The sequence below is a fragment of the Varanus komodoensis genome, unplaced genomic scaffold, assembly GCF_004798865.1.
Source record: "Varanus komodoensis strain SLA01 unplaced genomic scaffold, ASM479886v1 scaffold53, whole genome shotgun sequence".
Lineage (NCBI taxonomy): Eukaryota > Metazoa > Chordata > Lepidosauria > Squamata > Varanidae > Varanus > Varanus komodoensis.
In genome coordinates this window covers 5300723-5439400 of record NW_025336126.1, presented here as the reverse complement: position 1 = coordinate 5439400, position 138678 = coordinate 5300723, and the positions used below count along the sequence as shown (strand labels likewise).

Genomic DNA, 138678 nt, shown 5'->3' with positions numbered 1-138678 from the left:
ATGACCTTTGTAAGCAAACACTGGCTATACGCAAGAAGAAGAGTGTGAAACATTGAAAAGTACACAAAGAAGGAGACACACACATTAAATTGAACAGTGCTATAAGATTTATGCAGGAAAGGAAAAGCTGTTGGCTGGAATAAAAAATATGGCTGCAACTCATGGTATGGAGAAAAAGCATAGCAATGTTTCTCCTCTTGTGAGCCTGGAACTATGGCATCATCTTATGAAGTGGAGAGAGAAAAGCAAGGACTTCTTCACATAGCAGATAGTTAGAACTATGGAATTTGCTACTGCAAGATGCAGTGATATGAACATATAATGCCAGCTTGCTATCAATCTCACTGGTTATCAACTGAATTCCAGGCCCAAGTCATAGTGTTAACATTAATATTTAAAGCCCTGAATGGCTTGGAGCCAGGTTATCTATAGGAGCACCTCCTCCTTTATGTGCCTGCCCAGACCCTAAGATCATCATCTGGGGTCCTTTTTAGAGAGCCCCCTCTGAAGGAAACAAAGAGGATGGCTACAAGGAGAAGGGCCTTTTTGGTGATGGCACCCTGATGGTGAAATCGGCTCCCCAAAGAGGTCTGCCTGGCACCCTCTCTTTACAGCACCAGGGGAAGACCTTTTTCTTTGCCCAATGTTTTAACAGAGTAATTTTTAGAAAGCATTTTTTGCTACTGTGCCCTTGACTTAATTTGAATGGTGACTGTTGCGGAGTTTTATTGTGAGGTTTCTTGCTTCTTATTGTTGCTATTTTATTGTTGTAGTGTTTATGCTAGTTTTAATATTATTGTTTTATTGTGTATGGTGTTGTTTTATATCTCTGCAAGCCACCCAGAGAGTCATTTTGGGTAATGGGCAGGCTAGAAATCAATCAATACATTTCATTCTGCCTTTTTCCACACTTGCAAGGAACTCAGGGTGACTTAGGAAGTTCTCCTCCTCTCCACTGTATCATCACAACAACCCTGCGAAGGAGGCTAGGCTGAGAAGCCCAAAAGTTGCCCAGTGAACTTCATGGCCAAGCGTGGACTAGAACCCAGATCTCTCAAGTCCCAAGCCAATAGGCTAAACACTGTATGCCACACGGGCCACACTATATCACATACATGTGACATAAGCAGAAGGAAGAGGAGGCCTACCTTAGAGGCCTCCCAGTTTTCCATACATCTTGCCAAGCTTAATGTTGTAGTTGCGTTTTGAAAAGACACTGACCAATCTGAACATGACATAAAACATGTATGACCACGGCCAAGTCAGTCTTACATCTTAAGAATGTAGGAAAAAACCTCCTTACAGCCTCTCCCTCTCTCTCATATTGCCCTGATTCCATTGCTTTGTCCCCTCTGCTAAAAAACTGGATGGCAAGGAGTTCATTTCTGATTTCTGTTTTGCTAATGATACTCTGTAAATATCCTGCAAACCAACCTTTCCAAAGCTGGTGCTCTCCAGATCTGTTGGATTACGGTTCCCAGCATCTCTCGCTGGATCTGCCCTCTGTGTGGGCTGGGCTGCAGCTCCCATCATCCCCCGCCATTGTGGCCAATCTAGAGGATGCCAAGTGAAGGGCAGCTCCATAAAGGCATAAGAAGAGCCCTGCTGGATCAGCCCAAAGCTTTGTCTAACCCACGCCCTGTTTCCCAAACAGATGTGCACAGAAGCTCTCGAGGAGGGCATGGGGGCAAAAGCCCATCAGTATTGCTACGGAAGAAAGTAGGGCAGGTGTTTTTGGATGGTCCCTCAGGGGCACAGCACACTGGCTGTCCCTGGCAACTCACTTCTTTCATGTCTTCATAGAAGAGATACAGCAAGCGGTGGTTTTCTTTCTCCTCCCAGTAACGCCGGACATGGTCATACCAAGAGCCCCAGGGAACTGAGCAATCAATGAGATAGGAGACAATAAGAAGGTGGATCGTCACTCCATCAAACGAATCCTTAAGCCAAAGACCTTCACGGTGCAATCCTATAGGCATGTTTACTTGTGAGTAAGTCCCCCGCATTCTACAGGGCTTACACCCAGTTGCGTGTACACCCAGCCTTCATTTTTTTAAAAATGGGATGTGGATGGGGAGGGGAAAGTCCTCTGCGGAAGGGATTCCAAAAGGGACTGCAACAATCCAAGGTGGGTGGGTGTGGGATGGGGTAGAGCTCAGCGGTGGAAGCACGGAGGTGAATGGGTTGCTTGATGGAAGAGGTTTGGGATGCGTGTGAGAGAGAAAGAATGAACGATGCTGGATACGCATGAGTGGGGTGTGAAGGTGCCTCTCACCTTGCTGACTTCGGACTTTGGCCCTACCCACAGTGACATCCTTAGGCTGCAGTTCCTGGGATGAGAGGCCTGGAGGCTGAATTCCTTTAATTAAGGGGAACAGTATCCAGGCTCAGGCAGAAAAACCATCCCGTAACCCCTGTGCTGGCTAGAATTCTGCAAGATGCAGGATGTTTTCCTGAGTAAACTCACATGGGATTTTGCCCTTTATCAGTTAAATATGTATAAATATGGATGGGACTTGAACAATTGCTGTGAAACAGCAAAGAATCTGTCCTTTTTCTAAAAGAAAGAACCTCTACACCTCTTAAGCAGTAGATGCCGCTTTAGAAGAGACCTTTATTTTATGAGAGTCAAGAGAAAATATATCTCCTAGTAGAATGTCATCTGCAGTTTTTAAGCACCTTATTTTTTTTATAAAATGACAACAACCACCCTAAATTTTAAAACAACATGTTGGCCAATGTGACAATCAGAGATGACTTTAAGCACTTCTTGAGGGGTTTTTAATGGATTAATCTAACCAATTATTTTGCTAAAGATCAAAGTCCTAATGGGAATCTTGTACCTTTGAAACTATAAACCCTTTCCTGCTTCCCCTCTAACCCAGGCACAGGGAATCTCCAGTCAAGGGCTGGGTAGACCTGATGGGGGATCCAGCCTGCAAGATTTTTCCCTAGGTCCCACCCAAAAGAGGTGCTAACAGAGTCTTCTCTCCTTTCTTTAGTCCCTGAGTGGGACATGGTGAATTTAGCAGATTGGTGGGGAAATTTAAACCTTCACCCCCTGTATGTAGAGGTCCCAATATAAACTGGGGAAAGTCAGGATTGGTTATAGACTATGCATTCCATAGTTTAACTATTAGTTTAAACTAATAGTTTAATAGTTTAGTACAAGGAAGTCTCCTAGGAATAAACCTTAAGCAAGTCATGGGGATTTAAAGTGCAATTTTATACAGTGAGCTAAGAAAAATAACAGCTCTGTAACCATTCCCACTTTTTCATAACTATTAAGCATCCTGGAGCCTTGCCTGGCTATTTTCTGCATCAGGTCACCACAAAAACTGGGACAGATACGCTCCAAAAATGGAAAGTTGCTTTCATTTTACAAACCAAAGTTCAAGATGAGTTCCATAGGGGGCGAAAGCTATGTGAGGACAGAGAATCCACCCGCCCTAACATCCAAGCAAGGGCCTGCTGCTCAAGATGAGGTGTGCCTTCAGACTGACCTTGGCCCTCCATGAATTTCTGAATGTAGTCTTCCCATGGCCCTGGGTCTGGCTGGGTCAGGTTCATCTGGTCAAAGAAGTAGTAGGAGACCAAGTTGTCCTTGGCGTTCCGAGCAACATAAATCATCTGCGAAGGGCCAAAACCAAGTAATGAAACATGCGATGCTGCCGAGCAGGTATGAGGAGTCGAACATGACAGGAGGAAGGAACAGGGTAAGTCCACTTACTTTGCAGTTCTTTTCCCAAAAGCTTTTAGGAACAAGCTGGTAGGGAAGGTGGGTTTTGATCACACGCGGAGATGGCGCATTCACCAACAAGTCCACCCCTGCGAACAGGCAACAGGGTCAGTCTTGGCTTGGAAGGCAGGATGGGGGACACGGCCGGCCCTACCATGAGACAGAGTGAGGCTGACATTTCAGGCAGCAGATGCTGGGAGGCTGCAGAAAGCCGTCGGAGGAGAGACCTGTGGGTCAAACGCTCTGCTCTGCTAAGCAGGCCTGCTGCCTTCGGGTGTAGAGCACAAGCTGACCTTGTTGTAGTACTGAAGAAACACTCAACTGCCCATCCCGTTGACTTTTGCAGAAGGAACGGGAGTAGATGCCATTTTGTCTTTGGCACCGAAATGCTGTGGCTCAACCTTGGCACTTGGATTTCCTGGGCTCACCTGAAGGTATAGGGCCTGGAGAGCAGATTTCTAGAAATGGGATCCGAATATACACAGGTGCCCGCTTAGCTTTTTCCACATCACCACCGGCCAGGACCAGATCAACAATCTCTTGCATCCATGTAGTACCTAAAGGCACAAAGGAAGAAAGTCCAAAAATAACTAATAATTAGGGTGCCCCCTTTTTATCTAGCAAATTGCAGGTAGTCCAAGCATCCCCAAAGGTAAGCAGTAGCTCAGCAGTGGAGAGACAGTGTGGTGTAGTGGTTAAGAGCATGGGACGGGCTCAGAGGATCTGGGTTCTAGTCCCCGCTCAGCCCTGGAGCCAACTGGGTGACTTTGGGCCAGTCACAGACTCTCAGCCCAACCTACCTCACAGGGTTGTTGTTGTGGAGATAAGATGGAGGAGATGTAAGCTGCCTTGAGCCCTTTGTAGGAAAAAGGCAGGATATAAATTGAAAAATAAATAAATAAATAAACTCAGGTCTGTAGACAACCTTCTGGGTTTGCTGGGTTTTGTGCAGCTTTTCCCTCATTCTGAAAAGTTGAAGTGTTTCTCCTAAGGCATGGATGCTGGCAGGAAGGCCTTTCAGCTAAAATAGGCTGATATTTCTTGTCTCACCCTATTTCCCTTTGTCCACATTGAGAGCCATTTCCTGCTGAAACACTTTTGTTTTTGCAAATCCACTTATTTGTTTTCAAGAAATACAATAGAAGAGGAAAAGGCTATATAATAATAAGGGGAAAAGAAGCCAAGGGTCATTCTAAAGATTTAACAAGCAACTCCTCCTTTAAGTACATTTACAATAAACAAAGATCTCTATCAACCTCTCTTCTTTTCCACCCATTCAGTTCTCAGTCATGTATTTATCTAGCCTATACAATTAGTTATAGGCCTCAACATTGGTTTGGTGCAGATGAAATCACAAACATTTGTATAAATCATATTTTTTAACCATCATTATATTGTTCAAAGTAAATCTTCCAACTTTGATTAAATTCTTCAACTGGCCTTCTGTTGACGTAACTAGTTAGCTTTGCTATTGTTGCATAATCAGCTAGCTTGTTTCCCCACTTTTCAACAGCTAAGCAGTCTTCAGCTTTCCACTTTGAGGCAATTATCACTCTTGCCCCTGTTATATGTTTGTATAACTCTGACATAACCTTTGGGAATAGTCTCTGGGACAATACTCAGCAACGTGTTCCTGGCATTCACTGAAAAGTCATTTTTAAGTATTTTCTGCCTCTCGGCATGTATCCGCTTCCAAATTTTTAACATTCTGTCACATGTCCACCACATATAAAAAAAATGGCCCATCTATCTCTTTGCATTTCCAACATTTTCCATTATAGTTCTTGTCCATTTTCTGTATATCGTTCAGGGTAATATACCACCAGAAATACATCTTCCACCAAATTTCTCTTAGTGCTGAATATGTGGTAAATTTTAAGTCCTTCAACCATAAGATTTCCTATTGATGGGCTGATATTTCTTCTTGAAGAGTCCACTGTTTATAAATATGTCCCAGGAGATGGTCTGGTTGATTTTAATTACAATTTCAAAGTCTGTCAAATTTCTTAATATGCCCTTTCCAGGTTGAATTTCCTTTTTTACTCTTGAGGCTTGTTGATGATAAAGGAGCCATTTTATATTTTTTCCTTCAACTTTTAATTCTTGCCATGCCTTAACATGCATGTTAGTTGACAATGCCTCCATATACAATATGCTATAAGCAGTGCTTTTTTTGTCATAGAACGCACCGGAACAGAGTTCCGGCACCTTTTTTCGACAGATTTTCCAAGTTTTAAAAGTAACTTTGAAAATTTGATGTTTGGTCCACGTGGATTCGAATTGCCCTGTCGAGCGTAGCAGGCTGGCTGCAAAATCATTAAAATGGTGCATAGGGGCTGCTTGTGTGTCGAGTCCGATGCATGCGGACTTCTTCCGCACTGGTTGCGATGGCGCTGCTCGGCTTGTGACGCTGCTCGGCTTGCGATTGGTCATGTGGTCGCGCGCACTGCGGCGGCTGCGATGTTTCGTTACACAACTGACGTGTGTGGGTGTGTGTACAGTGATTGACTATGTATGAAAGGTAAATAATTTCATGAGTTCCGGCACCTTTTTTCTTACCAAAAAAGCACTGGCTATAAGAGTATTGTTTTTGCTAGAATGTTTTCCAGTATGCTTCTACTGGGGACATGATAGGAGAGACTGGAGAGCTTGTTCTTCTCCTCTTGGAGTATCAAATTTTTATTAGACGATCTCTAAATACGTGACTACTATTTGGTGTCAATGCTTTTTAATTGATTCTATAGCCCATACTTGATTGTGTATTCCTTCTTCTAGGTCTGCAATTTCTAATTTCATTAATCTTTCATTGAAGTTAAAAATCCAGTCTGTAATCCATACTAGGTCTGTCATATAATAATATAATTTGAAGTTTGGTATACAAAAATGTAAAACTATATGATTTATTTGGATATATAATTCTGCCAGACAAACTGAGGGCTCAACTACACTATCCATTAAGCAGCATGCAGCTTACCCACGTTTTTCCTTGCTTACGTGTAAGCAGGGCTTTTTTTGTCATAGAACGCACCGGAACAGCGTTCCGGCACCTTTTTTTGACAGATTTTTCCAAGTGATTGTGAATTGCCCTGTTGGGCGTAGCTGATCCGCAGCAAAAATTATTAACGTAGTGCCTGCAGGTTTCTTGTGTGTCAGCGCTGATTGTCGGCACTGATTGTGAGGGCACCGCTCGGCTTGGGACGCTGCTTGGCTTGGGATCGGTCGTATGGTCGCATGCTGAGTGCTTACTGCCGGCGACGACCATTGTGTAAAAGTGTGACCCCAAGTCGTGAGTTCCGGCACCTTTTTTTTTTTACAAAAAAAGCACTGTGTGTAAGCATGTGTGGGATCCCAATCCAAACTGGGACCATCACATGTGGTAACAAGAGATGTAAACTCTCCATCTGCCTCCCACCCTCCTGTTTTCCTAAATCTTCCACAAACCTCTCTTTAGAAGCCCCAGAAATATTAACATAAAACATCATGAATAGGTGAGCAACTCTAAAACCAAATCAGACCAATCAAGGATGCAGCCTCCAAAAGGTGCTGAACAAAACCATCTCTTTATCTGCAGCCCATTTTCTAAGCATGCCTCAAGTATAATAATGCTTGACATCAAAGACAGAACTCACTTCTCATTTTCAGAGTAATACAAGTAGTTGGGGAGCATTTCGACAGCTTTTGAGATTGGCTTCCACTGAGATTGAAGCTGCCCTCCTCCCCCACTCCCCCCCCCCACATTTGGCTCCAACCATTTTCTCCAGCCCTAACCCTAATCCTACTCCTATAGCCCCCATCCCCCTAGGACAGCAGTCTCCAGACATTTTGCACTTTAGCTCCCAGCTCTGCTGATCTTTGTCCATACTGGCAGGAACTTCTGGGATTTACAGTCTGAAATACCTGGGCATCTACCTTCTGCCCACCCCAGCTGAGTCTCTCCCCATGGGTATCTCACCTGCTTTGGGATAAGTCGAGATGACCAGGTCATCCGGTCGCGCTTGGAAATTTTCAACTGGAGCCCACTGTTCAGCAATGGGTTCCATCAGGGGGATCCCATGGACCAGTTTCAGTGGGAACCTACGAAAGATTTCGCGGTAACTGTGTAGGGCTTCAGTGTAGCCCAATTCGGTAGCCATGGTGCCCCTTCAGAGCTGAGCGTGAGAGCTTTGCAATTCTCCTCAAAGGAAGCACTGGCCTCCTGGAGTATCCTGTGAAGCAATTCTGGAAGACGAAGGTTTGCTCCCGTTGCCAGATGACTGCCTGAGAAGCCTGTTTTATTTCATCTCTGTTCCTTCTGCAAGCTTAAGGGCAACACGCACTACAATCGAATTGCCTCATTCAGAAAGCTTCACCAGGAAACAAGTGTTGAGCTTGTTGTTTCAGCCCATCCCATAATGTTCAGCCAATTGGAATGCAAAAGAAACTTCAGAGTTCCCAAACGATTTTTTCTATTTGCCACTGACCTTAGTACCTGGATTTCCTCTTGAAAAATTTAAAACTCAGTCTCCACCTACAGTCTATCAAATTTCCCTTTTCAGAAGTCATCCAAGTACTCTCCAGACTACTAAACACCCCTCCCCTTCCTTTTCCTTTCCTTCCCAAACTGGTAGATTTCCCACAAGGAATGTAATCGAGCTACAGATATCAGAATTTGAAGCTAGCCTTTTCTGCCCAACATTAGGAACAGCAAAGGAACAACAAAGAGCAAGAAGGAACGAAAATACATATTCAGCGTATGTTCAGGGAAGACGATGGGAATCAGTAGTTCCTGGGTAATGCCTCTAAAATCGGTCCTGATGCACTGGGCCCTGGTTGTAATAATGCCAATGTCTTGTAAGGTGTCCAGTTATCCAACATCAAAAGAGAGGTCAGAAATGGGGAGAGATTTCAGAATACTTGCTTATGCTAATTTAGAGTTATACTTGCAAATTTATAACTTCGGCGAATGGGGCGGCATAGAAGCTTCCTAAATAAATAATAAATTTAGAGAAACAAAATGTGAGGATTTAAATAGAAATGCAGTTACATCTCCATGATAAAAACACCATAAATTATAATTTCTTTTAACAGCTCAGCACTTAATTCCTCTGGCTGTTATCATGACCGTTAATAAGATAAGAAGACTATTAATTATTTAAGAACTGTTAGCAAAGAATGTTAAAAACCTCTTTGTCAAATCATTGATCAACAGATCAATAAACCTCTTTTTAAAAAAATCACCTCTTTTGTGAGCTGACACACCTGGTCTTGAAAAGAGATTGATAAATGGAATAGGCCCCATTCAGGCCCAGAGAAGGAAGCAGGAATTTTTGTGTAAACCTATTAGACCAACCTTCCCCAGTCAGGTACTCTCCAGATATGATGAACAGCAATTTCCATCAATGCCCATACTAGAACTAGATCCATTTCGCATTCTTCATTCTGGACTAAGTTGCCAACATTTTTTCAGCCTGGGCTTCTGTGTGTGGCAGGCACAGGTGATAGTATTCCTACATATCCAAGTCCAACGTATTTCAGTGGCACCAGGCCGAGGATGCAGAACAATGGCAGGTAATGGAGCTCAGCAGATGTTTGGACACAGCCCCCCTGTGCCCTGGCCAGTAGGTGCAACGGGTCTATGGGACTTGAACTCCCAAACATTGGGCAGGCTACCACTTGCTCCGGAGGATTAGACCGTGTTTCCACCCAGCCCTTGCTTGCATCAACAAAATGAATATCCAGTGGATGATTTCAAAACAGAGAAGTGGCACATGGCTCAGTGCTGAGAGCCACTGCAGTTTAGCAGATACGTGTTGGTCTAGGACAGCGGTGGCGAACCTATGGCATGGCAGAGCCCTTTCTGTCGGCATGCGAGCCCAGTCGCCCCAGCATTGCCCCAGCAGCTGAGCATCAGGTAGCAGCGCACAGAGGGGCCATGCGCCTGCTCGGAAAGGAGTAGCGGCGCCAGGCGATGAAGTCACGCACCGTGACTCATTAGCCGCAACTCGTCCGAGCTTTCGCATGGCCGGTCAGTGCGCTGCATATTGCTTGGACTGGCTGTGAGTTCTTTTTTCTAAACTAAAACCTCAGTTTTCAGGTTTTATTGCAGTGTTGGCACTTTGCGATAAATAAGTGGGTTTTGGGTTGCAGTTTCCACATTTGGTCTCTAAAAGGTTCACCATCACTGGGTTATGGTTAGAAAAACGAGGTGTCCTGGCATGATTTTGATGGCTGGAATGTGTTTGGAATGGGCAGAAAAGATGAGCCATGCAGAAAAAGCTACTCAAGGAAGGCTTTTTCAAAATCCCTATCTTTTCAATGGAACTGTAGCCCTATATTAGGGTTAGGGGTATGCACCAGGGTAGGGTTAGGGTTAGAAAAACGAGGTGTCCTGGCATGATTTCGATGGTTGGAATGTGTTTGGAATGGGCAAAAAAGAGGAGCTGTGCAGAAAAAGCTACTCAGAAAAATCACCCCCTTCAATGGTATTTTAGCCCTATATTAGAGTTAGGGGAGTGCACCAGGCTTGGGTTAGGCCAGTGGTGGTGAACCTTTGGCACATGTGCCACAGTAGGTACGCAGAGCCCTCTCTGTTGGCATACGAGCCAAGTCGCCACAGCATCACCCCAGCAGCCGAGCATCGGATAACAGCGCACATAGGGGCCATGCGCATGCTCGGAAAGGAGTCCTGGCACCAGGCAATGACATCAGGAGATGTGACTCATTAGCTGCAAGTCGTCTGAGCTTTCGGGTGGCTGGTCAGTGCGCTGCCAAGGAGAGATATATATATATATATATATGTGTGTGTGTGTGTTTGGACTGGCTGTGAGTTTTTTCTAAACTAATACCTCAGTTTTCAGGTTTTATTGTAGTGGTGGCACTTTGCGATAAATAAGAGGGTTTTGGGTTGCAGTTTGGGCACTCATTCTCTAAAAGGTTTGCCATCACTGGTCTAGGACACAGGTGACCTGGGTTCTGGTCTCCACAAAGCATGGAGTTCACCAAAGCACTTTGAACTGGCCACTGATTATCAGCCTAAACTACCTCACTGGTAGTTGTGAAAATAAGATCGGAAGGAGGAGGGATATGTAAGCCCTCCTGGGTTCCTCGCAAGAAAAAAGGCAGGATATAAATAAAATAAATCGATAAAATTCTTCCGTGCAGCCTTAGCCTTGTCCCTTGATCCCATGCACACGAGTTCCTGCGCTTTCCCTTTTTCAACGCAGGTGAGTGAACGGCGCTTTTCACATGTCTCAGAGGAACTCTCTTGCGCAAAGTTCCACGGAAAAACAGCACTATCAGCGCGTCCCCTAGTGGAGCCTCGCCTCGCCTCGCCTCGCCTCCGGCGCGACCCATAACTTTCCATCCTCCTCGAGCTGTCAATCCAGGGATCGAGCGTCCGGCCTCCGCTCTGCTGTTTGCTCCTCCCCTCAGCCCAGTCAGTCATTCATTGCTCCAGTGAAGAGGAAGCGGGGAAAGCGTCCAAAGTGAGGGCGGAAGTGGCCGTGGGCGGCCTGTTTGAGTGGGCACTGGACTAAGGGCGGAAGTGGCGTCAATGGCCGGGGTGGGACGAGGAAGAGAAGGGCTGGTGCCTTTTGGCGTGTGGGGCGCTGGTGGGACGGGAGGATGGTGCTGATCAAGGAGTAGTGAGTACTGGGCGGGGTGGGCATTCCTGCGAGGCGCGGGGCGCGGGCGGCGGGCGGGCGGGCGGGGGGCTCTCCTGGGAAGGGGCGGGCGCAGGCAGTTTGCGGAGCCCACAACATATGGCTGCCCGTTTCTCTTGCGTGCTCCCTTCATGCTTGCTCGTTTTCATATCGCATCTAACACTTTGTTGAGCGCTGTGCTGTTTGTGTGTATCTGTGTGTACATACACACACACGTATGTATGCATGTATCATATATCTGCATACATATACATGTATTTATATGAGTATGCATATCCGGTTGTTCGGTGGCGGGGAGGGAGGCCTTCCCTTCTGCAGTCAAGCACTTTCTTACGTTTCTGTCAGGAAGCGGCGTGTGGGGCGAGGGTGGTGTCATCCCGGCATGCCTGCCCCCGATCCTAGAGAAGGAACTCGGTTTATTCCACCAGCCGGCCTTCCCCAGCTCGGAGAAGGCCGCCCGACGTACTTTCCCCACAGAAAGCAAGCGGGCTACTCCCTGGAGAAATGACTTGCTCGTGTTTCTTCTGTAGTTTGATCGGACGTTTGGGGGTGGGAGGGTGTTTCTGAATCATAACTCAAGAATTCAGTAGCGGGGCGGATGTGGAATAAGACTGTCTTGATCAGATCAACAATCCGTCTTTGTACCTAAGACTTTAATCATCTGTACCATTATGTCAGGAATAAGGCCTGCTGAATTCAGGAGCACTTATCTCTGAGCAAACATGGATACTTGTGGTGCCAAGGCGATACCACAAATCATGCTTAGGCACTGTTTTAGGGAAGTTCACAGCAGATTTGCTTTGTATCTGGCAGGCTGGGGCAAAGACTGATTCATAAGGAAAAGGTGGGGTGGAATGACAGCTTACCTGGCACAGATAATTTGGCCGCAAAAGAAAGAGAAAGAAAACTGGGTCTATCCCGCTAGAACTTTGTTGCATGCCCACTCCTGCATTCCAGTTCTCCCTTACGCACCCCTTTGCCATCATGGCTCTTTCCATCTCAGGCTGCAGTGGCCAAGAGTAAGTCCTATTTAACTCGGTGGGTCTTATGAGTAAAACTTCTGGACAGACATATGCAGCGATTGCGCTGTAAATATAGCAATATGTGGGGAATCTGACATTATAGATTATGTTGTACTACAGCTGCTATCATCCCTGACTGTTGGTCATGCTGGATGGAGCTGATTGGAGTTGGAGGCCACAGCCCTCATCCCCCTTTTTTAACAAGCAGTGTGGCTGTTAAAGGTGTCTCAGGGCACCACTAAAGAGCACTTCTGTCAGGTGTTCCAGTGAGCAAGTACTGTCTTATTATTCCATTGCACTTATGTCCGGTGGTCTTTCCTTTGTTTTATCCTCACTACACAACAATGCTGTGAGGCAGATTGGGCTGAGAGGGAGTGACTGGCCCAAGGTTGCCCAGTTAGCTCCATGGCTGAGCAGGACTAGAACCCAGGTCTCCAGTCCAACACTCTGACCACCACACGACACTGTCTCTCATCTTTTGTGCCGGGTACCAGTTAAAAGATGGTAAATATGGTAACCTGTGCATGGCCTGTATAGTGGTCTTTTATATCCTCCTTTGCACTGTATATTTAGATTGGCTTGTAGCAGTTTTCCTGAAGTTAATAGTTTTCTATCCTCACAATCTGATTTGTCATTTTTCCTGGTTGATGAAATATTTTTTTCAAATGGGGCAGGGGGCAACTCTGGTATCTCCTTGTAGAAAAATGCTGTCTTTCATCAATTACTAATTCTGGAATCTTAGAAGGTTATCCAGCATATACAGTTTTCTAACATAATGAGGGAGTACACATCATCTGTAAATACGGTTGCACCTCTTATTTGGGGCTCTACTACACAGAGAATATATTAGTAATGCATCATTTTAGAGACCTGAGAATGTGATTTCTTTAAAGCAGCAAAAATACCCCAATTCTTTTCAGGTATTTCTCAGCTGAATCAACAATAAATCTAATCTGAATCTGATATCAACCTGGTCTGGTAAACACAACAACTTTTAAGCTCATAGAGGATTGCTGTTTTGTTCAGATAGTGCTATAGCGCTTTATAAGTGATGTTGGTTGAGATATCAATTAAATCCACGCTGGCATAAATACTGTGATGTCTGTGCTTTTTATCTAGGATGTGCTAGAATGGGAGGGTCTGAATGCATTGGGAGCCTCGTCTAACTCTTGTTTCCCTCTGCTTCTCTCCCTCTGCTCCTCATACAAACCAGCCGGGTACTGTTGCCTTGCTCAGTGGAGGAGGTAAGCCACTTCTTATAGACGCTGCTGGTAGGAAGTTGACACTCATGTAGACTTGTTTTGGTACAAGATTGTGGGGAGAAGTGGGTTTGTTTCATTGATTTTGACATAACCGGCTACAGAGTCTCAAGCATCTTTCTCCCCCACTACATAAGTGGGGGAGGATTTCTGTGGCTGATCTCTTCCTTGAGAGCTGATGCCTTGTTAGTGGAATTTACCCCTCCTCTCTTGTGTCTTCTTCAGTACCAAGTGGGGCAGTTGTATTCCGTGGCTGAAGCCAGCAAGAACAACACTGGTGGTGGTGAAGGGATTGAGGTGCTCACAAATGAACCCTATGAGCGAGAGGGGGAGCGGGGGCAATATACCCACAAGATCTACCATCTTCAGAGGTAAGAACTTCTCTGGGGCATGGGCATCCCAAGCCTTGGGCCTACTTTCGTGACCTCCCCTGGTTTTCTCTCTTGCAGCAAAGTTCCAGGATTCATTAAGATGTTTGCCCCTGAGGGGTCCCTTATCGTCCATGAGAGAGCCTGGAATGCCTACCCCTATTGTCGAACAGGTGAGCCCTGGAGAGGGATCGGGAAAAGACAAGGGGTGTTGTTGACACCCCTTGGCAGGGAAGGACGTTGTCTGGAGTGGTGGGTTTTCTCTACATTCAAGGGAACTTTTTCCCATCAGTGTTTCAGCCAAATAATACTTGCTTTTCTGCCACAGCACCCCTTGGCAGAGGATTCTGGGTCTGTCCTACCCTCCATTTGCCATTCCTTACTTAAACTGACAGTATCACCAAGGGCAGCCCTTCCCAGCCTGTACCACTCAGAATGTGTTGGACTACGATGTGGTCATGGCTGTACTGGCTGGGAATTGTGGGAGTTGTAGGCCAACACACTTTGGAAGGCATAAGGTGGGGGAAGGCTGGTCCAGGATATACCCAATGCTCTCTCCTCTAGCTGTCTATGGCAGCAGGGAGCTTGACATGGTTTCCTGGTAGGAAAACTTATCTGTTGCTACCACTTCTGGCAAAAGGGGCCTGACTGGCTTCAGGAGAAGCCCAGGTTCCCCCACAAGGTTGTCTGAAATGCCACAGATCCAGAGAATTAGTGTCAGAGGGAGAGGAAACTCCCAGGGGAGCCAAAGAGGTGAGTGGGTCTGCTTTGAATTCGCATTCTAAGCCAGGGATGGGCCACCAGTGGCTCTCCAGGTGTTTTGGCCTTCAGCTTCTATCAGCTCTACTTAGCATAGCTGAGGGTCAGGGGAGTTATAAGACAAAACACCAGGGTGGTGGGGGACAGTTTTTCCCAACCCTGTAAATCTAAACAGGGTTTCTGCATAAATATTCATTTACATACCTTATACATACCTATGGTTTTCCCAGTTGCAATGCATGGCTGTGAAAGCTGGACCATAAGGAAGGCTGAGTGCCAAAGGATTGAGGCCTTTGAATTGTGGTGCTGGAGGAGATTCCTGCGAGTCCCCTGGACCGCAAGGCGATCAAACCAGTCAGTCCTTGAGGAGATCAACCCTGACTGTTCTTTAGAAGGCCAGATCCTGAAGATGAAACTAAAATACTTTGGCCACCTAATGAGAAGGAAGGACTCCCTGGAGAAGAGCCTAATGCTGGGAACAATAGATGGCAAAAGGAGAAGGGGATGGCAGAGGATGAGGTGGCTAGATGGAGTCACAGGGGCAGTTGGTGTGAGCTTGAGTGGACTCTGGGGGATGGTGGAGGACAGGAAGGCCTGGAGGAATGTTGTCCATGGGGTTGCAATGGGTCGGACACGACTTTGCAACTAACAACAACACATATTCAGAATCAGGGAGGGGATGAGCCCCCTGGCTCTGCAGCCTTCCACACTTTGGGGTCCTCAGTGGGAAACTTCTCTGCTTCTGTAGTTTCCTTTGAGGTGTAAATTAGGTGAGGAATCTGCCCAGGTAGGGCTGACTCTCTGCTTCAGATGTTCAGCCCCACTGCTATACCACCTTCTCTCCCATGAGCTGCAAGGTTTTAAGTTCTTCCAGGGCAGGCCCTCCTCTTGTCCCCACTGCCACCAGAGACCTGTTACATGGCATTGGAGAAGGTCTTCTCAGAGGCATCTTTTAGGCATTAGAACTCCCTGCTGAGAAAGAAGAGATTGTCTGCCTCTCTGCTGTCCTTTCACCAGCTGGCAAGGATGCTTTGAGCTGAGCTCCTGCTGGGGCAGGTTCTGCTGGATTGGGAACGTATTGGTGGCAATTTGTGCTTTTCATCTATTTATTTTAATGAACATTTGAACAACGTTCATTTTAACTTTGGATTTGTTACTGCTTTGAGCATGTTTTTATATATTACTTTTGGTGGAAGGAGGCATCTAAATCAAATTAATTGTAATCAAGCAAATGCATAGAGGGCTGCCAAAACGGGTGATGAGGACACAAGTGAGGGGTGGGCTTCTGTTCACGGCATGGGTGGGTGCACTTCTGAATAGGGCTGTAGTCCAAAGCAGCTTTCCCTAACCTGGCCCTATTCCTTCATGCTGGTCAAGATTATCATAAGGATGGTTAAACACATCTCAGGGACCCAAGGTCAGGGAAGACTGTCGAACCATTTGAGTACATGGTTGTGTTAGAATAGCATATATGATTTATAGGTAAACTGGTGTTTGAGAGTTTCAGCTTTGGATAAGAAAACTGTCTCTCAATCTGATTAGTTAAAAAAAGTCTACTTGGGCTGAACTAACATGTTCTCTCCCCCTCTCTCTCTCTCCCTCTCCCCCCTGTTTTGGTCCGGTCTACTGCAGTTATTACGGTAAGTGACTTGGAAAAGGGGAACTCTGGGCAGGCACGTGGACACAGAATGCTTTTACATTATCCCCTTTCCCAACTCTGTCCCACATTTCTCTGCCCTCCTGGCCACATCTGTGTCCTGTCCTATCACAAGTAAGTTCTAATACAGCCATCCTGGGATATTCACGTTCTTGTGTTACCCACAGAGAGTTCCCCAGAGAATTCTGGATATCCTCTTGCTAACAGTTATGTGTAGCTTTGGAAATTGTGGGTCCTCTGGTTATCGCAAGGGATTAGGACTAATCCTTTTACCCTTTCCTTTTTTGACAGAATGAATACATGAAAGATGATTTCTTCGTCAAAATTGAAACATGGCATAAACCAGACTTAGGTGACCAAGACAATGTAAGTGAGGGGGTGTGCATGCATGCAAACAAACCTTTTGAATTTCACATCACGAATGAGAGTGCCTGATTCTATTTATTAATAGCAAGATTTGAGACATCCATCCTGTATTTTATTATTCTGAAATAAAATGGTATTTAATTAAAATCTGCATTTTTTCAGCAGTGGTACTTATGAATTATTGAATATTCTGGGCAGTTAAGTTCACATTGCATATGAAGCAGCAAAGAAAGCACTTTAAAAGATCTTAAAAATGATGCATTTCTTAAGCACTATGAGTCTTTGTATAGAGAGAATCAACATTTCCAGTTTTAAAAAATAAAATTTTCAGCTGCCAATAGTTAGAATTGAAATTTGCTGTATATTTGCTTGCATTTCCCCAATTTTGCTTGCATTTCCCTAATTTTATTGTAACAGTCTTGTCTAATTTTTAACTTGAGAGTTTTTCCTAGAAAGGCAGCCTAAAAATAATGTTAAGTGAGCCCCATGATTTTTTTTATTTAATTCGCAAATACACAATGAGAATTTCAGATAACAGGATTTGCTAAGTACTTTCCATGGCTGTTTCAGTGAGGCACGAAGAAATAAAGGCCTGATGCAGAGTTGGAGGAAGACTAAATGTTGGAATGAAAGGGTTTCGCTGGGGAGCGGAAAGTATCAGGGGCTCTGTTGGAAAAAATGGAACATAAGTTACACTAACACTGGATCCATCCCATTGGGGCAGAGATGGTGTGGAGTAAGCAGGCAGATAGGAAACAGAGCATGGAAGGGGTGAAGGATTTTGCCATATTGCTTAAGTTCTGAGAATTACACCAGCTTTGCACGATCTGGTGGCCCCAGATGTGCTGGTACCAACTCCCATTGGCTCCCCCGAACTGGTATGTTATGATTAATTTGTTGGGTATCTGAAAGAAAAACCACTGTAGGTGGTCTCAGCTGATGGACAGGTTTGCATAATACATCTTACTTCTTGTCTGTTTGCATAAATATATAAGCTGAGAGGTGACCTCAAAGGTTTCTAAGAGTTCATTTTTCCAAAGTCTCTGTGTGTGTGCGTGTATAAATTATTTGCTTTTCATAAATAAATACCATAAATATTAATACTTGGAAACCAGTAGAGAAAATATCTTACATTTAAACAAAAATAAAGTGCAATAAAGCTTTAATTACATCCCATTCAATTGAATAATTAAAATATCCATGGCTGCTCAGTCACTTGATCTGGATATTGAACTGCCAGCTTCTCTGAAAAAAAAATGCATTGAATTAGATCTTTTTTTTCCTATGGCTGCATATGTTCCAAATTTTCTCTTCCTCCTCCAATAGCAAGCCACTTCCAAACTTTCACCAACATTGTGTGCCATCATAACATGCATACAACCAACAAAAATCTTTTCTAAATCTCACAAGGCCTAAATCTGTCTTTTGTACTTGAGTGACAATCCTATGCATGTTAAGACAGGAAAATGGCTTCTAACTCCCAGTGTGCTCCAGACTGTTCTTTCTGACTAACATATTTCTCCATAAGAGATTCTTGAGTCATATGTGAATGCTGAGCCTTCCCTTGTACTTCCTTTTCAGGTCCATGGGCTCGATGCAGAGACCTGGAAAAATGTTGAGGTGGTTCATATAGACATTGCTGACCGGACGCTAGTGTCAGATGATGTAAGAGCTTGTGCTCGGCAGTTGCGGGAGCACCTGGCAACGGCTTGACCTGCGAATGGGAGCTGGGGGGAGTTCTGGGAGGGAAGGAGCGCTTCCATTTGCTAGCCCAACTTCTGACAGAAAAGAAGAAACTGTCTGCAGCTCTAGGACCATGAGTCCAGAGGGCCTTTCTGTGTTTGCATCATTTGGAGACAGGGCGGAATTGCACTACCTAGAATGCCTTCAGAGCGCTGTACCATGACATTTCTTCTGCCCCTGAACTGATTCTTACGGAAGGCCTCTGAGAAACGTCTTATTTTCCTGGCAGTCTCTCTCTTTGTTTAGTCGCTGCCCTTCCTTCTCAGTGATGGTGCAAAACTGAGGTATCTCTTCCTGGCCGTGGGTGTGAGCGTATAGCCCTGCTGTTGTGTTGTGTTGTGTTGTGTTGCTTTTTTGCTTTGATTTGTGGGATTGAAACTGACAGAAGTGCACTCAAACTATGGAGCAACTTCGACTTCATTGGCACTTGGAGTCCACTTAACCTTTTTCTTTCTTTTTCTAAGAAAAGTTGAGTCCTGGAATATTTTGAGGGATGCTTCTGAGCAAGTCCTCCACAACCAAGGCAATGCAAACCTGTCTTCTCTTCATGCCTTCAGAGCCATCTTCCACAACCTGGTACCATCAAGATGTTTTGGACATCGGTTTCCATTAGCCCCTGCCAAGACGGCCAGCCATCAGGAAGGCTGGAAGCTGATGCCCAAAATAACTGGGCAACACTAGGTTGGGGAAGGCAGCTTAAGAGTTAAGAGAACCACAGTGGTGGCTGAAGCTTATACCAGTTCTGCTGTGCTTTTGTCACTGTGTTGTGGGGATTCTTGGTTCCAGCATCCCTTTGTTTTCTGCCAGCTCCTTGGTTTTACAGCAGCCTTCTCAAGCTGGTGCCCTCTGTGCTTGTTGACAGTACTGGGAGTTGTAGTCTAATACACCTGGAAAGCATCAGCATCAGGTTGGAAAAGGCTGTTTTAGAGATGATCTTTTCCCCCCACCCTTACTTAGTTTAGAAAAATGGGCTCCTGTGCGAGTTACAATGGGGAAACTGGGTGGCTTTTTCCTGGACTGAGATTCGTGCCCTGTCTTTTGGTCAGGAGGGGTTGGTTTCATTTCTCACTGCTTTTCTACCTGAATGGGGTAAGGGGGGCACCTTTCGGCTTTTGATGTTGCTGGACCTTTGTCACCTTTGTGTTCTCACTTTCCCTCCCAGGATTACAAACCAGATGAAGACCCGGCACTTTTCAAATCCATGAAGACCGGCAGAGGTCCTCTCGGTCCTGACTGGAAGGTATGTCCACTCAGCAAAATGTGAGAACCGACCCTTCGCTGTCTCCACCCTGCTGCTTGTATATACTCCAGGTCACTCAAGTCCCTTGAAGGCTTCTGAAGAGACGCTCGGTTGCTGGTAACAATATGAAAAAATGGGGAGGGAACTAAAAAGTGTGTGTGTGTGTGGGGGGGATTCATTCCTCCAGTTTTCCAAAATTCCCTGGAAAAATGAGAGGGTGTTTCCCCCTCTTTAACTGGTCTTTGTGGCTCGTATTTCCCGTTGATGGTAGCGCAAGCATGCTTCCCCCCCCAGATGTTTAGGATTACAACTCCCATCAGCATGGTCAATGCTCAGGAAAGCAGGGCGGCATCATCCTAGACATCTGGAAGACCTCCTTGGCCTCCCAAGCGTTTGTAACCATTGCAAACCCCTATCCCAAGATGCTCACACCTTTTCTCCTTTTCGGGGAGAACTGGCTGGGAAGTCCCGTAAAGCTCCAAGGCTTTTTTGGAGCCGTTACTATGCCCTGACAGCTGCCAGGAAAACCTTGCTAGCTTCTCCCTTCCAGCTGGAGGCTTTGAGAAGTGAATCAGGCAGGCAGGGATTCAGCGGTCTTCCCCACCCCGCTTCACCCTTGGACCATGCCTTTATTTATTTATTTATTTTTCGATTTATATCCTGCCTTTTTCGTACAAAGGGCTCAAAGCAGCTTACATCTCCTCCTCCATCTTATCCTCACAACAACAACCCTGTGAGGTAGGTTGGACTGAGAGTCTGTGACTGGCCCAAAGTCACCCAGTGGGCTCCATGGCTGAGCGGGGACTCGAACCCAGATCGCCTGAGTCCCAGTCCCACGCTCTTAACCACTACACCACACTGGCCTTCTCTCCTCATTCCTCTTAAAAGCAGGGCATGCAGCAGTGATACCCTGTGTGTGTCTGTGGGCGGCAGAATATGGAGGGAGGCATGAATGGGGGGCAGGCAGGGCAAATTTGGTGAGCTGCAGAAACGGCTTTCAAGGACTGCAGGTCGCCCACCCCTAGCCTAAGAGGAATTTCCACATTTGTGCTCGGAAACGTCTAGCCCTAAACCCGTGGATCTCTTTTTTCCACCCTCTCCCCCTCCACGTCCCTCTGCTAGCGCGAACTAGCCAATAACGAAGATTGCCCCCACATGTGTGCCTACAAGCTTGTGACAGTGAAATTCCGCTGGTGGGGCTTACAAGGCCGCGTAGAAAAGTTTATCCACAAGGTAAGTTTGGGCTGGGCTCACTCAAATCAATTTGGGAAAGTGGCCAGTCTGGATAGTAGCACTTGATAGAGTTACGGAGGGCAATAAAATCTGAGACTTCCTTTCCTCTTTTTTTAGGGGGGAGGGAGGGAATGCCTTGGCTAAAACCAGAGCCCAGCTTGTTCTGGAGACTCTGCAGAATGCGGCCCCTACTCGGGGGCTTAGTCCCTTCCAGGGAGGTTGCCGATGGGCTTTCCCTGCCCGAAGGATCTCGCCCCACTTTCTTCTTGACACTTTCCTTCTCCCTTTTACAGCAAGAACGACGCCTCTTTACCAACTTCCACAGGCAGCTCTTTTGCTGGTTGGATAAGTGGGTGGATTTAAGCATGGCTGATATCCGGCGGATGGAGGAGGAGACACAGAAGGAGCTTGATGAGGTATTTGAAGGCAGGGGAACCAGTTGGGCACGTTACAAATACAAGTGTGTGCATGCATGCACATATGGACGCCCAGTGTGTGTCCCATACGGTTAATTTGGCTCGAGAGTAAGGGCCAGATTGCAGCACTGTGAGACCAAAACGAATGCCCTGTGCCTCTCTGAGCAGCAAAATGGCAGGTGGAGTCACTCCTCTCCTTTTAGCATGCTTAGATCCTGGAGCCATCCAGCCTAGGAGAAGTGGCCGTTCGTTTGACTCCAAAGCATCTATGGAAGAGAATTGTATGAAAGAGGTATCTTCCAACCACCGGTATGAGATAATAGATAAGTCTTATGTTCCAAATTAAGGTCTAAAAACCTAAATTCATCCTTTCTAATGGGCAGCTGTACCCTCTTTAAGCAAAAACCAGGGAGAAGTCTAATCCCAACCCACGCAGACTTCAGAAATGCTGCACAGTGTATTGAAAATATGTCTGTGGAAAATATACAGCATAATTATGCAATATATCAATTACCTGTGGTAAGATATTCATCTTAAGTATGTTAACTTCATATTAAATGGTGCTTATCTTTCCAAATCAAAATATGTCTTTTCCAGGAGTACATTATGTTGTATAATTTGAGAATTATCTCTAGACACCGGTATTCTAAGATACATCATAATTTCCAGACAACCAGCAGTCAGTAACTTTTTTTCTGCCTGGACATGCATTGAATTGTGCTCAAAGTCTCCTAAAAAGTAATCCCTGATGTAAGAAGTAGTTTAAAATGTCTAGGATTTTGATAATGTCTCCTGACCTCTCCCAGAATGATACCCTACTGCAGCTTAGACATGTACCATCGAATATTTTTTCTTGAATACCATAGATGCAGAACTAGTTGCCCTGCTGCTATTGATGGACTTGAACTCCCATCAACCTCAGCCAGCATGGCCAATGACTGGGAATGATAGGAATTGTGATATATCAGGAGGAACCCGCTCTGAAACATCACAGTGCAAACTTAGTGCAGATTGTGGGCACATTCATACACGTGTTTAGAAAGAGAAATGTCCTACAATTCTCTTTAGCACATTTCTTTCTAAACATGCATAGAAGGTATACCCTTAACTGGCTCTAAAACGCATTTGAACAACTGAGATTTCCTTAATTGCATAACAGCCCTATTTAATATTAGGCAGCAGACAACATTTGTTAGGTCTGGGTTTTTCATCCTCGAATTAGTTGTCCCTGCAGAAGTCTCTTTACTTTTGCACTTAAACTTCCTTAGTTGTCAATTATTTTACTACTTGTTTTTAATTAATATTGGCAGAATGGGTTTTTTCATTGTAAATGTGTACAGGTAATTTTTAATCATAAGAAATCCTTCTCCTATACAACTTATTTTAAAAAGTCCTGCCTTCTTTTTATCTGTTCCCCCTGAAGAGAAAAGAAGAGGTACATATGGGGTTGTTTGTTTCTTGTTTTTGTTTCAGTGGATCTCTTTTTCAGTTTGGGGTTAAAGGATATTGGTTTCTGGATATTGAGGTTTCAATGACTTGCTCTAAAAATGAATAAAATTTCAGCAATATGCAAAGTGGACAACTGTAATTGATTACGGATCGCTTAAAAAAGAATTGAGAGCCTTCACAAACAACCCACAGGGAAGAGCAGAACTGGGCGGAGGTTTATTTTCCATCCAGCCCTGGTGAACAGAGGTGATGCCGCAAGCAGGTGCGGCTCAAAGCTGAACACCTGCTGAAGGCTACCTTTTTGTTTCAGATACGCCAGAAAGGCACAGTGAGAGGAATGACTGCTGGGGACGAATGAGCTCCCCCTGCTGCCTGGGTCAGGAAGTATCAAGGTAAAAGTACCTGGGGAGTGGGACAGGGAACATCATTAGGGGCCGGAGCTTTGCAGTGGGGAGGAGGAGACCCAAGATCATTTCTCAGCTCACAAAGCCAAAATACGAATCAGCCATTTGCTGCATACACCAAGGGGCAAGTAAACAAGCCCCACATCTCAAATTCATCAGATTCTCTCATCCAAATCAGGAAATTATGGTTGCCCATTCTGGGACTTGAAGGTTTAAAATTCTGGTTTGTTGTGAAGCTGGTAACAGTTGTTTGCTGGTTCAGAGGAAATAGGAAACTATGGCAAATAAGAGAATTCCTGGTTTGCTGAGACTAGAGAATTCCTGGTTTGCTGAGATTGTGAAGGGTTGGCATGTCTGGAAAAAGATTGTGTCATATCTTGACTTATCAAGGTGTGATAATGCTTGTGCAAACAGAGCCACTGGCAAGGCACATTTTTTTAAAATGGGAAATAATGTCAAAGGTCAAGTGAATTAGGAAAGGGAATTCTAAAGGCAATTTATTTGCTTGCATAATTGCTTGCAGCCCTTTAGGCTTACATTTCAGCCTACAAGTCCCATCAGTCCTAGCCAGCATTGCCAATGGTAAGGTAAGATAGGAATTGTAGGCCAGGCCTCTGAAGGGTCACAAATTGCCTGTGCTGGATCAACTGGTTTAAAAACATATTAAGTGTGGGGTTTCACAAGTTCATGCTTGACATTTCACTGGCAGACACTTTCCCAACAAGGTGTAAGGTTTCCAGCTTGTGTTCCTCCTAAAATATAAGTACATTTTGTTTATGAGTAGATTCCAAGGCTTAAAATAGTCAAGAACACCATTTTGGCCATGCCCATTTTGCTTCTGGGTATATCTGCCTTCTGGTTAAATTTAAAACTTTTCCAGGTGGGAATTCAGTGCTTGAACTGAAAAAACTTTCCCGCCACAGTTCAGATTGCTCTCCACATATTCGACATACAGAGATCTGATCCTGCTGCCGGCCAAGGGCAGGGATGTTGCAGGTGGGGATGCTGGGCACAGCTCTCTTCTCTTCCCATGCTATCCAAGAGTGCATTAGTTGAATGGCCGAATTAGGGCTGAAATTTCAATAAAATTTGGCTTTTATAAGCAATTGTTTGCTTCCATTTTTGGAGAAAGACACAGCTTTTGTTAATCCCTGCTCCTTGCTTTTTCTCCCCCCCCCTTCCTCAGGTGCAGTGCCCATTCCGACTGGAGATTGGATCTATCCTTGTGGGACTCCTCTTTCTCTCTCTCTCTCCTTCCCCCACTCACTCCCTCGCCACCTTGAAAAGGGAAGATGATTCCTGTTATTTTCTGTCCTGCTGGTCCAAAAAAGTTCCAAACGACACCCCTCCCACTTCTGCTAGCACAGGGAACCCCTTGACACCTCCAGTTACTTTTACTGATCATGAATTAATAGGTGCCCTCGCCACCCGCTCCGTGGGGCACAGAAGGAGGAGGCAAGGACCCTTCTGAGGTTGGGGATGTCTCTCACCTCGCCCCTCCAGAGGCAGGGGATGCATGGCTATTAATAATATTAATATTCTTTGGAAGCGTATTTTGGTTGGGGGGCTTTCTATAGGAAGAGGAAAAGGAAGATCTGGAATGTTTAAAAGCGGGGTCTCATGAGTAGGGAAGAGAATGCGTCAAAACTGTTACCTTAGCAGGATACTTTTGACATCACTGTGGAGAGTTCTCTCACTTTTTAAGGAACACCTGAAGACTTTACTGCACTGTCAAGCCCTCATTCACCTCCCTGTGATGCTTTCTGCTTGAGTTCCAGCTGGGCTACGTTTGAGGGAGTCAAAACATGCCATTGAATGGGCTCCTTGATAGGCAGCAAAGTCCCCCTCCCACATTTTCAGAGGGGACATAAGTCACGTGGCTAAAACTTTCTGGGTCTCACATTCCTGCTCTTTTTTCTCTGTTTATAAACAGCTCCGGGATGTCTTCGTAACATAACCTTCCCCAGCTTGGTGCCTTCCTGATGTTTCTGCCTTCAGTTCTGATCAGCCTACGCCATAATGGCCAGTGGCCTGGAATGCTGGGAGTTGTAGTTTAAAACATCCAGAGGGCACCAGATTGAGGAAGGCTATCCTATAAGGGTTTAAAAAAAAGTTGTTTCCCCTGCTCCCACCCAGATCCCTGCTTGTGGGGGTGGTTGGGGGGCAGGTCATTTTCTCCATTTGGGAGAGGCACTTGAAAGCTTTTCAGCAACCCTCTGGGACTTAAGTGAGGGGGGTGGGGAGAGGTTTAAGGCCCAGTGCTGCAGTTCTAAGGATCTGAACAGTATTTTTTTTAAAAAAAGAAAAACACTGAAAAATCCTTTTTTAAAACAAGTAAAACAATAAATGAACTTGAACTTGAGTTCTTGAGTAATTTCCTGTTTATGGGGAGGGTTAGATCAATGCCTGCGGTGGTGCATTCATGCCCCGTTTTGTACTTCTTCCCCAGCTGCAACAAGCATGTTTCTCACGATGGATGATGGGCAGAGTGTCTGTGGAGAACAGTATGTGGGAGTGGGGGGCAGGCCGCCCCATCTCTGGGCCCTCTGAGGGCTAGATGATACTGTTGCCTGTGGTTATTCCCACAGATGTAATCACCTGGCCCACTTTAGCCTTCTCCTTGTCGAATTGGCACAGGGACTTGACTTGGTCAGCTCTTTCTGCATTGGCTGAGTCCTTTGTGGCCCACATTCTTGCTCTTATTTCCCATCTTATCTCTAGGTGTTGGGATTTTCAGGCCAAGCTCTGCCCCCCTGGAGCAACCTGCGGGAACCCAGCAGGCCAGGGTTTCTGCACCGCTAGGGCAGAGAGATAGCTGGCCTGGGAAGAGACCCAGTATTTGTATTAGATACAGAAACTTGCAGAACCAACTTACATGAAAGCTTGCTCAGTCCTCCTCTCTTTTTCCCTGATGAAAGACAAGGGCTGACTTAACAGATAAGCAGGTTTTCTTGAACCACAATCCAGAGAACATAAAATGGGAAGCAAGATTGTATCAAAGGTCTTCTTTGTATGTTTTGGCTTTTGCCCCTTAAGTGCAGAGTATACATTGGTGGAACTCAGAACACACCAATGACAGTCTGAAACTGAAAGCGAAGCCATGGAAAGCAGGGCTGTTTTTCTTTTCAGTCTGGGCTGTTTTTCTTTTGTTTTAGGTCGTTGTCCAATTAAAGAAATCTTGCTCGATTAATCCAAAGAGTTTTACCTGATTGGTTTTACATCTGCTTATATTTATTTCTCCCTAAAACAATTTGCAGGGTGGAGAGAGAAAAATTACTTTGTAACTAAGAAATAATGCCCAATGGAACTTGAAATTTCCCTTCTTTCTTCCCAGTCCCTTTTCCTTTAGTGTGAATTCCTCAATTGAAATAAACGTTTCATTTTGCTCTTTGTTAGCTGCTCTTAGAGCCATTATCAGCTGAACATACAGTAAAAATGCTTTAAATAAGGCCACAGTTTTAACCCCAAAGAAGGATCACATTCCTTTGGACAGCAGCTAATTTTTGCTTTTTCTCATTCTAAAGCATTTTTTCTGGTGTGTCAAAGTAGGGTGAATGTCAGCTATATTGAGCCAATAGTGCTCTATGGAAAGAATTAAGTCCATATATATTTAATAGGTATGTTAAGTGGAAACTGCTCTCAGTTCCTTACAATTCAATTAAAGAAAAGCTTTGTCACAGGACAATTCTCAGCTTATTTTACTTGGAAGAAAATATGAATTCAGTGGGTTTTAATTCCCTTAGGTGTACTTCTACTTGCAACCAAAATTTGGGGAGTGGGGGGGGGGAGCTTTCAAACAGCCCCAAATAAAAGGGAAATAAAAGAAAAGCTCCTCACATGCTACAAAATTCAAAATCTGGGAAGGGAAATCCAAAATCCAGAGTCTAGATTTATTTATTCAAAGTATTTATTTATTCAAAGTATTTTTGTCCCATTCAGTATAAAAAGAGGGAGGAGAGGTCTTGGAACAGTTTACAGTTCATCAGTAAACAAGAGAATCCTTGCACCAGGCTTGTAACTTTAAAAAGATGTGACACACAAGGAAAAGGGATGGGGAGGGATGATGAGCAAAAGAAAAATCAGGTTAGGTGGTATAAAAAGGAGGGGGTATGAGAAGAAACTGGTGTTTAAATCTTGTTTAAGAGTTCCTGAGAAGTTGAAATCTTGCACAATCATTTGTGGCATTTTGGTTGAACTTGATAAATGTATTGTCCAACTCTGGGTGATTTTTCTCTCCTGAATTTTGGAGTTTTTGTCCTCATGGATCAGCATGACTGTCTGTAGGGCAATTTTGCAATCCGTTCATACATGACAAAGGCAAAGTTCATTATTATGGCATGCGATGCTCCTCTTTGAAGGAATGCTCCCAAGAGCTCTGTGTACCCCACGAATGGAATAAGCCAGACTTCTGCTTGCTGCAGAAGAATTAAGAATTATTCAACAGAATGAAGTACCCTGGAAAAGAGTGGCTCAAGCAAGTGAGCCAAGTCATAAGGGATCACATTCTGAATTGCTTGATAAAAATTAGTTATTCCTCTTGTCATAATTGTGAAAGAGGTTAGGGCTTATCTAACAAGGGATTAGATTCCCTACTCTTTTGGGGCTGATCACCACACCACAAAACATTCATTTCCTAGAAAGCAGACTGATGAGCACAGAAAAGAAAAGAACTTACTTAAGAACCTTAAGTAAGTACAAGACAGATGTGAGGACTGAAACACAAAGCCACTCTTGAACCCAAATAGAGATGTCATTGGAAGCCAGCACATCAGTATCCCAGCTCGCTTGCTTTTTTTAGTAAGTGTATTTTTAAAAAAATTGAGAAATAAAAATCAGGAAGGGTGGGAAGCCTGGCAGATACCAAAAGTGCCACCACTGTTCTTGAACCTTCCAACCAGTCTTGGAATCGCTTCTTCTAAGATGGGATCTGCACAAATATAGATAACATTAAAACAATCATACTACCTGGTATTAAAAATATAAACTTCAAAGATCAGTTGAAAGGAGCAGACCTTGTCGTCAGGGTGAGACAACTCCCTTGCCCTGGTGGCATTGCTCCACAGCGATCATTTTGGAATCCTGTCAAGTCATTTGGTCAGCTCTTCCGAAGGCCACAGCCCGCCAGCCCGCCAGCCCAAACAGGGACCCTTCAGGTACAGTAGCGCATGAGGCCTCGTGGTTGGTACTCGCACTGGCTGCTGGTGTTTTTTGCCACCTAACTGGAGGCAACCACAAGAAATCAGTTGATCCAGCAGGCCCGCTGTGCATGATGCATTGCACCTCTTGCCCAATCCTGCTTTCACTCCAGTGTTAAAGCTGGGAGGGAGAACCCGGGAGTTAAGATTCCCACTTAAGCCCCAGTTGATGGTAAGTTTCAGGCTGGAGTTCAAGGGACTCTTTGCTTCCCTGCTCAGAAATGGCTGCTGCTCTAGGAAACTGGCTTTGACCACTGTAGTTCTCATTTTCTATTTCTGTGCTATTACGAAGCGGGGGTGGAGGAGCCTCGTAAGCTGCATAGAGATCTCACGGTACATAGCCCTGCAATTTCTTATTACTACTTATTTTATTTTGATACTACTCAATACCCAAAGTACTCTGTGTGGTGAATAACAGCTAATACAGTGAACTGCAACATGGAACAGAACAATAAACATCACAAAACTATATTTTTAAAATGTAAATGAAATTAGTTGATGGCTCGTAGCTCTACGGCAACCTATGCTAACCTGTGTACCTGTCCTGCTTGAGGGATCCTGTGAGCAGCTGGTTTGCCTCCATGTGTAGAAAGTGTGGGCCCAGGTGCACCTTTGGTTTGATTCCACATGCCTTTTCAAATAGACCCTGTTTAAATATCCCATATAAATTCAAACTATAAGCTGATAGCATGATCCTTTTTCTCAAAGGTGGTTGCAACTCCATAGCGAGAGTTGGGAGAGCTCAGTTTGCTTGCTCTGTGCAGTTCCGGCCACCACGCCTCAAAAAGTCATTGCAGAATCAGAGAAGATGAAAAAAGGGCAACCGAAGTGATCAAGAGCTGGAGCAGTTCTTTAAGGAAAGATTGCAATATTTGGGTTATTTAGGTTAGAAGAAAGGTGAGGAGGTGGGTGGGGAATATATCAGTGCTGTGCAAAATTATGTGGAGAAAGCGTATTGGGAGATGTTTTTCCTCCTCTCTCATAATACTAGGGTACAGAATTTTTTGTAAGCTGTCCCAAGACATCTGTAGTGGACAGGTTAGAAAAGCTTTCAATACATACATACATACTAGAACCTGGGGACATAACATACAGATTGCTGGAAGATTGTGGACCAAAGGAATTATTTCTTCACGGAGCTCATATTTAACCTATGGAATTTGCAAGATAGAAACACAGAAACAGAGCGAGTCAGAAGGGGTCTCCTGGGCCATCTAGTCTGACCTGCGGCTCCAGCTAGCTGCATTCATGACATGCCTCCCATGTGCACATCAATGAGCACTTGTTTGGACCTCTTTAAAGGGGAATGGGACAAATTCACGGAGGAGATGGTCATAACGGCTTCCCCATGGTGCCGACTCCTGGGATTGCTCAAGAGTGCTGAGCAATAAAAGCTGAACCACTCTCAGTGACTCAGCAGCTTTTGACTCCATGGTTTTGAACCTAGTGGCCACCCCCACATTTCTGACATTGGCGCTTGGGATTTTCCAATGGCATTACTTACTTAAAATCCCCACTATTTCCCACCCCTGCTTTGTATCTCACCCTTGCAAATTATCCCCACTTTTAACCCCTATTCCAGAGCACCACTGCCTCATTTAAATACAGTTGTGGGAAATGTAAATAGCAGTGCCATGCCAGCAGCATCACAGCAAACAAAAAATAGTGACTCCTCACTGGTGCAGCACTGAGTAGAGCATCTGAAGGGCTTGGGGAAGTGTGAATGGTGGACCTTGCCAGATGTCTACCAGCTGCCCACCCGACTGCCATATGCTGACCCCAGTCCCGTTGATGAGTCTATGCAATCTACAAATGGAAATAATGCTGAGCAATACCATTGGAAAGGATCCTGAAGATCCTCTGTTCCTGTGCTCTGCTTAATGCAGGACTTGAAGTTCAGGATGCAGCTGTAAGCACCCCGACATCTTCAGTTTCAACACCTCTTCAGAGAATGGGCAGAAGTGTGTGATAGGCGATGCCTCTTACGGTTAGTCTCTGGGAGCTTTCTGATTAGGTTCTCCTGCCATTTTCTTTTGTTTAAACTTAAAAGAAGCTGGCAACAGGGCGAGGGCAGGGAGAAGGCACGTCTTCAGAAGAGCAAGAAAACAGTCTTTCAGTGCATATTTACAAGGTTCCTGGACAAGATGCCCTCAGTAGGTCTCCTTCCTCAGAAAGTCTGCCTTTTTACTGCCAGAATCACTCCTTGCAGGGCAGAGAGGCAACAAGCAAGACGTCTGTAGTATTTGCATGTTCTCAGCAGGTGTGAGACCATGCCTCCCCTTCACACCAGCCCTGTACCATTCAAAACAATCAGGTATTTTGCCCCTCTTTTGTCCTGTGTGTTTCTTGACAGAGAGCTCTGGTTCTGTCCGTAAGAAGGCACTGCACAGTTATTTCCATTCCCCCTGCTCAACAGATTTTTTTTTCTTTTTTGTGGAACAAAAGAGACAAAAGAGGAGGATTATAACAATACAAATCCACAACAAACGTTTCCTCTGTAAGCAACCCATATCTATCTACAGCAGGTTCAATCCTTTTCACTGTCTAATGGCTGGATTACTGATAAGATGCAGAAGATGTGAGAGCATTTTGAGCATTCAAGGTCACCAAAGTCATGCAATCAGGTGTTTCTAGGCCTGCGTCTAACTGAAAGGGTTGTAGCTTTCTGTATAGTTATGGTAGGGGGTCAATGATCTGCTGAACTCGAGATGGTTATGGCTAACAAGTCCTATCAGCCCCTGGCAGCATGGTCAAGGGAAATGTGAGAATTGTCACACACAACATCCTGAGGGCACCAGGTTGCCTACCACTGGGTTAACGTGGATGGCAGAGACCTGGGTTCAAATCCACACCCCCCCCACCAGTGGAACTGAGGGTATGACTGAGCTGTTCAGTATCTTGACCTCTGTGCCTCCCATTTGCAATCCAAACATTTCTGAGGATAAACGTCAGATTACAAACTATGTGACAGCCCTGGTGAGTTCCTTGGAAGCAGGTCAGAATAGAAATATGACACAGAGTGAAATCTCATGGTAGTTCTGCAAAACATTCAGTACTCTCGTTCTAGATCTTGATTCCACGACAGACGATTCTTGGGGCTTCTCCACATGAGGCAACCGATTGTGTGCTTCTGATGCCTCACTCAAGGTACCTTGCAGGTGCTTTACACGATGTCTTCATCTCCCAGGGCCTCTCCCGTGCTTTCCAAGCATTTCTGGTGTCGGGCTTTTCTATGGGAGGCTTTTCAGCCTTCACTTTTGTGAGGCTTCTGCTTTGAGATTAAGAGCAGCCCCCTTTCACATGTCTGCTCGCACACATTTTGCGTGCTTCTTGCTCGACACTGTTTTTCAGCTCAAGGGAAGTATAACTTTATCCGGATACAGCAGGATGGGCTGAAAAGACAAACTCCTGTACTTTTGCAAAGAGTTATACTGCAGCAACACTTTGTACTTGTGTGATAGAATACAGAGAAGGGCAGAAAAAGAAAACCTCATAAAAAAGAAGACGTGTAAAACAGCTGATCATGATCCACCAAGTCTTGCCTTTTCACGAGGTCCTGAACCCAGCAGCCTCAGAATCATAATTTTGCTTCCAGGGCAAGTTCTGGCTTGATTTGATCTAGGATGCACTGGTTTGGTCTGGGGTATTCACAAAGCTCTGCTGTAGCACCATGGTTCGAACATATCCATTTAATTCTTACCCACTTTCTTTCCTGTCCTGCATTCGTGTCCATACATAATGAGCAGGAATAGAATAGCATCGGTGAACTTGACCTTGATCTCCAGTGAAAACAGTTACACAACGATCTTTTTAAGTCCTTTCCTTGCTGTTCTTCCTAACCTTGGTCTTCTAATTTCTTGGCCATAGTCTTCATCCCAATTGATGACTGAGACAGGATATACAAAATCTTTCACAATTTCATTATCTTGAGTGATGATATTAACATAGCAGAATACTTTCATAATCATATTTTTTTCTTAAAACGCAGCTGCAGTCCTGCTTTTGCACTTTCTTCTTTCACTTTCATCAGGGGTAATTTCAATTCATTGCTGCTGTCAGTAATATGGTTTCATCTGTATATCTTAAATAATTGATAGATCTTCCACCAATTTTCACTGCTTCCTCTGATCCTAATCCAGCTTTCCTTATGGTACCTTCTGGATACAGATTGAATTGTTAGGGTGATTAAATACACCTGCATTTGATGACTTTGCCAATAGGAAACCTTTCTGTTTCTCTATATTCTGTCGTAACAGTGGCTTCTTGTCCACAATACAGAATCATCAAATGCTGGGACACACCCAGCATTTCAGAATCATCCATAGGACAAGTCAAAGATGAAGGATATCCTTGCTATTCATTTCACACAGCAATGTGTGAAGGGGAACTCCTGAATGAGGCTAATCTCTAAGCCAGGTTGATCCCTCTGGATAAAAGAGCAGGTATGCTTCTTTGGAGGAAGTATGCAGGGTCATCAGCAATACTTCAGAGGCATCAGTATTGGTGGCTATTACTATGTCCTGTAACTGTGAAGAAATACTTCTTTTTGCCTTTCCTGAATCTCTCCCCATCCAGCTGTAGTGCAGGATCCTAGTTGCAGCATTAAGAAAGAAGAAAATATTTCTGTCCCCGTCATGCCTGATTTAGTACAACTCTGTCATGGCTTGTTACTGCTTTTTCTTATGTTAAAGAGCACACACTGGGGAGTTGCTCCGTTCTCTTGATCACAGAAATGATGCCCCTTAAAAGAAAACCGGCAGTCGTGCAGAAATCCAGAAAGAGTTGACACAGCACGATGACACGCTCGTTGCGCTATGAATCAGTGTGAAGCAGAACGGGAAGCATGGTTTCCGGCATCCCAAACAAAAATCTCTAGCTGCTTCACCACATATGTTACACAAATAGCACAAATATACTCCCGCAAAGGATAAAGGAAATGCAGTTTTGGCTTGGCCTTCTGTGTATACCATTTAAAGAAGCAAACGAGAGCTTCACTTGCTGGGCAGTATAGAAATGGAATGAATGAATGAATCAAATGACTTAATGGCAGATTAAACCACCAATTAAAATTAAGCTCATTTTGACTCACCTATACCATCTTCATTTCTATGTAGGACTAGCACTGGATAATGCCCATAGGTTAGTTTTGCAAATGAAAAGTGTGGCTGCTTCTGTGTTTGTGTAACTACTTTATAAGATGAGTAAGTCATCTGCATGTTTGCTCAGAACTGTGTCACAACAGGGTGAATAATACATTGGTCAAATGTTTATAGGACTGCAGACTGAACCGCAGATGTGTTTGCAGAATTATCTGTAAACAAGAAAAAGGGCTGGGATTATATAGATATAGCTATAAATAATATACATAATAAGTAGCTTAGCAATGGATAGGGAAAAGAAGCTGATGCAAAGGGAGTGATGGAAAGGAACAGAGAGATGTACTTAATTCTCCAGCACTTCTAGGAGACAGAATTTCTTATTCTTTCCATCGTGTCTGGAACACCAAGATACATGTTGCCAGATCTTCAGATTTTCTCATTTGCAACGCCCCTCTCTGTTCTGGCAAGGCATTTGCAAAACCTCTGTCACTTCTCCAGCTGAAGAACCAGGTAGCAGTATGGTAGGCCACATGTGTCACCGTTTTGCACACAGAAAGTCCCAGGTTCGTTTCCTGACATCTCTAGTGACAAGAATTCAAGAAGCAGAACTGTAAGTGAGAACATCAGCGAGCACCTGTCATCTCTTGGTCTGAGGAGACAACAGCAGCAAAACTAAGGCCAACGTATTCAGCAATGCCTCTTGTTCTCATCATCCCAATTCTGGCTGTGCCCCTTTACAGTGTCCCCACTGGATGAAGAGTTACATACCCAGCTGAAAGGAAGAAATAGACTGATGCAGCTGGAAGATGCACTATGAAGAAGCTCACTATCGAGCCTATGCTGTGGCGGTGAGGTTGGCAAAAAAGAAATTCTTCTCCGTTTCCATTGCCCCCTCACAATGCTGTCCGGCTGAGCTTTCTCAGGTGGTACAAGGGCTGGTCCATCCTAGTCCTAAGAAAGACCCTGCACCGCCCTCGAAGGCCCACTGTGACGACTTTGCCAAGCATTTTAAGGAGAAAATCAGTCAGATTCGTCATGAGCTGGACCCCACTAGTGACCCAGAGTCTTCTGGAGAGATACCAATGTCACCGTCTGGTCCAAAATTGATGGATGAGTTTCAGTTACTGCGGCCTGATGATGTGGACAAGGTGCTTGGACAAGTACATCCCACCACCTGCCTATTGAACCCTTGTCCTTCTTGGCTACTTAACAATGCCAAGCACGGGATAGGGATCTGGATCCTGGAGTTTGTCAACTCCTCTCTGAGGGATGGCGGGGTACCTGCCCCTTTAAAGGAGGCGGTAGTCCGACCAGTCCTAAAGAAGGCATCCCTGGATCCAGAGATGGCCACCAATTATAGACCAGTGGCCAACATCCCATTTTTGGGCAAGGTGTTGGAGTGGGTGGTGGCGGGACAATTCCAAGCGCTCTTGGATGAAACCGACTATCTGGACCCATTTCAGTCCGGCTTCAGACCCGGGTACGGTACTGAATCTGCCTTGGTCACTCTGTACGATGACCTGTGCAGGGAGAAGGACAGGGGGAGTGCATCCTTGTTGGTTCTCCTGGACCTCTCAGCGGCTTTCGATACCATCGACCATGGTATCCTTCTGGATAGGCTAGCAGGATTGGGGGTTGGAGGCACTGCTTTCCAGTGGTTCCGCTCCTATCTCAATGGCTGATTCCAGAAGGTGGTGCTGGGGGACTATGGCTCTGCGCCATGGCAGCTATGCCATGGAGTACCGCAGGGGTCCATTTTGTCCCCCTTGCTATTTAACATCTACATGAAACCTCTGGGAGAGGTCATTAGGAGGTGTGGGCTGTGGAATCATCAGTACGCTGATGATACCCCGCTCTACCTCTCATTTTCAACCAATCCAGGTGAGGCAGTGGCTGTACTGAACCGGTGCCTGGCCAAGGTAATGGGCTGGATGAGGGCCAATAAACTGAAGCTCAATCCAGACAAGACACAGGTCCTGTTGGTAGGCGGGTCAGGCTTCGGGGATGGGGACCTTGACCTTGTCCTGAATGGGGTTGCACTCCCTTTTAGGGACAAGGTCCGCAGCCTGGGAGTGCTCCTCTATCCAGAGCTTTTGCTTAAAGCTCAGGTAACAGCGGTGGCGAGGAGTGCTTTCTTTCAGCTTCGGCTGATTCACCAGCTGCGTCCCTATCTGGAGAATGACTGCCTGGCGACAGGGACAGACGCATTGGTAACTTCCCGACTAGACTTCTGTAACACGCTCTACATGGGGCTGCCCTTGAAGACGGTCCGGATACTTCAGTTGGTACAAAATAGAGCTGCCAGGCCGCTGATGGGGACTGGGCGTTGTGCTCACATGACTCCAGTTCTCCGTCAGCTTCACTGGCTACCCATTGAAGTTCGGGCCCAATTCAAGGTGTTGGTTATCACCTATAAAGCCCTTAACAGCTTGGGATCTGGTTACCTAAAGGAGCGCTTACGTCCATATATGCCCTCCCGCCCCTTGAGATCGGCGGCAGAGGCCTTTCTCCGGGAGCCCTCTGTGAAGGACATTAGGAGGGTGAGTACCCGGAGGAGGGCTTTCTCTGCGGTGGCGCCCCACCTATGGAATGCGCTCCCCAGAGAGGTCTGCCTGGCGCCGTCGTTATTTGCCAGGCCAAGACCTTTTTATTTAAACGTCATTTTAATTGTTGATATTATTTATTGATTTTAATAACTTTGGCCAGGATGTCTCCAATTTTATATTTAATTGTATTGGCGATTTTATTTATGTTTGTAAGCCTCCCCGAGGCTTCGGCGAATGGAGCGGCATATAAGTTTGCTAAATAAATAAATAAGATGGGTGTCTACAATGCAACATTTTCATTGGCACACCTCCTTTGCTGGTGGTATTTATTTAATGTGCGATCCTAAGAATAGTTAGACAGAAAAAAGGGCTATAATCACAGTCCCCCTATTCCAGCACAACACATCTAATTAAAATTAGCAGAAAAAATATTGATTAGGGGTCAAGTCATATTCATTCCCCACAAACAAATGCCCAAGCACATGGACAGGTTTTATGTCTATAAGACTGACTTCAGGCATACCTCTTCATGGAAGAACTTCTTCACAAAGAAGACCCTTTGTAAAAGCGGAACTTTGGACAACTATTTTAGGGCTATTGTCAATCCCTTCCCTGTGTTGGGGTCTGGGCTAGGTAACAAGCAAATGTCCTTTCCCCCTCTAAAATCTCATAACTATCTTCCGAAAATGTGCAGTAGAAAAGTTGGACCTTGAGGTCACCAATGTCAAACTGGAGTGTTGACCTACATTATTCAGTGTAACAATGAAGACTTGCACTGGGGGAATCTTTGTCTTCCTTTCTTCCAATTATTACAAGTACATTTTGGGCTGAGGTTATTTTTGACAATGCTCTTGTTTAGAGGACATCAGCAAGGATTTTTTTTGGGGGGGAGTGATAAAAGTGAGGAACAGAAGTCAGCAGAGAAACTTAAAAACAAGGGAATGTGGGTGATGTTGGAAAAGCCCAGGATGAGAGAGCTCTCCGAAGATTCTGGGGACATCCCACTTCACGTGGGTTGTCGAAGAACTGACTTTACCAAAATGCTCTGCGCTGGTTTCTTTTTCCCTCAGGAGAAAAAGGGGAAATTGCAAGCTAGTCACTCTACATCATTATTAAGCCCTTCCCCGAAACTAGCAAGAAGATCACCAAACAGAAGGTAATAGTGTTTCTACTGTATGGCTGACATTTTCACTGCAATGTGGGACATTCTGGATTTTCTGAAAATGAAACTTGTCCTGGGCTTAAAAGGTTCTCAGGGATGGAGTGCTGGACCAGACATTGCCTCTTCAGACAGACAGGCGGATACCCCACTAATCCAAGAACCTCCAAATGCATCTGCGTGGTAAGAAAGATTTGATACCTTGATACCTTCTAGGGTTCTTCACTATGACCATCAAGTGTCCTGCATGGCCCTGAAGGGAGCCCAGGGCCATGTTTCTCGGGGTACCGTGGATTACAAGCCAGGGACAATATGTGGCTCAGCAAAACAAAGGATACCATGACGGCCAGCTGTACCATTACTTAGAACACTTGAGGTGACAGGTATTATGAGACCATTGGAAGACATTCCTCAGCATGGCCTGAAAGCAACTGCTGACACGACTTTCACAAAGCTAAGCATGCTTTTGGCTTGGTCTCTGCCTGGATCAGTAGTGCTGATCAGTAGGTACTTTATTCTCCTAGTGGGAGGGGGACTCTTCAGGTGGTGATGTGCTGTTACTGCGCCTACCTCAGAAAGTGGCCAGGTGGACCTGTTGCATTTGGGCCTAGAGATCTTCTGCTCAGCGAAGCCCTGGATGTCTGCCCTAAACTCCTGCTCTGATGGCACCACTGGCCTGGATGGCAAACTTTCTTTTTGCTAAATGGACCTTTCAAGCTTCAGCTTCAGGTGGTCCCTGTTATGTTCTCCTGCATTTAAAATTTTCAACCTATCTAGCAAGGGCACTTCAGAGATGGAGGAAAGGAGGCTGAAGGAGGACGAGGATATCTCATATCCTGGCCTCTCCAATCTCCTCCTCTTCCTGCTCAAAGCAACACCACCTTTTCCTTTTCTTCCAAGGTTGCTTTGCCACCTCTCCATGCCAGCTGTGAAGGTGTCAGGTCTGGGTTCAGATTTCTGAGCCCCTTCTGAGGCCAGAGTGCTGTCAGAATTTCCAAGCAATTCTACAGTCACTGGAATGCTGTCATGGGGACCAGAGGATTGCTTTCTTTATCAATATTTAGGCTGTTGTTGCATCTTAAATATCCTGAGTTATATCTGAAAACAGTTGTTGATTTGCTGCACTATAGGCTTCCCTAGGAATGGGCATATCTGTTAGCTTCATTTTCTTCCACAAGTGAATTCTTAAAATTTCAAGTTCTTTCTCTCTAGAATTTGTGGATTTTGGCAAATTCTCATCAGAAATGAAGAGAAACTAAATTCATGCCCAGATGACCCTGCCAGATTCAATAAGTACATGATTTCCAACATGAAAAGGGGCATGATTTGCCTGACTACCATATAGCTATTACAGATGAGAAAGTAGCTTGTCTGAAAGGAGAAATGGCAACATTAATTCAGTATCAACATGGCTGAATATCCAGGGATTTGGACCTGACCAATTACACATGATTTTATTTAGCAATACACTTAAATTCCAAAGCCCCACAGAAAATACTTCAGGTGAAATTTGGTGAAATTCCCCTCACATGGGTTCCCCTACTGCAGATGATATTATCTTGTGACAATTTACAGACCAAATCTGGGATAATTTGTGTATCTGCTGAGGTGATGTGGTAGGAATTCTAGAAACCAAATTTGCCCACTTTCTGTCACATTGGTGCAATTAATGTAATTTTAGTCTCTGGACCTCCAGGTATAATAAGAATTACGCACTTTTATTATTTATTCAAAGGATTTGTTACATCATCTTTCATTATCCAATCCCAGGATGGTGTGGAAAATTCTACTAAGCAGCATCTTTAGATGGGAGAGTCTACTCATTATTTATTGCAATATGCTTTAAGCCAGGCTTAACTTGCTTGAGTCTGCTTTTTCTGCCAAGTCGGGCTCTGGCCATTTGGCCCCAAGTCCTACCCTGGCGGCACCTCTGATTTCGAAAGGTACACATTCCATTCAGTCCAAGCTCTGGATACTTGTCTCAGATCGTCAGATAATCTAGCATTCAATTTACTCCCTTTCCCATCAACCTTTCCTTTCTCCTCATGACTGTCTGGGTCTCCTTCCAGGTACAAGCCTCCTTCTCCACATTGTACTCAGTTCTTACTTCCATGCTGCCTTCTCTGTGCGGCTCCAGGAAGAGAAGGGGTTCGGGTATGAGGCAACCCTGGCACGTCAGAAGAAGTTGCAAAAAGAATTTGGCAGCAGCTTAAAACTCTCACGGCACCTTCTCCAGAACACAAAGACCCTTACGCATCTCTACGTAAGTCTGCTTTTGCTTCTATACTCCCCTTTATGCATATGTAACCATCTTTTGGACAGGAATTGGCCAAGTTCTCAAAAGAAAAAAAAAGTCTAATGGTGCAATCTCATGCATGTCCACTCAGAAATGAACCCACTGAATTCATTGCAATTTACTTCCAGACAAAAGGGCACAGGAGAGTCTTAAGTAAGGGACAGCTTTGATGAGTTCATCATCTCTTTTTCCTTCAGTCAATTAACCAATGCAGCAAGCAACTGAAAGAAATATTGCTGTATTTCAGCACAGATGAACATCTTCCAAGTTTTGTCACATAAATAGTAAAGAAAAATATTTGATCTGGATTTAGAAAATACTGTGATAATAATGTTTTTATTTACTGGGTGGCAGGGGGTGGGGGTGGGGGGCTCAACCTGCAATTTCAGTGGACATTCAGTATAAAGTTAGCAACTTAGGACATCTCCACGATTAATGTGTGCTAATAATTCCCCGTTCGTTGTAGTTTGTGGCTGCTTTGCACAATGTTCTCCTCCTCCAGGACCTCTCCCATGCTTTCCAAGCATTTCTGTGCCTTTTTTAAGATCAAGGGAAGGGGGCTATTGGGCCTCTTCAGTGTGAGGCTTTTAATCTATAACTTTACTGAGGCTTCTGCTTCCAGATTCTTTGTGGAATGAAAAACAACTGCTTTACACATGTTTCCTCCTGCCTTTGGGTTTTTTCTCTGCTTTTCTATATGTTCCATTGCACAACCACTGGGTGGCACTATAATAAAGTGGAATTGCATAAGAGAATGCTGCCAATCACAAATAGTACCAGGTTTTTCTTTATGTAAAAAAAGCTGCAGACTGAGCAAAGAATCGTGAGTGCACAACAAGTGTCATGTGTAGAGAAGCTCACTATCTCAACATCACAGTAAAACACTTGTACGATGCCACAGTAGCACCTTATAATTGCATAATGGAACATATAGAAAGGCTGAGAAAGAAAACCCCAGGGAAAGAAACATGCTGATTTTTTTAAGAACAAAGAAGGCAATCTTTTTCTCACAAACAATTAGGAAGCAAAAGTCACAGTAAAGTTGCAGATTTAAGCTCATGCAGTAGGGTTCTTAGTACATTCATTTCTTCTATGGGTAGTTCAGTATAAAATCTATAATAGAATCTTTTATATCATAACTGAATTATGTGAGAAAGCTAGTACAGGATGTTCATTAAAGAACCTCAGCTGGCCATGCCCTTTCTCCTGCCCCATCCTCTTTCCCCCATCACTGATCATTTGGTGGTTTCCTGGCTTTTGTGTGGCTTTTTCCCTGTTGTGAAAGACTGAAATAACTCTTAGTCTTAGTTACTGACGGTAAACAATTTGCCCCCATCTCTTTTGCCTTTGGATCCTCCTACCTCTCCCCAAGGAGCTTCTCTAAGGTGGAATTCTCTAAGGGGGTCTAAAGCCCTGGGTTAGTGTGCCCAGCTAGGTCTGAGAGGACTCAGCTTCAAATCTCGAAAAAGCTTTTGGCAGTCTCAGCTCTGTTGTGCAGATATAACTTCTGGAAGGCTCTCCCCAAGGAGAGTCGCCTGGTGCCTTCTTTATACTCTTTTTTGGCACCAGGTGAAGAGCTACCCTTAAAAAAGTATGTTAATATTTGATGCCACCAAACCTTCTTTTGTATTTTAATTCATATTGTTTTATGGATTTAGGTAGTGATATTTTCAGCTGCATCATTGGTCTTACGATGGTTTTGATTTCTGATTGGGAGCCGCCTAGGCGTGCTGTGCCACAGTGGGTAGCATACAAATGTTTTAAATAAATAAATCAATATAAATTCACCAGGAGAGAAACACGTACACCACCATTAGCTACTTCAAGGAAAAAAATGATAAAAGTGAAATAAATACATCCATAGAATCCTAGAATAGTAGAGTCGGAAGGAGCCAAAAAGGCCATCGGGTCCAACCCTGCCTGTTGCAGATCATCAATTTACATCATCCACCATCTAAAGAATTTGCTTCTGTTCCTTCCCTTCAGGGAAACTGTATTTACTAAGAGTGGTCAGTTGAAAAGTCAGGAACCTTACTTAGAAGACGGTTTCTTCCTTCTCTTTCCAGCACTCTCACTATCTGCCTGGAGTTCGGTTTGATCTTCTGCCACACTCAGAACAGCTTCCCTCCGTCAGTCTGGATCTCCGCACATGGCTTTCTCTTCCAGTAAGGATATTTATTTTTCTGAGATGCCTATATCCCAATGTTCATTAAAATACCCTTGTTGTTAAAACAGTAAACGAATGAAATTTTTATTTTTATTTATTTATATATATATATATATATATTCCATCCTCAATCAATTCAGGAGGCGGTAAAAGTCACTGTTAAAAAAAATCCTGAATAATCTGTCATCCTATAGACCCTTGAGAGTGTCTGGGGAGTGTCAGTCAGTGTCAGGCAATAATCTGGACTCCCAGATCCAAGGCCAGAGGCGGTACTCCAAGCACAGAGCTAAAAATCAAAGTGTTCACACACTTGGGGCCAAGGTGGAAAGAAACGCACCAGCTGCGTCCTGATGTCAGCTTCAGAGTGGAGTAAGAGGGCACATTTTGGTGAGCAGGGTGGGGAGGGATGGAGACTGAACAGGCCAAGAGAGGACCTACCCTCCAGCCTTCTTCCCTCTGCCTCTGAAATGCTTCAGCTGGTTGACCAAAAAAGCCCGTCTAGCAAGCTATGCATGGTGGGATCACTTCTCCTGCTCTGCATAGGATGACCATAAGTCCCTGAGTCCTTGGTCTTACGGGCATCTGGGATTGTGCCCTCTACAGCACTGAAAGATCCAGAAAACAAATACCTGGTGCCTAAATTTGTCAGATTTGGCACCAGGCAAGCTGATAGGGAGATGGCACTCTATAATTGAGGTGCCACCACTGAAAAGGCCCTCTTCCCCTAGCAAGCATCAAGGCCAGCTCTGAAGGTAAGGCCAAGCAGAGTGAAGCTTCTACCACTGGCCTTCCTAACCAAGAAGGCAAACATATAAGCTGGCCCTCAGCAATGAGAGGAGTCATTGCTCCTTGGCAAAGCACAAGCTTCGCACTCAGAAGGCCCCAGTTTTTGTCCTCAGAATTTATTTATTTCATTTTTATGCCACCCTTCTTGGAAGGACCAAGTCCGACTCAGAATGAAGTTTGGTCTTTGTTTAGCTTGTGGTGGGAGAAGAAGCAGGGAAAAAAGGGAGATGTGGATATTGTCAATGAGTTTTCCTAACATTTCCGTTTTTCAGGATGCCGCACGCCTGTCCAGGATTTCCAAAATGCTGCCATTCTATCAAGCGTTGGTCCAACAGCTGAGTGACCATGAAGCAATCAAAAAATCCTCCATATTCGTTTCTCAGTTTGATGATCTCAGTTTAAACCTCCGAGACTTGATTCATCATGTGAATTACCAGGTGAGCCTACCTGCCGTTTGGGGCACAGAAGGGACAGGGAGTGCTTCCCTTTTGCAGGGAATTACCTGTCTTTTATTCTCCCCATAGATCTCCCTTATGGACCTGCCTGCTGAATACCAGTCCAAAGCAACAATCAGTCCCGCTCAGATCCATTGGTACCACAGTCAGTGGAAGAACCATCAGAAAATATATGTCATCTTACGCTCACTGGAGAACTTTCTGTGCCGTGTCACACGGGATTTTTTGATGCTCAAGATTAGGGTGGCTAAAGGAACGTCTTTCCCCCAGGATACCAGGACTTCCACATCTCAGCCACTCTGACCCCTCCTTCCAGCCAGCTAGAAAGTGCTGACATCTGGCATCCAGATGTCTGCATTCTCCTAATAATTTATTGACATAACCTATTGTTTATCTAAAATTATCTAATTTATACATATTTATTTTTTCTACAAATTATTTTTACTTATTTTAACAGTTTTTTAACAGTAGTATTTTAACTTATTTTATCAATAAAGTACATTGGAAAAAACAATGCTCTAATGGCCATGTGTACAGAAATGTTTGTTTCTTTCTGACAAGTGTACTTTACACATGCAAGTGGTGAACAGATGGTAAAGAATGAATGAGAAAGCAAAGCTAAACACGTAAATGAGTCAACCGGCTTTCTGCAAATCTGGTATATATGCTTCATGCTCATCAGGCATGTTGGTCTAAGGGCATGATTCTCTTGGAAGATTTAACAGGTCCTGGATTCAGATGGGTTCCGATCCCTGGATTGTCCCCAGTATGAAACTCTGAACAGCCACCATCACAGTGTCTACCATACTGAGCTAGATCAGGGGGCTTCAAGCATTTTGTTTCAATAGGTACTTTTGGAATCTCGTAGGTATAGCTGTGTATTGTAGGTGCTCTCGTAAAATGGCTGCCACAGGAATTGGCCATTTATGCAGCAAGTAACTGGACAACCATCTGAGAGGGATGGTTGAACTTGCATTCCTGCACTGAGCAGGAGATTGGACCTGATGGCCTTCTGGACCCTCCCAGCTCTACTGTTCTATGACTGTATGTTCCTGAAGCTGCTTTTGAGAATTATAAAGGATATAAGATAAGGGTGTTGAACCTCAGTCCTGCTGATCAAAACCTGTCTGCCTGAGTTCCTGGTCTGGCCTTCTGGAGAACACCACGTCTATTTCCCCTGGCCATGTCCTTTTCTCTGTCCCTTTTCCCATGGCTGCTCATTGTTTGGTGGCTCCCTAGTTTTGCAGTGGGGTTCTCCCCACTCATTCTAAGTACTTCTTTACATCAGGGTTTTATCCCACCCAGTTGTCTTCTGAATCAAACACAGGATTCTCAAGATATGCCCTCCCATTTCATGTGTGGCTACAGTTCATCAAATGCATTGCCATTTGGCAACGGAAGCACATGACTTTATGCCAGAAGGAGAATCACAGTTCACCCGTTGCAATACCCACTGTCTTTGCCTCCCTCCTGTGTGAAGAACCCAGCAGCCACGGCTGAGCTGAGGATGGCTGCTTTTGCAGAGTTCTGCACCTTTGGCAACACAGCCAAGCTTTATTCCTCCATGCACCCATGTGGTGCAAGGGCCCCCGTGCAGATTCTCCTTGCTCTTTCATGGAAGGAAGGAAAGCCACCCGCAAGTTCTCCTAGGAGAACTTAACAGCTTCCCTCACCCTCTCTCCTGTGCTTTCTCACATAACCTCAAATTTCAACTTGCAGGGAATGAACACTCAGATTCGTGGGGAAGATCAAATGTTTGAACCTCTGCAGCTTTATTGATCAGTGCCCCAGTACCTGCAGTAACTAACGATAATGTATGACCGGGTAGAGGCAAACTCGACTACAAAGCCACAGCCCACGTACAGATGCTTTTATAACCTGCTAGTTCCATACACCAATACAGAGTGTTAAGTTTCCAGAAACTGCAATTATAAGGCATTTTAATGTCTTCAGGCATGACATAATGTTTAAACCGATCAGGAATACTGGCAACAAAAGTATGGAAAATAATACTGGTTGCTTTATTGACATGCCAATTAAGTAGATTTCTTTGCAGTTTGCATCAGCCTGTATCTGTTTGAACATGCAAATATGTCTGATGGAGGAACCATTCAGGAAAACTGGTTTGACCACTACACTGCCTAGATGATTAAATGGATTCAGTCAGAAACAAATGAATGTCTTTGTCTCAGTGGTCTGAACACCTTATTTCCTCACAGATAACGTTAGCCTACAGCAGCTTCTCAATCCAGTTAAGAATTATATCTTGTTAAAGAGACAGCAATGCTAAACAGTAACCTGGCTTGCGATTCTGCTGCTTTCTGAGAAAGAGGCACAGGTTTGATTTTATAATACAAAGGCACATATAAGCAACTTTTTTCTCCCAGGATTTATCTGCATTTTCCCAATATTTCCCATGTGTGCAGGGGAGCGGGTGGGGAGGGGGGAATTGTGTAAGAGCACAGTGGTGCTATTTTGAAATTGCACCATTTCTCAGCTGCAAGTTCCTTTCAAAAGGCCCCTTTAGGTCAAAACTGATGTGAGGTTTAGCTCAAAGATGACCTGTCTCCTCACATTTCTTTCCAGACTCCATGAGCTTCAGTTCAGAGGGTAAGAGAGATAAAAGGTCAACAAAACCCTGAGAATACTTGTGATATATTTTTATTAGACCAAATCATTTTTCAAATGGACAGACAGAGCAGTCAACCAAGGATTTCATTGTGATTGCGTCTGCAGGAAGGAAAGACGTGGCACTGAAAGAAAGGTAAATGTTCCTCAGTGTCTCCCTGAGCATTTTTCAAGTGTTTCACTTTTGAAAGAGCATAATCCTAATAGAGTTTCCAGCCACAAAACAAAAATTCCCTTTTAAGACTGAAAGTCGACAATGGACAGGTTTAATGGAGCCACAAGTGACTGCCATAAATGCCTTGGCAAAATCGCCTTCCGAAAGACTGGCGAATGCTCTCAGTAGCTGGTCTTCCAACTGCTTCACAACATCACCACAACACCCTAAACCCACAACACCAGTCTTTGTCTAAGGCTGATGTCATCTAGGGTATCTCTGAACTGAGATCAGAAATGCAGGCCACCAGCAAACATGGGTCAGCCGTAAGGAACAACCACAATTCATGCAAGGTGCTGGCCTTCCCAGAAAGCTTCCCTGCCTTGAATAATTTCCTTGTTGGGAACTTCTGAGATGCTCACAGTGGCAGGGCTCAGCAACCACTCAGTTACATTTTACTGACTGACTCAAACACTTTCTAGGATATCTTTCAGCAGAAGCTTTCCAGGCAAAATAATGAAAGATAATACAATAACATAATTTTAAATATGGACAATTTAATATTCTGAACCAGCCATCCCAAAACCAGTGCCATCCTGAAATGTTGGACTACAGCATGTCAGGACAGGAGGGCTGTGCTAAATCAATTAAAAATTAACTAAAACAATTAAAATAGGAACTAAAAGTAGCCATTAAACATAACTAAAACAGACGCAGAAGAAATACAATTATCAAATTAAACCCAAGAGAATAAAGGTAAGCTCGTTCTCTTTCTGGAACCAGAGGACTGAGTGCCCTACCTCCAAGAGCATTTTGGCCTCACTGGATCCTTGTAAGACAAGGAATGAGACGAAAGGAAGGGTGGGATGGGATGCGGAGGGAAATCTGTAAGCTTGGTGTGAGATTCCAGAGGTAACAATTTGTTCATCCCAAAAAGGAAGTTCCTTCAGCATGGATATCATCTAGCAAGTTGTCTTCAAAGCTTGCAAAATGTCCATTTATCAGTGAACAGAATTTCCTGGTCGAAAGGTTCATTCCAGAAGGCACACCTTCAAGTGGGTAGACAAAGAGATCAAAAAATCCACTATTCATCAGTCTGGAATAGTCATTGTGTGTTTTTTCAGCTTTCAGGAAAAAGCCAAACAATGTCTTTAATAATGCATTCTAATGTTTTCTGTGTTGTCTTTCTCTGAGCCAATTTCTGCTGATGTTTTAATTATTATCATCTTAAAGTACAATGCAGTACCAGCCTATAGAAAGCACTAATGAGGCACTTCAGGGTTACTGTACATTTAATAAGTGGCTTCCTACTTACTGTTTTAATAGTTACTTCCTAATCATTCTCTGTGTCTGCAGCATCCATGAATCACCTCTTTATTGATCACATTTTGGGATGAGATGGGAATGGTTGTTCCTGAGTGCTTTAATTACTGGCTACCTTGTCACAGACAGAACAATCACTTTTTTTTAAAGATATGACTACATTTTTCCACTGCAATACAATATAATAAATGAACAGCCTAGTTTCCAAAAGAAAGCAGGTCATTAAAGTGCTAATTCCTCTCCCACAATAAGGAAGAGTAACAGACTAAGGGGCAAACCAGGAGTGCCACAAGAAGCATCTAATTAAGGACTTTACAAGAAAGGGGCAAGGCAGAAGCTTCTAATTAAAGGGCTAGTTACAGGAAGAAGCAGGACCCTTGCAAAATAGGAATTACTTCTAAGAAAACATGTAGTGGGAGTTTACCGTGATGCGGGTATTTTTTGATTTGTATGGAGGAAAGTGCTATATCAAGTGCGTGCTAAATCTACTGGCAGCAGTTTATGGAAAAGCAATGCCTCAACAGTGCTAGAAGGAGAGCAGAAAGAGCCACTGATGACAATGACGTTCATGCTCAAGGCACTGGCTCTGCCTCCTCTCCCCACAACCATGTCCGGCTGAGCAATGTCCAATTGCTGCATCTCTCCCTGCGTCCAGCCACCGTATCTAGTGGATCAACACGATCCATCACACGCAAGAACGACCGGACCCAGAATGTGGAGGCACAGCGGAAAGCAGCACGTTGGTTATTGCATGTCCTTTCAGAGCAGACAGACAGACTCTTTTGAGCCTCTCTGTACAAGGCATTTATTGTGTGCTCCCGATTCCTCATCCCTGGTAGTTTGTAGGTGATTTGCATGACATATTCATCCTGCAAGGGCCCTCCTGCGCTTTCTTTTTTCTAAAAAAGGAAGTCTGGTATTATCTCTGAATGGTGTCATGGACATATTTTGGGGGATCCTGCAAGGGGAAAAGCTCTCGGTGCTATGCTCTAAAAGGTAATTCAATAATATATGTGCTTTTATCCCAGAAGACTTCCCTTTTCGACTGCTACAATTCATGACCATGGTTGCCTGATCCAGGATAGATCAGAGAGCTTGCAGCTGCATCATCCCACGGATTGCTCCAAACTTGTGCTCACTGGGGCTTACGAAGGCGCATCTGCAGCTCGGCCATCATATTGGGGTGCATAGGCCCAAAGCTGAGAAGACAAAAAGAAGGGGACAATGAGACAAAACTCAGGAGGCTATGGATAATCCTACTCCCTGCCTAGTTCTTCTCCAACTCCTAGCAGTAGTGAGATATTCATATTTACCCAGAGTGCCTCAGGTTTGGCCTTCTTGGTGCTTGCAGTTGAGGTTGAGAAGGGGCATCCTCAGCAATGTTTGTCTCTTGTGGTTGGGTCTCCAGTGATGGCCTTGGTCTCTTCAAAGTGGGCACCCGCCGGATGGAGCTCTTACGACGTAACAGCACCCGTTCTTTCTGGGCACTCGTGTCCAAGGGTGTGACCTACAGGATAGAAGTAGCTTAGATAACCCCACTGTCCCGACTCCCTGCACACTCCATTTTCCTTTGAGTTATGCTGACCTTCCCACTTTTGGGCGCACACCTTAACATCGTGAGAGGGTTTGAGTGTCCGAGAAGCCAAGAGCCATGCTGCCAGGTAGCCAGGCTCTTACTGGGCTGGTCTCCCAGCAGGGTCACCCAAGGCAGAATGGTCAAAGCAGAGGTATCAGGCCAAGAGGCATCCACCCGCTTTAGGAGTAACAGCCAGAAGAATGGATCTCTATCGTGTGAAGGGGTGGGGGAACGTATGAGGAGCAGTGACTGGGGTCTTTCACAGACAATGGAAGTGATGCCCAAGTTCACTCTGGTTAGTGCTGTACAGAAGAAGGCAAATTTAAACCACTCCCGAATACTCTTGCCTTGTAAACCTTACAAGTCACATTCCTGGGGAATTTAAAGTCCAGATGAAAACAGGCTTGCATTACTGAACTCAATTGACTATGAACAAGAAGAACTGTTGACTGAAACCACTATTGTTGTGTTGTGTTATATTAATATGAAACCATATTATTATTAGGAAAAATAATTATAATTATTAAGGATATTGTTAGGGAAGAAGGCTCCTTTTCCTAGGGGGAGCCTAGAATGACAGAAGAAACACTCACAATTGTTATGGGCAGGCAAGAAGCAAAAGCAAAAGGTGAGAGAAATTGAGACAGAATCCTGAATGCAACTTTCCAGGGACTATCATGCAGAGACAAAAAGAACTATTACAATGGCTAGTGCAGCAAAGAATGACAAACGAGGAAAACAAGAATCCCCCTTGAGAAGTTCCAAAAAATTCAAAGAGAAATTCAACACTAGATTAGGAAAGAAATGGACACTTGATGCATAATCTGTACGGTGGACAAAAAACTACTGTTAGGAAAGAATGAGGAGGAACAGAATGACTCCCATAGGCAAAGGCATCAAATGCAGGTGTATTTAATCTCCATATCCAGGGCTTCTTTTGTCATAGAACGCACCAGAACAGCGTTCCGGCAGCTTTTTTCAATGGATTTTACGAAGCGATTTTGAACAGCACAGCAGATCAGCAGCAAACATCATTAACACAGTGCCTGCAGGCTGCTATTGTGTCTGCCATCTGCTATCTGATAGTGCTCAGCTTGAGATTGGTGTGTGTGCTTACTGCGGTGGGGACGGGTTCCCCCACCTTTTTTTTTTTTTTTTTTTTTACAAAAAAAGCACTGTCCATATCAGTTCAATCTGTTTGCAGGAGATATTAACAGGAAGTTAGATTAGGATCAGAGGAAGGAGGATTGAAAATTTTATTTCTTTCTTTCTATTAAATGTGTATAAACGCTGCCTGCTAGTGTCATGTTTCCTAAAAATTAGTGGAAGACATATTAATAATTTAAGATATTCAGATGATACTGTATTAATGGCAGAAAGCAGCAAAGAATTGAAATGGTTTCTGATGAAAGTGGAAGAATAACGTGCTAAAGCAGGACAGCAGCTGAACTTTAAGAAAACAAAAATCACAAATTCTCCTGCTGAAGAATTACACAACTTTAATGTCTTTAGTGTAGTGCAGAAATGGAAATTGTGAAAGATTTTCACATACCTCGGCTCAGTCATCAGTACAGATGTAGACTGAAGCCAAGAAATTCGAATAAGACTGAGACTTGGAAGAACAGCAAAGAAGACACTGGAAAAGATCGAGTGTAAGGATGCTTTTCTGGAGACTGAGGCCTAGATCTTCTACACTATTGCATTCCTGATGACTACATATGGGTGTGAAAGCGGGATAGTGAAGAAAGCTTTCAGGAAGAACGTTGGAGCATTCAAAACACGGTGCTGGAGGAGAGCTTAGCCAATATCCTGGACTGGCAGAAAGACAAGCCAGTGCATCCTAGATCGAATCAAGCCAGAACTTGCCCTGGAAGCAAAAACGACAAACTGAGGCCTCTGTCCTTCAGGCACATCATGAGAAGGCAAGGCTCCCTGGAGAAGACAATAATACTAGGGGACAGTCGGAGGCAGAAGAAAAAGACCAACTATGGGATGGATTGATGCTACAAAGGAAGTCACAGCCTTGAGTTGGCAGAAGCTGAGCAGGGCTATCAAAGGCAGGCCCCTTGGAGGACACTCTTTCTCAGTGTCACCATAATTTGGGGAAGATTTGATGGCACGTAACAAGAAGAAATGTTTACCTCAGTCAGGACGGTCCTGAGCCCAGAGAAGGCGTCTGTATCGATGGAGGCACAGTATTCCATGTTTCCTTGCTGCAGGCTGCTGTCCGTCTCTTCCAGAGGCCTTGACTGGCCCTCAGTCGTCTCAGCATCTTCCAGCACTCCTCCTTCAAGCCTACTATCTTCTGCTGGCTTCTCCATCAATTCCTCCTGGTCACTACCCTGCCATTCTTCTCTGGCTGCTGCTTCTTGTTCTCCCCCGCTAGCCTGGGCCCCATTCCTCACAGGTTCTTCTAGCTCCTCCTCTGTTCCTTCTGCCCCTGCCAGTTCCCCATGCTGCCTGTTCCTATTTCCCACTACTCCCTTTAGCCCCTCGTCTTGCACTTCTGCAGGTACCACTTCCTTGGTCTCCGGCCAGTGGCATCCTACCCCCTGTTCCTCTCCTTCTAGCACTTCTTCCAGGTCTCCTTTGGCCTCTTCCATAGCCAGCACTGCTTGCTGAATCCCTTCTTTTGCCACTGCCCTATCTGGCGCCCGATGCTGGTTCTCCTCCATCTCTGCTTCAGGCAGGGCCCATTCTGGTGCCCCTTGCTGAACACCCTCATTCCGCAACTCTTCCTCCACCTCCTTCCTCTGATCCTGTGTGGTCCCTCCTGTAGCAGCTTCTTCCAGTTCTTCTTCTGCCCCCCATCCATGGCTTCTTCTAACATTTGCCACCCTTTCCAGCATCCTTTCCTGGTCTTCCACAGTTTCCACCTCACTCAGCATCTCTTGCTGAATTCCTTTCTTTTCTACCCCTCTATCTGGTTCCTCCTGCTGGTCCTCCTTCACCTCCGCTTCTCCCTCCTGCTCTTTCTCAGCCCTTGCCAGCTGTTCTTCCACCATCTTGGCTTCCATTTCCAATCCGCCATGTTGAAATCCCCCACTCCATGCTTGCTCCTCTAGACCTCTCTGCTCTTCCCCAGCAAACAGAACCTGATCTGTAGCCCTATCATTCCACAATGTTTCCTCCAGCTCCCTCTCCTGATTCCCTTCAGCCCCATGTACCTCCTCTAGTTCTCCCTGTGGCTCCCCCTCAAGGCATCTCCCAACCCTTTCTCCCCTTTCTAGCACCTGCTCCTGGTCTTCCACAGTTTCTGCCCTGCTCAGCATCCCTTGCTGAATGCCTTCTTTTTCTGCCACCTCCTGCCGGTCATTTTCTGCCTCTTTTTCTTTTTCCTGTTCCTTCTCAGCCTCCAACAAGAGACTTTCCACCATCTTGGCTGCCTGTTCCTGCTCCCCATGCTGAGATCTCCCAGTCCATGCCAGATCTGGTGCTGTGTGCTGAATGTCCTCATTCCACAACTCTTCCTCCATCTCCTTTCTCTGATCCTGTGTAGTACCTTCTGCAGCTGCTTCTTCCAGTTCTTCTGGCCTCAGTTCATGGCTTCTCCTAACCTCTATCCCCACTTCCAGCTTCCTTTCCTTGTTTTCCACAGTTTCTGCCTCACTGAGCATCTCTTGCTGAATTCCATCTTTTGCCACTTTCCTATCTGGCTCCTTCTGCTGGTTCTCATCTACTTCAGCTTCTCCTTTGTGTTCTTTCTCAGCCTCTGCCAGCTGTTCTTCTACCATCTTGGCTTCCATCTCCAATCCGCCATGTTGAAATCCCACAGTCCATGCTTGCTTCTCTAGACCTCTCTGCTCTTCCCCAGCAAACAGAACCTCATCTGTAGCCCTATCATTCCACAATGTTTCCTCCAGCTCCCTCTCCTGATTCCCTTCGGCCCCACTTACATCTTCCAGTTCTCCCTGTGGCTCCCACCCAAGGCTTCTCCCAACCCTTTCTCCCCTTTCTAGCACCTGCTCCTGGTCTTCCGCAGTCTCTGCCCTGCTCAGCATCCCTTGCTGAATGCCTTCTTTTGCTGCCAAGTCCTGCTGGTCATTTTCCGCCTCTTTTCCCTGTTTCTTCTCAGCTTCCAACTGGAGGCCTGCCACCATCTTGACCGCCTGTTCCTGTTCCCCATGCTGAGATCTCCCAGTCCATGCCAGATCTGGTTCCCCTTGTAGAATCCCCTCACTCCACTGAACCCCCTCCAGCCCCTTCTCTTGACCCCTGTTTAGCTCTCCTGCCCCATCCAGTTTGCCATGATCTTTGCTTCCAGCCGATGAGCTGTCTAGCTCCCAGTGCTGATTCCATTTTGTTGCTGCCCTCTCCTCCAGCACTCCTTCCTGAACTGCCCCCATCCAGATGGATGCTTCTGCCTCTCTTTGATGGAGCCCCGCCATTGTGTTTGGCCCTTGCAGGTCTCTCTGACTGATCTTGCCTGGCCCAGTGGCCATGGATCTTGGCTCTGGGCCATTCCCTGATAATTGGGAGGACTCTGTGGGGAAGAAATGGGAAGGGATGAATAGCACAGGTCTAGGCCTCCTCCTCCCTGCCTCTGAGCATCCTGAACTTTAAAGGTACACCCCACGTCCCCAAAAGACCATTTTTTACAGTTCCCCATGAAAGAAGGGGTAATTATTTTAAAATACTTGTTTACCTCACATTTCCTTGAAAAGACTAACAAATTCTAACTGTTTTCAAAAACCCCACAGAAAATGTGAAATGTCAAGTAGAACAATATAAAGCAGAAAAAAAAGATGTTAAAAGCAAACTCTAAAGCAGGAATAACATATCATGTATCCTAACATATCAGCAGAAAAACTGAAGCCATGCAAAATATTTGAAGTTCTAATATCACTGTCAGGAAAAACAACAGGACACCCACCCCCTTGGCCAGTATGAATAAATTTATTTCCCTTCCCTATGAATCTTTAGCAGAGTTTAAGCTGAAGCAGGCAATATCAGACCTTACCATGAGAACTTTATTCAGCTGCCAGGAACTGGCCCAAGAATGGGAAAATCAAGGAAGTCTCTGGATGCGTGCAGAGTGCCTTTTCCTTGCAGTTGAATAACTCACTTCCCACAGATTTCAGATCAGCAGGCAGAGCAGGGAAGGGAAGTTTCTGGCCCATGGACCAAAGTTGCACAACAAGCCACCCCATCCAGCCTGAGAAGTCCCTCCCAGAGCTCCACCCCTTTGGAAAAGGGAAAGGGACTCCTGGCTGAGCCGCTGCTTCAAAGAGACCTCTTTGAGTTAGTCTTGTTCCCATCTCAAACAAGCCAGATAACAACACATGTGCCCTGGAATCATCCCTCTCCCCCCTCCCCGCCAGTGTGACTTCACTGCATTCTAGAATCCTGAATCACCTGAGAGGATCTGTTGAAGCTCTGCCTCTCCCTCCCGTCTGACAATGGCCTCCGTATCCTGACCGCCACCGACTGCTGCTTCTGATGTCACCTGGACGTGCTGGCGGGTTGGGTCCACCTGAAAAAGCAGGACCAAAGTAAAGGAGGGGCCCTTGGGTGGTTCTTGCCCTGCCCATCCCGCCCCTTCCCCTCCAACCCCTACCTCTGCACCGAGTGGATCTTCAAGTGCCCCCAGCGGTCCCCTCGGAGGACCGTCCCTGCAAGGCAGAGGTGGAAGAGGGGTAAGGATGCATCCAGCTGCAGGGGAGAGGGTTCTGTCCCGGGGTAGCCACAGCTCAGGACCAGAAGAACAGTTCCCCATGTAAACAACCCGGACTCCCTCCCCAGATCAAATCCCTGTTACCCGTCACGTTTTGTCTCCACTTCGCCGTCATGCTGGCAGCTGTGAGCATTCTTTGTACTTCTTGATTCCTCTGCTCCTGGGTGAGCTTCATCTCCAAAGAGGTAGGCAGTGAAGGAGGAAATAAAATTCTGAGAAGTGGGGAGGGAGCAAAACACCAAATCCAGATTGTCAGTTTAAGATTCCAGTAGACCACCCCCCCCACACACACACTTATAGATAAACCAGGGGTCTTGCATCCCACCCAAACTCAGTTGATGATGGGGTATTCCTAACCACAGCCTGTTGCAAGCTTCCCAGCAGCCGTTGAAACGACTCCATCAGGCATCTAGGTCAGGTGGAGAGGAGGTAAAGCAGCTTCTCCTTTCTCCCCAGAGAGGGAAGTAATGCTCTCAGAGCGTTTGACCACATCCTCCTCCTCCTCCTCCTTGCACTTCTGAGTGACTTTGCACAACTGCAGCAGCAACAGCATACCACAAGCCTGAGAGAGAGAAGCCAACTTTGGTCAGTGCGTCAGAATCATATGCTTACTAAACTGACCTCAGACAAGAGGAGTAGAAAATAGTCTCTGGGAAAAAGAAACTTGACAAAGCCATTTAAGGCTTAAATTCTACAGTTCATTTGCCACCAAAATTCTACAGTTTGTTTGCCCACACAGGTCCCCAAGTTTTCTTGCATTTCTTGTAAATTTTGCTGGCATTTCACCTCACCCTGATTCTGGCCAGCAGAACCAACAGGGAGGAATGCTGGGCAACTGTCAAGACCCTCCTGGCCATCCCCCTGCCATCCCTGCTTGCAGGTAGATTACTGCCTGCTCACCTGCTGACCACACAAGCGTGACTAGAATGAGGAGATGGAGCACCTTCTCAAACTTGCATTCTCCCTCTGGTGGTAGCACAGAGCGGGCTGAGAGGAAGAGGGCTTTGGTGACAACACTGAGGATGAAATGAACCCCCAGTGATGGGGCTCGTGCTATTGGGGACATCTTACCCAAGATCTCCCAAAACCAGGGGCTGGCACTACTGACTTGTGATCAAGTTTTACTGATAACATTTCTACATTCTGTCTCAGTCTAGGGGAAGGACCTGGAGCAGATCTGAAGTGGGTTCTGGCATAATGGTGAAATAGAACTGGGATTAGAGGTAAGACAGGTATATATTTGTAGTATTAATGGACCTATTAAAATATTTCTATCATGCCTTACTGCTCCAGAAATGGGAACCTTAAGGAGGCTAGCAGCCACAATAGTGATAAAAAACAGTTTAATTTTAAAACAATTGGGGATCAAAACAAAGTAAACCATACATTACACAATGAAGGACCATAATCTGGTGTACAAATGGAATACACTTGTCTCCCTTGTCTGATAAGGCCATTGACTGTTAAACTGTAAAGGAGGTTCCCTAGATGGAAATATCAGTAAATTCACCTGTTTGGGGCTTGCTTGACAGAGATTACAACAATTTTGCTGTATGCGTTGAGCACACAGTAAGTTGCCTCTTTAAAACAGTAACGACTGGAAGGTGATGGGTGTACCTAATTGTAGTAGATCTAGTGACAGAGCATTCTTAGTATAAAGTTTGGTTCTGTTCCCTCTATTGAATGGATTTTCTTTTGAAGTATAGTCTCTAATCCATAGCAGGTGGGCTGCTAGGAGGAAATCAAGAACAAGAACACAAAACCACAAGTACAAACTAAATTTTGAAAAAGAATTTGAGGAAGCAAAAAAGCTGGAGATAATGATCTGAACCACATGTGGAATCGAAGCGTAGCACTGGAAAATATCCCTCAATGTGATGTTAGATCTCTTAAGGGTGCTTAAAAAGCACTGCATATCTTCCCTAAATTTCAGTTTTTTTCTGGAAAACACTTGGAAAAATGTTGCTTTTTCCATGGATTCAAAATTTCCTGCAATTTTGCATTTCTACTGAGGACAAGAATATAACATCATCTTTAACATCCCTCAAATTCATCAATGTTTTTATAGATTACCCAGGGATTATGGAGTGAAAAAATATCAACCTTGTGATCTATGATGAAGCAGGTGACCAGGTATGTTCTTAAACTGGCTTCTTATTGTCTTTGTGCCTGATATTGCTGTGGACAATTACATTTCAGTCTAAATATCAGATCATCTAAATATTATCTAAATAAACATATAACAGGCACCAATTACATAATAGGTTTTCACAGCTAGGTGTGATTTACTACATCCCAAGTATCCCTAAGAATATGTATCAATTGTCTTCTCAACACATACATGTGATTTATTTTCCCACGAGGTGAAACTGAGCAGAGAAATAACCAATACCTGAACATCTCCTCCTACAAACAAGAGGGGAAAGCACGTGTGTAGCATGAAAACAAAAAAGAAAGAATTCTCAGGTGTTTGGAAAAAAATACTTATTTTGGCCAACATATTTTGGAAACGTACAACAACACCTCCCTCCCTCCCTCCCTCCCTCCCTCCCTCCCTCTCTCTTTCTCTCTCTCTGCTATATTGAGAAGAGTGCTTCCAGTATCTTCTGCATTTGTCTCAATATAGGTGAAAAAAGATAAACATACGTTAATGAAGGAAAAAGATTGTTTCTGAAACAAGCTGGGCATAATAAATATTCTTCCTAACCATTGGATAATTTTTCCCTTCCTGTTCCTTTTCATAAAACATCTAATGGGCCACACCTGCAAATTGGATGTAAATGTGGATGAACATCAAGTTCAATGTGGCTGAATGTCATTGCAGAAGGACTCTCATTAAAGGTCCTGTTGCAAGAAGATGTGCTGCCTAGCAAAAGTTTGCGCTCAGATCAACCAAGAAGCCTGGCAGTAGGATGAACATTTGCTGAAGTAGAGGATGTCATTAGTCAGAGTTTGACTGAACATGACATTGCCATTGGACCATGGGCGTGGGCATGGAGGAAGGGCCAGAAAAGCATCATCCATAAAGGAAGAAGTGAAACAAATTATTAATAAAGGGGATGATTTTAATTTTTGCCTGAGATCTAAATATAACGTTAGTCACAGGACATGTTGCTGAACTTCTGGGAATCTGTTGATTAGGCTGCTCTGCTAAACTTTATTATATTCCTTTGCTGACATTTCTGGGTTAACTTGCTGGCATGTTTGCTGACCTTGATATTCTAGAGTTGCATCAGGCATGGATTTCACTTCTGTATCCTGGCACTGCTGAAAAAAGTATTAGATGAATGGCACAGGGACACCTCAGACTGCGAACAGCCTAGCACCAATAGCTCCAGTTGTGTCAGGGAAGCCGATGCAGCTCGTAGGCACTCAGTCAAGACTGCCTGGGCAGTCAATTCCAGGATGGCCCACCAACCTGTTCTATTAGCAGAGCCTACCCTGGACTACCTGGGAAAGCTGAAGGTCTCCCACCTGACCACTAGAGGGTCTGAGCAGTCTCCTTACTGAAGGTGTGAATTGTACTCACAGGCACCTATAGAGTGGCCACACGTCCTTCTTTATAGAGGACAGCCTCTGATAGTCCTGTATTTAAAGGGCTGTCCAGTTTAAAGAAAGGAGAAAGAGGGGGCTTGGCATTGCTGGCCAGGTGGTGCTGGGGGGGCAGATGGCGCAAGCATTTGGGCCCGCTGGTCAGTCTTCCCCCCTGCAGTGAGATATATTTCCATTTTGAATAATTAGTTCCAAACTGGCATCCAAATTAGCATATGTCAATGTAATGCCAACCTGAGCTCCTTCTTTGACGATGTCTCAGTGACCAGGTCTGGTAAGGATGCCCTGTTGTTGTTAGAATCAGTGGTCGATTTCTTGTTTAATAAAGTGAGTTATATCCTCCTTTTATGGTCCTGATTCCTGTTCCTGACTGCAGTCTGATTAAGTTTCAAGTCGATCTATGTCAGTAGCACTGAGAAGTCTCTTTCTTCTTGCACATTCACTTTGCTGCCACCTTCCTAGTTTTTTGCCCATGCTTTGAAAATGTTTCTGCTCTCCAAGGACCTTGGAAACTAATCTGAGGTTATGTTCCTGTTGGTTTGCCTTACAGTTTTTCTCTGCTGCTCTTAGAGTCTGTTATGATTATTTTTATTGGATCGGTTATTTTTATATGCATTTAAAAACTCTTTCGTCATCTACATTGGATGTCCATAGAATAGAAGAGTTGGAAGGGGCCAGACGGCCATGGTGTCCACCCCCACCCTCGCTCAGTGCAGGAGTCCAAGTTAAATCATCCCCCTCAGCTGCACCTTGAATGCTCTAGTGTGGAACAGCCCACGACTTCCTAAAGTAATTGATTCCACTGTCAGACTGCTCAGGAAATTTTTCCTGGTATCTGGCTTCTTGCAATGGGAGCCCATTATTCCTGCATTCTGGGAAGACTGAGAAGAGATCTTGGCCCTCCTTTGTGATAGCCTTTTCAGTACTCGTAGCATGCTATCCTATCTCTCCTCAGTCTTCTTTTCTCGAAGCAAAACATGCACAGTTCTTTCAATCTCTCCTCAGAGGGTTTTGTTTCCAGTTTCTGGATCATCCTTGTTGCTCTCCTCTAAACCCTTTCCATCTTTTGAAAACTATGGTGCCCAGAACTGGATCTCTTGGATCTACTAGAAGAGGTCTCTTGTTTTTCTTCTTTTGCTGTTCTCCTTTTCTTTGCACTGGTCATTGTAATGGTCCATTTTGGCTCCACATATGCCTTGGCTGAAAAGTTGTATTCAGCAGTCTTACCCCATTGCTTTCTTCTTTCCTTCTTTTGCTTTTGCGTCTTGTCTATCCACAGCAACTGTATTTCTTCTGTCATTCATCGAGGTTTTTTTCTTTCACTTTACTGCAGGAAGGAATTTTGGTATTCTTCCCTGGCTTCAGTCCACAGTTTTTCTAGCTGATGGTGAGTTGAGTTCCAAATCTGTTCTCTACAACCACTTTAAATAAATAGATTGTGATTTAAGTTGAATGTTGTCACTTTGCTTCTCTTAATTATCTTTTTAAGCTATACTCTCATATGAAACGAAATAAAATTTCCTCGAACTCAATTGAAACGACTAGCTAATAGATTTTTCTCCTTTCCTTTTTGCTTTCTTTTTCAGGTCACAAGACTATGCATCTTCAGGCGGAAAAAACCTACAACTCCTAGCATTTCTCAGCTAGTACGTCTGGTAAAAGAATCCTGGGAGTTGTAGGACTTTTTTTTTTCCTGTCTAACTCGGCCTAGGATTGTGTGTCCAGTTGTTGCTGGAGCGGGGGATTGATTAAAGCGGTGCACAAGCAAGGGCACTGGAAACAGGAAATGGCTTCAGACCGGATTCAACACCTCCAGAGGTTCCCGTTTCGGGAGAAAGCCTCTTGCCTGGGCAGCCCCTAGATATGCAGCAACGAGCGTTGATGGGCTAAGCGATTCCTTAAAGGTACAGGGCACGCGCTTTGGGAATAGGAGGGAATTGTGCATGAATGAAGGGAAGAAGAGAGGGAGAGGCAATCATCTTAGTGTAGTTATGAAGCGTCTGGGATCGATTATTTCAACCCTCCCGTCCCCCATTTTTCTTGTTTAGGTAGTTCATCTTCTCCCATCTGTCATGGGGCCAAGCAGGGGTGGATGGCGAAATATCCCAGCTGATTCCGAAGGTGAGTCTTGGTGTTCCTCTCTAGTTCTTTCCCCTACACCCCTTCTCTTTGCCGATACTAGCTTTCGCTTTCCTCCAAAAAACAGGGGAAGATGAGGACTTCCCACCTCCTGTGGAGCCCGAGACTACCCAGGATAACTGCAGTCGGAGGAGGAACAATCTGGGCTTCTGGTGAGGTCTCACTGGGTTTATCTCCATTTTTGTTCAAGGCCCTGTTGTGCATGCAAAAGCAGATCTTTCAGCGATTTGTTATTGTGTGTTCTTTCTGCCTCCACAGTGACAGCTCAGTTCTGCTCTTGCTTTCCTGTTTTGTTTGCTTTGGGGGTGTTTCTGGAAGGAGGACTCTGTGCCCTGGCAGTCAGACGACATGGTGCAGCTCTTCCATCTTTGCTGTCTTAACAGATTGTGTGTAGAAAAGAGGGAGAAGTGGTGGGAAAACACAGGAGGGTTATGAACTGAAGACAATGAGAATTAGACAAGAGTTGTGCAGAAAGCAGATTGCCAGATGCTTTAGGATTCAGTTTCCAGCCTTCTTGACCATTGGCCATACTGGCAGTGGCTTCTGGCTGTAGAAGGTTAAAGCATCTGGAGACTGAGCTTCTGTCCACCCTGGGTCTCAGCCACCTCTACCTTTCCATGAATGAGGCATGGGTTTCCAAGACATGGCTATGACACGATAAAAATGCCCTCTGGAAGCATCCTCAGCCCATCAGCTTCTGCATGTTTCGCTTTCTACTTCCTGCAGCCGTTCTAATTCATTTCTGGGCTTCTCTCTGCTTGCAATGCACACATTAGTATTTATTTTCTTTACATCCTGGATCTCTCCAGCGCTGCTCACCTGTAGCTTGTCTTGCACAGCCTCTTACATGCACTTTGCCTGGGTGCTGGGGATCTTGGGCTGGGGAAATGGCACTGAAGACACAGTGGTGAGGCTGCAGTCTAAAGGTACACGAGACAAGAACCTTGCTGAAGCTAAGAAGGTCTGGTCTGGCCAGTGCCTGGGAGAAGGGAAGCTTGTGCGCGCTCCCTCAAACTCCATCATGGAGGAAAGAATAGATGTAAGTGTAAAAAGTGAAATGATGGTAACCCTGTACTCTGTAGCTTGTGAGCCTGAGATGCCCCGTTCCCTCACCCCACTAACTAGCAGGATTCCACCCCACAGGCTACTGGGACTCTGCAACAACTTTGCTTATGTGGTCATGCTGAGTGCTGCCCATGACATTCTCAACCATCAAAAGGTGCCACCAGGCAATGGGACTGAACCGGTAAGTGTGCAAATGGAAGAGAGAGAGAGAGAGAGAGAGAGAGAGAGAGAGAGAGAGAGAGAGAGAGAGAGAGAGAGCTGGGCTCAGGAGGAAGTGCCTAATCCTGCAAGAAAGAGGTGTGTGGAAAATAACAAGATCTCTCTCTGTATGATCTCAGAAGTAAGGAAGGGAATGCATGGGCTACAGATTTGTATTACCTGTGGCCAGTGGAGATTTAACAAGTCCAGTGAGCTCACCTTGTTATAGCAGCCTGGCCCTAGCTGGGACCTTCCGGTTGTGCTGGGACATGCTGCTGGCTGGATGCAACAGGCATCAACAGCTAGGACACCAGGATCAGTGGTGCTGGAGAGGAATGGAGCCCTTAGCAGAGTTCAGGAGAGCCAGAGTCAAAGGCAAGTCCAGATGCAAGCTGAGGTTGCATACCAGCAAGGTGAGGCAAGGTCAGAGGCCACGGTGAGGACAAGGCTCTGGTGGGGGCAGAACAAAGGCAAGGTCCGAATCAAGAGTATGGGGAGTCAACATGCAGTCAAGGGCAGGGCAAGACAAAGACGGATCGGCAACACAATACAAACACCCATATTTGTATTGTTGAGACGAACCTGAGCAATACAAGGCAGCCTTTCCTAGAGCCTTCCCTGCTGTGCTACTTTATCACACAGGCGCCAACTCTGCAAGTTCCTGTTGGCCTTATCCTGGTCACTAGAGGGAGCTGTGCCTTTGCTGACTACTAGGGCTGCTGGGAATTGTAGGCCAAAACTTCCGGAAGGGCCACAAGTTGCCCTCCCTTAGCTTAAATCCTTTTCTTTGCACTGTTTTTACTCAGAAGATCCTCTGCTCACCAGCTCTGCAACTCTGATATTTTCCTGGATTGTTAAAAAAGGAAAAAGGGACCAGAGTGAGGAGAAGGAAGGGTTAAAGCCACCTCCCATGCATGGCAGTCCCAGTTTGGATTGGGACCCCCCTTCCCCATGCATGCTATATAAGGGGAGCTACACGGCTGGGGCAAAGCAAGGCATTGAAAAGTAAACTTCCCATCTAGTTGACTCCAAATCCTCCACAATGTGCAGTAGCAGTGGTGTTTCACACAAGACTCTGGAACAAGGAGGGCATAAAGCGATACCAGAAAGGGCATTCTTAGCTCTTGCCCCTAACCTTTTGCTTCTTGTGCCCACAGATTCCCCCGCATACAAATGCTTCTCGCTATGATTGCAACCCCATCTCAACGGGGGTAAGTGTGCTTGAGAGAAGATGGTTCCTGGGGAGGTTTGCGCTTCCGGCACCAGCCGCTGCTCACGCCTGTCTCTCTGGTGCCCTTTTCAGGCTGTGCTGCTGGCCGATATTCTGCCCACACTGATCATCAAACTCAGTGCTCCTTTTTGCATCCACTGGTTCCCATATGGGTGAGTTGACCTGGTTCATCAGAACCATTTCGAGGGTAGAAGACAAATGCCCTTTCATTGTAAGAAAGAAGCACAATCTTTCATTTAAATATGTAGTGGATTTGTGACTTGGCAAAGAAAAGAAACGAATAAAAACATCGGCCATAGAGAAAGTTCAGCTACTGTATGAACCAGCAACCTTTCTGTTCACCTATACTAAAAATTTCTCACCCAATTGTTTATTTATATATATTTATAAGTATATTTATGAACAATGAATTAAAGAGTGTTACTCTTGTTATTATTGTTTCATTTCTCTAACGCCCAATAGTTGGCATCAGTGGGGCCACCACTAAGAAGGCTCTTTCCCTGTTGCCACCTTCTGAGCTTTCCTTGGAGGCAACACCCAGCAGAAGGCGTCCAGTGTAGATCCTAGTGTCCATCACTGTCATCCTCTGATCCTGAACATGAAAACATAGTTTATTTTCATGTTTTCATTTTGAGAACTTTTTTTTGCCTTTAAAGCACATCTCACAGAGAAAATCAGACCTGGCTTCAAAGAATCACAGATTCTTTGCTTTGCCATGACTGTTTTTCCTGGATGGACATGCAGTTGTTCAGTCACAACACTGCTAAGAGTCTAAATTTCCATTTCGTTTAACATTGGCAGCCATCCCTTCCACCCCTCACAGGGGAAAGGAGTTTCCAAAGGAATGTAGTTCCATATCTCTGCACTTGACTTGTTCCATTTTTTCCTTATCTCTCTAACTAGGGGAACTGGTTATTCAGGGCTTTTCTGTGTGAGGCCTTTAACCCAGCTTTTCTCCAAGGCTGCTTCTTCCATTTCTTTCCAAGAGAAAGGCAGCATCATTTGCATGCAGGGTTTTTCCCCTGTGGTTTTTCTTTCTCTGCCTTTCTGATTATTTTTTTACATACGCACAAAGTGCCAAAGGGGTATAGTGCAATTCCAGAATTATGCAGGCTTTAAAAAAAAGCCTGTTGGGTTTTAGACTATCCTCAGTCTAAAACCCAACACAAAGATGGCTGTAAATCCAGGAGAGGCCCTGGAGGGGGATGAAATCACAGAAGGCCACTACAGACTACCACAAGTAAAGAACCATGAGCATGGACTAATTCCTCGTGCCGGGAGGCCCTAGTAGGCAGGTAGCTGCTGTGAGGATGTAGGGAGAACTTTGTCACCAAAGCTGTCTTTGTCTGTGGCCTGGGTGGGCGAGAGATGGCTGGTTCCAACTCCGTGGGGTTGACTATCTTGTCTTTTTTCTTTCCCTTCCAATTCCCAGCCTGCGAGTTGCTATCTGTGTCATCACGGCCTGGGGCAGTTTCTTGCTGGTGGCTTTCTCAGCCAGCATAACTCAAAGTTTAGCAGGTAATACTTCTTAGAAAGTTATGGGGGAAGAGACAGGCTTCTGTTTATACTACAGGTGTGGAGCACAGGGGATCTAGCCTCTTTACCTTTAGTGGCACCCCATTTAGCTACTTAGAAAATGTTTGGAGCAACACATCTGCGCTTCATTAAAGGTCCTGGACACAAGAGTTGGGGAACCTTATGCCGAAGAGATCCCAGTCTGTCCTCTGGGGTTCTCTTGATGGCCACATCCCTTTGCAAAGCTCTACCTCCTTTTCCTGACCACCAGCTGTTGGACCGTTTCCTGGCTTTGCATGGTTCCTGCTCATTCCAAAAGGCTGCAATGGCTCTCCTCAGCCTTCATTACTGGCAATAAGAACCATAATTAAAATAAGCAGTGCCCCTTTGGCCTTCAGTCCCGCACATGATGGAAATCTTCCCCTTGAGAGCTTCTCTGAAATAGAATCCAGCCCTCGGGGTGAAATTGGTTTCCCTCCTCTGCTAGACATCTTCTCCCTGATGATCTGAACCTACACAGGACTGGAAGCATATGAAGTTCGTTGCACTTGAGTCTTGAACTTAGCCAAGTTGTTGAACTTAGCCAAGATTGCAGTGGGAAGCAAGTGAAACGAACTTATTCTAGATCCAACCCCATAACCACTTAATCCCTCTAATAGTAAACGAAAGTCAGGATAGCACTGTGGGTAGGGTGCCGGACTGGACCTCGGGAGATCTGGGCTGGAGTCCCCACTTAGCCACGATGTTCACCGGGTGACTTTGGCCAGCCACTGCCTCTCAGCCTAACCTACCTCACAGGGCTGGTTTGAGGATAACCCAGGGAAGAGGAGAACCTTGTAAGCGGCCTTTGATTCCTTGCAAGAGGAAGAAAGGTGGATGTAAATGCAGTAGGAGTAATAGTAGTAATCGGGAGACAAGTGCTGGCAGAAGCTGAGGCCACTGAGGAAAAAGAGGGAAACTATTCCATGTTTGGAGAAATCCTGAAATTACTGGAAACACAAACATAGTAGTGTGTCATTAAAAAGTTATCAAACCTATTTAATATCTCATTAGGCAGCTTTCTGTAGGCATTGGATTTTTGGAATCTAATGTGGTAAATAGACCCAGCCAGAGCATGCTTAACAGCAGCAGAATGTCACGTGTCAGCTGCAAAAGGAAAAAGGCAGGAGTGGGGCGGAAAAGAGTTTCCTGGCAGAGGGCACCCTGACCAGGCCTGCTTTCACTAAAAAGTCCGGATATCTGCAACGTTTTGTTGGAGGCACAGTTTAGAGGTTACTTAGACGAATAGCTTTAGTTCATGCCCAGGTATGGATAATTGTAGTACATGCAGCTTTCTTCTCCCCCTGATGTATTTATGGTGAGAGAAACTGTACTCGCCAAAGTTCTCCCCTGTACACAATTCGTAAAGGGCGGCATTTCTGGCTCAGGTGAAGCTGGGGGACTGGAGCACAAATTTGCACTCATATGATGGAGGCTTTTTCTTTTTTTGCTGCTGTAGGTGTTGTGCTGGCCAGTATTTCATCTGGCTTGGGTGAAATAACGTTCTTGGCACTCACCTCTTTCTTCAACAGGTAATGGAAAGGGAAGAGCAGTTTCAGGGCTGGGTATCAAGATTGGTGGTGTTGGCCATTTGATAAATGGGTGAAGTCTGATGCTTTACTCCACGGGCCCTGCAAAACCGTAAAGCGCTCATAGTGTGGTTTGTGGAGGTCCCAGCAGGCAGGGGGAGGATGCATGGGAGGAAAGGGAGAGGAAATGTATGGGTCTGAGAAAGCTACACATGCGCAGCCCCTGGCCCTCCATCCAACACTCAGGAATAAAAATGTCATGCACCAATTACTTTAGGGACTATTGCTTTATCCTTCTGCGTACTAGTGGGAGACAAAGATCCCTTTTAGTTCACTCAGCAGTTTGAGAAAAGGCTTTTAAGGACAGAGTGCTTGGCTCTGATTTGGAAGCAGCCTCACTCTGTTATTTTTCACTGTCAAAAAGAGATTCTGCATATTACAGCTTCAACAGTTCTGACACAGAAAAGCTAGTTGTAGGAAGGGCCTGTTAGCTAGCAGCTCTGTTGTCACCGATATGCACCATCTGCCATCTGCAGAGATGTTGTGCGACTTTAACAAAAATGGCAAAACAAAGGATCGATGCATGAACAAACATACATGCATCACACAATAACAGTTGCAAGCAGTTGGCCTACAGTAATGTATGCAGGGAGAAATAATACGGCTGGCCAATATTCGACTTGTTTGTCGTGCAGATCTGCGCTATAGAGTTGAAACAAGCGGTACCTGGAGGGTGGTGGAAAGGGGATGGGTGCCTGCTTGCATGGGACCCGCCACCAAGAGTAAGAAATAACCCGTTCCCTTTTCCCTGTCTCTGCCAGTGCCGTGGTTTCAGCCTGGTCCTCGGGCACGGGCGCAGCCGGCTTGATAGGGGCACTTTCCTACCTGTGGCTGACGCAGGCTGGCTTGAGCCCTCAGCACACCCTCCTCATCATGACTGTTGTTCCTGTCGTCATGCAGGTCAGGTGAGGCCTGAAAGCAACACCTGTGTGAGGGTCCCGGCGGTAGGAGGACGGTTGCCTGGGAGAGGGCTTGCTCTCAGAGATGTTGGAGAAATCTGCAACAGATTCAACTGAGCTGGGATTTCTATGACGCTATCTGCCAAAAAATGGCTTTTTCCCAGTCCCGTGGAATCTGCGGACTTGCAGACAGATGGGAGCTGGAATGTGCACCTGTGCCCATCAACTAATGCGATCATATGGATTAGTTCAAGTAAAATGACATTCTGGGGGGAAAAAAATCCCAGTTCAGTCAGTGTTGGTGCTTTTGGTGATCGGAAAGCCCCAAACTTGGTGTCTGATCTTCCCATATGGGGCAGGAGGAGCAGCCGAGGTGATCTTTGCCACCGCCGCCGCCTCCTCCTCCTCCTCCTGCTTTGCATACTTTGCTGGACAAGATTTTTTGCCCAGCTAGTGAGGGTGCTCCAGAGGAGAAGAGAAGGAAGCTGACAGGGGCTCAGCACATAACTACTGAGATGCAGAGCTGCACTGAATCCCATCAGGCTTCTTCCCGGGGAAGTAGGGCAAGAGTTGCAGTATTGCTACAATTATATACCTGGGACTAATCATACACACTTACCTGGGAATTAGTCCAGTTGAATTCGGAGCAGGTCTGAGTAGGCATTCAAAGTTGTGCAGTATCATTCATGAAATAAACTGTGAGTACAGAAGCAGCTGTGGCAAATGGTATAGGACAAATCTTTAATTTGCCGAAAGAATGAAAAGCTGGAAAGATTTCCATCCTCTTACTTCCCTGGCTTGTGTGCTTAAAGTGGATCTTTAAAAGGGAACTTAACCCATTTTGAAGTAATGATTATTCACTTTTGTGAGCACGCTCTTCTTTATAAGTTATATATTTTCCTTCTGAATTTCCTTATATCCCTTTCCATCCTTTGAACACCTTTTCTTTTTGTACTTAGATGGCTGATCGTCAAACAAGAACTTCTATAATTCTCTAAAGTGCTCATCTCATGTGACACTTCTGATATTGCTATTTTATTTTTCTATATTGCCAAATACCCAAAGCTGTTTGGGTGGTTTACAAAAGGTTTTAAAACCTGTATTTACATTTCCAAAATATTTACATACAGATCATTTAAATATAAGCAATAGAACTTCAAGAAAGGGTTAAAATACAAAGTAAACCAAAGTATTCTGTCCTTGATAAGCAGACACCATCTCTCACTTGGGTGATAGAAATTCTAATATTAGATATGTGCATGCATTAGTGAAGGTGTCTGTTATCCCACATTGCACCCGGGGCCCTTGACCGTCTTCTTTCACCCTTCTCTACAGCTATAGCTTCCTCTTGGCTCCACCCCCTCAGGCCCCCCGCTGTGGCTGGGGGTCTCCTCTACAGGCATCTCTGCGTGCCCCTTCTGTGACACGGCAGCCGCTCCTAGAGGATAAAGCTACACTGCAAAGCAGTAAGTGACCCTTAGGCAGATGGGATAATTTTTCCAGAGCGAGCCAGTTGAATCAAAGGGAAAAAAGCAAGCACTTAGCTGTTATGTAGCTTGTTTACCTTAAGATTTCTTTCTCTGAGAAGAAATATGATCAGTGACCGGGTTCAGACAACACAATGACCCGCACGCAAGGGCTGAGTGTGGGTTGTTGCTGAATGTGGCTTGTCCAAGTCCTGCTAGGTTAACAAGCCAGGTCTGGTTAGCCATGAACAACCCATGAAGAAAAATCATGGATTGTTGCTGGCTGGGGAACTGAGTTTTTCACCATGGTTTGTTATCCTGGCTGAGTTCAGACAACCTTTGAGTGTCAGTTACTGTGTTGTCTGGACCCAGTCACTGCTTCTTTATCCATGATGAGCTCTGTTAATGCCAAGCACTGCAGAGGGTTACATATAAATATTGTCATTTTTATGTAGCTTCTTTATCACTTCCCAGGATGCAAAATACTTGCCAATTCTTACTTGTTAATCACTGTCTTCTACTTCTAGACACATCAAGCCCTAAGCTCAGCTTGCGGGAAAAGTGGGAGGTGGTCAAGGTAAGAAACAGGGCCAAATACATGAAAGGTATGTGCATGGAAGGCTGCATGAAGGATATCTTTGGGTGTATGATTTTACAGTGTCCATATTGCATAGTGTGAAGATAAGTGAGAGCGGAAGATCTGAGGGTTAATTCCAGGGATGCAGGGGAGGGCTCCAATCATCCACTGCAGGTTGAGCGAGCAGCGAAGGCAATCTTTGCCGCCTCACCCACTTGACCTGCATATCTGAGTAAATGGGCTTTTTACTCCAGCAGTCCTCATGCCCTGGTCTCTCTGGTCTTCCTCCACTCCTCTCCACCCAAACATTCACCCTTGCATTTTTTTTCATGACTTCAGAGGGCAGCCAGTCCTGTTCTTTCTGTGCAGAAAAGTCAGGTCCAAATCTCTGCCTCCTCCTTCCAAATATCAGGGTGGTGTCTCCAACCTTCGAGGAAGGATTCTGTGCCCCATCCAGTAACATTCTGGGGACACAGGATAATTTCCCTATGCTGTAATTCTGTGCAAATGTATTGGAAGCAACTTCCACTGAACACCAAGACTTCTCATTACACATGCATAGCACTGCAGTGTGAAAGCAACTGAAAATATAACTAATGGTTTAAAACAAATTCAGAGCAACCTGTAGTCAGAAGAATAGACTTTTAGTTTATTTTGATGAGCTTTGGGGAACTAAGAACATTCTTGCATGCCTCTGAAAGATGCCATTCTGGAAGACCATAAGTGAACCTGTGGTGTGCCACAACTGAGAAGACCCCAAGGGATACCCAGGAGTACAGCCCCCTTAGCCAACCTTGGAGCACAATCCTACGCATGTTAGGCAGAGAAAAGCCCTGTGCTGCCCAGCCTTCCCCAGCCAACAGTGCTCTTTTCTGCCTTAGCATGGCCAGAATTGCACTCTTAAATTCTGGGACAGATGGGGTGGCAGATGCAGAAGAAGACAAGGTTTCTGATCCTTTAACGGTTGGGTCAAGGAGAGAATTTCAGCAAGTATAGGTTGTTACAGCTGCGGAAATTTCCCTTCCTATCCAATGGTGAAAGGTGCAACCGGCCACCTAGGAGAAGGGTTTGGGTCATAGAAAGAGTGTCTTCCTGGAAATAATCAACCCCTGAGCCAAGTGGAAGCTTTAAGGGTCAAAACCAGGTGAACAGGTGTCAAGAGCATTGCCTGCTTAAGGTGAGCATAGACCTCAAGGTCGTCAGTCTCTCTAACTGCACCTTCTCTCCTCCAGGGTCTCCTGAAGTACCTCGTTCCTTTGGCTATAGTGTATTTTGCAGAGTACTTCATCAACCAGGGGCTGGTGAGTGCGAAGGATGTGGAGGCCTTCTTATCAGGAGGCAGAATGAGCATCACTGATGCGGCACCCCTGTTAACCCCTTCTTTCTCTCTGTGCTCTCCTTCCCCAGTTTGAGCTGATGTACTTCCCGAAAGCACTTTTTACCCACCCTGAACAGTATCGCTGGTGAGTGTTGGGTGGGGAGCTGATAAAAGGATTCCCAAACTTGATAAATGAACCGAGAGCTGAAGGGCTCCTGGGTTTCTCTCTCTTCTGCAGGTACCAGATGCTCTACCAGTTTGGGGTCTTTGTTTCTCGTTCCTCTGCCAGCTGCATAAGGATTCGGCGCATATGGATCCTTGCTGTGTTACAGGTAGAATCCCTCCCCCACACATACACTCCCTCCAGTAAATGTTACCTTTCTGTCCACCTGCAGCATATGCCTTCCTTCCATCCCCATTAGGCTATCGTCCAAAATGCCATTTGGGTTTGCCAAACCCACTTCCATTATCATGTGAGTCCCGGAGCACCCCTGAAGCCAGGCTGCCTTGCTCTGCCTCCTGGAGGTGCATGTGCGATGCACCCCCCTCATGGTGTTCTTACAGTTCTGTGCATGTTGGCCTTCCCTCTATGGACATATGTATCATATATGACACATGCACTGCCAGGGGATAGGGCTGTGTTGCACAGACCCTCTGGCATGATAAAAGGAGTCGGTTTGGTACATCTCAACAGCTCTCCAGTGTTGTTGTCGTCGTCATCATTATTATAATATTAATTTCTATACCACCCATAGTCGCTCTCTGGATACTTAATGGCTTTTAAGTCACACATCCAGATTTCAATCCGGCCCAACTCTGCTGAGCTTCCAAGATTTGGCAGGATCAGGCACTTCAGGTTACACAGAAGCTTATGATCTTCCCGACTTCATTCAGCCCTTGTCCATGAATGCACGAAACTGTCTAACATGGAGTCAGACCGCTGTCTGCAAGAGAGGGCCTTCTTGGTGGTGGCTCCCAATCCCTGGAAATCCCTGCCAAGGAAAGCTAGGATCACCATTTCCCTGTTGTCCTTTCATGGGCAGATTTTATTCAGGCATGCCTTTGTCATATAGAGAAGCAAGAGAAGATAGGATAATTGTACAAAATGATGCAGGATGTGGAATAAGTGGATAAGGAGACTTCTTTCTCCCACTGTTATAATGCCAGAGGTTCAGGTCACCCATGAAGTTGGAAGGAGTCAATCAGAGAAAAGGAAGGATTTCTTTAAACAGCACACAGTTAAAATATGGAATTCACTTGATGGCCCCCAACACTGAAAGGTGGTTGGACGCATTCACAAGAGAATAGGGTGTCAGTGGCAGCCAGGGACCCTTCATCTGATCCAGAAAGACTCTTCTTTCTTCTTCTTCTGTCTGGATGGGGGAGGTATAGAACTGGGGTCACGCCTCCAATTAGTTTTATAGACAGGGCCATGCAAATGACTTTGTCGCCCACCTGCCACAGTAGGAGGAATCCCCTGAATTCCAGTTCTGCCTACTTTGGCAACTACTGCCTACTTTGCAAAACCTTTGGTTTTGTGCGTGCATTTGCTTGCCTCTGGGTGCAGCGTCTGCCACTGGACTAGGGCTCCTCCCAGAGCTACGCCTCTGGCTCTATATAGGATGCTACACAAATGATAAATGGTACTGCTAGGAAAGTCTATGTAGGCCTTGTGTGACATGAGTGATAAATGGACATTTAATGCATTATAAGGCAGAGGGTTAGGAGAGTTAAGCAGCATCACCTGCTAAGGTCTGTAAATCACAGGGTTTTTAAAGGTATGAGAGCAAGGGATAATATAAAAATCAGTTTCGAGGTCTTACATCTTTATACCGTGTTGTTATTTATTCCACCGTACCACCGCCTTTGCTTTGTTGTGCCAGAGCTACTTTATCTACATTTGAATTCCTGTGCGTTCGCTACATCACACTAACTTTCTTCCCTTCTCACACCAGTGCCTGAACATGCTGCTCTTTTCTTTTGATGTGACCTACCTGTTCTTACCCAGCATCTTTCTAGTTTTTGTTCTGATACTCTACGAGGGTTTGCTGGGAGGAGGTGCCTACGTGAACACCTTCCATTGTGTCAGAGAAGAGGTGAGCTTGTGAGAAAAAAACCCAGGAAACGGACAGTGTGGGGAATATATTAATGTAACAGCCAGGAGATGGGGCAAGACTTCATCTGGGTGAAGTAGCAAAGGGCACTTTGATACTCAAAGGAGAAGGGGCCAACAATATGATTTGGGGGGCTTCTTAGCAAGAAAATCAGGGGACCTTTTTAAGTAGTGAGGGAAGAAATGAAACCAATTTTTCCCCTACCCTATGGGTGAACAAAGGCCAATAAAGAGTGGTGCGGGATTAATTTCCAAAGGTTTAGCTTATCCTGGAGCCAAACTTGCTGAAATTACCTCTTGGCAACACCCTTTGAAGGTGTAGGAGTCTCTGGTCATCCTGTTCCCAACAGCTGGAGAACCCTTTGGCTTTCCAAATGTTGTTGGACTTCAATCCCTGTCATCCAGACTGGTGGGGCTGATGGAAGTTGTAATCTAACAACAGTGGCAGGATCACGGTTTTCTTCTCACCTTTTGCATATTGATGGAAATTTGGGGGGGGGGGCAGCAAAAGTAAGAAGCAGGCTCTCCTTACATTGTTTAGGAAGGTCAGTATTCTTGCTGATCAGAAATGGATGCTCCATGTTCAGAAGTGGGGGCTTGGTACTGAATGGGTGTCACTCTTGTGCTCTGCTTATGAGCCTCGTAAGATATATTAGAAATGATTGCATTCACTTAAATATAATGCTGTGGTTTATGTGTCTATTGGTGTGAAGATGCCAATCGTGTGCTGTGCACAGAACGTGGCAGTTGCCTGCGATTTTTGAGGGGGTGCCAAGTGCCAACATCCATACTGTTTCATAGAGGCCTGAGGAAACTTTTTCAGCCTGAGGACCAAACTGAAAAATGTGAAGTCTTAACGACCACATATCATGTGTGGGTGGCATCAAAGGCAAAGCGGGAAGAACTGAATGTTATTTCCTTCTTAAACTTACTCAGAAGAGCTAGCCGCTGCATGTTTACTCAGAAGGAGGCTGGCCTCCTGCCTACAAAAAATGCACCTCAGCATTTCTGCCTGCCTGCCAAATGCACAGATCAAAAACTTTGCAACAGCTAGATTTTTTCTGTGGTATGGAGGGGTTAACTGCTTTCAAATAACCTCTTAGCTCTGACTGGAGATGGTGGCTATATCAGTTTTAGCTGTCACCTATCCCTGGTATAATACTTTCTCTTTTCTCTTCAAATGCAGAGCAAGCCGGAGCACCTGGAGTTTGCTATGGGAGTTGCTTGTGTCGCTGACACATTGGGCATCTCTCTTTCAGGTGCAATTGCTATTTCTGTCCACAACTATTTTTGCCAGCTTCCTTGAAGCCTACTTTCCAGAGGGACCAATAGACACTTTGACATGCCACATCTTTGCTCCTGAGTGGTGCTTTGTCCTGTGTCAAAGTACAGTGATACTGAGGACGAAAAGAATCTTGACTTCTAGCATTTGTCCTTTTCTGACCAGTTTTGGGAATTCAACTTTTACTACTAATTTCCCTACATTGACTTGGGGAAATGCTTTATTTTAACAGAGCCTATTGCACAGACACTGAGGGGCTTGATCATAGCATCCAAAACTACAGTTGGATCATGTTAACACAGTTCTAGAAGAGGAAATGTTTTAACATTGCACCTGGACATGTCCTTCCACTGGAAAGGTGGAGCAGAGGAATATTTAGTATGACACCTCCACATCACTAGATGATAGTGAAAAAACGGAGTGTGCAGATACTGAGTACTGTTCTTAGGTGATTATGAATAGAAGGAAGGAGAGCTATTAGAATGAGATAGGCATGCGGCCCAGGAAGAGGGATGGTCAGTAATTTTGTTCTGTGATCAATTTCTGCTTCAAAACAATCAATAAACCAATCGTTGAAAGGATGATGGTGTCATCATTGGCCTATGTCAGAAAACTGTGGTTCAGGATGATGAGTTTGAGTGTGGGAGTTTGTTTCAGGGTTGCTGCCAAGGAATGCTCTGGATGGACACCTGCCAGGGGTCTGCAGCCCAGCGGGGGCCCAGCGGCAGGAGCTTCCTGGACCTGTTTGCCCTCATTCACCTGCCTGCCCCTAGAGCTCAGACAACTGTAGTGATGGAGAATGGATTTATTTATTTGCTAAAGGCATTGCTTATCCCATCCTTCACCTGGGTCTCGGGATGGTAATACACAAACAAAGCACAGCATCAGTAACATACAAAAACCCATTTTAAAGCAACATCAGATCTTAAAATACTGAGAAAATAAAAAGGTTTTGGCCTGGCGCCAAATGAATAAAGTGTTGGCATAAGGCACACCTCTCTGGAGACCATGTTTCAAAGCTGAGGTGCCACTGCAGAGAAAGCCCTGCAGATCAGCTGCAAAACTCAAGAGTTTAGGCTCCCCCTGCCCACCACCACCTTTGTAATGGGCTTCCTAATGATGTCCGCCTGGCCCTGTCACTGCTTTCATTTTAGCACCAGGCAAAAACTGTCCTCTTTTGCAGGTATTTTGAGACTGGATTTTAACACCTGACTGCAGCAACTCACTCTGCTTCTAACAGGTTTCATCCCACCTCCCCCCTGTACTTTTAACTGTTCTGTTGCCCTGTTTTTTAATGTTAGCAGCTTAAAGAGCCCATAGAGGGCTATTCAGTGGCCTACAGATTTGTAAATAAATAAATAACCATTAGCACTGCTTGTGATTGAGTGCTGATGAGAGCTGGGAGTTCAACGACCCAAGAAATACATGTTTGCTTGGGTCAGGAGATGGTACAGTGACTGTAACAGAGAACACAACTTTGCTGATGCAAGTGTCAGTCACAAGATGGCAGAGATAGGCTTACCCCAATCGGGTGTCTTCCAGATGTTTTGGATTACAACACCCATTATCCCTGACCAGTTAGCCCCAGAGGCTTAGGCTGATGGAGATCATAGCCACAAATATTTGCGAGGCACTACTTTGGAGAAAGCTGGTAAAGATTTTTTGAATTCAAAGGGAGTTATTCTCTGAGTAATACGGTACAAAGGCGCTGTTGCAAAGCCTTACGAAAACCAGTCGGACGTATTTCAACTCGTTGCATCATGAACCGCCACTGCCGCTGGGCCTGCGCTGTTCAAAGTACTCTGCAGCACCTTTTGCACTACAGCGCCCATCATCCCCTCCTTCACAACAGCGCCGAGAAGTCACTTTGCCTGGGAACATAGATATAAAAAAGAAGAGTGCCACTCAATCCGAGATTCCGTGAAGAAATACACCCTCCCTTGTAGATGCCTCTCTAACCTTTAGCAACTCTATGTCGAAGCCCACGGAAATCCGCGTTTTAGACAGGAAGTGGTCATCAGAACTGCGCCCGTTAGTATGAGGAAACCGGCGCATTCTCTTCTGGAAGGGACGCTTGGAAGCCTTTGCGCGTGCGCTGTGGCGATTGCGTGAAGGCGAAGCCTCCCTTCGTTTTCAGGCCGGGCCCGGGTGAGCGCGTGTGAAGTTGTGAGGGCTGCGGGGAGAGGGGATCAGAGGTTTGGGGGGCTGGCCTGGGGGCGGGAAATCTCTGAGAGGAAAAGCAAGACGATGGGTATGTGCCAGAAAGCCCCGGAGGAGGAGGGGGATGGGAATGGGGATGGGGGAGGTAACAGAGGAAGAAGCCAGCTGCGCTTTGGGTATCTAACTGAGGGATCTAGGAGGCAGATTCCCCTTGCTTGCCGACGTGATTTCTTAGATTAAAATTTAGGATAAATAATGGATTTTTCCAAAATATTTACTTTAAATAAAGGTTGGATATATTACGGATCAGTATCATGTAAATTGGGGTGCAAAGAGTACTGCTTCCATCAGCCCTTACCAACGTAACCAAGGGTGAGGGAGAGAGTTGGGAGTTGCAGCCCAACCACACGAGGGCCACAATTTTGTATTCTAGTGTCTAGAATCATAGAATAATAGAGTTAGAAGGGAGCCAGTCAGGCCAGCGGGTCTAATATATATACTTATATAAGGCTCATTCTTTGAATGGCAATCCTTATTTAGCCAAAATGGTACCATTCTGCTGGTGGTAATACTAATAATTTGTCATCAACCTACTTGGCATTTTATTCGTTTTTAAATAAGGGATATATGATGGTTCAGCATCCCGAGAAGCTTAGAGTTGAAAGTTCATCCAATTGGAAATAACAAAAGAAGAGAAGTAGGAGGGGGGGTGAACAGGAAAGTCATATTTAGCTGCTTCATGTTTAGTGAAGTATGAGAGTTGTATACATTGGACACTAGTGTGATGTAACGATTAAAAGTATTGGACAAGTATGGGAAAACCTTGGATCAAATTCCAGGTTCAGCTGTGAAGCTGGCTGGCTTACTTTTGAACTTGTTGATATCCTCAGCCCAACCTAGCTTTATTGTCAGATTTTGAAAAGTGGAATGGGCTGTGGAGAAGGGAGCTAAGCTGAATTCTTTGGAGCAGAAGAGTGTGATATAACTGTTTGGGTTCTGGATCTGCCGCTACACATGGAGGGGCTGTTCTCATGGACGTGAGCTAACCAGATCTTTGCATTTCCCCCACCCATCCACCAAATGTCATCCAGGTTCAGGAGTGGCAGGCAACTGACAGTCCAGAGTCGCCACCACCATGTCACGTTTCTTCACCACTGGCTCAGATAGTGAGTCAGAATCGTCAGTTTCTGGGGATGAGCTGGTAGCCAAGCCCGTTGGAGGAAATTTTGGGAAACAGTAAGTATAATCTCAATTGTGGGGGGATTGGAGAGGGAGGGATTAAAGCATGGGGAACCCCCAACTAGGTTCTCCAGATGACTACATCCCCTTTCCCCAAGCACCAGTAATGTGGTGACTTTTGTGCAGTTTTTTTTTTTTTGGCTCATTTTTAGCAAAATGCCTTTCATAAGGCTTAATTATTGGCAGCAGGAACATTTAACTAATATGCTGAAAATAATAGCAATTCTGGATCTACCACTTCTGCTTTCATCACTTACCACTACTGGAATCTGGTGCTCCAACCTTCACCAAAATTGAATTCAGCTCTTAGACTGAAAGAGGTTTCCCATTACTGGATTAAAGGCTCCTAGCTGTTGCTGTAAGAGGAGTGGGGTGTGTGTGTGTTTGTGCAGGGAGTGGAATATTGTATCCCTGTTTTAAAAGTCAGAAATGGGAATTCAGGGTTTTAGGCTTACCCTTTCTCCTCTTTGATTTAATCCACTGCTTTCATGACATATCTCAGTGGTGGAGAACCTATGGCACGTGTGCCACAGTGGGCACACAGCCCCCTCTGTTGGCACATGAGCCAAGTCACCCCAGCATTGCCCCAGCAGCCGAGCATCGAATACCAGTGCACATAGGGGCCATGCGCATGCTCGGAAAGGGATAGTGGCGCCAGGTGATGACATCACAAGTCACAACTCATTAACCGTGACTCGTCCGAGCTTTCGCATGGCCGGTCAGTGCGCTGCCAAGGAGAGAGAGAGAGAGAGATGTATCTATATTTGCTTGGACTAGCTGTGAGTTGTTTTTTCTAAACTGAAACCTCAGTTTTCATATTTTATTGTAGTGTTGGCGCTTTGCAATAAGTGGGGTTTGGGTAGCAGTTTGGGCACTCAGTCTCTAAAAAGTTCGCCATTACTGGTTTAGGGTTAGAAAAACAAGCTGTCCTGGCATGATATTGGTGGTTGGAATGTGTTTAGAACGGGCAAAAAAGATGAGCTGTGCAGAAAAAGCTACTCAGGGAAGGTTTTTTCAAAATCACCCTCTTTTCTATGGAACTTTCGCCCTCTGTTACGGTTAGGGGTATACTCCAGGGTAGGGTTAGGGTTAGAAAAACAAGCTGTCCTGGCATGATATTGGTGGTTGGAATGTGCTTAGAACAGGCAAAAAAGATGAGCTGTGCAGAAAAAGCTACTCAGGGAAGGTTTTTTCAAAATCGCCCTCTTGTCAATGTTATTTTAGCCCTAGATTAGGGTTAGGGATGTGCACCAGGGTAGGGTTAGGGTTAGAAAAACGAGGTGTCCTGGCATGATATTGATGGTTGGAATGTGTTTAGAACGGGCAAAAAAGATGAGCTGTTCAGAAACAGCTACTCAGGGAAGGTTTTTTTCAAAATCGCCCTCTTGTCAATGGTATTTTAGCCCTATATTAGGGTTAGGGGTGTGCACCAGGGCAGGGTTAGGGTTAGAAAAACAAGGTGTCCCAGCATGAGTTTGATGGTTGGAATGTGCTCAGAATGGGCAGAAATGATGAGCAGTGCAGAAATAGCTAGTCAATGAAGGTTATTTCAAAAACACCCTCTTTTCTATGGAACTTTCGCCCTCTATTACAGTTAGGGGTATACTTCAGGGTAGGGTTAGGGTTAGAAAAACTAGGTGTCCCAGCATGAGTTTGATGGTTGGAATATGTTTAGAATGGGCAGAAATGATGAACAGTGCAGAAAAAGCTAGTCAAGGAAGGCTTTTTCAAAATCGCCCTCTTGTCAATGGTATTTTAGCCCTATATTAGGGTTAGTGGTGTGAACCAGGGTAGCATTAGGGCTAGCAAAACGAGATGTCCTGACATGATTTTGATGGTTGGAATGTGTTTAGAATGGGCAGAAATGATGAGCTGCGCAGAAAATACTTGTCAAAGAAGGCTTTTTCAAAATCGCCCTCTTTTCAGTGTAAAGAGCTGGGAAAGACTCCTGCATGCAGCCCTCGAGAGCCACAGTCAGTGTCAACAATAATGGTCCAGAGGAGGCATTATCTAGCTGACATAGTGCAGGGAATCTTCCTATTTTCTGAAGACAACCATCAGAAAAATATGCATGCTCTCATCTTCTGCTCCTCTCCATCATATGCACGGTCTTTGGGGGAGGACCATGTCCGTGTCTTTAGATGGGTTTTGATTTTGCCCAGGAACTAGGCCAGGGGTAGACAGAAGGTAGATTAGGATTCTGTGGATCCTGGCTGAATGCCAGTCAGTCAGTCAGCAAGGGTTTCTGCCTTCCAGGATTGTCCTTTTGCATGAAGGGGCTGAACTTAGTTCTTTTCGAGTATTGAAAACAGCTTCCTTGGTTCAGATGAACTCTTTTTTAAGAACTTTAATGTTCTGTCTTTTGCGCCAGGCCCTCACTAATAAATTTTTGGAAAGTCTGCCCAACCAAGTGCTTAGTCATCCATAAAGCTGGTAATAAAACTTGGGAGCCTGTGGAACTTCTCTCCATCTTTTCTGTTATTCTCTGCTTTCTTCTTTTATCCCTGTATTCCATCCACAGGTGGAATCTTCTTTAAATGTGGGTCTCTGATGGGTATCTAATGCATTGGTAGCTAGCATACCATAGACAGTGCAGTAATGCAAGCTGACTTTTCAATATTACATTGGAAACTGTCCTTTGTCTTTATTCTTTTTGGACCATGGGGCATCATTCACTATTGGTTAATTGACTGAGATATGTTTTACTCTGCTGTTCAGCCAAATAGACCACAGTGGCAGTTTCTGTTATAAAGGATCAATAACAAAGGAGATATACACACTAAAAACTTAACAGAAAAGGGAGAGGAGTGGGTGAGAGGAGAAGAGGAAAATGATCATGACTAGCCTAAATGGAGGTGGTCTCTCAGTAGAGCGAGGATTAAGAGTGTGGAAGTGAGGCTTCGGTGCGCTGGGTTCTTATCCCCACTAAGCCACTGGGTGACTCTGAGCAGGTCACAGACTCTCAGCCTAACCCTAAGCTTTTGAGCAGGAGGAGAATGACATAAGCCACTGTGAGTTCTTTAAAAATGAAAAAGCAGGATATAAATTAATAAATTAGAGGCCTCCCATTTGTACAGCCAGATAGCCCAACACTTATATGATGACTGTGCTACATAGTTTACACTGGGAGTTAGACAAGAAAGTTGATTTGGCTTAGGCTGCAAGGGTACTGTTGTGCTTTATGCCTCTTGCTTCATCTCTGTGGGATCCCTCAGACAGCAACTTTGGTCCTGGGTCTTAGGTGCTCATCTAGTAATAATTGAACAGTAATGTTGAAAGGTGTGTGTGTTGCAATTCATGCAACACAACAGTCCCTTGGGCAATCTTCCCACCAGCGCCTGTCTGGCCATGCCTGTGGCAGCTCTTTCCTTCTGCCTGCTTCTTCCTCTCATCCAAAGTTGAGCAATTTCAGGGGCCAGTTTCAGCCCCCCAGAGGGCTGCTGTTGTCAAAAGGTGCAGCAGAACAGACCATAGTTTACCAGTTTCAACAACAACCCAGAAAGGTAGCTGACAATGTTATCCATAAAACAAGAGTGTAAAGCTAAGTAAAGGCACTGTCATGGTTTACTGCCTATTGATTTTCTGCTGGTGGTCAGCAAATTCAGCTAGGACGGGGATGCACATCTCTCTGGACAATGTGTACGAATAATCGATTGCAGGAATTAACCGCCTGTTTCCCTCCCCTTTCTACAGGCCTCTCCTGTTGAGTGAAGATGAGGAAGATACCAAGAGAATTGTGCGCAGCGCAAAGGACAAGAGGTGATGTTCGGCTGAATTGTGGGAGGAGGAGGTGCTTCTGGTTTCTGGAGGACTAAGCTGAGAGCCTCATTCTGTTAACTGGCATGGCAGTGGCCTCTTTCCTTTGGGATTGACAGTATTGTGGCCGCCTCGCCTTGGCTTTTGGGGGACCCAGATGCATGCCCTGCCCCTTTGCCCCAGAGTTCAACCACGCCTCCTTTTCTCCCTTGCCTCAGGTTTGAAGAGCTCACCAACTTGATCAAGACAATCCGGAATGCCATGAAGATCCGGGATGTCACCAAATGCTTGGAGGAATTCGAGTTGCTGGGCAAGGCTTATGGAAAGGCCAAGAGCATAGTTGACAAGGAGGGCGTGCCCCGCTTCTACATCCGCATCCTGGCAGACCTGGAGGATTACCTCAACGAGGTAGGGAGACGGGGACAACGACAGCAGGCTCAGTTGCTCTTTGACTTCGCTGCCAGTTTTTGGGGTTGTGATATTTCTTTGTTTTTCTTTTCGTTTTTTTTTTTTTTAGTGGGTGCTTGTCTTTAAATATGTGTATTTCATCATAAGCAGATTCGTTCTGGTCAGTAAGCCACCTTGAAATCTTTCCAGGGTGGGAATAAATGTCTTAAGTATATAGAGAGTAAGGATGCACATACAATTAGGCATAAATTGCATTTTTAAAAAATGCCCTCTCTCCAAGCAACTCATGGCACACATGATCTCTTCCACACCCTCTTTTATCCTTGCAATGACCCTGCAAGGTAGTCTTGTCCAAAGGATGGTAACACTTCACGGGTGAGAAGGAATGTAGGCACAGATCCCCTCATCTTAGTTTGATGCTGTCCCCTAAATAGTGAGGGTTTGGCAACTTGGTAGACTCCAGATGTTCTAGCCTACAACTCCGTACTGACTGAGCCTGATGGTAGCCCAGAACACCTGGAGGGTACCAGGTTGCCCGACTCTGATATTAGATACTAAAACATCGGCTCGAGAGTGAAGCAGCTGCCCTTTGTGGCATTACACAAAGTAAGAAGCGAGGCTGATTTGTGGGCCACCACCTATAGTCATGTCGCCTTTCCTTTTGTCTCCTTGACGTAGCTATGGGAAGACAAGGAAGGCAAGAAGAAGATGAACAAGAACAACGCCAAAGCTCTTAGTACCCTCCGGCAGAAGATTCGCAAGTACAACCGGGATTACGAGAGCCAGATCACAGCCTACCGCCAGGTATCAACATGCCTACAGGGTGGAGGTCATTCTAGAGTGGTACCTGAGGAGTATCGCGTGAGCACGTGTGTGTGGTGGATGTATTTAGGGGTGCTAAGCCTTAGGTAACAGGGAGGGATGGTAATACAGCAGTTGGATCTCCAGCTGGTTTAGTCTTCAAGTCCCAGAAGTCCCTGCAAGGCCGGTGGTCAGAAATGCTGGGAGTTGAAGTCCAAAGCATTTAGAGATCTGTTTTGTTCCCATGCCTACCTCTGGCCATCCTGTTGAGGCTTGGAGCAGCCTTCCCCGGTATGATGCCCTCCAGGTGAATTGGACTACACCTCCAAGCATCCCTAGCCGGCTTTTGGCTTTGGGTGACTTGTGTATTCAGAGCTAGGTCAGAAAGTAGAGTTTGTAAGAGACGGTTTGTGACAAGAGCAAGTAACCTCGGTTTATTTACCATCTCGGATGTTTTCCCAGAACCCTGAGCAGTCAGCTGACGAGGAGGATGACAAGAAAAGTGATGATTCAGAGGGTAAGTGTCAATGCAGCCACAGATCGATAGATCTTCTTTCCAATGAAACCGTGTATGTTGTCCCCTTTCAGTGCCAAACCCACCCTCTTCTTGTCCCCAGGATCGTCCTCTTCGGGTGATGAAGATGACGAAGGAATGAGTGCAGCAGCCTTCCTGAAGAAGAAAGAAGGAGCATCCGAGGGACGTGGCAAATACATGAAAAAGATGGAGGTGAGAGCTTCCGAAGGAGTGCCTTGGCCAGACTCCAGTGGGCCATCAGCATGGAGTTGCTGATGGGCCCTGTACCATCTCCCACCCAAACTGTTGTTCGATTGCTCTCAAAGCCCCCTGAAGCTGATGCTCCCTTTCCACCCAAAAGCCCCTGCTGCATTCAGTCAACCTGTCCACTGTCCAGCCTGACCCCTCCTCCCATCTGCAGCAGGAAAGAATGGCAGAGATGTTCCCAGATGCTTGCGGAACTGGGGCAGATTTCTCATGAAGCTTGGGTTGTTCAAGGTGTTTTGTAACTTCTCTGACCCTCTGCTGTTCTGTGGCTTTTGCCAGCTGAATTTGAGAGGCCGCATGGTTTGCCAGGACACAATTTTTCTTCCTCCTCTTCCCTGGCAGGATGAAGATGAGGATGAAGAAGACTCAGATGATGATGAAGACTGGGGCTCATCGGATTCAGAATCGGACTCGGAGTCAGATGAAGATGAGGGCAAATATACATCCTTGGCCTCTAAGTTCCTTAAGAAGTAAGGGGGCAGCCTTTTTTGACAAAATGTGCGGCATGCCTGTTATCTTCGTGCAATACTTCCTGGTGTCCTTTTGAGCAGTGATCCCTCAGCCTTGAGCCAGGAGGATGACCAGTTGTGACTGAGCCTTTGATCAAGATCAGGAACCCCTAATTTGGGAACCTGAAACTGAGACTCTCTCGAGCTTTGCTGTGCGCCGAGGATCCACTCATGGAGTTGGGTTATCCAGGGCCCAACCTGTCAGTCTGGCTTTTGCTGCTTTAGACTCTGTATATCATTACAGAGTTTGGGTTTAGCTTGACCACTTCCATGTTTGATTATCTGTTCTACAGCTTAGGTAGTGATGGGCCTGTGGAAGGGCACTACTTGTTAAATGGAGGTGCACGAGCAGATCAAGTTGGCATCTCCATTCTGGCTCTGTTTGGAGCGTTTAACTGGGCCCTTGGGTACTTAAGCCACGACAGGAAGCTAGTATCTGTAAACAGATGGTAGGCGATCTTTGTTGTGGTTCTGATGGATTGAGCAGTGTCTATACTGGATAGTTTGTATTTGATGACCACCTAAATCTGGTTCAGATCAGACTGGCTGGGGCTGGGGCTGGGGCTGGCTTCATTAATGTAAGGCTAGAACCGTAGTCGAGTTAGGGGGCTGTTCTTGGGCTTGAACGATTCGGGCAGCCTGGGGCTTCAGAGTCTCAGGATGCAAATCTGTTTCATCCTCCACAACCAGAGCTGGCACTGAGGAAGATAAGAGGATGCTAGAGAAGAAGCGGGAAGAGAAGGCAAAGAAAAAGCAGGACCGCAAATCCAAGAGATACGATGACGATGAGGACGACAACGAGGGTGGCGAGTGGGAGAAGGTCAAAGGGGGAGTCCCGCTGGTCAAGGTGAGGCACTGCTTCTGCCCTCTAGTCAGCTGGCAGGAGAGAGTGGCGCGGCTTGGAGGATGTTTGCTGATCACAGCTTGAGACTACCTTCCTTTTCCTCTTTCAGGAAAAGCCCAAGATGTTTGCCAAAGGCATAGAGATCAACCATGCCGTGGTCGTGAAGAAACTCAATGAGATCCTACAGGCCCGTGGAAAGAAGGGCACTGATCGGTGAGGCCACAGAGAGTGGATTTGGAAAGATGGGGAGAGGCTATGTATGCAACTCCCTTCTGGGGGGGTGGCTTTTGGGGTCACTGTTGCCACCTCACAGAGGCAAACTTGCCAGGCGATGTTATGACAATAATTTGAAGAGATGCTGCAGAGGCAGCTCCTTTCCCAAAGTGTCTCCTCTTCCCTTGAGATGGACCCAGACTCTGGCACAAGGAGCGATTCAGTGGCAATGGCAAGAGGCTTTGTGGCTCTGCAGAACAAACAAACGTGGTTTTAATTAAAGCATTTCCATCCCGCCTTATTTCTGTGGAACTCAGGAAGACATATCTACCTTCCCAGGCAGAATTTGCTTAGCTGTGGCAAGGTGAAACTTATGGAACCGCCTCTTTGCAAGTTCAGATTATTTGTCTGTCCGGCTCCATATAGTCAAGTCTGGGTGGCAACGACTTTCCAGGGTCTTGAGCAGGCAGGTGCTCTCTTACCTGGCTACATCCTCCTCCTGTGAAGTTGGCTGCATCACGTTCTCTTCAGGCTGGTCTGTCACCTCTATACAGTGTCCCAAATTTTTCCTCGGCTCCTTAGTTCCAGGAGAGCTAAACATGGAAGATGGTTCCTCAAGTGTTAAGACGCTTTCACGTAGGGCAGCAGCAGATGACATGAGGAAGTACCTTGGGAGAAACAACCCAGCCTTTTCCACCTCTCCTAGCACACGTCCATCCTGACCTCCTCTTCTATGTGCCCCCCTGCAGGGCAGCCCAGATCGATCTTCTGCAGCTTCTGGTCGGAATTGCAGCCGAGAACAACCTGGGCATTGCCATTGACATCAAAATCAAGTTTAACATTGTTGCATCTTTGTATGACTACAACCCCAACCTGGCCACATACATGAAGGTACAGGGCAAAGGGGGAAGGTGGGTGGGAAGAAGCTACACAAACACAGCACAAGTCTCTTTTGCTTCCCAGTGTTAACTGAGAAAAACGTTCAGACATTATCAAGTGCCTTTCTGTAATGCCAAGGGCCTCAGTTGTTTCCTCTTTGTTCCTGCTTTCCCTCCATGGACAGCCGGAGATGTGGCAGAAGTGCCTTTCCTGCATTGATGAGCTTCTGGACATCCTCTTTGCGCATTCCAACATCTTCATTGGTCAGAACATTGCAGAGGATTCTGAGAACCTGTCCAACAACGAACAGGTGAGCGATTCTACCTACAGCAGTCAGCTGCAACTTCTCCCCTAATTTGGGATGGGTTGAACAAGCTATTTTGATATCTGGAGGAGGTGAGCAAGCAAGATGCTAGAGTTAATTGGCAGACAAGAAAGAGAAAAGGTGCGGTGTCATTGTGTCTTCCCAATGGCCTTTACTCCATTCACCTGTTTGTGTTTTTCCATGGCCAGCCCCTTCGGGTCCGTGGCTGTATTTTGACTCTTGTGGAGCGGATGGATGAGGAGTTCACCAAGATCATGCAGAACACAGACCCCCACTCCCAAGGTGAGTGAACAAGTGTCTGTCTGTCTTGCACAGGAAGGCGGGGGGAATGGAGGGACTTCAGATGGGCCTGAAGATAGCCTTCTGATCTCCTCCAGATGTGTGGGATTACAACCCCCACCATCCCTAGCTAGATGCTTTCTAGGGAACGGATTGCTTCTTCCCTGGGTCTGTTTCAGCATATCTCCATTTTGTGTCTGCTATATATGATTATCCAAACCCCATTGAGCAAATTCCAAAGCTTTCCCTCTTAGTTTCCTGGGGGGACATCCATCAAAATCAAAGGTGGCAAAGTCATTGCTACAATGCAAAGAAGAGCTAATGTGTCTGCTGCTTTTCCTTGGCAGGACTGTACTTTGTTATTCCATTTTTGTACATGTGCAAAATCCCAAAATCGATTATTAATCAAGTTTCTATACTGCCCAACAGCAGAAGTTCTCTGGGGGGTTCACAAAATACATTAAAAATAACAATTAAAGATGCCTCATATTAAAACATAATTAAAAGTTAATACAAAATTTAAAACCAATTTTAAATACATATTAGTTATTATAACTTTATAAAAATCCTCAGCTCCTGTTTAACGGGTATTTTGGTGTTGTCTCGACACATTCTATATGGCAAAGAAAGAAATCCAGCAGCCCTCTTTGCTCTTTGGCAACCAATGCTGCAAGATCTGCATTGGTTGCCAATGTCTTTCTCCGCTCAATTTAAGCTGTTGGTATGAAGCTGTTTAAACATTAAGGCTGTCTGAGGGTCCACCTATCTTGGTATGGGACTTTTCAGTAAGATCAGCAGGAGAGGTCATTTTGCAGACCCTGCAGAGGCCTGCTTGTGGGGTGGGTGAGAAAGGGGTTTTTCCTGCATTGCTCCCAAATCCTGAAGCACCTCCCCGTTGGACAATTGGTCTCCCCGCCTCTGAATTCAAGCATGTCTGCCTTGCATTGTTTTTAAAATTGTTTAAAGTGTTTAATGTTTTTCCTATATTTTAATGGTTTTTATGTTTTCGTGAACCACCACGGAAAGTCTTAGAAAGCCAGTGCAGAAATACTGCACATCTAGAAATGTTCCTTTTTTCCACCAGAGTATGTCGACCACCTGAAGGATGAGGCCAAGGTCTGCAAGATCATCGACCGGGTGCAGACCTACCTGCAGGACAAAGGGACCACGGATGAACTCTGCCGCATCTACCTGCGCTGCATCCTCCACACCTACTACAAGTTTGACTACAAGGCTCACCAGCGACAGCAGGGCCCTGCAGGGGATAGCAAGGTAGTGGCGCGCCACTGACAGTCGCTGGCTTGCCTGAGGCTTCCCACTCTGGTTGCAGGGACTATTAAAGTCTTTGTGGGAGGTGAAAACCCTGGTGCCCACTCACATGGTGGTCAGTTCCCAGAATCCTTAATGATGGTCACACAGGTTGGGCCTGATTTGACGTCCGGAACGACAGTAGGGCACCAGGTTGGGGGATGGCTGCCCTGAAGTGTCTAATGCTTAGGAAGCTATGTGCTGCCTGCTTCAAGGATGAATATCTCATGCCTGAAGGCTAGATCCAGCACTCTGGATTTCCCCAAATGGCCATGCACTTTTCCCAGCTGTTGTACAGCTGTTGTACAGCTGTTGTTCCAGAAGGCATTTACAGCAGCAAGAGCCTTAAGTTAAAATAAACCAGTATTTTTCCCTCCTCCCATTTTGCCTTCAGTCTCACCCAATGCTGGGATAATGGCCCAGCCCAAAAAAATTTCCCTGAAGTGGAATTTGGCCCTCAAGCTGAAAGTGGGTCAACTTTCAAGTACCTGAAGGTGAGGTACTCTGGCTGGCAGTGGCCTTTCCCAGCACCTGCTACCTGGTCTTTCTGGCTGGAGATGCCATAGATTAAGCCCAGGAGCTTCTGCAGGCAAAGACAGACTATGCCTTCCCCAAATCAGAGTTCAGCTGTGTCCTTCAGCCTTGACAGTATAGAGGAAAGGGGATGCTTTGGATGGATTGATAAGATTGCTGACAGGTTGGGAGAATGTAGGATACATCCGCACAGCATGGGTGCCAAGGACCTTGGGCAGTTGTAGGTCTTGTCGGTTTTCAATGTAAGCTTTCGCTGAGTGTTGGTTTAGTTTCCATGGCTTCCTTCAGAGGATCCTGGGAAGGGAAGTGCTTGTGAGTGGTAGGAGGGAGAGAGAGATTGCCAACTAGGCTTTGTAGAGAGTTTTAGCTTCCAGCTGTACAACTTCAGTTCTTAGATGCCCTGTGTTAGGAGTCTTAACACTTAAGCAGATTTGAAATTAGTTTATATTTTCATTTGAGACTGTACTCTTAGCATTGTAATGGCAGAGAAAGGGAGCCAAAGCTGGAGAGCATTTGACACGCGAGGACACCTCTATTAGGGCTAGATGCTGGTCATGGGAGATATTTTCTGGCTCTTTACCTTGTGTTACGCCCTTGCACACAGTCGGAACAAGACCAGGCTGAGAACGAGGCTGAGGACTCAGCGGTGCTGATGGAACGCCTCTGCAAGTTCATCTACGCCAAGGATAGGACAGACCGGATCCGTACCTGTGCCATCCTCTGCCACATCTACCACCATGCCTTGCACGACCGCTGGTATCAGGCCCGTGACCTGATGCTCATGAGCCACCTGCAGGACAACATCCAGCACGCAGACCCGCCTGTGCAGGTTAGGGAGGGCAACTGGAGCAGAGGGGCCTGGGGTGCTTAGCTGCAGCTGACAAAGCTGGTCCTCTAAGCATATGCCCCAGAATGGCCATGGAGGATCAAGAACTCCCTCTCACCCTGCTGGGTAACACACTCACTCCTGCTCACAGTTTCCACCTCTGATACTGAGAAGCAGCAGGTGTCCCAAGCCAGGTGAATAGGAACAAAAAGTACCCATCCCAGCAAATAATGGAATACTGGGCAAGGTGAATCAGGTGGGCAGAATAGCTGGAAAGGAGCTTGTACTTCTGTGTCTGTCCCGCCTGAATTGTGAAGGAAGAAGATGGGAAGTGAATATTTGGGGCAGGAGTGATATACTTTGCATCACCCCACAGCCCTTGGGGAGCAGAATCCAGTCCGTTTCCAGTCCCCTTAAACTCTCGTGACTCTTGCAGATCCTGTACAACCGGACGATGGTGCAGCTGGGCATCTGCGCGTTCCGCCAGGGCTTGATCAAGGATGCCCACAACGCCCTGCTGGACATTCAGTCGAGCGGACGAGCCAAGGAGCTGCTGGGCCAGGGGCTGCTGATGCGCAGCATGCAGGAGCGCAACCAGGAGCAGGAGAAGATCGAGAAGCGGCGCCAGGTCCCCTTCCACATGCACATCAACCTGGAGCTCCTGGAGTGTGTCTATCTGGTCTCGGCCATGCTGCTTGAAATCCCCTACATGGCCGCCCACGAGTTCGATGCCCGCCGGCGCATGATCAGCAAGCAGTTCCACCACCAGTTGCGCGTGGGCGAGCGCCAGCCCCTCCTGGGTGAGTGCCCCTGCAGCAGCTGGCCTGTTGGAGCCTTGGAAAGGCTGGGCTGGCCGGTGTTGTGCGCCAACGTGTCCCAACCTAGAGCCCTCCAGATGTGCTGCCCTACAGCTCTCTCACTCCCCAGCCACATGAGTGCTGAGCCCACACATCTGCAGGGCACCTGGTTGGAGCAAGCTGGTCTCGCCCCCAGGGTCCCTCTTCGAACGGTCAGTTTGCATATTCCCATGATTCTGAAGATGTGTGGGAGGGACAGGTAGCTGTGAGGGGCAGTGAAGCCCCACCTCTTAAGGCACCCTTTCCCTGCCTGGTATGATGCTAGGATTTGTAGTCCAACATATTTGGAAGATGTCCACTGGGAGAAGGCTGTCCTAAGTGATAGGAATCCCGCCAAGATACTCCTCTGTTTTCTGTGACTTCCGATGTGACTTCGGAGTCCTGCAGATGGAGTTTTGGTGTATTATTAAACTGCTGTTACTTGCCAACAACCTGTTCCCCTCTTTCCTGGGTATTTGCAGAGGGGTTGGAGGGAGGGGAAGTCTTTCACTTGTGTCAGGCTTGCTGAAGTTGCAAAATGTTGGGAGTCTGTGCAGTTCCAGAGGCCTCTGCTCTTTCTGGTGGTTTCTTGTTCACAGTTCATTCAAAGATTATCAACTGCTGGGGGCGATATTGGACTTGGTGATCTGGCAAACAAATCTGAGGAAGCCTGGGTATAGTCCTTACTTAGAGGGATGGAAGGCTTTGCTTAAATGGTTGGTTTGATCATTCCCTTAAAAGTTGCCCCAAGTTTAATCAGGCACATGATTTTTAAGCAGTGCTTTTTAATACCAATACTTGTAAAAATTACAACTGTCAAATTATTTCCTCCTTTTTAAGAAGGAATGCTCCTAAAATGACCTGTTGTGACTGATAACATACAGAAACCATGTGTGTTTTTTTAAAAAAAGAATTGTTGTTCTTAATCATTAAGATCGTTCTTAATCATTAATGATTAATTTACCCAAATTAATCATTAAATTGATTAATCTGGGTAAAATAAATTCAAATGACAGTGACAGGCGTAATCCATACATTTTCAAACTATTTGAAGGAACATGTTTTTCTTCCTTGCAACATGCGCAAGATGAAATTCTTGGAAGACCAAGTTATTCTTGGCCTTGTGAGAAGATGTTAAAGAGGTCTAGCCCGTCATCGCGGCTACTCAAACTCCTTTCCAAGATGGGATGCTCTGTCCCTTCTTGACTGCCCCTCTCTCACTCTCCCCCTTGCTGCAGGCCCCCCGGAGTCTATGAGGGAGCACGTGGTGGCAGCATCCAAGGCGATGAAGATGGGCGACTGGAAGACGTGTCACCGTTTCATCGTCAATGAGAAAATGAACGGGAAGGTCTGGGACCTGTTCCCCGAGGCTGACAAAGTGCGCAGCATGCTCGTCCGGTCAGTGGCAGAGGGGTTGTTTGCGGGGGAAAGACTGCATCCTACTCCTTAAGGACAGATCAGGACAGACAAAAAGCCGACGGTTCTGAGAAGCGCTGGAGGAGTCTGGAAACGGGGGAAGCTGCCCTCTGCTGAATCTCCATAAATTCAGCAGGATCTAGCTCAGGATCGTCTGCTCTGAACGGGCGTTGCCAGAGATGGGGTGCGGGCTTTCATCTTCGAAGCCACTGTGCTCTAGTGTCTTTGATGCTGGCCCTGGAGGAATGGCTCCAGCCCTGGTCTTTGGATAGAGACAAAGTTGCAGCATTGGAACAACTGTGCCCACGGTGTCTCCTTGTCTGGGCAGTTGGGCAGTGAGGAGCTTGACGGCTGTCTGGGGAAAATGGCTGGTTAGGCTTTTAGACCGCCAGATGTTTTGGACTTCGGCTCCTGGGAGTCCGCTGCCTGCATGATGAGTGGACAGCAATGCTAGGAGGTGAATCCCCAAATGTCTGGAGGTCTTCTTTCTGCTTTAGAGGCAACACTTTTTCTAGCTCTCATGGTGGTTTCTCTTTCTTGCTCTCCCCGCATCAAAATACTCCAGGAAGATCCAGGAGGAGTCACTCCGGACCTACCTCTTCACTTACAGCAGTGTCTATGACTCCATCAGGTACCGTTGGTGGGGTGGAGTGGGCAAGCCAGTCTCTGACCCTCGTGCCTCATTTTGCAGATGCGGAGTCTATGTGGTCAAGAGTTCCTTGCTGTTGTGGGCGGGCGGGCGGGCAGGCAGGCAGGGGGTGTCAGGAGCTCCTCTGCAGCCACCCAGTTCCTGAACATTTAACAAAATTAGTCCATCTTTTACACTCTGTGCTTTCCGTCTGTCATTTAATCGCAAGCCTTGTGTGAGCTGCTGTCCCTCTTGGGCAGCTTTCCCCAACCTGCTGCCCTTCAGATGGGTGGGACCAGAACTTCCATAGCTGCCACTGGGGGAGGCTGCCCTAGGAGACTCCTTGCCTGCCAGGCCGCTGTTGCACCTCGCCCCCCATGAGCTGGTGACCAAATCGCCTTCCCTTCCCAAATGCGTCTGCCTCTTTCTAGCATGGAGATCCTGTCCGAGATGTTCGAGCTGGACCTCCCCACAGTGCACAGCATCATCAGCAAGATGATCATCAATGAAGAGCTGATGGTGAGAGGTCCTTTCCAGTGGGGCAGGTAGTGGTGGGTGGCCCGGTTGCAGAGATGGGGGGGCAGTAACCAGAGGGGGCCGCTCTTGCCCACACCAGCTCAGAGGTGGGTGGGAAGGGCTCTAGCGCTTTCCGCAGCAGCTCTCGGCAGGGGAGGTGGCTCACTGGATTTCCAAAGAGGTTCCAGTGGGATGGAAGGTTCTGAGGAAAATAGGAGGCCGCTTGGTGCAAGTAGGAGGAGGAAGCAGCCTTTTCCCTTTGAAAGGCAGTTTTGAGCGTAAGCCAGTCTTGCTTGCTGAGCTCGTCTGAGCTTTCCAAACCTTGCCCTGCCAGGCCTCTCTCGACCAGCCGACCCAGACAGTCGTGATGCATCGGACAGAGCCCACCTCCCAGCAGAACCTGGCACTGCAGCTGGCCGAGAAGCTGGGCAGCCTCGTGGAGAACAACGAGAGGGTCTTTGACCAGAAGCAGGGCACATACGGCGGCTACTTCCGGGGTAAGTGGGAGTTCCGAGTGCTGCCTCTCGTGTCAACGGGGCTCTGCTTCGGCTTCCTCTCTCTTCTGTCCCATTAGCTTCAGAAAGTTCCAGCTGCTCCATTCCATTAGCCTGTTAGGATGTTGCAGAGCAGGGAGGAGGACCCCCGGCCCCACACGAGGGCTGCCGCTGCTGTCGTCCTTGAACCGTGACTATGCTGCCTAGGGGCTGATGGCAGCTGAGAGTCCAGCGACATATGGAGGGTTCCCGGTTCCCCACTGCCTTGTTACAGAGAAGCAGGCATGGCTACTGCTTCCATGGTCTGCCTCCAAGTCTGCTTTCCTTGTAAAGAAGTAAAGGGAGTAAGCTTAATGGTGTGGTTGTGCAGCAAAGGCAACATTTGTGGAGCAGTTTCCCCTGCCTGGGTGGTGCTTCCAGTTGCTGTGGACTGAAACCTACCTCCTTCACTTTTTTGCAAAGGACCCTTGTTAGTGCCAGTGCTTCTCCCACCATCCTAAATTAGACAACAGTCCGCTTCCCTATGCATTTCTGCAGCGCCAACATGGGCCGATCTCCCTGCAAATGGCTGCTTGTTCTGGTGGGAGGGCAGGAATGTTCACTGCGTAGTCCTTTGCAGCAAGCCCTTTGCCCCGTCCCACTTCCTCAACTAGCCCAATTATGGCAGGTTTTATCAACCGCCTTTTTGCCACCGCCTTGCTCATCATCGCCTTCTGTTGCTCTCCCTGCAGATCAGAAAGATGGCTACCGGAAGAACGAAGGGGGCTACATGCGGCGTGGAGGGTACCGGCAGCAAGAGCGGCAGAGTAACTACTGATTCTTAGGCTGTTGTTGCAGACTTTATCGAAGGGAGAAATCCTGCTCTAGCGCTCATGTTTCAAACACATCAAATAAAGGATTTGTTTGAAAAAGAAACAAGTTGTGAAGTCCTTGGGGTCACAAGAAGATTAGGAAAAGGGTGCCAGATCACGTCTTGAGAAAGCGAAGGCTGCTTGAATTCCATGGCCTGCACACCCAGCCCCATCAACTTTTGGCATCAGCTCTGAGGGTCGAGTGTGTGGGCTACAGGAAACACCGGAAGAATGATTGTTTGAATTATTTCTTTTCCTTTTTTCAAAGAGCTTACATCATTCTCCTGCCGCTGCTCTCCATCTTATCCCCACAGCAACAACCCTGTGAGGTAGGTTGGGCTGAGGGTCTGTGACTGGCCCAAAGTCACCCAGTTGGCTCCACGGCCGAGCGGGGACTAGAACCCAGATCGTCTGAGTCCCACTCCAGCACTCTTCCACTCCACCATACTGGCTCCCAAGCAAAGCCTCTTGGGCTTCAGTCTTCATGGGAACAGGCAAAGACAGAATTGATTAGAGGAGTTATCCTCAAGAAAGTGCCAGGTAAAGAAACCCAGCCACTTACAAAAGCCGCTTTGACTTTGCAAGAACAAAGGTGGGATGTAACTCTTAACAAATCCTCTTAGCCTGATTCATGTCTCAGCATAATCTTGCAGGCCCTGTCAGTGGTACCTTTCTGCCGCAAACATACTGGTGCCACTTTATGCCAGCATGAAAGGGAGCGGATGTGTGAGAGCAGAATGCACAGGCAGGGGGCCGCATTGTTACAAAACAGCGAGCATCAACTGTTTGTTCTGTAATACTGATTTTCATTTCCACCCTGCCTTTCTGCACAAAAAAAGGACAGTGTCTTTCATCGAAGTTGGGTCAACATTCTCAAGAAAATTACCACTGCCATATTCATCAAGATTTCAGGGAATACCTTAATGTTGCACCCTTCAATATTATCAGGAGTAATTGATGAGTATGCACCTTGCACATAAGCAGCACAACAGCCAAGTGAGTTGGAGCATTCCTCATCTCAGCCTTAATCCCAAGGTCGTTTAATGAGCTTCCTAGCTTCAGTAAGGAGTTAAACCTAAACCTCTCCCAGTCAAAAGTCCAGCAATCTCACCAGTACATTGTACATCATTACCAAGAAATTTCAGCTGTTATCTGGAGTCAAGCTGCCCTATTTGGTGCAATATTCCCCATTACAGTCTGGCCATATCCACCCTTGCTGCTGAGGTGGGTGCCATGCCTGTAGCAATCTTAAGCCAAAAAAGCTGACAATTTGCATTTTTAAATTGCATTTTTGATTGCAGCACTTGTGTTTTAGTGTAAAACTGAAACAAAAAGGATGCTTCCCCACCCACTCTTAGTGAAGTGGTCAGAAGTAGCTGCATCAGCTACCCAGCGCCTTTCCTAAGTGTACAATGTTTCTGTGCCTCCCATACTGTGCTTCAGCAGCTGCTGTGCCTTGCCCAGTCTCCTCCCTCCAGGACCAACCTGATGCCTGTTTAGTCTCTTAACGTATGAAAGGATGAGGCATAGGGAGGGAAGATGGACAGTAAATCTCACTGACACAGCCCAAAAATGGTTGGCAGTAGCTCCCAGTTTTCCCCTGCTAGATGAGGGAAGGGATTAAAGTGTCCCTCTTACACACCAGTCCATTTCCCCACTGTCTCCACCGCTGTTGCCCTTAGGAATTCCAAGCGCCCCTTTGCTTGCTCAGACAAGCATTCTTATTTAAAGAAACCCCCCTGGGCAAGAAAGCTGCAGCAGAGCTCCAAACAAGGCGCTCCAGCACTTGGCCACCTGGCCAGAGGACTTCGGTTCTGAGGACAAGCACCTTTATTTGTGGGTCTCGAGTGCGGCTGCAGACACTTCTTATTGGGATACGGCTGTTTTGTCAAGCATTAGATAGCAAACCCATCCTAGCAGGGACTCTTGCGACACCTGAAAGTCCTCCCCACCACTAGGTGCCTCATTAGTTCTTTGCCAGCATGTGCTGGACAGACCAGCACTGCAATTGTGTTCCATGCTGGAAAAAAAGCACTAGCCAGGTCTCTCTCTGAGTTGGTCTCTCTCCACCTGGTGCCTTCAATCCGGTGTTTTGGTCTACAATCCCCAGTATTCCTAACCATCGGCTCTGCTGGTTTGGGCTGGTGGGAGGTGAAGTACAAAACCTCCTGAAGTCACCAAGTTGAGGGAGGCTGTTCTAATGTAAAACGAAAACCAGAGAACAGCAATATCAAGGTTTGCCCTCATCGTGGCAGAGGTATTGTGTGGGTTATCGGTACTGACTCCCATGAGTGGTGGATGTCAGTTTTGGAGATAAAAGGGCTAGTTCGTGTAGAAGCAACGGGCCTCATGAACTACAGAGTTCTCAAGACTGCAGACTAATGCCTTAATCTGGCAGCTCGTTGCCTGTCTGGAACACTTGTACTGCCACTAGATCAAGTCCTCTGGGCCATTAACAAAACTTGGAAATCAACAAAATACTAATTCTGTCCAGTAATGTAAGCATCCGTTTTAAAGCAATGGGCTGGATCTGGATTGGGGTGTGTGCAGCCTTGCTGGTGGAAGCGAGCTGCCAGATGCCCTCCAGCCCTCTGAACATTGCAAGGGTCACCGGGGGTCCTGCTGAATGGAGTCAATTGTGAGGGTGCAGGAAGAGGAACGCCAAGGAGTTCCTCTGCCAACGGAAAATGGATCCTGGATTTAAACCACTGTCTTGACAGTATTGAGCAACTAACAGAACTCATATGAAAACCAGCCTCAAAAGCAACCAAAGGGAAAGACAATTAGTGTGGAGTTCTAAAATGGACTAAAATGCACTAACAGCTTATGAAAATAAAAAGGTCTTTACTTCTTGTGAACATGGGGTCCAGGGAGTCTCTGGAGAAGGAATTTCATTACTGGGGTGCCACAAACAAGATCCTCTTGCAAGCATCTGTCCACAGCACCTCGTGATGCAGGGGCTGGAGATGACCTGAAATATCATTGCCTTGTCTTCAAGCCATAGAAATCTGGCTAGTCTCCTGCAAAAGCATTTGCTTTGGCTCCTGCAGGCACCATTTCTTCCTCTTATCTTAGAAGACATCAACTGCAGTTTTCCTTCTGCAAAATGCTTCCTTCAGCACTATTAACAGAAGCTGCTTATTCTTGTCTTAAACCTCCACTCCTTCAGTGAAGGGACTTCTCTTGGTGTGTTCTTTTCCATGTGACAAGCTGGCTTCGTGCCCATTTCCAGTGTCCCCCCTTGGCTAGTAACCCAATCTTGTATTTATTAAGAAGTTAATAAATTCTTGAGGGAGACCTTCTAAGTCACAACTCTCAATCTTAGAGGAATGCCCTAAGTGGCCATTTTTGGACAACTTCCCAGCTACCTTCTGCTTGTGTTTAAAAACAAAACAAAACATACTAACATCTTCTACTTTGAAGGAGCAACAGAAAATGAAACCCTCAAAGAGCAGAGAGTTAAGGACAGGAGCCTCCAACCCAAACCTCTTAAGGTAAGTGTCAACCTTGAGTGGAAGAGGCATACAGGGATTTAGACCAGAATGAGCAAAAGGTCCAGGAGTTTGAGGCTTCAATTCCAGCCTGACCAATGGTTAAACATGTGGTGATCTCTTTGTTGCCCACCCGAAGAAAAGAGCAGAGATTGGCCTGAAAGGTGAATTTCCATTAAAAAAATAAATAAACCAGCGGCTTAGAGCAGCTTTCCCCAAGCTGGTGCCCTACAGATGTCTGGACCACTTCTTTCATAATCCCTCCCCCACTACCATGGCCAATGACTTTGCAAAATCTGCTTTGAGCCACTCTGAAGTTGTGGGTGGCCAGCTAGAACACCGAGATGTAACAATCCGAATTTATAGCTCAACTGGAGAGTCGCTGTTTGATACAGCACTACATGCCAAGGAATTAGGGATCTTCAACGGAAAGCTCCACCTCTTACCATCCTCAGAGTAGTACATGCGTGTTACTAAGTGGCCAAGAGCATAAGGAACCATGCGGACAAAATAATGATTGGTGGAAGTTTTCATAAACATGTTTCTGTTCCATCTTTCAGTGTTAACTGAAAAGAATTATCTCTGAAAAACAGTTATCCAAGAGCTGTTTTTTCCCTTTCTTCCTTTCCCTTTCCTTGATCAGGTCCCTGTTTGCTGGGGCTCAACAATGCTATCCTTCCTCGGTTATGCCAACACTGGCATGCAGTGATAGCTTTGGTTTTACTTTGGTGCCCACTGCCGCACTTCAGGCATGAAACGCGTGGAGCACGTGCACGTCCAGAGAGAACAGTCTCCCATTCATAAACAGCCTCTGTTTCCCCACCACTAGTTCTGTAACTTTTCTTGTCACAAAAAAGGATGGAGAGGAACAGCTGCACAAAGCCTTTTGATGGATTTTCACGTTTCAGCCCTTAAGTAGGCCATTAATGTTTGAATGTTATTTTTGATTGGAAACCACCTTGAAAACTTTAGAGTGTAAAGAGTAGAGCACAAACTATCAAATACCTGGGAAAAATGAACTTAGCTGTGGTTACAAAGGCAGCCAACGTACAGAGGGAGGTTGGGGAACCTGTGACCCTTTGGCCTACAGCTCCTATCATCCTTCACCATTGGTGTGCTGTTAATGAGGACTCATAAAAGCTGTATCAAAACATTTGGAGGGCCAGCCGTTGCTACCCAGAGAGACCAGAGTATGTGGGAACGAGGACACTGCAAGGGAAGATCGAGTGGGAACTAAGTGAGCCTCGTGTGTGTGGAAACCAAACATTGCAGAAAGAACCAGTGGAATCCAAGAGGATCCAGGGTATCGAGACATATGGGGCGCTTGCTAAAGGAAGTGGAATCTGATGGGATCAAGGAATGGAGCAGAGTGAAGAGTGAAGTAGGAGCCTGGATGTTAATGAGTGACTTCTCCTCCTCAGCAGTTTTTCTACCCTACTGCACAGTTTTTCCACCCCCGCTCATCTCGCTGAGGCAGCACCTTCTTGTCCCACGGCCACACTCACCGTTCCTGTACTTCTGGCTTGCCCCCAGACACTGTGGGGCAGGCGCCAGATGCTGCTTTCCCCGAGGTGCTGTAGTGTGACCTTCAGACGGAGCCGGCGGCATGCTGAACTGCAGGGCTCACTTGTTGCGCCGCCAGATAGTAGCCCTCTGGGGCCCCCCGGCTGCCGCCCAGAAATCCTCGGCCCCCCAGGCTGCAGCAAAGAAGCCTGCAACTCCACACCCATCCTTGAACTTGGACGATGGGAAGGTTTTCCGCCTCAAGAGCAACTGGGAGCTCACTCGGGGACTGCTGGTGTTCCTGCTCTGCTCCTCTCCGCGGCTGGTCCAGAAAGCACCTGTGGTGAGACAAGGAGGCCCTGAGTCCTGGCCCACAACCCGCCCAGCCCAGTCCACCTCAGTCAGCCCCTGCCGGCTCAAGGGTACCCCGTTGGGCTTGGATGGGACTGTGGGCACTGCGAGAGCCAGGCTGCAAACGCAGACTTGGGGTGCTGGGTTTGACGGTCGTGCTGGAATGGGGCAGCTCTGCAGCTGGTAGCATGGATTGCTCATGTTGCTTCTCGTTGTGGAGTCGGAGGCTTTTGCGTTCCTCCTGTTGTGTAGGGTCCTTTGCATCTGCTGCAAAGTTGTGCCCGGCTGGCACCACTGCTAGCAGAGTAGGGGTCTTGGGAGCAAGGTGGGAGGGGTCGCCGATCCCTACCTGCAAAAGGTGCCTTGTGGCATGTTCAGGGCTAGGAGGTGCAGGGCCCCCAAAGGTTTCGGAGGTGCCTTGGGCAAGGCACCCCGAATGGGCCCCTCCACCAGCACGCCTGCCTTCTCAGCACCGGTGCCGCCAGTGGCTCTTGCCCCACCTTCTCTCTTGCGTCCTGTCCTTGCCGCCTCTGGCTTGCTTGGGAGGTAACGGGCCAAGAACAGAAAGGGTGTGGATTCAGCTCCTGCTTACTGCTGCCGGTGCTGTCCGGATGGATGAAGGAAGGCAGGAAGGAGCAGGCTGCAAAGCTGAGGAGCCGGAGATGGCCTGGGGCCATTCACAAGGCCCCTGCTTGGCGTGCATTTGACCAAGCCATGCTTACTCTCCATGGCCATCCTTGCACAGATGTTTACTGTGACAATGGTTTCTGCAGATGTGTCAGAGGCCGAAAGTACACAGTCAGCTGGCAGATGCAAAATTTCTGTCTCCATCAATCTACCAGCTTTTAAGGCGTCCTGAGTCACTCTCCAAATGTGTTTGCTGTAACCATTGATCCGGGCTCCACTTTGGGAATTTGTCCCCAAACCCTGTAATTTCTCTCTGTTCCCAAGCTCCTTTCCATCTCCAGACGAGTTTTGGGCCGCCGGCTGTGGAACTCCGTACTCCGTCTTACACTCTATGGACAGTTTGTGGCAGGCGAGACTCACAAAGAGATCAAGGGCACATTGCAACGGCTTCAGGACTTGGGGGTCCGCCCCCTCCTTGCCGTTCCCATAGAAGAAGATGTGGGGGAGGCAAAGGAAGGGTGAGTAGAAAGAGACGGGACAGGGTTGGGACCACTGAATGTCATGTAAAGTACTGAGGGTGGAAGGGAGGAGAATACTCTGGGCCTGCAAGAGTTCAGATCTTCTGAATAAGGATAATTACAGAGTGGGTTGCCTGGAATATTGTACTATTACACTCTATCCAGGATTTAGATACATCTTGTTAGAAAACTTTGAGTCAATGCTTGAATCATGGGGATGGGGAATCCTCTCTCCCAAACTAGGTTGTTCCACTTGGGTTTTGATTTTAGAAGGCTGTGAGGAGGCGTGATTTGGCAAGTCTGAAGACAGAACTAGCAAAGGAGGGGGGAGAGCTTCAGTTCTGGGGACCAATTCTGTCTCCCTCTGGCTCCCAGTCTTGCCCTCTGGGGTTCCCCAAAAGCTCAGCTCACCCCTTCCCCCAACCATTGACTACTTGGTGGATCTTCCTTGAGAACACCTCTCCTGCCACGGCGTAGTTACTCATAGTGATTGTGTCGCATACCATTTCTTGGTAGAAAGGTTGGGTATCAGTCTGATACACAAATAAAAATAAACACAGGCTTTACACACACACACAAAGCTGCCATCTTTGCATGCTGGCTTCACCCACGTGTCTTTGGCTCTGTCCCACCCACCCCGAGCTGAAAGACATTCAGCCCTCTTGGGTCGCACAAGCCTTCTCATGCGCCCAGACGGCTCCGTGCAGAATTCAAGCATCGCTTCCTACCACTGTGGTTTCACAGCTTACCAAGAAGGCTGGATGAGTCATGCTTCCTTTCTATCTGGGTCTGGGACAGGGAGCGGGTGGTGGGGTGTGCGCCTATTCTTGTTAACAGGGGAGTCCTGATTCACACCTCTTGTGGCAACATGCAAAACGCTCTTTTCATGACCGGGGTTTTGGTTTCAGGAAGTGGTGACTGGGGCCACTTTAAAGGTAGAAGGAGGTTTGTTGCTCTTAAAGTGGAGAGATACACACACATATATGTATGATACACACACACACACACGCACGCACGTATTACAACAGGCAAATTCAGAACTGCAGATGCGGTTTAGCAAGCAAAAGATGAATCCACCTTCCTGCTTTGGACAGTATTCATTTATCTGAAGTATATTTATGGCACTCCCCAGCCAGAAAGACTCCCAGAGTATTTATGTATAATGTATGGTGAAAAGATTGGACAGAGAAGTCCGGGCCTTATTGCCGCTTCCCTGCTCCTACCTGGCCAGAGGAGAGAAGGGTCACGCTCGCCCTCGGCTCCAGCCCCACCAGCCTTCCGCCTGTGATACTCCCCCAGCAGAGCACACCTGTGCAAAAGCAAGCCTTGGCAGGTCCCTGCCAGTGAGCAATGGGTGACCCTCCAGATGTTTTAAGCTGGGGCTATCAACCCAAGCTAGCGAGGCCAGTGGGGAGGATTATGGGAACTGTAGGCCAAACTCTCTCCCCTCTGCCTGCCCCTGCCCGACCGCCTTGGGAGGGGGAGCAAAAGGAGGGCAGCAGAAGCGGGTGCTTGGAGGTCATCAGAGGGCTGGGGGTGCTGCTTGCCCTGCACTGAGGAGGGGTCTTCTCTGCCCTGACAAGGGAGAGGTGGTATGACGAGAACGCCAACTCCATGATGACCTGCGTGGATCTGTCCGTGGGGAGCACCACCAACCCCATGATGCAGCTGAAGGTGACGGCACTCATGGCCGCTGAGCTCTGTGTGAGTCTTGTGGGACGGCAGAGGGACTTGGGACCTTCCTTTAACTCCGGAGGAACACTGTGGGTGGAGAGGTATTCTATGGCCGAACTAGGTACCTGTAGATATTGCTCCTATTTCCCATTATAACTATTTGCTTCTCTCTCTCTCTCTCTCGGTTATAAAGTCTATAAAAGAAGGACTGATATTTCTCTGGAAGGCCTTATTTCTTAGGCATTTGATTGAGAAGAGTTAGATCCAGACAGAGAAAATCCTACAATTGCATGATCCATGGTTGCAAAGCTGCAGAATCTGGGTTCATCTGGTGCAGAACATCAAGTTGTTATGGTTGCAGAGTATATGTGGAGGGAGGGAGGGAGGGAGAAGGGGCATAGCAAGACTAAGACCTCACCAGCACATGCAGTAGAATAATGACAAAATGGAGCATATAACTTCATGTGTTTGTTTTTTAACTCTCTGTGAATAAAATCTAGCAATTCAGGGGCAGGGTTCTAGCCCCGCAATTCCCTGATGTGCTAGCTTTCCACTTTCAGTGAGGGTTAAGAGCATGCATGAAATGGCACTGACCTACAATCTAAAAACTTTGATGCTCATTCAACATTCTGTCACTTCATTCTTCTGCATGTGTCGTCCAGGCCTAATTCTGGCTCCATTCTGGGAGTGTTGCTGGGAGTGGAGTTGAGTTATTCTGGTTTTATTTGGAATTTGCTTTTGTTCCTCTCTTCACAGAGGACTATTACTCTGCATTTGCAAAAGCAGGAAGGGATGTCTGACCTGAGCATAGAGAGGCTGGTGTCTGCCATGAAAGGAGAGGTGAGATTCCCCAAGTCTTCCCACCCCCACCCAGTTCTTTCCTGGGTCTCTGCATCTTGGCTAAATATATTTGTTCCCAAGAACACATTTTGATATTTATTCTGTTCTTCCACCACCACCACCACCACCACCACCACCACCACCACCACCAGGAACTGAAGTTTTGCTGCTTGACCGAAGAAGAGAACCAACATTTTCGAAAGTCATTGAGACGGCTCAATTCCGTAGCACAGGTACAAGAAACAATGGTGGTTTCATGAGCCCCTTCAACTGGTTCCAGTTATTATTAAACAACATAGTCTGGGAAGAAAAATGTATTCTCTGGTTCCAATCCTGGACCCACTTCCCTGGGAGTAAGACTCACTGAGCAAAGTGGAAATTGCTTTTGAGTAGGCATACATAATAATTTCTGTTCCATGTTATACCATGCATTGTTAACAACAGATTCACGTGGGGCACAGATAGCTAGGGTTTAATCTGCCCCAGCCATTGTGCTTTTGACACTGACCACGTTTGCATGCAATGACAGTCCAGGGATTGTTTAAACCGTGGTTTGTTGATGCTGAGCAGCAACAAGCAAGAGCACTGCCTCCCTCATCTTTGGCACTTCAATCAACAACTCAGGAACATCTAGTTGTTATGGTGACACCTGAACTGGAAACTCTGGGCTATTTAGATGTTTATCAAGCCAGAGTTAACTCAGCAACGATCTATTGTTGTTTTATGCCATCAAGTCATCTCTGTTTCATGGAGACCTGATGAATGAAAGCCCCCCCAAAATATCCTATCCGTGACATCCCTGCATAGATCTTCTAAATTCAAGGCAGTGGCTTCCTTTACGGAGTCCATCCATCTCATATTTGATCTTCCTTTTCTTCTTCTGCCTTTGACTTTCCCGTGCATGATTGTCTTCTCCAAGGAGTCTTGCCTTCTCAGGATGTGTCCAAAGTGGGTTGTTAATTGAAGGCTGAAGTGACCAGAGTGGAGGAAGCAATGGGCCCCCTCCTCTCACTAGATAACAGCAGTTCCTGAATTAAATAACCCAGGAACTGAAGCTGTTCAGAGGGCTGTTCTTATAGCAATCTGTAGTGAGAACATTCATGCATTTGTAAGCTTCCCAGGGTAACTTCTGCAGGTCAAGCTGCATTTAAAGAAACAGCTACAGAAGCCTGATGAAAAGTTGACAGCTCAGTTTCAAATACATGACAGAGCACCAGAGATTATTTTGTGGATGGTGCAGTTGTGGAGAACTAGGTTTCAGTTCCCTTAGATGAGTGAGCACACCTGGAGACAGAAAGGGCGCCAGTCACAAATAGAAGCCAATGATCCCCTGTAAAAATCCCCATTTGAAACAAGTGACTGTGATAAAAAAACCTCCTCTGGATGCACCCAAGGTCTCTTTTCTGCAATGTGCTTTCTTTTGATGTACACAAGCAGAATATAAGAGAAGGAGAACAGGCTTTTAATACAAGTCAGGAAACCCCTCAGAAAAGAAGTTTGGCGCTCCCGGTTTCTGCCAACTAGAGCAAGAAACTCTGTCTTTGCATATTTGCATGTGCAGTCTAAAATGGTCCGATGGATACACCTTGCAAGTCGTTCAAAAGCAAAGAGAGATCCCTCGCCTTTTAGGAAACCATCACTTAACGATCAGCACACATCCATTAAACATCAGTAATCATGCAGTATTCCCACTGCCAAAGAGGACTTTCTTTGGAACTCCGCTTGAAACCCTCCCTCAGTTTCATGTCTTAGGAAAGATTACTCGAAAATGCTTCTGGGAAGCCGTGTCGTTGTTTGTTGTAGTCTGGAACCTCAGTTATTGTTTTGGAGGACTGGGTGGAACACAGGATAATCCTTCCACTTCTCCAGCACTAGAAAAGTGGATCCGTTCTACCAAATGCTTCTCTTATTTTACTCTCTTCCTCTTCCTCTACAGCATGCGGTAAAAAAGGGTGTCCGTGTTCTAGTGGATGCAGAATACACCTATGTTAACCCTGCCCTGACTCTGGTGACTGTGGCAATGATGGCTACCTGCAACACACAACACCCATGGATCTGGAACACGTATCAGGCGTATCTCAAGGTGGGTCTCCTTCCCAAAATTGCCCTTCTCCTTCTGCCCACCGCACTTCCTGCAAGGGAAATGGCTGGCTCACTGGCGTTAGAGGATTCCTTAGCGCTTAGATGTTCCGTAGCAGCTACATTGCTTTTGACCAGTTCTGTCTTTCTCCAGGACACACTGGAGCGGATGCATCAGGATGCGGCCCTCGCAGACCGCTTGGGTGTGTGTTTTGGAGTGAAACTGGTCAGGGGAGCTTATCTGGAGAAGGAACGGAAGCTGGCAAAGGAAAAAGGATATTCCGATCCCGTCCAACCCACCTGGGAGGCTACCAATGAAAGGTGGGGGCTCTCATTGTTCTGTTCCAGGCTCTGCTGAGTCTGAACCTGAACCGTGGGAATCTCGGTCTGCCCTGGACTGACTCATGCATTCTGCTTGTGCTTATGTGACTAAAACTGCTCCAGCTGTGCACAAAGGAGACGCCTCAGCAGACCCTGGACAGGTCTCTGATCTGCAGAAGGATGAAAAGTCTTAAGATAACGGGTGGTGTGGGGTATTGACAGACTGAAAAGGAAAAAGAGAAAGAAAACAACAAGTGGAAATGGGAGTGGAATGCCCTGGTTGGACAAGGAGAGGATGGCGAGAGACCAAGATAAATAAAGAGGGTAGACAAAATTATCTGGTTAGGTAATTTCCTGGTATATACCAAGCCACTAGTTTAATATGTCTCCAGGACTAAAGAGGAGGCAACGATGAAAAAAATCAAGGATTGCGATCTAGCTGAGGTTAGGTATAAATGCATCAATTGGTGGAAAGCTTGCACTAGCTGTAAAAAGGTAGTCTACAACACAACATTGTGTCGCAGGTTCCCATTATTAAACTTCCTGCTGGGAATCTCCATCCGTGCTGAATGCCTATTCCCTTTTTCTGGGATACAGCTACGAGCGCTGCCTGGATTTCTGCTTGGACCGAGTGCCTCATTCCAAGGGAAAATTTGAGCTGATCGTGGCCACGCACAACGAAGCTTCTGTGATGCACACCGTGCAAAGGTACAAGGGTGCAAACGAGTCATAATGATCTGCCTTTATCTTCCAGAACCTACTCAAGGGTTGCCTCAAATGTCCCTTTCCCCAGGAGCTGTTTCCTCATGCCTCAAAGGGAGGCGTCACTGTACGCTATGCAATTGTGTAGTGGTAAATTTGCAGTCCAAGCTCTCATTGTGTCAGTCACCCTAATTTGGCTCTTGGCCCCAACGGCAGCCCCACTGCAGGCAGCTATGTGTGTATCTAAGTGTCTCTCTGTGTGCCTCTCTATTATCTACAGAAAGATAATCCAGAATCCACAGCTGGACAATATCTTTATTAGGATCAACCCACATTCCATGATAATGTGTGAACTTTCTCAGGAACTCTTCATCAGAATGGGAGGTACTAAAATCAGGGGATGGGAGAAAAATAGCCAAGTTCAACATGTGGCCAGGTGTTCCAGGCATGAGATCCAGCTACACCTGCTCTGTGACAGACATCCAGCACTGCTGAGCCTCTTACCAGGGATAAGTAATCTGTATACATTTCTTTAGAACTGTCCAGCAGTGTAGGCCAGTGTCAATATTATCCTCATGCGATCCACACCGTGGGATGGGTGGGATCAAGCTGAGATACAGAGGCACCTGAGTTGCTTATCGCCAGCCACGGTGAGTTTGTGGCTGAGCTGCAAAGTTAACCCGTCCTGCCGGCTCGTAGCGTCTGCCTGTGCATTGGTTGGCACATATGGAACGTGTTTGCTTTATCCATTTTAAGGATGGCAGAGATGAGCATTGACAAAGGAGCTGGACTGGTGTGCTTCGGGCAGCTGCTGGGCATGTGTGACCAGGTGTCCTTGGCCCTGGGTGAGTGACTGTCCTTGTTGATTGTGCCCTGTCCTCCATCCGTGGTCTACTGGTCCATTAGACATGCAGGCATTCACTGTGGCCGCCCATGCCTCCAAGGAGAATCCCAAAATCCAGGCAGTTGCTTTGATCCATATCAACAAATCACATCCAGCAGTTTTATCTCCACTGGGAACAGAGGGGTTTTTAATGCGCGTGGGTCTTAATTGCCCACTTGATACCAGGTCAGTGAAAAATGTTCTGCATGGCAACGGGATGCAATATATTACTGCAGGGAAAATTAATTTCCCCCCATCTGCTGTGAGATTTGCAGCTGTGCTCAGAACAAGCAGGGAATTCTGAGATGGGTAGCAAAAGACGGCATAATCTCTGCTAATAAGGAAGTGCCAGCGCCACACTCCTGTGAGCCCTGGTTCCACTACACCACTGTCCTCTGGTGCTCTTTTCCTTTTCCTTGCAATATGTTGACCTCCTCTCTCTTTCTTTATTCCTGCCCAAACCTAGGTCAGGCAGGTTACGCCATCTATAAATCTATCCCCTATGGCTCTGTGGAAGAGGTGATCCCCTACCTGACTCGCCGTGCTCACGAGAACCAGAGTGTCCTCCAGGGTATCCGAAAGGAGCGAGATCTGCTACGCTCGGAGCTGCGGAGACGGATCCTGAGGCAGCCTTGAGGGACTCTCAAATATCCCAATAAAGCACGCCTGTTCTTGTTTGCCAAACACATGTAAACAGGTCTCCATGGACCTCCACCCTCACCCTGGGCCACCCCCATGTCACGTTCCGCATGATCTTCAAAAACATCACCCTCTTGAGCGGCTGGGTGTCCGGCATCCCAAACCCTGACACTCACAGGGCTTCATGTCATGAGGCTGTCAACATTAAAATGACAACGATACCATATCACGCCTAGGTAGAGCTTAACCATGTGCCGTAAGGGTAATAGGTAGAGCTAGGACTATGAAGGCCTAAGGAGACAGAAGGAAAAGCAGGTGCGAGGGCCATTTTGGACTGGAGGAAGAGAGTGGCTAACAGGGGCAGAGTTATCTTCGCTGCAACCAGAGATAAGCTTTGTGGAGAACCTTTCACTCTCTTGCCATATTGTTGTTTTTCAGCATGATGGTGTGATACATTTTCAGGTGATCTTCAGGATTCCTCGAAGTGAAGCCTTACTTAATGGCCAGTTGTCAGGATTTGGAGCTCCTTAAAATTCAGGAATGGGAGTATTTGCCCATGTGGGCCAGCAGCCAAGCTGGTTTTTCCGTATACGGTGGTACTTCGGCTCACGAATGCCTCAGTTAATGACTAAATTGGGTCGAGAACAGAAATTTCAGAAAAAAATTGCCGCAGGTCGCAAACTCTGCATCGGGTGACAATTGCGAGCGTGCCCGCCTTCCCTGCACGAGCGTGATCTCAGTCGTGCTGCGGGTGGGGGGAGATGGCTGCGTTTGTGCTGGTGGGGGAGACGGCCACGATCTTTGTTGTTCTTTGTCACTTTGACTGAAATTTTTGTGAGTTAAAAGAAATAGTTGAAGAACGGATTAACCTTATTTACATTGACCCTTATGGGGAAATTTGACTTGGCTCATGACCAATTTGGGTCACGACCAGAGACCTGGGACGAATTAAGTTCGTGAGCCAAGGTACCACTGTACATGTTTACTAGAATATAAATGGGCCATATTCCCAATCCCAAAACATATTTGGGATTTGCATCTGCTTTGTAACATGGACTTCTGCTTTCCTTGCTTCAATGGACCACCAAAAAGAGGTGACAATAATTGACATGACCCAAATCCACAAAGAATTTTGGGGGCAAGTCCCCATTGCCCTGGTTAATAATGGGACATCTTTATTAAATTAATTAATCAATATCCCACTTTTTTCTAACAAATTCAAAACATCTTTCATCATTTTCTCCCTCCTACTCTCAATCTTATCCCCCAAACAACAACCCTGTAAGGTAGGTTGGGCTGAGAGTCTGTGGCTAGCCCAAAGTCAGTCAGTTGGCTCCATGGCTGAGCAGGGACTAGAACTCAGATCCCACAAGTCCCAGACCTATGCTCTTAACCACTACTGCATCCTAATGTAGGCTCTTGATATATGATAATCTCTACATTATATTATCTGTCACAGAAGATCCTAGCACTAGGAGTCGTTCCCCCACCCCATTTTCTTTATTCCATTTTCTTTAAATGATGTCGCTACATAGAAGTAACCCACAACACAGTAAGAACTAAAGAAAAGAAAATCCGGCCTATTTTTACTTATATCCTTTTTTATTATTATTTTTACTTGCATCCTGCTATTTCCCCTATTGAAATGGAGCACTCCTGATAAAGTAAGATCCAGCAAGGTAAAGCATTTCACAGGAGTTGCCCCTTATCCCTCCTCTGGGTCTCCCCCCTGTGCTCAGAAAGGGACCCCAGCAAGATATCTGCCCTTTTCGCCCTGATAGTCTGACGGAGTTGTTGCTGAAGGCCTTCCTTCAGCTGCCTCTTTCCCAGGCCAGCTGAGATGATGCAAGGCGATGCATGTGTTTTAATGGCATGCAGCTGAACACTGCAAACAGGAGCTGCAGGCAAGGCCACAGAAGGGGAGGAGGGGAGCCGGGGCTTTATATAATGGGCTTAATAAACATTGCGCATCAGGAAGCTGGGCTCCCGCACATATGGGCAGGAATAACTGGATTAAAGCCAGCCCTCTTGCCAAAAATGGCCAAAGGTGCTAGACAGAACAAATGGGATTTGACCACAGCGCCGTAACGGAAAGCGTCTGTGCTTCTGTCTCTGTGGACAGAACTTCAGGGTCCAGAAAGGGGTTGGAACAATGGGTGGGGGGCTGTTTGTTTAGGTTTTGCTTCTTTAGTGACTGTTGTTTTGCTGGAAGGCTATGAAAGCAGACACCGTTTGGCTAAAAACAGGAAGAGTCAGCAGACAGGTCTTGTGGGGATCCTCAAGAGAGGCACCCCCTTTCCCCCACCCATCATCCAGGCGCTGGTCCAAGCTGGGCTCATGGCCGGGCAGCAGGGGAATAGCAGCTCAGGAACCGAGCTGAATCTGTGTGCCCAGTAATGACCTTAGCCAGTCCTTGCTGCCCTGCCCGTTTCTCCCCCAACAGCGATTAGCATTAGTGATGGAGAAGTGGAACGGCAGCAGCTGCTTCAAGCCCCGTGGCTTATAATCTACCAAGGTTTGCAGAGTGGAAACAAGCAGAGCCGGGGGGCCTTTGGAATGGGCCAGGTTAACCGAGCTGCCAGGAGGCGATTCCCAGCTTCTCCCTCGCAGGACAAGCTGGCCCCACATTAGTCTCCTGGAAATGGCCAATCGAACCCAGGTGCTTCGGTTCCCAGGCCAGCTTCTGAAAAGATTTCCGGGCCCCTTTCCAACTCAGGGCTCCCATTTCCCGCTTAATCTGTTTATTTCAGCCCATATGTCAATCTTCAGAGCAAGGATTTGAATGCGGATAAGCCGCTTAAGGCAGGGTCAGACGTGAGCCACCAAAACGGCTTTTGCAACCTCTGCAGTCAGATTGGCCGGCCGCTGCCATGGTGGTGCCGCAAGAAACCAAGAACAAGGGAATCCTGTCCAGTGAAGCCTTTATTGAATGTGATTGCAGGGACGGAGGTGGGATTCCTGGGGCAGGTTGGAAGGCATTGCCAAAACGCAGCCAGCAGCTTAGGGGATAGATCGGATGGGTGCAAAAAAGGGACATCAGGCAGTCAAAAGCAAGATATTTGAGCTCCCATATTTCTGACCCCCCCATGCCCACCCCCCTTGCCTTACTCAGTCTCTTGTAAACTGAGGTTTGACCTCACCTCCCAGTTCCGACTGGGATTTGATGTGGAATTCCGCAATTTTCCTTCCCAAAAGGTGCTGTGCGTGTGTGTTCCGTCGTTGACAGCAGAGGGGGCGAGTGATTCCGTCAGCGGGACATCATCCTCACAAACTCTGCAAGGGAAACATTGCAAAGTGCGTCAGCATGTTTGGACTAGAACGGAGAAGCAACGGCACCATCAGGGTAGGACTTTGGGGCTGAGGACTATTGCCTCGTCCCCTCTCAGAGAGAGAAACCCAAAACCCCGCAGTGCTGACTGGACACGACTGAACTCTGCCCCTTCCTGCCCTGTTGTTAGAACACGTGCTTCGTTTGCGCAGGGTCCCGTTTTCATGAGAAGAACCTGTCGGTGTCCAACACCAGACTAGATGGACCAGATGTCTGACAAGCCGTGAGACAACTTCCTATGTTTTTAATGTATTTTACAAGGCGGTGCCATCTAGAGTTGGAAGGGAGAGTTAAAGCCATTACTGAGGTCCGACACATTACTATTCCACCATGGAAGCCAGTTTTCAAGTCTCCACTTAGCCTTGATGTTTGCTGAGCGACTTGGGACACTCTCCAGGTGGGCTTGTATGATCCCCCCCCCCCCAAAGCCACACTGGGTAGAAAATCACACGGTGGCCTGTTTGTCCCACAGCCTGCAACACGCCAGAGTGTCCTGAGCCAGCCAATAAAGCCAATCACTCCAGCAGTTGCTAAAAGAGTCCTTATTCCATACAGCTGCAAAATATTCACCAGCCCGAAAATACACTCAAGGTAGAAAGTTGCTCTCTCGCTCTGACTGACGTCACCCCAAACTTTGCTTATGAACCCTTCGAGGCCAGTTCTGGAGGGAGGTGCACTCTGGACGGCGCTTGCTGCCGCTCCTTCGATCAAGTTTCTAATTGCCCCAGCCGGCGAGTGCACCTGCACAACCAAGCATCCCAAACTGCCAGGGAACCCTCCCCAGCCTGTTCTCTATTGGCTTCTTTCCCACAATCAGGACTGCGAGGGGGCTCAGTGTTGGTCCTTGAAGTGCTTTGACACTTGCTGTCTCAGACTGGCCCCACTGGGGTAGTTCGCCACCTGGAACCTCTGTTCTCAACAACTCCAGTATCAGAGTGAGAACTCTGAGCCTCTACTGGGACAAAGATTAACTCCCGTTCTTCTGAGCCTAAGCTATTGTTCCAGCCAGAACAATAGATAAATAAATAGCTGTGATGAGAGAAAGGGGAGGCATCTTTAGGGAAGGCATCAACTTGCTACTTTTGTTTTTTAAGTCTGTGCAAAAATGTTTATACATTTTTGTGTACATTTCCCCTAATGTGTACATTTTAGCACACCTCTCTTGCAAGCATTTTTCTGCAACACAATGCTATTTTGTATGTTTTTCCCCATTTGTCCACACGTTCTTGTGCACACTGTCTCCTAAGAGATATACATTCTTATTTAGAAAACTGCTTTTTAAAATTCTGAAAGGTACAAATGCCATGACTTACCTTTAAATCCTCAACGAGCTCTCATGGGTGGAGCAAAAAATTCTTCTAGCCCTGAGCTACAATCATCATGTAACTGGAGCAGTCTAATAACACTTTAACCCTATTATCCAAACCCATTTAAGCCTATATCTTTTCACTCTATCCTCCCAAATTCTGTCTCCCTAGATCTTGAACGGTTTAACCCCTCACCCCATATCCCCTAAACCTATGATCTCTGGCCATCGATCCTATATTCCCCAATCTCTTCTCACCCTCAAAATCCACAGTCCCATCTCCGTTGACATCTGCTTCCTTCACCACATCGGCAATCTCTCTGGGGGTCAGGCGTTCCCCCATCAGCCGCTGCATGGCTTGATACAACTCATCCAAAGTGATCTCTCCATCTCCATTTGTGTCAAACTGGAACGAAAGGCCAGGGTAATTTTGAAAGGTGCTCAGAGTCCTGTTTTGGACCAGCGGCAAGGCAGGGGATTAAGTGAGAAGTGTGGCTAACATCCGCATTAGTTTAGGTTGGGCGCTAGTCAGGATTTAGAGCCAGATGATGGGCCCCTTCTGATCCCTGATGCTTCCTTCCCTGCTGAAGCCTCCCAGGAAAAGGAATCTTTGGTGCAATTTACAATAACATGGTTTCCAGGAAGTACAAGCTGCTTCTTCCAGAGAGATCTTGGCATTTTAGGGTGCTGTGTATGGGTTTATGTTTTTTCAGCAGGACAAAGAGCAGAGTGGGGAGAGCAGGTTGCCTTTCAGGTGATAGCACACAGTGAATTCATTACAAGACTAATTACACAGCACAGCAGTACAGGAAAGTGCATTATACGTTCTTGTGGCCATGGGTGTATGCCATATTTTGGCATTTCGAGGGGTGAAGTGGGACTAGGAGGGCACCACTGATGATCTGTTGGTCAAAATGGCTGAAGCCACTTCTCCCTAGAAGCCAAGATTCAGAAGGGCTTTAGAAGCATATATAAGACAAGGTAGGGATTGTTAAAGGGCGGCTCTTCACACCAGGTGGAAGACGTTTAACATGTTCTGGATGGGGCTGTCATTCCTCTAAAAACCATCTGGGGTTTTTTGGGATCCATCCCTGTTATTTGAGGCTAAAGCAGCTTGGGTGGCATGGAGTGCCTTCTACTCGTTTTGGTTGGTGGCTCAGCTACACCTTTGCCTGGATGGAGGTAACCTGGATTCAGCTCTCTCGACTCTGGCAACCTCCAGCTTAGATCATTGCAGTGTGATCAACATAGGACTGCTGGTGAAGGAATTTGCAGCCCTGTCAAAATGCACTAGCTAGATTAATAACAGGGACAAGAAGGTCCAAACACATAACAGAAGTTCTGGCCCATTTGCCCTGTCTGCCTCTTTGTTTCCAAGTCTGATCCAAGGTGGTGGTTCTGACCTATAAAACTTCACATGGCTCCATGACATACTTGAGGGAGTGCCGTTAATGGCATGAGCCCACCTGTACACACAACTTTCATAATCTGAGGAACTGCTCCAAGGAAGTTTTGGTAGGTGGCAAGAAGGGAAAGGGTCTTATTGGCTGCCCATGCCAAGGGGTGTATGCCACCGAATGCCAGGGGACAGGCAATAACAGTAGGAAAGGTCTACTGGCTTTATACTCCCCTGTTGTGCCAATATATTGAGTCTTTGGTTTGAGCTTTAAGTCAAGCTGGGTTGAAAAAGGCAGCCTAGGTAGGCCCAGCACCAGGGCCAGGATTGCTGCCAGGGTTCCCAGTTTCCTAGCAGGGCACACCAGCATCGCCTCCAGCCAGGTCCTCCTTGCTAAGCATCTGGCTCTGTAAATTTTTATTTTGATTTCCCACAATGCCTCCAGACAGCTACGTGGCGCACCCCAGAGCACTATGGGAAATCAAAATGGCAACCACCAAGCACCCTCTCAGCAGTGCTGTTTCCTCCCCTGTTTCCAAGTAAGTTCGGGGGGGGGGCAAATTTATGCCATAAGAGGGAGTCCTAAAGAGGGCACTTTGCCCATGGTCTCCTTAAACCCGGAGCCAGCCCTGCTTTGAAGATTGCTAAGTATTTTCTGGTTGGAGAAATTGGGGAATGAGATCAGCTGGATTTTCTGGGGTGTGTGGAAGGGGATACATGCAAGAAAAATGAGGCTGGGAGAATGGACTCCAAGGTCCCAACCCACCTTACCTCCTTGAAAGCATCCCTCATCTCCTGAAGTCCAATCATGCCTGCAGTCTCTGCCAGCAGCTTTGGGGTCATCATTTCCACAAAGTCCTCGAAATCCACACGTCCCCCAACTACAGTTAGAGGAGAGGGGATGATGATGATGATGATTGCATTCCATTATATGCTACACCATTCTTCCTATTGCAAGGAACCCAAGACAGCCCTCACCTGCTCTCAGTCTTATCCCCACAACAACAACAACCCTGTGAGGTAGGTTGGGCGGAGAGCCTGTGACTGGCCCAAAATCGCCCAGTTGGCTTCATGGCCAAGTGGGGTCTAGAACCCAGAGAGAGTCCAGTCCTCTCACCATTACGCCACAGTGGCTTAGCATATTACATAGATTAAAATACCTCATTGAAAAGTGTCTCTAGGTGTTTTACAATTCAAAATAGCATCATCATGCAATGAATGTGCCAATGCAGGATAAACTGGGATATCAACCTGAAAGAATAGGACAGACTCAGTTTGGTGCTGAAAAGGTAGCCAGGTGGGTACCAACCCAGCTTACCTTTGGAGAACATTCCAGAGCTTAAAAAAAGTCTTCCAGACATCCAGCGAGATTATCCAGACATCTGGGCTTCTCCCTGCGGTTCCTAGATGAGGAATGGGGACTCGAGAGGGGTGACAATCCCCATCATCACCTGAAGCGACCAGAAGAAGCTACAGAAGAGCAAGACCTGGTCGACAGATCACCTGGGACAGCCCATCCTGCTGCAGCAGAGGCCTTGCGTCCAATGGCAGGAGGAACATGCAAGATAGACCTGTCTTTATTCCTGTGCTTGTACATTTTAAGTCCGCTCTTCCTTTTCCAGAAACACTTGCATACCCCTTCACGCTTTTATCCTCACAACAACCTTGTGAGGGAAGTTAGACTGAGGGGCAAACTAGTCCGTGGTATCAAAGCCAACGTCACCTTCGACACACACTTTTTAAAAGGCAGGGCAGGTGGGTAGGGTAGGGGGCATGAATTGATAACGATCAGCATCAAAGTAAGAGAGGAGGTATAATTTAACCCTCCTCTGCTGGGGTCCTACTTTTACTTTGTGGTCTTTTTATTTTTATTTATTTATTAAAACATTTTTATGCCGCCCCATTCGCCGAAGCCTCGGGGCGGCTTACAACATAGATAAAACAATAAGTTAAAATATCCATATAAAATAATCTTAATTAAAACACACATTATAAAATAAGCCGCCCTGGCCAGATAAAATTCAATTGTATTTAGCATTTAAAATGTTGCTTAAATAAAAAGGTCTTAGCCTGGCGCCGAAAAACAAATAATGACGGCGCCAGGCGGACCTCTCTGGGGAGCGCATTCCATAACTTAGGCGCCACCGCTGAGAAAGCCCTTCTCCGAGTAGCCACCCTCCTAATTTCTCTCACGGAGGGCTCCCGGAGAAGGGCCTCTCCCGCCGATCTCAGGGGGCGACTGGGCAAATATGGATGTAAGCGCTCCTTCAGGTTACCTTCAGGTAAGTCTTACATGCCAGGTCACCTTCCATCAGCCACTTCCTGTCTGGAACAAACTTGAGGTGATATTAAGTCCGTCCTCACTGTTAATGTGCAAGTTTGATTAAAGTACACCAAGCTGCCGGGTGTTTGTGCGCTCATAATACGTGGGTTGAGGGTTGGGATTGGGGTTGGGGTTGGGTAGGGAAGCAGCGAAGTTGAGGGTTGGTGGAAAAATCAGTCATTTCCTGTCCTACTGTGGTCTTAACCAAAGCGCCCTTCCTGCAGTATTTACATTTTCAGAGGAAAGCTCTCATACATGCCAGGTAGAGCATTCCTTCCAAAATGCAAATAGCAACTTATTGGAGGAGGGGGAGATTGCAGCTGGGAAGAAAGGGGTTAACCTCCTCCCTGCACCTTCACAATCTGGATAATTATCAGCCCACACACATAAAACATGGCTGGTTTTGCATATTAATAAAATGTGAACATGAAGCGCAGGGCAGATGTAAGACCAGATGGCCAGGGCAACTTCTTCTTCCTTCTCTTTCTCCTCCTATATTTTTTTTTTATACTGATAATTTTAATTTTATTTTTGTAAATCAATGTATTCTTTGTATTTTTATATTTAATGGTAATTTATTATGTACTATTGTATTTCAATGTATTATATCATGTTGTAAGCCGCCCCGAGGTTTCGGCAAGGGGCGGCATAGAAATGCTATAATAATAATAATAATAATAATAATGATGATGATGATGATGATGATGATGATGATGATGATGATGATGTTGGTTTTTCTGAGAGAGAATGACTGCTCTTGAGTCACCTGGTCAGTAAAACTATTGTACTGCACCAGCTCTTATTGCTACCTGTCACTCCCCTTATAACTCACTTTTGTCTTTCAGATGGCAAACAAGTCAGGGGCAGGAGCATTTGTTTATTACATTTATATTCTGCTGTTTTACCCCCTCCAAAGAGTCCAAGGATGCATGCAAGTTGCCCCACCTTCCTTTTTATCCACACCACAACCCTGGGAGGTGCATTTGGCTGAAAGAAAGCCCATGACTGATCCAAAGTCAGGGACCGGCTCCATGACCTTCATGACCAAGTGGGAATTGGAACCCAGATCTCCCAACTCTCAGTCTGGCACTCCAACCGCTCCACAATGCTGGACCCAGAGTCTGTCAGGGCTTGCCCTTTAGGCTAGATCCAACACTTTGCAGAGAAAGAAAATAGGTTTGCCCCATAGTTTACCTAAGCAGGGAACGTATGGACCTCTACAGGTCGCTGGGCCGTGAGGGTTGAAGTCCAACAACATTTGGAAGGTCAGTGGCTCCCTGCACCTGAGCTAGGTATTCCCCTGCCCCGCCCTTCCCCATGTCTCAGATCTGGGGCACTTACGATTCATGTTGATCTGCTGAGACAGCTCTATGAGCTCCATCTCCGTTGGCATGTACCCCATCGTCCTCATGAGGTTGCCCAAGTCTTTGCAGCTGATATAACCATCTTTGTCCTTGTCAAACTCCTCAAAGGCCTCTCGGAGCTCTGGTTTTGCAAAATAACAATAATGTAATTACATAATGCACTGAGGATACCACGAGCCCTTGCTTGTCTTTGCCTGTTTTAAAGCTCTAGGTTAATTATTTCATTATCCTACTTCAGGGAATACTTTCTATGTCAACTAGTCTACCAAGGGACCCTTGGGTATCCTCTAGAGAACTCCTGTGCATTGCAAAGGATTTTCAAGTACATTTGAAGACAGCTTTCCCCAACCTGGACTATGAATTCCAATTATCCCCAGCTAGTTTTGCTGGGACTCCAACGCATCTGGATGATAGCAGGTTGCAGAAGGCTGTTCTAAGGCCTCACTGCCACCCCTTACGAACCCAGCCTGTGGCCAATAGTCCCCTACATCTTTGCATTTCAGGGAAAGATTGGTAGGGACAGGAAGAACTGTCTTCATTGGAAGTTAGTCCATTGCTAGCTTTTCGATCAAGAATCCCCTCGTGGGCTTCTGAAGAACCTCAAAATTTCCCAGAAAAATCATCACTCAGAATCATGAACTCATGCATTTGTTCCTGCTTACCTTCAATCTCATCTGCACCCAGTTCCCGCTCCTTTAAAAGAGAAGTAAAGCCATTCATTGCAATGCATGCACAGGCAAAGAAACCTCAGAAGTCCCTCTCCCAGAACCCTGACCCACAGAGCTGGAGAAATGAAGGATCCAGAAGTTTTAACTCCTAATCCTTTTTCCTCCCAGCTCACCACCTCGAGTCTGAAACAAAGCCTTCTCTGTCCCGCAGACCAGTCAAAATCATTGCTCCGAACTGTCAGAGCACGGTAATGTTGTAGCTGTTAATAGATCAATATTTAGAGGCACAGAGAAGGGCAAATGGGATCCAGCAAAGAGTTGGAACTCTGCCCAGAATGACAGATCCATGCTCACAGTGAGCTGGAGGGGAGGGGGAGAACCTCCAAGGTCCATGGAACTCAGTGACACAATCAAAGAGCCCACGAAGGAGCAACAGGGTAGCCACCAAGTACTGGAGACAACCACGCTAAGACAATTCCATCATGATTTCTGACTCGTGGGACAGCATTCTTCAAGCGAGTACAAGAGAGGGTGAGTCCATCAACTGGACGCAGCTGATGAATCCCGAGGATAACAAACATGCTGCCGACATCTAGGACAGTCTGGGATGGATGGTGTATGCTTTAGGAAGGGAATTTGAAGGAGAAAGTTCAGGGAGACAGTCTTGCCTACTCCTAACAGAGACCCAAAGGAATGGGGATCTATTCCTAGTACTAAGCTAGCATTCGGGTGTCCCTGGATCCAATCTTTGACTGGAGAGATAAAGAACAGCTGTGAGCAAGATGCAGCTTCCTGTGGCTCACTCAGCGGTTTCTCTCATTCCACTCTCACATCTGGCTAAAAGATTTGGCTCAATTTTGGAAATAATGGGAGGAAAAACAATTTACCAAAAGCAAAAGTGAGAATTGGAGCACCCAGTATGAGCAGGGCTCATTCTTTCAAACCACCCTCAATTTTCTAGAAAACAACAGTATATCCTATCTAATCTTCTTGACTTTTTTCCTGAAGACATCCAGGAGTTCTGGTCCCCTTCTTGCCTCTCACCCTAATCCACCTTCCTCCTCTTGAAGCCTGGCCCACCAAGATGCTCTACCAAAACCTGAGCACCAGAATGCTTTCCAAGAGCTGAAGCTGCTATCCTGGACTGGTTCATCCCCCCATGTTCCTCTTTGGAAGATTCCTCCATTGAAGGGGAAATGGGAGCCCGCCTCTCTGGATCTGCTGCATTATAGGACTAGACCCTTCTTGCCAGCCCCAGGAGAGCACATACCCCATGCTTCTCAGCAATGCCCTTGCGCAGAAAGATGCAAGCCGGTCCCAGGGTATTCTGCATGGCGCTCTGCAATGTCCACTCCAGCGTTCCTGATTACTCCTGTCCCCTTTAGGACAAGAAGAGAATGTCTTACGCTGAGGGCGATTTAGAGAAGGGGAAAGGGGATTATCCCTCTGTTCACATCCGCTCCTTTCCGCCTCTCCTCCTCCACCATCACCCAAGCTTTTTTGCTCTCTTCTGTTCTGGCTGTGACATCTGCTGAATAAATCCCGCCACTCCTCCCCAGATTAACATCTGCCACATGATAACGGATGGCAAGCAGAACTCCAGAATGCTCAGCATGGACACAGGAAGCGACAGGGTCTGGAGGGCTGGTCTGGGGGCGAATGGAGGTGGCAAACGGTGAAGCTGCCGATGTCTGTTGCACCTGCTGATTAGTGAGCTGGAAGGGAGAGTGGTGGTAGGTTTGACCCAACACTTTCCAATATTCTTGCTGGTTCTGGGACATCACCTGGCAATGAGTGAATTTTGGTGTCTTGGTACTGCAGGAAACTAGATATTCAGATCACCAAAAAAGGCAGTCTTTTCTATTCAATGCCCATTGCCTCATTTATGGGCTGGATCCAGATCCTGTCATACCTAGAGCAGACCTATGGATTTCGTTGCAAATTCTACAAATTATGGTAGGCATGTCATGACGGGAGCTAGCTGGAGCCGGGGGTCAGACTTGATGACCCAGGAGACCCCTTCTGACTCATTCTGTTTCTATGTTTCTCTGTTAATTATAAGGGGCCCTGTTCATTTTAACTGGTCTACTCTGAGTATGATTGGACCTGGATCCAACTGTATATGCATAAAGGCCAATTCTGGCATAATAGCTGTCTGACAATAATGAGGAAGGCAGTGACCACATGAGTGGTGCACCTGTTGAGCTGCTGTCTGACTGAAGATGAACCATTTCAAGGCCTCTCCTTTCCTGGGCTTCTTTATTCTGGACTTGTACCAGGCAGGTCTTCAGATAGAGGACTGTCCACTGTAAAATGGAACCAATGGCTGCCCTCTTGTGGGTGGCATCTGCCATTTTGACCATACCACAAGGGTACCAAGAGAAGTTTTCCTGATATAAAATGCGTATTTTTGTTGCTGGAGGTGCAGCTGCCTGGTAAAGCAAACTGTCACCAAAGGGCCCACGGGGGCGGGGGGGGGGGGCGACGACTCAATCAGACCTGGTGCAAGACCTGGTCTCAATCCACAGAGGTGCCCATGAAGATCTGGCCTCTGAGAATTTGGAATCTAGTTATGTATAATCTAAACCAAAGCTCCCAGCTAAGGGAAGGTTAATGCTAAATGTAAGTCAAATACAAAAGCATTGAACTTCAGGTACATGGACTATATCTAACCCACTTGGGTCACAATTCAGCTTTCTGGAGTCTCTCACTCTGACCCTATCCTTATCCACTTCCCCTTGACCTCCAGTCATTTGGTGGTCCCCTACCTCCTTACCTCCATCTCTGTATAAAATGTCAAAATGAAATGTTTCATTACTAGCAGCATTAAGCCACAATAGCTGCACCTTCCACTGTATCCAGCACAGGAAAGCAGCTCCAGGAAGTTTCTCCAAACTTGAATTCAGCCCTCTGGCTAAAAATGGTTTGGCAGCCCTTGTCTGGAAGGCTCTGGAGAAGCCGTGGTAGAAGGCTGGATCTGGCTTGCCTAGCTCCGGTGTAGGGATGGCAAGGGACAGAGGATGAAGAGAAAGCAGGATGGAGAGGCTGCAGGTGCTGGGATCTGGGGACCCCGCTCTCCTTGAGAACCTTTGATCTCCTTGCACAGCTGCCATGGCAACCAGGTGAGTTCTTCTCTTTCCCTCACTGGTTGCTAGGAGCTGGTGTGGAACTAGAGAGAGAGAGGGAGAAAGAGAGAGGCTGGTGCAGGGATGAGGGGCAGCAGGGAATATGGGACATGGGGATGGTGGGGTGGGAGGTAATTTGCATAGCTGTCGAAGGGGGTGGGCTTAAAGATCTGTATGATGGGCGGGGGAAAGCATCCCAAAGGAAGGGAGCAAGAAACAGCAATCTCATGGGGGAGCAGCCAGCTTTAGGGACATAAGAAGCTGCCTTGCCTTCCTGGGATAAATCCTTCAGACAGATTACCCAGTATGGTTTGCTCAGGCTGGCAGCAACTCTTCCTAGGTTCAGGCAGAGAAAGGCCAGCCCTATCAACCTGGTTATTCTTTAAATAGATATACTGCAGGCAAAACGCATGCTCTGTTTCTTGCCTCCTCCTCCCCTCTACCTCTGCCTCCCCCAAAGCTCCTCCCTCATCTTTTGCCAGGTCGGAGTATTTGTGTATCCTAAAATTGCAGGATGCAGAACCTCAGGCCTGGTAGCCAAGCAATCGGACACTCTGGGCTTTCCCAGATGGAGCTACTCCTCCCACTGGCTCCCCTCTTCTCCTAACCACTAATTATTGGGCAGTTCCCCTGCTTTCCTCCATCCAGGCTGACGGTTCCAATGCCAGCGTCGTGGTGTGTACACTCCAGGGTTCAGTAGGAACTGTTAAGGAGACATCAGTGGTGCTTGAGCCTCATACTGGGTGCAGCAGCATGGCCAGCTCCTGGTCAGCTCAAACAAAAACCCTCAGCAGATGCACCACCAGGCAGTCTTCGTCGCAATCGGCAATCCCTGCTTTCCCCCCATTCTAAAAAAGCAGAAACGTCCATTCCTTTGGTTCTGGTTGCTGCAGTGAGCACTTAAAGCTAAATTGGCTGCTGTGTGTGTGTGTGTGTGGGGGTGTATTTTGACAACACCCTCTTTCTCTTTTGCTCCACCCACCTCTGGAATGTAAGCCCCCAAAGTTTTCCAAAGTGGAATTTGGGGTGTGCTATTGTTTTACCCCGAGAGCTTTTCTATACAAGGCTTTTACTGGGCGCTCGTGATTCCTTGCTTGTGTCATGGTAGTTTATGAGTGCTTTGCACAGTGGTATTATTCTCTGCTTTGTTTTGCAGCCATTTCTGTGGCGTTTCTCAGGTGGGGGATTGTTTGGTATGATCTATAAATGGTGGCATGAAATGCTTGAGTGTTCACACAGTTCCTCTATACCAGAATGCCATCTAGGGGCTATACAGTGGAACATACAGAAAGGCAGAGAAAGAAAATCCCTTAGGAAAACATGTGTAAAGGAGTTGATCTTAGATCTCTCAGATTGGTTCACATAACCTTTGAATTGGAGTTCCCAGGGAGAGATGTTGTCATCTCTTACAGCCAAAGCATGTGCGTTCTGAGTTTTCATTCCACTCTGGCCAAAATATTGCAAAAGGGGCTCTGAAAGACAGAGAGCCAGTGTGGTGTAGTGGTTAAGAGCGTGGGACTGGGGCTCAGAGGATCTAGGTTCGAGTCCCCGCTCAGCCATGGAGCCAACTGGGTGACTTTGGACCAGTCACAGACTCTCAGCCCAACCTACCTCACAGGGTTGTTGGTGTGGGGATAAGCTGGAGGAGGAGAATGATGTAAGCTGCCTTGAGCCCTTTGTAGGAAAAAGGAAGGATATAAATCGGGAAAAAAAAGTGCTAATGTTAAAAGGATGCAAGACCCCCCTCTGATCTTACCTCTCCCCCCCACTAAAGACCCGTACCCCCGGGCCATGCAGTCCACACGCCGGGGTCGCCTTTCCATAGTGCCAGGGACAAGCACCCTTCCTCAAGATAATGTTACAAACAGTCCTTCCATCTCGGGTGACCTTCGGCTACTCCACATGATGTAGGTAACCAGAAGAGTGGCTGAGGATGTGATTATGGACCTTATTTTCCCACAAAAGTCTATAAGATTCCCTCTGGAATTATTATTTTCCAGTTTGTTTTGTGCAAAATTCAAAAGACTCACTGGGACATTTTAAGTCCTGCAATGTTTGGGTCTGGGGTTTCATGAGGACTGCTGTCCCACTTACGAATTGGCCCGTCTCCTAAAGCCTTCAGCAGTGGCCCTGGTTGTTGCCTGCCTGAGTGGGAGGTAGGGTTGGTGCAGTTGTAAGAAGGCCTCACCACTATGGTAGGGAGAAGACAGACTCACTCGTAAGGCGTATAATTCAAGGGGCCTTACCCTAAGGACCCCCAAACCAGGAGCCAGTAGTAACAGCTGGCAACATGGGGTGTCTTTCTTAGTAGTGGCTCTGGAAATCCCCTCTCTGGAGATTCCTATGGCCCCACAGGGCAGTCTTTTTGGCAGGCTGCCAAAATCCTAATGCTTTTATTGGGACTTTTCTGGCCTTGACTGAGTTATTCGTCCAAAATGTCTCCTTCCTTTGTGGATCTGATGGAACAACTTTCTGCCCGTGCTGTTTTATTTTGATTTATTGCAGGCCTCATCTTTTCCATTTTCTGTGAATTTGTTAACCACTTTCAAGGCCTGTGGCTAAAAAAAAGACAAGAAAAAAGCAGCTTCAGAATGATAAAACGGCCAACTGGCTAAATAAATCAAAAACACTTTGATCTTCCTCACCCCAACAGAGATTGCGGCGATCAGCTCCTCTGCTGCCAGTTCAACAATGATGGGACGAGGGTCGCGGCAGGAATGCACAATGGCAGCATTAAGGTCAGTCCCGTGGGCAGCGATCCTCCCTGATCCCACAAAAAACGCACCGAACTGTCTGAGGTTCAACCAGGGTGAACTGATGCCAGGGAATGCCCCCCAGATATGAGGGAGGGGTGCACCAGGAATCCCAACTTCTAGACTGTACCCAGCATTCCTTTGCTTTGCTTTAGGGCCTCCACCAAGAGTGGGCAAGGTTGGGCACCGAACGAGGGTCCGTGCCCCAGCAGGGATGCACTGCCAGCAGTTTCTTCTCTTCACCATTGCCACCTGCCTCTCACTCTGCCCCAGGCAGCCGAGGGTGGGAGTGGATCTCCCCTGTTGTATTCTTAGTGTCAGAATCTTGGAATCTCAATTTTAGAAGAGGAAATAAAACTCAGGTTCGTGGGAAAGACCAAGCGTCCAGACCACCTGAGGCTTTATTGTCTTACCCCCAAGGTTCCCGCGGTACTCAGGATAATGCATGCATTGCCGGGCAGGCAGAGCTGAACTCTGCTGCAAAGCTCCAATACTATTACAGGGCATTTATAGGTACACAGGTGCAGGGCAATTGATGACAGAATGCAGAGATTACAATAAGATTCTGAGGTCATCACATACAGAACAGATAAAGAAATGTCAGTCAATCACACTGTAACAATGAGATTACAATATTTCTAATTGTCTGTATTGACACTTTAGTTGTGTAACTTGAACCCATCTCCAGGTCTGCTCAGACATGCAAATTCAAGCTACTAGAAACTATTAATGATAAGCTCAGACCCTTATCGGGACTCTAAACATTCTGCATGATCAGGGCACATGAAGCCTTCCGGGCTATCAAAAGATTATTGTAAACTGAATTCCAGCAACGACTATTTACAATGTATATTTGGGCTAAAATGGCCTGTCTACTGTAGCTTACAGCTAAAGGTGAGAGAAAGGAGCGGGTGGGGGGGATGCCATTTTAAACAGTGACAGCTTGGTTTTGAGAAGGAAGACAGGATTTGATCCCACAATGCAAAGGCACACAGGAGTAATGCTTTTCAGACAGGATTTGATCCCACAATGCAAAGGCACACAGGAGTGATGCTTTTCAGACAGGATTTGATCCCACAATGCAAAGGCACACAGGAGTGATGCTTTTCAGACAGGATTTACCCAAATTTTCCCAACATTAGCAACTACTCACCTTCATGCAACTTCAGCGCATTCAGAAGTTTCCCCGTCCCGCCTCATGCAAAAATAAAATCATACACAGTAAATCAAGGGTGGGCTTTTTGTTGTGAACCCACAGCTCCCATCATCTTTCCCCAGAGTGCTGCCTTGCGCCAGCGGGAGTTATTATATACGCACCAGCATAGCCTTTCCGCGTCACGTGTTGCGCTTCGGGGCAATCTGAGGGCTCCCATGTGGGCTCAATGCTGCTTTCTCTGCGGCTACGTGCAACTGCCCTTTCCGCGCTGCGGTGCAGTTCACACATGTGGGTTTCTTGTGGGCTGCCCTTCCTGCTCTCCTGCCGCCCTCTTCTCTCCTTTGCTCAAGGTATACTCGGTCAACGATGGATCGCTTCATCACGTCCTCGCTGATAATGAGACCACGACCCTGGGCTTGCCTCTCACGTCCCTGCGCTACATGCCCCGTGGGCCGGCCCACAACGCGGACGTCTTGCTTGCCACCTGTGAGTGATGCCTTTTCGACAGGTAGACCTTGACCTTTGCTCTCTGTCCTTCTGGGAGCTTGAGCGGTTCTCCAGGTCCTCTTTTCCATCTTGTGTCTTCCTTTCAGCCTTTGATCTGTGTCAGTCTCTCTCCCTTCACCTGGAAGGAAACAACATTTGGTCATTAAAAAAAAGCTATCCATTTTCAAAGCTATTGCAGCGATCCATTTTCACATTTGATTTTGAAAGGCTTAAAAATGAATCTTGGGCCGCTGATCCATTTTAAGGCGATATTTCCAGGGTTGTGCTTGGTTCTAAAGAATGTTACGTATAGCAGGTGCCAGTGGGAACTGGTATGGCGAAACTAGTATGGTAGGAATCAGTGATTTTAATTGCCTTCACATGTACTGGATAGAGTGCCCTATTTGTGGCAAAATGAAAGAGCTTTCTTACATGAGGCATTTATTCTGTGCTTGACATTTCCAGATCACAGTTTTTAACAGGTTCTTTAGACAACCATCATAACCTTCAGTTTCACTTTTGTGTCTAACCAGTGCTTCCTGTGAGATTTTTAAGAGCAGGGGAATGCGGGCTCTAACTGTGAAAGCGAAGGGAAGTGTAATTTCCTCTTGTATATTAGCACTTTTCTGCCATAGCACAGTGGCAGCTAGAGGTTATACAGGGGAAAAGCAAGAAAGAAAATGCCTCCCATGTAGTGCTCAGATCTCAGTTCTATGACAAAACCAAACTAGATACAGAAGACTAAAATTCAATTATTAATCTTCTGTAGAAAAGCTCAGGATGACTCTGAATAACTGTGACCTAAAACAGTCATGGAGTTCACCAACCCTGAAATTAATCTTTTCTTTCTTATACTTATATTCCACCATTTTTCCTTTCAAGGAACTCAAGATAGCTTATATAATTCTCCTCCTCTCCATCTTAGCCTCACAACAACAACCCTGTGAGGTAGGTTGGGCTGAGAGTCTGTGACCCAAAGTCACCCAGTGAGCTCCATGGCTGAGCGGGGACTAGAACTCTTAACCACTACACCACACTGGCTCTTAAATGGCAGAGGTGCAAACAGTGCCTATCACATTCAACACACACACACACACACAAGGAAGCCACTACTGTCACCTTTGACTTTAAAAGAAGAAAGTGCTTTTAACATGCTTTTTTAGCTTTTAACATGGGTAAGCACTATCCCATTATTTTTAATATTTAAGAAGTCTTAGACCACAATCCTATTTTCCCCAGAAGGCTACTTTTGAATTGCCAAAAGAGAGAAAATGCATCACCAAAAAGGAGAGCATCAATTGGCATAAATATCTGTTCATATATAATTTGCATAGATGCAAATTTAGGAATAATTGTTTTAATTTAAACAAACATACTTCCCACCATAGTTTGGAAGCCTGTGACCAGGTGAATGGTGTGCCTGCCTTTTCAATCTGCTGTCCAGGTGATGGAAAGTATTTCTTATGCTTCATTAGGTTTAAAGCAGAATTGGAAATGGCAGCCTTGCAAAAAGAGGACAGGTTCAGCTAGAGGACACTCCCCTGGCAGTTCTTGAAATAGAAGCTTGCTCTGAAAAAGGCTGCATGGCCACCCTAGCATTTCTAGAACTAAACGATAGATTTGATCTCCCCCACCCACCCTGGCAGTGGAGAGAAAGCCCCATCTCAGGGGAGTCGAGCAGATGTTGGATAATCCCTCCACACCCCACTGAAACCTCTGATGCCTTCCCTGGAGCTCCAATGTCCGTAGAGGAGGTGGATCAGGAGCAGTTCTTGGATCAACTTTGGATCTGCAGGGTCAAAAGCGTGCCCAGTCTCTAGCTACTACCCTGAGACAATGGGAGGAAATTTATTCAAATACATTTATTAAAGAAAAGGAACTGAAACGATAAGGAGAAGAACACTCATCCTCCTTCCCTTCCATCCTGCTGGTGTCAGCAGGGCATGGCTTTAGATGAGGCATTTCATCTGCCTTTAGATCTCTCTGCTGCCAAGGATGGAATTACTCCAAGCAGTCAACCATCTGTAACTGATTAATACAGTTCACCAAAGAATGCAGCAAGAACTGGTTTAGGCTGGACTTCAGTTATGACATTGTACTAACAAAAATCAACGCAGGGAAGATATTTTAATCCATCTTTCACTTTGCAGAGGAAAAAGCAAACTTCCAATGAACACCAGTACAAACATTGATAGCACAGCTCCTTCAGAGAGCCTTGCCCGAATGAAGAGAACAAAAAGAACACCAACTCACACAGTGTGCAAGCAGGCCATGCCCCCCACCAAGCCCTCCACAGGTCGAATGACAGTGAGGCGGTGTGGCCATGCCCTCCCGGTGTCCTTTGGCTCCCAGCGCATGTGGCCTTCTCCAGTGGGAGCGAAGCAACGTGCCTTCCACTGGAGAAACCTAAAGCGGAGGGAATGGAAACAGGAGGAAGAAAGGGTTAACTGCATTGGATTTTTAAAAAAATAAACTGTTAATAATTACAAATGGTCTCTGATCTACCTTGCACATTATAATAAAGTGTTGGCCTCTTTCCTAAACACAGATTCTGGTGGAAAGGTGAAGTTGTGGCATGTATCTTCCCACACCTGCTTACGCACCCTCACGGAGGACCGCCAGACCCTGATTTCCAGCTTCAACCCCTCTGGTTCCAAGTTCATCACGGGAGGAGCCGGGTCTGGGATTTACATGTATGATGCTCAGACCTGGGACAGGCTGCGAACTTTTCAGCCAAGGTATGTGCCAGGAGCAGAACATCAGGCCAAGGTATGTCTTGGGGGTGGTGGTGGACATGCTAACCAAATGTATTAGCAGCTGCTTGCCTGGAGTTTGGTCTCATAAGCAGCAACCCGCTTCTTCCACCAGTGATTCCCCGAATTTGATGGATGGACACACATCCCGGGTCTACGCCCTGGCCTTCTTCCCCGAAAATGACGACCGCTTCATCTCTGGAGGATGGGACGATACGGTGCAGGTGATGGGGGCATGTCTGCCTCACGGGGAGTATGGCAAGGATGGAAACTTCACTGGGGGTCCAAAATGTGGTGAGGTGGAGACCTTCTGGGGTCAGGGATGGGCGATAGGCATTTACAGAGTGACAGGTCGGGTCCTTGCTAAGTGGCAGCACCATCAAGTGGCCTTCAACGGGGAGAGGCAGAAAAATAGATGTTTTGGACCTTTGGCAGAGGCTTTCAGAAGCTGAAGACCTGTAGACATTCTCCATTCATATAGGGCACCCAGAGAACTCAGAGGCACCGGGGCAAATTCTCAGTTTGTACCCGCTGCCTTTTCTGCTGACCATGCCTTCTGCTGCTGAGGCAACCTTCTAGGATGTGTCCTCCATTTCTTGGGGGAAATGCCACATCACAGCAGTCCTAGCCAGCTTGCTCCTCATAGACTGAGTGTGCCCAGTAGAATGCATCCCAGAATGCTTTGCAATGTGCAGGGGTTCTGCAGCAGACAAAAGTCTTCGGAAGGGCCGCCTGAGGAAGTTTAAAGACAAATGGCCTTCCTCCTTCCATGTGCGAAAGCAAGGGACTTTTTATCAGCTGGGTGTTGGAGGGTGGAGCACCATCTAATCTCATATCTCTGGCTTCTGTCTCCCCAGTTCTGGAGCGTGCAAGCACAATATTCCCAACGGTATGCCTGCCCACCCTCCCTCGGCTGTCCTCTTTCCCTACCCTTCTCTCACCGCCGCTCCTGCTTTCTGCTGTCCTCCACCTTCATCATTCTCCCTGAGTCTCCTCACCCCTTTCTTGCTCTCACCTGCTCCCCAACCCTCACAGGCGCATCTCCGGGCCCCACATTTGTGGGGACGCAGTCTCAATTGACAAAACTGGGACACAGATTCTCACAGGCTCCTGGAGACGGAACAACACCTTGCAGGTGAGAGTTGGAGAAAAGGCCCCTTGGGGAGTCCGAACTGAATACTTTGGAGAAGTGTGGGAAGAGGGGTTGGGAACCAAGTGCATGCTCTTGGGTCCTGGTTACCTGAAGGAGCGCTTATGTCCATATATGCCCGCCCGCCCCCTGAGATCTGCGGGAGAGGCCCTTCTCTGGGAACCCTCCGTGAAAGAAATTAGGAGGGTAGGTACTCGGAGGAGGGCTTTCTCTGCAGTGGCGCCCAATCTATGGAATGTGCTCCCCAGAGAGGCCCGCCTGGTGCCGTCGTTATTTGTTTTTCAGTGCCTGGTGAAGACTTTTTTATTCAAACGTCATTTTAACTGTTAATACTATTTATTTATTTTATTCTTCGGACAGGACGACTTATTTTATATTGTTAACTTGTTTTATATTTTTATTGTATAATATTTTAATTGATATATTTGTGAGCCGCCCTGAGGCTTCGGCGAATGGGCGGCATAGAAATTTTCTAAATAAAATAAATAATAAAAATAAATCTTGTTCGCATGGGAAGTCAACTGCAGCTCCACTTGTAGCATATCACAGAAGAGCAGTGCTTTGGCTATTTCATGCATAAAATGCAGGGGGGCAGGGTATTCTCCTTGCAGGGCAGGAAACTGGGCTGCAGGGAATTCTAGGATATCTCCACATCACTTCAAGTGATATGAAGCTGAGAGAGGAAGAGAGATTGCTCCTAAATTCTTGAAAGAAAGGGCTCTTGGGTTCATTGGAATGAAAGGAACACAGGCATTGTGTAGTAGACAGAGAAGGGGTTGGGAACCTGTGGTCTCCCACAGGTTGGTGGGCTACGGTTATCATTGTTTATGCCATGGTGCCTAGGGCTGATGGGATCTGATGTCCAACAGCATGTAGACAGTCATAGCTTCTGGTTTACGGTGTCCACTTAGGACTGGTGAGATCGCTAGTCAATTCCTTCTGCAACCGTAAAAATCCCCAAGAAATTTTGGACTGCTTGTTCTTTCTATCTCTTCCTCTCTGCAATCTCATGAGGTTTTGTGAGATAAAACTGAGTGGTTAGTGGTTATTTGAGTGGTGAGATAAAACTGAGTGGATAAAATTGAAAGGAACCCCTGGAGAGGTTCGCCTGGCGCCAACATTATATGCTTTTTGGCACCAGGTCAAAACCTTATTTACCCAATATTTTAAAGTTTACATTTTTGATCTGATTTTATTCATCCTCAGTCGTATTTTACCTTGTATTTATTGGACATTTATCACACTGTAAGCTGTCCAGAGGGACAATTTGTATAGGACAGGATAAAAATATCCTAATAAATAAAATAGATTTTTAAAAAAGTTAACTGGAGGAAAAGGGAGTGAATGAATGAATGAATGAATGAATGAATGAATGAATGAATGATGGGGGCAAGAATTTATTGGGTTGGCTTCCGACTGTTTAAAAGGCTAACTTAAGACATAGTAGTAGCTATTTAACTCTGTCCTCCTATGCCCTTTCCCTGTAATAACTGCAAATAACTCCATGGAGGCAACGGCTGGGGAAGCAGTTTCTCATGATGTTCGTTTTCTTAGGAAGCTAATAGCACTGTAAAAGCAGAGAATTGCAGGGTGAGAAGAATGCAATTGATTCAGAACAGAGCAAAGGGGAAAAGGATTTAACAGTCTCTCTCCACCATTTTCCAAAGCCATCTGGGACTCTTCATGAGTAAAAACAAAAGCAGTCCCTAGAGGAGAACTGCTTTGGTCCTAACACTTATATTTTTCAGTGATGTGCATAATTATTATTACATTGTAGATAGATTGTTAATGTTTTTTCAAAGGCTGTGTGTGTGCATAGTTTTGGAAATCCGTGCAAGAAATGCATACAATTGATTGGAGCCAGACTGAGTCATACTTAAGCTAGACCCATTAAATTCACTGGGACAAGTTAGTCATTACTAAGCTACATAAACTGCATCGATTTCAGTTGGTCTACTTAAGTATGACCAAGTTTAGTTCCAAAACAATTAAATACATTACCATAAATCAATAGACGTTTTTTCTTCTCTAATGCAGATATGGGATGCTGAGACTGCTTCCAAGATCATGGACATCCCGGAAGACTTCCGGGGTCACTCACAGGTTAAAGTCCCCTTTCTGAGCCAACTTCTCTCAAGTTCCAGGTCCTGCTTAAACTAAGCTTCTCAGGCCACAGTTTCAGGCCACAGCTTTGCATGGGGAGAGACAGCCATAAAAATTACTAGATGCATGGAGGAGACCCTTTGCTTTCCTTCCTTTTTACTACTAATCCCCCTGGATACCCAAGCCCAAGAGCCAAGATGGGTGCCATTTTCTATCTGTCCGCTTCTCCGACCCTCCCTCCCAGTGTGTGTCGGTTCACTTACTTGAACTGCGCTGGATACACACCGTGGTTTGCATTGCATTGCATTTGTGGAAGGCCAGCAGGGGACAGTTGGGCTGTAATGCTCTCCTTTGTGGCTCCAGTCAGCTCCATGCTTCTTTTCTTTCTTCTTTCTCAGATTTACACTTGCCACTTCCTTGGCCTTGACTATATCATTGCTGGTGGGAGTCGGAACAACTTATGTCGGCTGATTGACAGGAGAATCCTCATGGTATGCTTGCTTAATTGTGATTGCTGGGAAAGGTTGTATGGATTTTGTCAAGATTTGATTGATTGATTGATTGATTGATCGGTGCTTTTTTGTCCCATCTTTGACAGAACTGGATTCTGTGCAGAGATATTTCTAAGTATTTGCACGAATTTGTGCTTCTGAAAAGGCACAAATGCCTCTCAAAATACATAAATCCCAGCAAAATACATTTCTGCACACTTGATGCTCGGGAGAAATGCACATTTTCAGGATGTTGCAATTTTGCATACTTTTCTACAACTAAGTTTTTGTAAAATTATGGAAAGTCAAACAAATGGTCTTCAAGTCTGCAGAATGCATGTGGCTCCAGGGAAGCCAGATGGCCATGTTACTTGCAGTTGGTTTCATAGACATCAGAACTTGTTTGGATCTGTTGGAATTATCTCCAACATTCCTACTTGTGGGAAGGGGTGGTGAGTCAGTAGCAAAGAAGGAGTATCGCAGTTTGCAATATTACTGAAATGGGGGCATCTCTCTGTGCCCCCCTCCCCTTCTGCTCTGGACTCCCAGGATATCTGTTGGACAGAAAGGATCACATTTCTCCTTGATGATGCTTCAGTTTCCATCTTAGAAACTAATCTTTGTCCAGATATGGAAAATGTGCCCATTCATCACTACTAGGCTGTGTCATTGGTAGAGACCCTTTTACAGCTGTTGCTGGACTGCAGTTCCCATCATGCCGTGTCATTGACCATGCTGACTGGGGCAAATGGGAACCAGAGTTCAACAGCCACAGAAAGGGAACAGGTTTCATCACCTCTGGATTAGAGCATCAGCTGTTAGCAGTGTACCTCTGAATATCAGAGACTGGGGATAAGAGATGGGGGATAAGTTGTTGTTATTACATACCCAAGAGCTTCTGTTTATCAGCATTTGTCTGGCCCCCGGTGAGAACAGAATACTCTGCTAAGTGGGCTTTGAATTTCCTTATGTTCTCGAGTTGAAGGAGTTAAATTATAGGATGAAGGGCTGGTTTATGAAGAGAAGATGAAGAAGGTTGGGGTGGAGGAAGGAGCGATGTGAGAATTACAGTCTTTAGCCTTCTCTGAGTGTTCTTGCCATTTTCCCACCAGAGCACCGGAGTACTGAATGACCTGCCAGGGGGTGTCTACAGTACCCACATAAGTTCTCGCGGGGTCCTAGCCGCCACGTCCAACAACCTCATGTACCTTGCACAGACTCCAGTGAGACCTTGAGCGCTTTACGTTGGCACTCTGCACACCAAGGAGAGTACCCTTCCGATGCTTCCCATCACGCTCCACTTCTGATCACTCTCTACCAGCCCGGCTGTGGATTTCCTGGCATCCTGCCAAAAGGCTCCCATCATGCTCTGCTGCTTGGGGATGAGCCAATGTACCTGCTGCCTTCTGATAATTCTATGTGGACAAAGGGAATCATGGTCTGCCATCAGGGACGCAAGCCTGTTTGGATGTGGACAATCCCTGCATGCCCTTCTCATCATGTTCTGCCGCTGATACACCCTGCCAAGCCTGTCACCTCCCTCCCCATCACGGTGTGCTCCCATGGATCCCTTCCCGTCTTGATCTGATGCCACTTTTGCCATGAGCTCCCCTTCTCAGACAATGTTCCACCACCAGGTGCTGTTCGGGGATTGTGGCCAACCCCACCACCCTCCATCACTGCAGTCGCTTTCCCCGCATCCTCTGCCTCAGCCAATCCCATCACGCTTCATCCTTTCAGATCTGTGGTCTCAATGACCATTGCTGTTCAGTACATGATAACTGGCAGGGGCTGTTCCCAGAGCACTCTGGGATTTGAAACATTTCCCATAATTCCCTACTGTAAGGAATCATGACAACCTAACATAAGAGGCAATCCCATCACCCTCTGCCGCCAGAATTGCTTTCTAATCAAACGTTTGGAAGGGTAGCCCTTTATATGACTTTACCATCCCGGGCCAGGAGTTAACATAAGTACCTTTCTCTCTTTCTCCCTCTCTGTCCCTCTCCATTCCACGCATCCCAGCTTGGCTCCCTTGAAACACTGCCTTGGTGCCAAATTAAACCATCTTGGCTGGGCTTCCGTGTGTGTGTTCAAGACTACTGGGTTCTTTGCGGGAGGAGTAGCATTAGAAATATCGGAGTCGAGCAACTGTGAGCTACGTCTGAAAGGATTCTTTGAAAGTGCTGGGGAAGTCAGTCCCAGAAAGTATTCTTGCTCCCAGTTGAGGCAATAATTAAAAAGAGTTCCTCTGGGCATGTGCAGAATGCATTTCCCACACCATTCATTAATCTTAGCATCCCCCCCATGCCTTTGGAATTTAGGAGAAAGTTTCTGGGGGAAAGGTACAATCCCCTTACGATATATTTCAATTTCCCTCCTGCAACCCTGAGACAAAGGCAGAATTGCCAACAGATTTTTTATTCTGCAAAAGCAGCTTTCAAACTCTTATGATTCAGCCACTTCTCCTTGTCTCAGACATCTGAGACATAAGCCTGGGACTCTAGCTCTGTCCCCAAGCAAGATGATGGAGTCTGTCCGCAGCGGAGATCATCCTGTCCCGGTACTCCAGCTCCATGTGGTTTCCTTCTGGGACCCCTCCAAATCCGTGAGCCAGGCCCCAGCAGCATGCGGCGATCACCCCTGTGGAGTCGCTGTCTCCTGTGGGGCAGGGAGACACATGCAGAAGCAAGTCAGATGCAGCTAGCCTCGGGCTGGAACACGCCACTGGGACTGAGGTGCGGGGGGGGGAGCTTTGCCTCTTGACTCACCCCCATGGAACATGGCACGGCTGCACAGCTCCTCCCAGCTGTCCCCTGCGGCCAGCAGAGCATCGTAGGCGATCATGGGGGCATCATGCCCGCTCCGCCCAGCCCACCCGTCCAGGCTGAAGCTCTTGTAGATGACGTCACGCTCAGCAGGACCGTAGGCGGGAGGAAAATGCGCAGGGCCGTGGCCGTCAGCAAGGCCACGCTCCGAGAGATACCTGAATGCAGGACATGGGTGCGGGGAGGAGAGAGAAAGATTCCCCAGTGAAAACCTGCACAGCCCTCGAGGCTCATAGAGGCTAGAGCAAGGGGGGCCAACCTGAGGCTTGGCGGCTGCATGCGGCCCCTTGAGTTGATTTCGCGGCTCACGGCTTGCTGCTGCAGGTGCCCACGGGCACCCACTTGCCACTAGCCCCCCACGGCCAGTGCCCATGGGCGCCTCCTTGCTGCTTGCTGCCCACTTGCAGCTCTCAGGCAGCTGACATTTACCGTACGCGGCTCTTCCATTGAGCCACCACGGGGCAAGGGTGTCAGATTAGAACATGGGAAGCCCAGGTTTAAATCCCCCCAGCCAAAAAACTCACTGGGTGATCTTGGGCCCATCATTCCCCCCCCCCCCCGATTTATATCCTGCCTTTTTCCTACAAAGGGCTCAAGGCAGCTTACATCATTCTCCTCCTCCATCTTATCCCCACAACAACAACCCTGTGAGGTAGGTTGGGCTGAGAGTCTGTGACTGGCCCAAAGTCATCCAGTTGGCTCCATGGCAGAGCAGGGACTCGAACCCAGATCGTCTGAGTCCCAGTCCCGCGCTCTTAACCACGACGCCACACTGGCTCTCCTCATTTCCTCTCATCACTATCCAGGGTGGTTGTGAGTATAAAAAGACAGGGAAGGACCACATGCACTGCCCTGAGGTGCTCAAAAGGGGAGATTAAAATGTAATAAAATAAAGAAAGTTGCCTCCTTTGCATGACACTCCATTACATGAAAACCTTTCCTGGGACCTTACAGTTCAAGCCTGCCAGAAGTCCATCACCAGAGGTGAGATGGTGGTGAGATTCACTTTACACCAGAGCTATTTTTTAAAATTAAGTTTTGGGTTTTGCGGCTTTGCTTCAAATAAACCAACCACATGTTAAATACTGTCTTCAGGTATTTGCTGAAGTAGTTGCTAATGAGCGAAAATTCAACCCTCCAATTCATCTTTTATTAAAAGCTTCCTAATTCAATTTTGCTCATCAAATGGGGACATATAATATTGCCTGAGGTGGGGCAAAAAGGATTCAGATTATTGTAAATATTATGATAATATAAATCAGTTTAATATAACTTCTGGCAAGGACATGTAAATTATTGTCCCAAGATGTTCAGGATAGAATATACTATCACGCACACCACTTTAAGTGGTGTGTGTGATAGTATACTACATGGAATATACTATCACACACCACTTCAGAACAATCCTGTGAATTAGGTTAGCCTGAGAAAGAAAGAGTGCCTATTCCAAAGTCTCCCAGATTGGCCAATGGCTAAGAGGGCAGACCTGACCACTGCGCACACCCAATCCCCCACGGATTCTGGCTGATAAGCATAGTAATAATCTGAATTAGCAATTTTCTAGATCTCATGGTGAAAAGATGCATTGGAAACCAGAGCCTGAAAAGCCATATTTACATTCTTAGAACTTTGATCACCTCTTATTACGCCATTTCTTCTCTCCCAAATCTGTCTTCTCTGACCCAGAGTACTTACCACTCCCATTTCTCTCGGAAATAGCCCCAGGCTGCCAAGTTGGGCTCAGTTTCAGCTGCAGCTCTCTGAACATACTCCAAAGCAACAGAGAGGGTCTTGAGCAATCCTGACCCCCAGGACTCAAGGGGAAGGCCCTGGACCGCATAAGCTGTGAAGAGGGCAGAGGCCAGGGCCCCCAGATATCCTGCAGGGAGGAGTGGGGTAAAATCAGCATCCTTCAAGGATGGATGTTAGCCTATTATATCCTCACATGGCAACTGCAAAGTATATTAGGTTAAGCTAACGGTTATCCTGGACTTCCAAGGAACCAGGTGAACGGTGAAGCTAGAATTGCAGGAAAGGCACCTCCCATGACCATTTTCTTCCTTGCCTTCAGGAAGCTTCATCAACACCTCCAGCAGAAAAAGCTGTTAAAGGGATTGTGTTACTTCAAACTGCAGCAGGGCTGTGCCGCTTCCAAATGCTGCCCTATGTGAGAAACCCTCCACAAAGAGAAAGCCGACACACCAGAGCGAAAAGGTTCTGCCCAACTCTTCCTGCTGTACTAGATTGAACGTGTAGGGCACGTTAACCATGGGAGCCTTCCAAACTAGGCTCCAGCACCTGCAGTACAAGCGCAGCAAGCTATTCTGCCATCTCGTTCTGCCGCGTGGTAGAGACCAGACCCAAAGCCACCAGCACTGCCTACCTCACATACAAGGATGCCGTCTCAGCCCTGTCTCTCCAGCCCCGGAAAGCATCAAATAATGAGGTTGCTGACCCTCCCTCCCCTTTACCTGTTGGGTGGTGATGAGTCATCCTTCCACTTTCTATGCTGACCTGGACCAAGTTGCTGAGATCCGAGGGACGAGGGTACCTAAGGAGACGTTGGAGCCAGGATGACGATGATGTAAGCCGACTCAGGCCGTCAGCCCTCCTTGCCTTGCCCATCCTTGTCTCTCACCACATACATTACCTAAGCCCGATGCACATGGACCGCATGGCTGCCCCACAGCCCGTGGCTCCGGGGTTGAAGGGAATGCGATAGCCACCGGGCTCCCCTGGGCGCAATTGTGACGTCCCTGCAGGTAGGAGAAAAAGAAAGACCCCCGGGGATGCCCAAGGGCCAAACTCCAGCAGTAGCTCTTCAGCTTCATCTAGTGGATCCTGATGTTTGTTTTATTTTGACAAAACAAAGCTACTAAAGACTGTAATCAAAGATAAAAGACATGTGAGTTGGGAAGATGGGCTTATTAATCTTTTCCCCTTCTGCTAAAAATTTGCACCAAGTTTTGATTGCATTAATTTTCTTCCTGTCAGCTTTCCTCACGGTCCAGCTTTCACATCCAGACATTGTGACTGGGAATGCAGTAGATTCTACTCCACAGTGACAGGAGAAGTAGCAGCCATTCCATATTCTCTTGCATGAAGTGAGAAAGAGAGATGGGATCAAGGGAAAAGAAGAAGAAATACCTTGGGGTGGAGGAAAAGACTCCTTACTTGCAAGTGGGAACAACATATGCCTTCCTAGATTGCATATCCGAGGTACTAACCCTTCCCTCTCCCCACATATACATCGCAGACTCTGCTTCATAACCTGGAAAGCATCACTGAGCCTCAAGTGTTTGATTCCCACATAAAAGGGTTGCTAGCACCTGCAGAAGGGATCTCTGAGGCACATTACCCAGAATGCTTGTGGGCCCAGGTTTCCTCCCCTCCATGTCTTTCATGGCGTCAACATAGCGCCTGGCCAGCTCCTGGAACAGTGGCTCCCCAGCCTCTCCTGTGAAGAATACATAGAACATAAATAAAAATATTGTTTCCTTAAAAAAATTTCCTGCCCCTTATAAAGCCTTTTGCAGCTGCCTTCCTCCCATCCTGGCCACTTCAATCCTTTCACGACATCAGGTGCCATCTTGAAGCAAACAGTCACGCTGGTCCTAAGGCTTTTCTATAGTAGGTCTTTAATGTGTGCTTGTGATTCCAGACTCACAGAAGCTTACATGCCTATGTCATCATCTGGGGCCTCTCCTATGTTTCCAGCCAGCTGTGTGGCTTTCATAGAATGGGACAATGCAGCATTTTCCCAAATGATGCCGTAATTTTCTACAGAGGCCTTGGGTACAGTCTAAATTCTGGTCCATGCCACAGTGTTACCTTCAGTGGAGGAAACAGGAGTGGGAAAAGATGTTCTTTCTTCCCAGGGAAAATGGAAGAGACAGCCTCAGTAAAGTACCAAGTGAAATGTCTAACACAGGGAAGACCTTCATGTGTCCAGTATTTCTTATCCCTCCCAGGATTTCCAGATCTTTCACCCAAGTGGATCTTTCGTCCTGGGCCTCCGGCCAGGCTTGCTTCATCTGGCAAGGATTGCTGTTCAGCCCTCGCTTTCCAAACCTCGCTTTTCTGAAACGAACCCTGCCCTGGAAAACACCCCTACCACTAATATAGGGCTAAATAAAAAATTTCAACCTAAATTAAAAAAAAAATTCAAACTACTATAGGGCTAAAATACCATTGAAAAGAGGGTGATTTTGAAAAATCCTTCTTTGAACAGCTTTCTCTGCATTGCTCATCATTTCTGCCCATTCTCAACACATTCCAACCATCAAAACCATGCTGGGACACCTCGTTTTTCTAATGCTATCCCTACCCTGGTGCACACCCCTAACCCTAATATAGGGGTCAAGTTCCATGGAAAATGGGCGATTTTCAAAAAGCCCTCCTTGAGTACCTTTTTCTGCGCAGCTCATCATTTCTGCCCATTCTCAACACATTCCAACCATCAAAACCATGCCGGGCCACCTCGTTTTTCTAACCCTATCCCTACACTGGTGCACACCCCTAACCCTAATATAGGGGTCAAGTTCCATGGAAAATGGGCGATTTTCAAAAAGCCCTCCTTGAGTACCTTTTTCTGCGCAGCTCATCATTTCTGCCCATTCTCAACACAGTCCAACCATCAAAACCATGCCGGGACACCTCGTTTTCCTAACCCTAACCCTACCCTGGTGCACACCCCTAACCCTAAGATAGGGGTCAAGTTCCATGGAAAAGTGGGCGATTTTCATAAAGCCCTCCTAGAGTACCTTTTTCTGCGCAGCTCATCATTTCTGCCCTTTCTCAACACATTCCAACCAACAAAACCATGCCAGGACACCTCGTTTTCCTAACCCTAACCCTACCCTGGTGCACAGCCCTAACCCT

At 46.5% G+C, this 138678-nt stretch overlaps 9 protein-coding genes across 11 annotated transcripts in view; 5 read left to right on the top strand and 4 right to left on the bottom strand.

The window, feature by feature from the left end:
• The window catches only part of LOC123032187 (sulfotransferase family cytosolic 1B member 1-like), a 13124-nt gene extending 5043 nt beyond the window's left edge, over positions 1–8081 (bottom strand). Inside the window, exons 1-5 of the mRNA XM_044447899.1 lie at positions 7692–8081; positions 4168–4296; positions 3731–3828; positions 3504–3630; positions 1785–1879 (exon numbers count right to left, since the gene is read on the bottom strand). Coding sequence (XP_044303834.1) covers positions 1785–1879; positions 3504–3630; positions 3731–3828; positions 4168–4296; positions 7692–7872 — 630 coding nt within the window. The 5' untranslated portion in view covers positions 7873–8081. The remainder of the gene's footprint in view (positions 1–1784; positions 1880–3503; positions 3631–3730; positions 3829–4167; positions 4297–7691) is intronic.
• A 3191-nt stretch (positions 8082–11272) lies between these two features.
• LOC123032202 (phosphatidylinositol transfer protein beta isoform-like) lies at positions 11273–25657 on the top strand. Its single transcript, XM_044447921.1, has 12 exons — positions 11273–11361; positions 13615–13645; positions 13886–14031; positions 14110–14201; positions 16420–16427; positions 16736–16810; positions 18392–18475; positions 19716–19793; positions 20916–21026; positions 21320–21442; positions 23202–23283; positions 24482–25657. The coding sequence occupies exons 1-11, from the start codon at positions 11342–11344 to the stop codon at positions 23247–23249; spliced, it is 816 nt and encodes a 271-aa protein (XP_044303856.1). The 5' UTR covers positions 11273–11341; the 3' UTR covers positions 23250–23283; positions 24482–25657.
• An 11108-nt stretch (positions 25658–36765) lies between these two features.
• IL27 (interleukin 27) lies at positions 36766–43433 on the top strand. The gene is made up of 6 exons (XM_044447975.1): positions 36766–37291; positions 37384–37477; positions 39364–39557; positions 41657–41755; positions 42816–42980; positions 43068–43433. The coding sequence occupies exons 2-6, from the start codon at positions 37465–37467 to the stop codon at positions 43299–43301; spliced, it is 705 nt and encodes a 234-aa protein (XP_044303910.1). The 5' UTR covers positions 36766–37291; positions 37384–37464; the 3' UTR covers positions 43302–43433.
• A 2210-nt stretch (positions 43434–45643) lies between these two features.
• LOC123032278 (golgin subfamily A member 6-like protein 22) lies at positions 45644–55488 on the bottom strand. 2 transcript variants are annotated; one of them, XM_044448054.1, is made up of 7 exons: positions 54711–55488; positions 54438–54565; positions 54237–54291; positions 54035–54152; positions 50821–53162; positions 48417–48610; positions 45644–48302 (listed from the first exon to the last, which is right to left on the bottom strand). In XM_044448054.1, the coding sequence occupies exons 1-7, from the start codon at positions 54753–54755 to the stop codon at positions 48239–48241; spliced, it is 2946 nt and encodes a 981-aa protein (XP_044303989.1). In that variant the 5' UTR covers positions 54756–55488; the 3' UTR covers positions 45644–48238. The 2 variants fall into 2 exon arrangements, with proteins under 2 accessions (XP_044303989.1, XP_044303990.1); XM_044448055.1 differs by lacking the exons at positions 54237–54291; positions 54711–55488 and having other exon boundaries at positions 54438–54559.
• A 4196-nt stretch (positions 55489–59684) lies between these two features.
• On the top strand, positions 59685–73917 carry CLN3 (CLN3 lysosomal/endosomal transmembrane protein, battenin). 2 transcript variants are annotated; one of them, XM_044448023.1, is made up of 16 exons: positions 59685–59809; positions 59954–60026; positions 60112–60196; positions 61188–61290; positions 62465–62518; positions 62611–62690; positions 63971–64056; positions 65552–65624; positions 66443–66586; positions 67916–68046; positions 68574–68623; positions 69856–69924; positions 70031–70086; positions 70180–70273; positions 71897–72037; positions 73241–73917. In XM_044448023.1, exons 2-16 carry the CDS (start codon positions 59978–59980, stop codon positions 73358–73360), a joined length of 1335 nt encoding a protein of 444 aa, XP_044303958.1. In that variant the 5' UTR covers positions 59685–59809; positions 59954–59977; the 3' UTR covers positions 73361–73917. The 2 variants fall into 2 exon arrangements, with proteins under 2 accessions (XP_044303958.1, XP_044303959.1); XM_044448024.1 differs by lacking the exons at positions 59685–59809; positions 59954–60026; positions 60112–60196 and adding an exon at positions 60618–61083.
• Positions 73918–75378: 1461 nt separating this feature from the next.
• Positions 75379–93003, top strand: LOC123032230 (eukaryotic translation initiation factor 3 subunit C). Its single transcript, XM_044447960.1, has 21 exons — positions 75379–75484; positions 76588–76732; positions 80429–80494; positions 80710–80899; positions 81578–81703; positions 82163–82217; positions 82318–82427; positions 82824–82951; positions 83681–83837; positions 83944–84047; positions 84797–84938; positions 85111–85236; positions 85440–85533; positions 86615–86802; positions 87977–88201; positions 88635–88998; positions 90273–90432; positions 91016–91081; positions 91510–91597; positions 91929–92091; positions 92820–93003. The coding sequence occupies exons 2-21, from the start codon at positions 76632–76634 to the stop codon at positions 92903–92905; spliced, it is 2739 nt and encodes a 912-aa protein (XP_044303895.1). The 5' UTR covers positions 75379–75484; positions 76588–76631; the 3' UTR covers positions 92906–93003.
• Positions 93004–98036: 5033 nt separating this feature from the next.
• PRODH2 (proline dehydrogenase 2) lies at positions 98037–106564 on the top strand. Its single transcript, XM_044447724.1, has 10 exons — positions 98037–98276; positions 99236–99429; positions 101013–101133; positions 101860–101943; positions 102096–102176; positions 103880–104026; positions 104177–104343; positions 104941–105051; positions 105802–105890; positions 106395–106564. The coding sequence occupies exons 1-10, from the start codon at positions 98037–98039 to the stop codon at positions 106562–106564; spliced, it is 1404 nt and encodes a 467-aa protein (XP_044303659.1).
• Positions 106565–109814: 3250 nt separating this feature from the next.
• On the bottom strand, positions 109815–118285 carry CABP5 (calcium binding protein 5). Its single transcript, XM_044448022.1, has 6 exons — positions 118223–118285; positions 116947–116977; positions 116262–116405; positions 113369–113478; positions 111460–111607; positions 109815–109840 (listed from the first exon to the last, which is right to left on the bottom strand). Exons 1-6 carry the CDS (start codon positions 118283–118285, stop codon positions 109815–109817), a joined length of 522 nt encoding a protein of 173 aa, XP_044303957.1.
• A 15089-nt stretch (positions 118286–133374) lies between these two features.
• Positions 133375–138678, bottom strand: part of LOC123032210 (protein ADP-ribosylarginine hydrolase-like) — an 8093-nt gene continuing 2789 nt past the window's right edge. The window contains exons 3-8 of the mRNA XM_044447929.1: positions 137156–137254; positions 136448–136553; positions 136269–136348; positions 135493–135676; positions 133741–133955; positions 133375–133630 (exon numbers count right to left, since the gene is read on the bottom strand). Coding sequence (XP_044303864.1) covers positions 133473–133630; positions 133741–133955; positions 135493–135676; positions 136269–136348; positions 136448–136553; positions 137156–137254 — 842 coding nt within the window. The 3' untranslated portion in view covers positions 133375–133472. The remainder of the gene's footprint in view (positions 133631–133740; positions 133956–135492; positions 135677–136268; positions 136349–136447; positions 136554–137155; positions 137255–138678) is intronic.

Coding starts and splice junctions, on each gene's coding strand:
- LOC123032230 (XM_044447960.1), top strand. CDS start 76,632: ATGTCACGTTTCTTCACCACTGGCTCAGATAGTGAGTCAGAATCGTCA. Junction 82,218..82,317: donor GAAAAGTGATGATTCAGAGG/GTAAGTGTCAAT, acceptor TCTTGTCCCCAG/GATCGTCCTCTTCGGGTGAT. Junction 91,598..91,928: donor TCATCAATGAAGAGCTGATG/GTGAGAGGTCCT, acceptor TTGCCCTGCCAG/GCCTCTCTCGACCAGCCGAC.
- IL27 (XM_044447975.1), top strand. Junction 41,756..42,815: donor GCACATGGCTTTCTCTTCCA/GTAAGGATATTT, acceptor TCCGTTTTTCAG/GATGCCGCACGCCTGTCCAG. Junction 42,981..43,067: donor TTCATCATGTGAATTACCAG/GTGAGCCTACCT, acceptor TTCTCCCCATAG/ATCTCCCTTATGGACCTGCC.
- LOC123032202 (XM_044447921.1), top strand. CDS start 11,342: ATGGTGCTGATCAAGGAGTA. Junction 19,794..20,915: donor CTCTCGGTCCTGACTGGAAG/GTATGTCCACTC, acceptor TCCCTCTGCTAG/CGCGAACTAGCCAATAACGA. Junction 21,443..23,201: donor CACAGAAGGAGCTTGATGAG/GTATTTGAAGGC, acceptor TTTTTGTTTCAG/ATACGCCAGAAAGGCACAGT.
- CABP5 (XM_044448022.1), bottom strand. CDS start 118,285: ATGCAGAATACCCTGGGACCGGCTTGCATCTTTCTGCGCAAGGGCATT. Junction 116,406..116,946: donor GGGTGCAGATGAGATTGAAG/GTAAGCAGGAAC, acceptor TTGCAAAACCAG/AGCTCCGAGAGGCCTTTGAG. Junction 109,841..111,459: donor TGGGACTGTGGATTTTGAGG/GTGAGAAGAGAT, acceptor TTTCCCTTGCAG/AGTTTGTGAGGATGATGTCC.
- PRODH2 (XM_044447724.1), top strand. CDS start 98,037: ATGCTGAACTGCAGGGCTCACTTGTTGCGCCGCCAGATAGTAGCCCTC. Junction 99,430..101,012: donor GTGGGGGAGGCAAAGGAAGG/GTGAGTAGAAAG, acceptor TGCCCTGACAAG/GGAGAGGTGGTATGACGAGA. Junction 101,944..102,095: donor TGTCTGCCATGAAAGGAGAG/GTGAGATTCCCC, acceptor CACCACCACCAG/GAACTGAAGTTTTGCTGCTT.
- CLN3 (XM_044448023.1), top strand. CDS start 59,978: ATGGGGCCAAGCAGGGGTGGATGGCGAAATATCCCAGCTGATTCCGAA. Junction 64,057..65,551: donor CATAACTCAAAGTTTAGCAG/GTAATACTTCTT, acceptor TTGCTGCTGTAG/GTGTTGTGCTGGCCAGTATT. Junction 70,274..71,896: donor GGATCCTTGCTGTGTTACAG/GTAGAATCCCTC, acceptor TTCTCACACCAG/TGCCTGAACATGCTGCTCTT.
- LOC123032278 (XM_044448054.1), bottom strand. CDS start 54,755: ATGGAGTCGTTTCAACGGCTGCTGGGAAGCTTGCAACAGGCTGTG. Junction 54,566..54,710: donor GAAGCTTGCAACAGGCTGTG/GTTAGGAATACC, acceptor CCCACTTCTCAG/AATTTTATTTCCTCCTTCAC. Junction 54,292..54,437: donor GTGGAGACAAAACGTGACGG/GTAACAGGGATT, acceptor TCTGCCTTGCAG/GGACGGTCCTCCGAGGGGAC.